The following is a 130,947-nucleotide window of genomic DNA, read 5'->3' on the forward strand; positions in this document are numbered from 1 at the left end:
AGAAAAGGCTCCAAACTGTAGTTGGGCAACGTGAAGTCACCCACCGTTTGTCAATAAATCTTGAGAGACCTGAGGCACACTTAACTTCTCAGAAAAGTTTCACTGTGTTGCTGAAAAACTGAGAAAGTGAGAACATAACTCATTTTCATTATAAAATGTTGCTGGTTTTGCTGCGCTGTGTATTCCATCATTTGTCTTTTTATTTATTTATTAAATTGTCACTGTTGTTGTCTATCAAATAGATGTTTTTTCATTACCTGATACTGTAGGTTGGTGAAAGAGACCCATGACCTTAGTGTTCCGAGTGATGCTGAGCTATTGTACCCACAGTATATTGTGATCATTGCTGCAACTCCCCTCTAATGGTCCATCTTTTACATAACATCCTTATTTTGTTCGCCTAAAAGTCTATCAATCTTTACGATCAGATTCATTAAGTTGGCAATTTGTGTTGTTGGTAAACACATTTTATATAAAGACAAAGAAATTCAAATGCATTTTGGGATTGATGCGCTGACAGAGCAGCTTCATCTCTAAAGTGTAACTGATGAGAGCGGTCGGCCCAGATTTGTCCACTCTATAAAAATTAATGAAATAAGAGAGAAGTACTTAAAAAATCTATATGGAACACATCCAGCTGCCATCATTTTTACTGTACTTCGGCTTAACGAAAATTTACAGAAATAAAGTGCACAGCACCGATTTGTTTAGACACTGCACATAAAGAAAATTTAAAGTACCTGTCAACCTGACAAAGTCCAGAAGAAGGGAAGATGGGAGTTTGGTTATAGATCACTGAACGGTGACAAAGTGTCATCTTTATATGACAAGAATGTACCTCTGCTTACAGCGTAAACCCTGCTCTGTGCCCTAAGACCGCTCACTCTCTCTCACATCTATGGCAGTTTTAATGAGATAATGATATTATAATCAGGATGTGAGAGAGACAGAAACTGAACTTCGGGGAACAAGAGGAGGAGGGCAAAGAACAGATAAAGGAAGAGATGAAGAAGAGGAAATGTAACATGACGAAAGAGTGTTCACGCAGACTGGGAGACGCCACGCTGCCTGCTCAGACAAATAGCCCGTTCAAACAGTGTTTGCTTGTCATGCGCTTGTCTTTGTGGCAACTGACTTTAGAGAGTCCACTGGGAAGGGGCTGTGATGATGTCATGTGGGACTTGAAACAGGTGGAGGGTGTGCTAGCACTGGAAAACAGGCTGAACTGGCATACTGTAATTTTGGAAATTTAGTTTAGGACATCTGAGCTCTCAGGCACATCTTTTGTTCCATCACAATAAAGTTTATTCATTAATGTTAACGTATTATATCAAGGATGCTCTTATAGATGAATTTGTAATTTTTTGTTAGTCCCGGGTTGCACACATTTACCTTAAAAGGGTAGTTCACCAAAAATGAAAGTTATTTAATAATTGAATCATCCTCGTGACGTTTTTTTCTACAAAACACAAAAGAAGATATTTGAAGAATATTGATAACCAAACATCACTAGCCTCCATTGAATCCCATTGTATAGACACAAAACCACTCAGACATTTCTCAAACTATCCTCTTTTGTGTCACAGAAGAAAGAGTCATATACAGGTTTTTTTTAAAGATTTTTTTTTTCGGGAGAACTATTCCCTTGATCTTATGTTTCCAGACAAAACCCGTACAAAGACGCTAAGGTGGGTTTTTCTGTAATTCTTACAGGTAGAGAACTGTATTGCTTTGTTATTTATATGACATCATGTCTTACTGATACATTGCTTTTAGATCACCCAAAAAAGAAACTGTTGTAGTGAAACTAGGGAACTTTCTATTCTTCACTCTATTGAAACTCAACTGGTACCACAAACTAATACGAAACCTGCTACAGTATAAGGAAATTGGTGGCCCATATGGACACATTTGTCATTTGTCTACAACCAGATCAGCCAAAACATGTCACATTTCCTCATTATTACTCCTAGTGCTGTTGTTAACTTGACGCACATTATTAAACCAGAAAAGTGAAATAAGTTTGTCACAGTAATACTTTATAATTTGTGTTAGTAATGTCTTGCCTGAAAGTGACTTTATTTTTAAATAAATTATCACTGCCTTTGCATATAGTAGAGTGTAAAATGCGGTCTCGATATCAGATCCTCAGTGAGACGCGACCCGGAGCATTTGCATGCAGAGCGGCTGTCATTACATCACAACTACTCAAACTTTCACAAAAGCCATTCTTTGTCTGTCCTGACAGAGACGCATCAGGGTTTTATCTATAGCTGAATTAAAGAAGTCGCAGCCTTTTAGTGAGTAATATAAAAATGTCTCCAATATAACAGATAGATAAGTGACATATTTCAATTTAATGGCATATTCATTAGATGGCACTTCAGATGCTTACCCTAATTTATTTTGTTGAATAAAAAATGTATATTTTTATTCATAACTTTAAAAGAATTATTATTTTTCTTTAAAACATTTTCATTAGAAGTTTCTATTTCTGTCATTGAACTTTTATTGGACATTTCCTTTCTGGCTCTTAACATCTGATATCATGCCTGTTAGGTTTGTCTAGGTGGACATGTTTTCTCAAGAACTTTAAAAACACCTCTGTTTTTGTTTCTTGCTACAAATGAGCCCGATAAAGGGATTGGTGAGATCAAAACAAACATCAGCCGCTTCATCAAACATCTTGCGAGACCACCAAGCACTTCCCTCTTGGCTGGAATCCCCAACTTTTCAACGTTTGTGTGTGTCCAGCAGACCGGTTGTTTTTCTAAACAACAAACTTGAGAGCAAAAAAGGTAGAGCATGTTTTCATTAATTACGAGAGCCAACATGCTTTCACCTGATAAAAACATTTCGCGCCCCCCTTTCCAGGCAAACTACGGCAACATTTAGCATATCTGTCTCTTTGAGGCCTCAGTGAGCGTAGCCAGCTGTACTGACAAGACTTTTTGCCTATGAAAGTGACTGTTGACCTGGCCTGTGTCTTCTCTCAATGCGTCCTCCTCCCCTTTTGGCCTTGGGAAAGCTTTGGATATTGCTTGCCGTGCCGAAGCAAATAATCTGGAATTAAAAAATGGATTCCTGACTCCTTATCCCTAGCAACAAGCCTCCTGCCATCTGCTAGGCCGAAAGGGGCCACCGTCAGTGGGAATTTGGGCTGTTGTGAGGGCTCTGTCACCTGTTCTTCTGTGTTCTTTTGTCCACGAGATAAAGATCCTCCTCACATGTAAAGCAGTGAATGGACATTATTCATTTGTAGAGGCCCTCCATCATCATAAATGCTCTTTTCAACTGTGGAGGCCTGATTTTATATTATAGGAATTATGCATTTTATTCAACTTTTTATAAAAAATTACAATTATTAAAGCCAAGTTTCCAGTCATATGATGCACAGTATGATTATGATACAGTTTATAGATGTTTCATCAGACGCATGCCCCTAGATCGAAGTTAAAGTCCCAGTGAATTTCAATCCCTGTTTTTTCATTAAATATTGCAGCGTCTATTGTAAATAGTTTATAACTGTGGGACATCCTTTTTTTTTTAAATCATGTGCTCACATTATCTTTTGTTAAAATCTGAAAATGCACTTCCCTCCTGTAATGACTATCCTCCTTAGATGACGTATGTTAGATGGCTTGGGCGGAGCATCCGTTAACTCCTCCCCTTCAACGATCAGTCTACTGCCAGTTCCATTTTAAAATGAAAAAGCTTCATACATCCAATTTAATCGCAGAGAAAGACGAAAGCCAGGCCTACTATTTTTCTCATTCAATGTTCTGTTTCACTCAGAAATGCGTCAAAATACGGTAGTAAAAACGATCGCAACTTCCGGTTCATGGGGACTTGTGACTTCTTCAACTTCTGGTCTGTTTTTTATGATCGGTCTGGCTAGTGGCTAATAATTTAACCACTATGTTTTATTTTATCATATTTACATTCATATTTTATTGTATAATTACATTTATATTTACAATTATGCATTTGGCAGACGCTCTTATCCAAAGTGACGTTGCATTGTACAATACATTTATTTCCGAGTATGTTCAATACCTGGGTTCGAACCCATGACCTTGGCATTGCTAGTGCCATGCTCTTCTAGTGTTAACCCAAAGTAAAACTGGCAAGACATACTTTTAACTTGCTAGCTAATGTTATTTATTTTGCTTTTATCAGAAATAATCTGCAGAGACTCTTCTCTTTGCAGATGTATACCAGAATTTAAATTTGGGCCACAAAAGCCTGCATGAGCAAAAACGTTACTATAGTTACAGTAAGCATCCTTTTTGCGCAATCCTGTTTGTAAATTACATTCTAGGTAGAAAGAATGACTTTGTAGTGTTTACTATTCAGAGCAATAAGCAGTAACCTTTGGCCATCACCAACAGCTGTCTAACAGATTCCGGTGGAAATGTGCTATTCAGGTTTCTTTGAAGAAAAATAAAACAAAACACCAAAAAGGCATTCAAATAAAAACAGGAAGATGTGAGCGAGTGACTTTGAAGGATTAATCATTAAACTCGTACTGGTGGGATCTTAAGGCTGTAGGACAGGAAGGGGTCAGGCAGAGCCATTATCTCAGACAGCCTTAAGCCATGGGCGTCCTATTCACCTGGGGGCCATTGACAGCTGTAGAGTCTCCTTTCTGCTCATTTTAGTACCTCTAATCCAATATAAAAGTCCATTTGAAACCTTACTCTGTAAGGCCACAGATGCCAGGAGTCTGAGGTTCAATTGTTTATATATTTTTGCATTCTGTGAGTCTACCATAACTTTATTTTGATGCAAGACAGACTGTCTATAACATTGTTAAAGTAACTTTCATTATTAAAGTCACACATTAGAAAATGCAATATAAGAGAAAATGAATTCCAGTTCAGGTGCTGTCCACGTCCAAGAAGGCACATTCAGAACTTGGTTTGGATCCTCAAAAAAGAAACAGCTATGAATTGTTTACTGATATTTATATAAGTTCTATTTATATCATTCCAAGTCAGATAAATAAATACAGTTGACTTTAAAGTCTCAAAATCAAGCTGCTCGATTTCAAAAGCAGGTAGTTCAACCACAGCACAATCTTTTGCCTTGAAGACAAAAACAAGAAATTGCACTCCGCTCTGTGATTTCCAAAATCAAAGGATTTGTTTAGGCATAGATGACATAGTGACAAGGGGCATATTAAACCCAGATGGACCAGTACAGCAAGTCAAGATGTGCTCATCACTAGAATCAGAGCCCTACCTCCCACCAGGAGGAAATGGAGGAATGCAGCGAGATTATCTTTGTTCGGCTCAGGGGTTCTCCGGGGGAAACATGCTGAAGAGATATGCGATCAAATGAGAACGTGGACAGTCTAGTCAAAGAAAAAGACAATATCATTTGAGAGGTCAGTGGTTAAATTAGTGCTGCCACAACAGTCACAATCCTCCATGGACACACTGTCTGGGTGGTTGTCTCTCAGAGAGAACATAAAACTGAGGACATGCAGGATTCAAACCTACTGCAGTCAGGTATGAAAAAGTGGTTATAGCATACGGATATATGTATTCATGATAAGAAACAGGTATGTAATGTTAGTTCTTGGAAAATCAAGCACAGCCTCAATGAAGTCAAAACCCGACCTCGGTTGTGCGCCAGAATACAAGAGGGTTGATTAAATCTTTACCGCATGTACTTCTAAGAGCTGTAATCTGTTTGCTAAGCCCATCGTGGCTTTTGTGTTCTCGGTTTCTATGAGTTTAAATTGTGATGGGTCGACGGCAATTAGAGAAGCCCTGTAAATAGTTGGCAACTATGCCACAGGCCTGTAAAATAAGATTAGAAGGTCTGTGCCATGTGAGGGAAGTCACTGTTTTCCGATTTTTATGACAGACAATTGGAACAATGCAGATCCAGTAAATGACATTAGCTGTATAAAAGGAAATGTGGGAAAAGTGTCTCTGGTGTGGTCGTATGTGATTAAATCAATGCACATAGTTGCTTTTATTAAATTTTGATGTTAATTGTTTGACTGACATTTTTACATTTTTGGTGCTTACCTTTATTATAAGGATGTGTTGTTAAATATCGTTAGCAATATTTAGTTATGTAATTTTTTTAGTGGTGAAGAAATGTTAACACCTTTTTAATTTATTTTTTAAGGTTGACCTGTGGTTCTTTATTGGATAATACATGTAATGGTCAAAAGAAGTTTGACTGTCGATCCCTACATGCTCTCAGAAAAAAGGAACAGAAGCTATTACTGGGGCCCCTTAAAACGGTCCTAATATGTACCATTTCGGTTCAGATTTATATTCATTAATATGTACCTTTTGAAAGGGTATCGCCCAAATGACAGTTGTGAACCTTTTTCTGAGAGTGCACCTTCTTACAAAGAACACAGCGGGACTATGCAGGAATAAAAGTGACCACACAAAGTGAACAGCTGTGTCTCTCTCCTGATGGTATCACATAGAGAAAGAAGGTTGCAAGTAATAAGTCCTCAAAGATTTAAAATGTGTTCTTCCCTTGAGGAAAATCAGAGCACGGCTGAGCTGAAACATTCACTGTTTATTATTTTACGTGAATTTTTTTTGTTTTTAATATTTAATGTAATGTGGTCAAGTGGTAGCTATTCAAACAGCCTATCTGTCTCTTTGCTACTGTTTGATCTTCATCATTCAAAGTTACAATGTCCAATGATCCTAGAACTGTTTTTAAAATGTTTTGGTAAAATGTCTTCATATTCAGATGCGCAAATCCTCCCATACTTCAATAAAGGCCAGACCCAGGATAATGACTGAAGCTCCAGGCAAAAATATGTTAGACTCTGAACAAAGAGCGTGTTTATTTGGACTGGAAACAACTTGCCATTTTGACAAAGGGATTTCTTATTTACTTTCTTCTTAAAACATAACAAATAAAATCAAATTTAACATTGAACTATGAGAGCTACCCATGCATGTTTTGAGTTAGCGTTTCATTTTATTTTGTCAGTTCGAAACCCCAAATGCATTGGTGTGCTACAGTTATAATGCTACCTCTGTTCCCAGAACAGGGGGCAATGTGTAATTGTGCAGAGGAATGTATGACCAACTGCCATCCACAAAGACCTCCTTAATAGCGACCAGATCATCTCATATTTTTAGAATACTGTCCCAACAATGAGATTTCATCTACCCGCGAGTTGCCAAGCTTGAAATGTAAAGTTCTCTGTGTTCAATAAAGTAAAAAAACAGGCATTCCAGGGTCCAAATGCGTAAATACTACCCAGCTGGATAATATCTCTACCTAAAGCGCAAAATAGCATTGTATGTTGAACAGTGTTCACATATACTACAATCATAATGTCTTTCCATTTTTGATTTTGCTTTCAAGCCAGATAGCACATGCATCAAAAAGTTTGTTGTGATTATGTCGAAAACGCGTAACCCTGAATATCAAAATGTATCTCCTCTTTGCTCTTCATCACCCTCAGGTGCAGGCCTCCTCAATTGCTCCCTTACTTAAAAAAAGCTTAATATTGAGTTTTGAACACAGCTTTGTTTCTGAATGTGAATAAAATCAGGCTAATTTACTTGCAAATCATATTTAATGGCACATTACACAAAGTTGTACATACACTTCAACTAGGGCACTTTCAGAATATTTATTGATATTACTGATATTACATAGTTACTGAGCAGCAGGCTTCTGAAAAAGCCAACCATGACATCACAGCTGGCTGCTATTTTAAGACATACCTCCACAGTTTAAAGCAAATTTGCTATCAAAATGGGAATTTTCTGTAAATCCAGATCTTAGAAAATTAAAACAAAATAAAGAGTTGAATTCAATATCAATACCCATAAAGCTTAATGTAACAGATTGCGTGCTTGTGGTTGTCAAACATATCATCCAATTTGAATATAGAGCCATAACTATTCATTTAATAAATAGATTTTTGTGGTTGTGCAATGACTTTACAATGTGTGTATTCCTTCGGGTTTTAGAACTATTTATGTCGATCAGCTTGAAGCAAATTACAAATGCCAACTTGCTCTTCTGTGTATGCGTGTACATGTCATCAATACAATTACTCTTATTATTTTTTATAGAATAAAGATATTAATTTAAACAAAATTGTTGTAAACAGATGTCAAACTATAAAGATGGAATAATTATGGTATCGGATCTTCAAAATAACAACCGGCCATTGTTTGCAACTGGTACAGGTTGTAAATGAGCGTGTGCGTCAGGTGACCGCAAGGGCATTTTCTCATGTCAACCAAGGGCGCCTCTTCCCTTGTTAATCATTCCTTTTTGACCAGGGATCACCGTGACTGGGGCAGGGGGGAGGATAACAGCACCCCTGCAGGCCAGCGGACCAGCCTTCAAGACAGGACTTTCCACCCCAAGCGGTGCAGAAAGGATGAAGAAGCACATTGTATGATTTCCACAATGGCCACTTTGTCACCACAATCTGCACTAATTTCATTTGCCTGCGAGGTAGAACAGAAATTCCCCAAGAATTCCTGTGATGAAGAGATGCCCCCAGTCTTGTGGAAAATATGTGTGTGTGTTTGGGTCCATGTATACGTGCGTGTTTCTTCCTGTGTACTACTGAACAACGCGCCTGTGGAATCGACCTTCTGATGAAACGGCCATTTAATATCATAAACACCCTTAAAATGGACCCCAGACTCACTATTAGCATCAAATGCCTTTCTGTTACCGTAATGAACTATATACATATTTATATACATCGTGCTCATAAAAGTCTAATATGTTGCGGGGGGTCAAAAAATGAACTCGCATGAACTGACACAAATATGGCGGGTGTTGCCTCACAATTTTTTTGTACAGAAAAGCACAGAAACATTTCATCTGTATTTTTAATCTTTGGCATCTGACGTGAGTGTGCTGGTCTTTGAAGCTCTGCCACAACTTAAAATCTATGATTATGTTCCCGATAGATCTAACGTACTATAAATAAGTTGTTATTTATAACCATTATCCAATGAACAATATATTGAAGTATGGATTTATGTTGTAGGAATTTCAAAAAATCTTGTGAAATCTTTTTAAAACAACATTTAGGAGAGTTCCACTAAATTGCTCCTTGAGGGTTAATGGAGTCCTATATCTCCTCATTTAGTATTTGTTAAACTTATTCTGCATTTTAAAATCATTTGACTTTATAATTTGTTTCTGATCTTTCTTCTTCAATGTGTTTTACAGTGCTTGAGTTAACTAAGAAATATCTGTACTTTATTAAAACGCTGACAGACTGCTTCACATGTGATTGAATCAAACCCATTTGAAAACGGCTAAATAAATTTTAAACACAGTCTTGGCTCCCTCAATGGTATCTGGGGGTTTCAAGACATTAAACAAACTAAGGAAGAGGTTCATAACATGAAAAGTCTAAACCTCGGTGCTCAGCCTGCATTTTGAACTGGTATTCTTGTTTGTAAATACTGTGACATATTCAGCATGCAGGACTAAAATCAAAGGCTTTCAAATGTTTGACGCTACTTAAATACCCACAGGCTTAATTTGAAAATTGATCTTTTTGAGTCACGCTCAAATCACCACTGAGATGAAGACACACAACTAAACTTAGTTTTCAGAAAAGATAGAAGTATTTGAATTTTTAGCTCTTATATAAAGGAGCTGCATGTATACAGAGAGAGAAATTACGATGCAAAAAAGGGAAGGAAAACATCACCTACATTCTTAAACTGAGTTCCTTTTTCTTTTCTGTTACCATAGAAACAGGGAAATATTGACCACACGTCTTTACATTTGTGACTCCTGTTTGGATATATAAAAAGCTGCAACATTGACTGACACATTTAAAAAGCAATGGTGATATATTTTACCAATTTTGTGAACTCTAATTCCTTTATATTTAATTCTTCTTCATGATAGAGAAAACAGGAACCAGGGTTAAAACCTTGTGACAGGGTCTTGAAGACAGCACCTTATAAGGCAGCATCAATTCCAAATAAAACTCCATAAATAACTTAATAATGTTTTACATAATGTTGTCAGCAACTCTATTAACAGGCATTCAAGTGGACCACACAAATAGTGCTCCCCATAATAACGTCACACTCATCTCTCACGATTCATAAATCTATATTAAACGTTAAATATCATTTTTAACAAATGAAAGTAAAAAAACGCTCTTAACTATTGCACTGCTCATTGAGTGTGCATGTGCATTTGCATTACTAGTTATCATACTGTAAGAGAACAAGCAGCGGTGTTGCATTGGCTTTGATTTGAAAGTGGGTTTTCAGCTCTTTCTAGCAAGAAGAATAAATAGATACTGTATAGGTGAAGTGTAGAAAATGACCTAACCTCTCTCCATTACAACATTGCATTTTACAAGTCACTTCTCGCTTCTCATTGATAAGTCATTTATTCAAATTTTATATATGTGGTAAAATAATGTCTTTGATATGAAGATAAAGGTTAATTTCTTACATTCAAAAATTTTTTCAATTAAGTTTTTGGCCACTTACTTAATCCAATTTTTTCAATTTTTTTCTGATAGCAAACACACCAGAACTATGAAATAACACAATTATGTTTCCAACATTAATTAAAACAAATAAATTGCATTTTCAAAGTAAGCCGTATTCTAGGCTTTTATTGCCTGCCTTTTACCATTTAGTCCAGATCATTTATTTCAAAACTTTAATGTTTTTAATAAAGGTGAATTAAAAATGAATATGGTGACAATTTTTTTTTCTATAACTAATTTTAACCATTTAGACAGCAAATTATAAACATGGATATTAATATCTGATATAAAGTATATATACAGTATACAGTACATTTACTTTTGTAAATATTGCAAGATAACAGTTACAGTGAGCTTAAGTGATACCTCTCCCAAAAATCTCTTTTGAACAACGGCAGTACCGATTTACTTCTTCTGTATGGACACAAAACCAGTGCAAGTGAAAGGGTACCGCCATTGTTTTGTTACCAACATTCTTTAAAATATCTTCTTTTGTGTTCTGCAGAAGAAAGAAGGTCATACACTTTTGAAATGATAAGAGGGTGAGTAAATGATGACAGAATCTTTATTTTTGGGAGAGCTATTACTGTAAATCAGTTTTGTAGTTTCCAAAAACATTTTTGGGAGGAATAATGTAGACACCACTAACAAGTTGATAAGTAATATCTTATGGTTGTGCACCAGCCGTCACTGCATGGTAGACAGCTCACTACGGTTTGGACCGGAGCCTGTTTCACAGTCTGCACCGTGTGCAAAAGACCAACCTCTCTCTCTTACTAAAGTAACATATTGACTGTAGCACATCAGCCATTTCACATTAGTTCAGCTACAGCTACTGACGGCGTCAGCATTTGTCAGGGGTTTTAAAAGTGGGTTAAACAAAACTGATGCTTCTTTAATGAATCTCAATAATGGAGGTCATCAGACATTATTTAATTTCGCCAGTCGTTCCACCTCATCATTGAACTCCTTGCTGCCATACCTCAACCACAAACAGTGAGAAATGTATTTTTCTTCTGGAAGATGACGGTTATAATTGAAGGTCTATCCCTCTTCCCAGGTTTCCATGAGCTGAAGGTGGAATTGCTTACAGTTGTGGTCAGTCGTGTTACCTCACACCACATGGCTGAGAGGAGCATCGGGAGGATGAAACAGACGAGGGGTGCGGTTACAGCATAACCAGTTTGCGCCGCTGCCAGGGGCCGAACCCACAGGCTGAGTGAGTGCAAATGTATGGTGAATGACAGAGAAAACAAACTGAGAGTAAGAGGGTGACGCATTATTTAGTCAGAGGCAGCCTAATGAGTTGTGGCGGTCAAGTGTAAACATAGCATTTACACTTTAGTTGAAATAAAATTGACAATACCATCCAAGACGTTTATATGAGCTTGTTTTGGAAGCGTTTTGGTTTGAAAAACTTGCTCTACATTTTGCACGTGATGTTTCAGACACTAAAAGGATTGCGATCTTTCACAAGCATTCAGAAATGACCAGAAAAAATATTGCAACATGCAAGTTGCATGCAGCAGTTTTTCTGGGTCTCTCTTTGTGTTGTTACCTGACTTTTATACATCCTTTGGTGAATCTTACATGTATGTATACATGCTGCCATCGTTTCCCCCATTTAAATGTAAGTTTAAGAGTTTAAAGATTTGCTTTATTTGTGCTATTTTAATAAAGAATTATTTTAAACACATAAAAAGTGTTATTTGGTTCAAATGTACCAAATATAGTGACTAGTTGCCTACCAGTTCTAGAAAAGAAGCACACTTTATCGTTGTCCTAAAGGTCGGGTGTAAGCCAAATATAAAAGTAAAATTTATAATAAGAGATTTCCCACATGCAGAAATGAGGTGTGTAACCATCAAAGGACTTGTCACCATTTTGGCTCAAAAAACTAGTTAGATTCATGCATTAAAGGGATAGTTCACCAAAAATGCAAGTTCAGTTATCATTTACTCTCCTCTTGTCATTTCTTATGTGTGACTTTTTCTTCTGCAGAACACAAAAGAAGATATTTTGAATGAAGAATGAAAGAATGAAAGAACCAAACGGCGGTACCCATTGACTTGCATTGGTTTTGTGTCAATACAATAGAAGTCAAGAGTACCTCCAGTGTGGTACATCTTCTTTTGTGTTCCCGGGAAGAAACAAAGTCATACAGGTTTAAATTGACAAGAGAGTGAATGATGACAAAAAATGAATGTATCCCTTTAAACGCTGCCTGTTATGCTTTTCTTTTTGCATCGGTTTCCTTGCCAATGAAAAAGTGGAAGGTCAAGTATGTGTAACATCTCAGTCGCTCATCGACGGATCTGAGGTGATCTTATATGATGGCAGCTTGTTTTGGTTAGTACCTGTGTACATCTGGGACCTCCGCCAGAGCCTCGTGTTCCAACATTTTCCTCCTTAGCCAGCAGCTCATAAAGCTGTCAGTGCATTTGTAGTCTAGGTCACCTTTGCTACAGTTCAAGTCAGCAAATTTCCTTCACCTTCCCTCGCTTGCTCTCTCTCATCACCCTTGTACACACATGACCTCAGACACAGCTCACATTGGGCTCTTTGCCATACTGCTGTAAAGGAAAAAGCTGGTGTTAATGCTTGTAAATTACTTATAAATATGTGTATACTCAATGTAATCATGTTTTAAGAGGTAGTTTAAAGTTTAAGCCAGCAGCTGAATGTCTCGAGTAAGGATGTGAACATAAGCTTCCCTAAACAATAAAACGATCATTTTTCTTGTTGAAGTGACTCAGTAATTTTGGATCTGAACTATCCAGATTGTCGTTTCAAACGGGAGTAATACAACATTTGCTTTAGAAAACGTTTTAAATGCTTCCTTCAGTATGACTCAACGCAGATAACTGGCTCGTGCAGCCTGTGTTTTGTATTCTGATCGTTGCAAAATGATTTCCCAGGGGACGACCTCTTCACTGGATGAAAAGGCAGTGTGAAGTAAATAACAAAACATAGGCTTTCCATAAACAATAGATGAGGATAAACAGAATCAGTGTCTCATCCACTTCACAAAGATTCAAAGGTATATAAATCTAGGACAAAGCTCACACAGACTATTTAGATTATTATCCCTTGACAGTTCAACTTCTGCTACAAGTTTATTAATATGATCATTGATTTGACTCCGAGTTTGTCAATTAAATTGATGCCAGGTACAGAGGTCAATAGTGATTTATGTATAATGATTGTCAACAAATGATATTCCTTGCTGGCCTGCAGTGTGCAAATTAAAATCACCAGTGGGTTGAAGCAAACACTGAGTATCTGGAGTGAGCTTGGACATTCTTTAAACTAGATACAACATACAAAATTCTAAGAGATGTTTGTTTCACGAATGCTGTAAACTTTTCCGTGCAACACACAAAGAAATGAAGAGAGACAGAAAAATCGCTCTTTTCCAGGGAAACGCACCATGAAGCGAGCGAGGGGTTTAGAGTCTGTGTAAAGGATGGAGAAACAGCCCCTGTCACAGTTCCAGATTCTGATAGCACACAAGCATCTCTATTCAGAGAACATTTCAGTGGAGTCATCTGTTTTACTGAAGATTGACTTTCTGTGTGTGTGTGTCAGATGAAAAAAGGGCATTTCAGTGTGATCAGAGCTGTAATGGGCTACCAAAACACATGTGTCTTTGTGTTAGCTGCCCAAATCACTTGATGGGACTGGAGGCTATTTTTCTTTGAGTGCACCAAAAATGTCACATACATTTTTACATGCTTTTGACATTCGGAAACGTCACAAAAAGTGCCTTTCAAATGGTTATCATTTTATGTGGAATAAAGCATGTTTGATGTACAATACTGTCGTGTTTTCGTGTGTGTATTTCCTCAAGAGGTTAGTTTATTTTGAGTTGTTTAATGCATGTAAAAATGGGCCTTTGTGACCACATTGTAAATTCGCTTTAAACTATTTAAAAAATCAGTACACATTAAATACCTACAGTGTGTACACTATTATTTTAATATATATATCTTATTAATTAAAAATTTAATACTATTAAATTATTGTATTTGAATCATATAGAGCATTTAATATTTAATATTTTTCTATTTATAAGTTTATTTTATTTTATTTAATTTAATTAAATTACAAATATTTATAAATACACATATTACAAAAACAGTAAATATATTAATACAAAAGTTCAGATCTTGCACTTAATAAAGTAGCATAAGCAGGATCCAAACTACATTTTTGTCACACAGCCATTGGTGGGAAAATTGAGACTAGCTCCAAATATTTTACTGACCAAACTCTATAACAACCGTTGTGTGTGGGGAGAGACAAATAAATCATTAACATATCCTTTTCAAAAGAACAAACAAAATCTACTAGCCAATGTGTCCTGAAATGTCACCTTTCAAAACACAATACAACCCCTTTTCTCTCTTATATATATTTCATCAGCACTATTTTACCGCACAGGATTCTGCATTCTAATCATTCAAATTTCATCCTTACAAAATCTTAAAGTGATTTAGCACACATGCAATCTCAGGTAGATAACATCTTACTGTTTCTGTAACTTACTGGCATCCACCTGATGTCCTTTTAGGCCACTAACCTCTTCATCAAAGATCACTGAGGCCATGCCACAACCCCAACATTTTGAAAACGGGACGGGCTTAATTGTTAAAGCGGGCCATCAGAATCAAACTCACTAATCAACCCTGAAACAGCATCTTCATGACTCATTAGACAGGTCAACAGGAATTCCCTTAATGAGTTTTAAACCCTGTTGTGTGGCCGCATGGCAGAAGAGCTGGATGAGGGCTGAATTGGATGGAGAGATGAAGTGAAGGAAGGTGTGACTGAAGTGGAGAACAGGAACATAGTAACGTGTGTAGTAAAGCAGTGAGGAGCTCAAATATATTGTTAGCACCTCAAAAAAGTCACAACTCCTGGAACCATGGCTCCAGGCAGTGTTTTTGGTATATGAATTACATTTATTTACATTTATGCATATGGCAGACGCTTTTATCCAAAGCGACTTACATTGTATTATCCTATACATTTATACATAGGTATTTGCAATCCCCTGGGATTGAACCCACAACCTTGCGTTGTTAACGCAATGCTGTTACCACCAGTTAGAAAGTGTTAGCATGTGTACACCTGATGGTCAGGCCCATAAGGAAGGATATAAAAAATTGTAAACTGGTAAAATAATAGTAATCACTTTTCAAATCCAGTGAATATTTCTTAAGTTAGATATTATTTAGCATGGAATGCTTGATATTGATTGCCCAGTCGCTCCATTTGCAGGTTTGTTATTCCCATATAACAACCTCTCAAAAATCCCTAAATTGGTATTGCCAGTGTTTTGAAGTTTAAGCATCGTGATACTGCAGCACCGGTATACAGCTCAACCCTAAAATAAAGTTTAGCTTCTAAAATCGATTATTAAGCCATGCAAAAACATATAAAATATATATTTAGCATATTTTCCTATTGCCTAACCTTAGATATGAAGACAAAGACAGACCTGGTCAACAAAAGAAGACTAAATGACTTCATACTGCACACAAAATGACAACCATGCCGAAATTATAAACAAACCGGGCAAGCATTTTTAATTCACCGGATCACAAAGACTTTAACTGGATTCAACAAAAGGACGAACTATAGTTTACGTACATGCTTGGAAGCAGCGACCCAAACCTGGCTGAGGTACACTACATCAAGTCCTGACATGACAAAAGAATAACCAGTGGAACAAAACCAAGGCTGTGAAATTACCAGGGTACACAATGAATACATTCTTTATTTTAATGAGTTTCTTATCACTGTTATTTCTAGAGTTTTTACTTTTTACATGTTGCAATTGGTTTATGAATTTATTCCGTGTTAACTGAATTCTGGTTAGGCGATGAATGTAACAATTAACCATAATATTTCCTCTTTTGGGAAACCACACCTGGGGAAAAATAACCTGATGTCGTCAGTTTCTGTGTGGTCAACACTGGTGCAACATCCTTTTGACCACATATTTTTTTAAACAGGTTACCCAAACACTCCCTCTGTGGAACAAACAGAAGAAGCGGTCCTACCCAAAAGGTATTTGGTTGACTACAGTTGCAGTGTCAGGCTCATCATCTATTTCAAATAAAAAAGTTGCTTTCTCAAAGCAAACATCACATCAGGTAAAACAACACAATCACAACACTTTGTACAACAACACAACACAATAATCGAATCAAGTAAAAGCAATCTTAAAAATAAAACGTTTAAAGAAGAGATTTAAAAGTCGCTAGTGAATTTGTCTCCCTGATGTCAGCCGGAAGAGAGTTCCAGGCCTCAGGAGCATGTGAGGAGAATGTTCTTTCACCCATGGAGCGAAGCCGTGTCTTGGGATCAACTAAAAGACCACACTGAGAAGAACGCAGATTTCGACATAATGTGTAAGGCAAGAACAGATTAGACAGGTACAGAGTAGCCAGGTCATGCAAAGCCTTAAATATTAACGTAAGGATTTAAAATCAATACGGGACCTGACGTGGAGCCAGTGTAAAGACTCCAAAACAGAAGAAATATGGTTACCAGACCTGGCCAAAGATAGAATTCTATTAGCCGAGTTTTGTACACATTGTAGTTTGTTAATAGAGGTTTTAGCTACTCCAGCAAGAAGACCATTACAATAGTCAATACATGAAAAAAAACAAAGAATTTATCAACGTCTCAGTATTCTCCTGTATTCTGAATAAAAGGCTCACATGACAGCGAAGCATCAAAAATGACTCCAAGATTTTATAGAGCCTGCATTTCGCAGCTGATTGGGATTTTGAGACAGAAAATTATCAGACATCCAGTTCTTGATCACACCAACTCAGTTAAATAGATGCACAACGTCCACATTTTGAACTGGTCTATAAATCTGTCATCTGCATACAAATGATAATAAAGGTTGAGTTGTCAGAGCTAAGCGATAACACAGAATATGTAACAATTTACAACTAGATCTGACACACATGAACGGTTGAGGGCTGAATATAAAGGGTGTGGATGATGGAGTGCAGGTGTGAGTGTAAACAGTAATAATGAGTGAGTGCAAAGAGTCCTGAGTAATGAAGTCCATAACTAAAAGTCCGGTGAAAGTGAACGGGGAGGTATGTGGAGAGGCACTGGTGCAGGGGGCGTGGCCGGCGTTGATACACTTAAATGATTGTACTGCTCACACCTGTACATAATAGGTTTAGACAGACAGGAAGAGCACCACATTTACAAAACTTTCCACAATCCTTCATGACATTAATCTGTGATATGTCTGTATGCTTTAGGTTAACCATAATGGCCATTTAGGATAAAGTAAAACTTCTATATACTGTACACAACAAATCCCTTGTCTGCACATACATACAACCGGATGTTTCTTAGTTGGTTGTCTTCTCATTTCAGTAGTTTATTATCTAATTTCAGTGCTTTGCCTTGGAAATTCCCTGTTGGAGCATCTGTCCTGCAGTTGGAGATTCCTTTGTAGCGTTCGGTCCTACAGCACATTCTCAAGTTAATGGGATTTTAATCGCATGAACAAGAAACAAAACTGCAAACTAATGACGTGTATGATTTTAACACACTATTATTAAAGACACAATAGCCTGTGAGCCACATGCTTATGATCTGGAACAAAATGTTTGGACAACAGACAGATGCTGTTTTGGCCAACCAAGAGAATAAGAATGTTAAACTTTTGTTAATAAAGTTTTAAAAGTGTATATCCCAGTTCATCACTGTGTGTACTTAAAACTGTCAAAATGTTACACAGAATGTAGCAGATGTTAACCACAGGAGTGTATATAATTTTAAATGCCAACGTCTAGCATTTCTGCGTGACCTCCGTGCACCGATTAGTCCCGTAAACAAATTCATTGTATATGTTGCTCTTCTTATTTAACTTCCGTGTCTTTATCGGACTGGCAAAAAAAGCTGATTGGTAAACCAAGCCAGTTTGTCACTTCTGCCGTAATAATGGTATACAGTTGTGAGTGTAGGAGTCGCAACACACCCACATTTTGTTTAGCGCGTTTATTTCCCACGACCTTCTTTTGACGCCCAAGATGAAAAAATGCCAACGACGGGACCAGCGTTTTGCGACCGACGTTGCTCGCGAGCATGTGTGTTTTATTACACAGAGTTATTATTTCCGGTCGTGTTTAATCAGGCACTCCCTCTTTTTCCCTCTCTTGATATTATTGATTGTTTTTCACTCTTCCACGACATGTATCTCAAACAGAGATGAAAGTTCCCGCTGGCAAGATTAAAAGGGTCCTTTGATTTGACGTGCTGGAGAAACACCTATGAAACAAAGAATTTATGATAACTGCTTCCTCTTTGTTTCTTTCATCTCACAAAAGAAAACAACAGTAATAGTTTCCCTTTCCGACCACTCGGTGACTGTTCACCCGGGCTCCTGGGCTGATGTGGACTTTCCAGACACAAAAGACACTCCTGGCGTGCAGTCAAGGCGCCTCCCTCCATGTAGAGTTTTCATAGCCATAATTGTTACTTAAAATATGCTTTCTCTGAGTGAAGGGAAATGGCTCGACTATTACTGTCAGTGTTTTCTTTTTGATGTGTTTCATCGCTGTAAATCAGGGGGTGGTTTCACATTCCATCTTTGTGTTTTTAGACAGGAAATGTAACAGACAAGAAAGGAACGGTGTTGTGTAAACACATTATTTACCTTTTAGATTATGGAAACGTGTTTTGACCTCAAAAGTGCTGCATTGGATTTGTAATATTTGCCTTTATTATGCATTCATGGCTTAGCTATTAAAACTGGTTTGTGGTTTCCACCTTCCCTATCAAAACAATTCCTACCCATACAAATAAATCCTGGATTCTGAGCTTACCCTTCAAAGAATATCCTCAATGCCTTCACAGTACTTCCTGTCCCGATGCACTAAATCAAAACTGTGATTCTTCACCATGGGCGTGTGTGGCGTGTATAACTACATTAGCCACCAGTGGTGACAGTGTCTCTCATATGAGAGCTTTTTTCTACTTTAACACATCGGCCATGAAACCCGCCACCCCAGGGCTCTGTCCCAAGCTAAACACATTTGGTCATAACTAAAAGCCTCTACCTTTTCTGCAGATACATGGTGTAGTGTTTCCAAACTGTGGCTGAACGCTCTGTCAACATTGTCTGTTATAACAAGAGACTACGGTGGGAGGTTAGGGAGCTGTGTACTCAAGCAAGGCTCGGTTTCCTCTCGCTAAAGGTTCTGGCCGTGAGTGATGAGTTCCCAGTCAGACATACCAGACGCTTCATCTTTGATTTGTTGTCCCAGCAACCTGGCACCTTCAAGCCGACCCACCAGACTCCTTTTTTTGATCCCCACCGCCAACAAAAACCATAACCGTTTGACAAGCTGCTGTTCCCAACACCCCCATTCTACACCCACACCACCGTGCCAGCATATCGAAAATCTAAAGACTTCCATTTGTACTTCTTTAGGAGAAATGAAAGACGCATACAACAAATTCAGCAACAATTAAACAGAAAATTGAAATAAATGCAACGGCAGAAAGATTAGCTTGCCCTTCTAAAGAGGGTGTCGTGTCAATCAAACATAAAAATCTCTACAAGGATGGCAATTATTTTGAGAACTAAAAATATGACATGTTGTCATGCCATTGTGACATTTTCTTGACAATGTTCTGGGCAAACTGTTATTTTTCATTTATAAACCACTTCCCTTTTTTAAGAAGAATGCTGACAGTAATGTTTCCATATCTGAAAAGTCAAAGGTAGGTTCAAAGGAGTACAATGCATATACAAAATCACATCTGTCTATGTCTTTTGTATAATCTCTTATTTGTGTATTTGATCTTAAATGCCAAAATACTCTTGAGCAATAGCTTAATAGTAATTAAATGTAAATCGAATGTTGGCAACCAAACAACATTGACCCCTACTGACTTCCACTGTATGGACACAAAACCGATATGACATTTCCCAGAATAGCTTCCTTCGTGTTACAGAGTTTGAGAGATTCAAGTTTCTTTTGATTGGCATAACGGGTAATAAATGACAAATATTTTTTATTTTGATATGAACCATCCGTTCAAAATTGTTTAAAACTTATTTGGCTAACTCTATGCTTTTCACATGTTTAAAAAATTTCTCACACTTTACCATGTATTCAAAGTAAACTATGCACATCTTCCACTTTCATATTTACTCATAACAGTGTTAAATTGGCACTTGCAAGTAGTACATAATCACTGTGAATTCACACCTTCTTTGTGGTGCTATTGAATTCAATACAATCTTCCTACAAACTTTTAGTGCACGTAGTCTACCATTACAGTCAAAGAAAATGACAAGCGTGGCAATAAAGAAAGATCTTGGCAGAACAAGATCCAAGAACAACAGGAGGCCGAGAACACAACCCTGATACGGCGCCCAGGATCAACTTAGATTCCTAGATAAACAATTTGAGTGAAGACATCCAGTGTGCAGTTAGTTCTCTGAAAGACTGGCAAAGCCCTCATCATCTGACTAAATTTTCAGTGTGGCTTTTGTTCAACAAACGTGTTTAGTCATACTGCAAATGCATCCAGAAACGTAATGTCAGAACTTTCACATTTAGTGACAACAACTTTCATTTGCATATTACTTGCTTCTTTTTCGTGTGAACCACTCTCTGTTTTGACGTCAAGGCTGAGGCTTGCATTCTAAGAGTAAAAACTTTAAAAATGTAAGATGTATCATTAAAAACCTGTAACCGAAGCGTTCAATCATTCAGACATATAGCATTATGCCAATATTCTACGCTTCTAAAGCTCTCACAAGCTATACCGTTCCATGGCGCCACATCACGGAGTGAAATTTCACTACTGTAATATCACGAGCTGGGTAAACAGAAGAGGACTCCCACTTGAATATGAGCATTACGTTTTTTGCTTTTTGAAAACGGCCAGGCGGTCCCAGACACAAACACATGTAGCTGGGCCCGTTGACAGAAGTAGCCATGGGTTCCAGCTGTGAGTTAACACAATAGCCTTAACACTTTGGCCGGATTTTGGATAGGTCCCTGGTGAACAGCAGGTAAGTAATATGGATACAGAAAATCAGCCATAAAGGGGTCCCTTTTCCTCCCACAAAAGTTGTCATGGCGGTTGTCTGTTGCAGCTCTAATTTACTTTGGCTTGGACTGTCGGGTTTTCAGTTCAAATTGAATACCTGACCCAGGATGACTGGTAACGTGACTCTGGCTTAGCTTGCCCACCAGCGAGCCAGGAACTCTGATATCATGGGATGTATAACAGTCATGTAGAGGTTGAGGAAGGGTTGTGCCGGTTAGCTGCTTTGGCGTATATCAGGAGGAAACACTCTAATACGGCAATATACAGTTAGTCCAAAGACAGAGCAGGTCTGTTAATTTTTTTTCTTTATTCAAAGGCATTGTACATGTAGATGGACCTGATATAAAAAAATAAAACAACACTGTTTGTAATCTGCTCTTGGAAAAAATGCAGAAAAATGCAGGAGGACAGAAGACATTTGAAGGGCTAGCTTAAGTGGCGATAGGGAGGCGGGGTTTCCAGGAAAATGCACATAAACTAAAGCAGAGCTGACAGCATTAACATGACCTGCCAGAGCATCTCAGTCTTGAGGTTTGTTTTAAGCTAAAATGGCATGTAACACAGAAATACAGACTGACATGTATTCACAAAAAACATCCATTAAGCAAACATCTTTGCTGTAATGTTGAAAATTGCTTGAAATTTGACAGTGAAATTCTGAAGACCTATGATTCTTTTGAGAGCTGAAATAAACCCATAATCCTTCGTCCGAAAGTGCTCACACTCCATTGCTCTTACAAGTCAAAATGTCCAAATGCTAAATATTTGTGGTTGCACTGAAAGACCACAATTTACTAAATAAATTAAATACCTAAATGTTGGGTATTTGTATGCTTAAGGAATTGACAGACTGTCAACGACCAAAGTTCAGTCCTTTTTTATAAGTTACATCCTCAGGTGAAATTTAAATAAAGAAACGATCAATCAAACAAATAGAATTATTCTTTAACAAAGAAACAAACCCTCACACAAATGTGGTTGATCATCAGCAGCATCACAAATTTTATTAGCACAAGCCTGAAAAAGACCTGTTCAAAGTTTTTTTTTAAGTCACACAGTACAAGGCCGAATTCACATTTTGTGTCTTTTCCCCGCGCATATTCGTTATTTTTAATGTAGAAGCGAGGCAGCCGCGAGGAAATAGTGGGCGACGCGGTCACGACGCGCTCCTTTTGTCATGAACATCGGCGCCGCATCGAGATGAAAAAATCTCAATTTTTTAAAAAGGCGCAGGAGGTCATGTGACAAGAACCAACTATCCAATAAAGACAAGCTCAATGAAAATGGAGACAGAGAGCAAAACTAAATCTAGTAGCAGAGATATTGGAACGTATTTTCAGTGCATATAATTCATATATCCATTGTTTTACCTCCTCTTCTCAACGGCTATAGTGGCCTTTGAGTCCAAGCGCTCTGGAGAAAATGGAGAACACAGTGCAGCTCGCGTTTTTCGCGCGGTTTTAGACGCGAAATGTGAATCGGCCCCAATACAATACAATTGTATAATTGTATTACATTTTAAAGTTTTAATAAAACAGCATAATTTTAAAGTCAAAACTGAAATCATAATTTATATAGCAAGTGTCAGATTTAAAATAAGTATGCGCAGTATAGTGTAAAATATAAAACAAACAAGAAAAAAAAGAATATATACTAAAACAAAAAATATTTTATTTGATATCTCGCTTGCTACATGATGTTAAAAAACTACATCTACCTAGCATTTCTTTTCTATACACTTGCAAATAATGGAGCCATAAGTACCACAAGTTCGATTTGAAAATGATTAGCCAGCTCTCGCGATACCTTTGTCTCAAACGCCGATTGGTCTGTGCAGCGCTTTTCTTCTGTTATTCATTTCTATGCTAATCATAAACGCGCGAGACAGCCCACAGCTTTATGTATGACTTTAACACCTGTAACTTATTGTTTATTGCTCATTTGACTGCATAATTGAATCAAAATGCATTATGTGCCTTTGTACACGTGTGGAATGGATGTTGTTTTAACCAAGCCCTCTGATAAGAAGAATAATAGAGTTGGTCATTGGAAGCTTTTATAATACAGGTAATGCTGTTTTGTTCAGTTTTGCAAGTTTTGTTGTAATGTTATATACACATACACATTACTAGCGTAATGAAGTGGTCCTAAGATCAATATGTAAACAAACTTACTTAAGATGTGAGTGTGGGTTCCACTGCAGCCCTGCAACAACCTGTTGTGGTAACATGCGAGTGTATCTAACGGCCGGTAGATGAATGTATATGTGTGGTGAAAGGTTTAGGCTGTAACGTTAGATCAGTGTTTAGTAAAGGGTGCAGATATAAGTGTATGTGAAAACGCTGGTGAATTTATTTTGCAGATGCTTTTATTCAAAGCGACTTATATTGCATTGTACTATACATTTTTTCTGACTATATGCAATCCCCTGGGATCGAACCCATGACATTGGCTTTGCTAACGCCATGCTCTAAACACTGAGCCACCGGAAAGCCTTATATAAAAGTCCCGAACCCAAAATAATTTCTTATTACAAAAATAATAATCAGCCAGTAGCTTTAGTTTACCTTGTCTTCGTTGAATCACAATTTACTGTTTGCAATGACCTATAATGTCATTTTATTAAAGTTGTTTTTATTAAAGTATGAATTGCATTATTGAAACAAATATTTTATTTGTTTGACTAAATCGTTGTGTGAATCTGTGTTGTGTCAACTACATCAATATTTGCAGGAACACTAATGACCACCAAATCCATCACATAAATTATAAACCACACAGCTCCAGATTACCTTTAATGAGGTCTTTAAAGTTTATTAATGAGGGAAGATTTCCAGGGAAATCCCTAAAAAATACAGACATCAGCCATTGTTTATGGTACGCATGGAGATGCATCACATTATGACAGTTTTAGTTGGGGGTACTACTAACTTTACACATAATAATTTAAGATGCTTTTTGCTTTTGATAGTGGAAAATGTTCTCTTTTTTTATAATGGTATATCAGAAGCGTTTTTGTAAACTGAACGTTATTACCTTATCACTGCTAACCTCTTCCCATGGTTCTCCAAGCCAACTTCAGCAGCTCTGGTCAGTTTCAAATGCATAACTACATTCTATCTTTCCTCTCTCCTCTCGCTCTCACTCACTCCCTTCAGCAGCCCCTGATAACATGACATCCTGTTTAACTCGAACGCCACTCCGTCTGAGCTAACCTGATGTTGTGATAGAAATAGTGTCTTGTTCTTCTGTCTGCCCGACAGCGCTGTGAAACGCTTATTCATTCCCGCTTTCGTCCTCCTACGCACTCCCTCGCTTATCATCCCTGCTGCTAAATCTACCTGACAGGCCCCTCACAGGTAAACTTAATCCTCTCTAGGTCCTCTCGCTCTCCTTCTCGCTGTCTCTAGATTCAGATTGTCAGATTCTGTCTGACTTTCTCTGTCTTTGTAGTGCTTCAGCCGGTGGGATCAAACATGCATCCTTGTCTTGTTGTGGCAGTTGGTATACTTTACAAAAGAGCTGATATTTCATCAAGGCTGTGTCGTCTTTTCTGTTCTTATCCTATAAGCATAATGTCAGGACAGAACACTGCTGTAAATTTACATTTAACACCCAAATACAGAATTAACAGATAAAAGAGTCTGACATAAATGATTTTAAACAATCCACTCCAAGTCCATTAAACAGGTTTCATGGCAGTGCACTTTTGTGAGTGTCATGGCCTAAACGATAATTAGCCTAATGCTTCTTATTCAGCATACACTCAAATGCAAGAAAACCAAAATAGGTGCTGACAGTAAATGTAGCTTAAAATTATTTTATGCAAAGACACGCATTGGGGAAAGGTGACCACACACGCACACACTCAGCGTGTAGCGGGGGAGGTGATGATGGCCGTGACAGCCGTGTGTACAGTAATCAGAGGCTGGTCACTTCCTGCACACTTCCCTCTCCAGCCCACCAGACTTCACCTCGCTGCTTCCCCTGCAGATTAGCTTTGCTGTTTCCTGAGCGCCGATTAAGAGGGTTCAGCACGGGGGCCAGAGCACGCTCAGGTTTTGCATGTCTTCTGTTGCCTTACCCGTGGGTCGCACATGGACACTGGGTGTTTTACTTTAATGAACTTGTGAACTGTAAGGTGTTACTGGTGCATAGGGATGACCTGAAAAGTGTGTGTTGGGTGGGTGGCTACGTGCATGTGTGTGCGTATAACACAATTAGCCTGGATTGGGAATGTTATATGACATAATTTTTGGGCAGTAGTGCTGATTTGTTGAAAATGAAGCAAGTGGGGTGTCGGTATAGACCACTTTTGAAGACGTTAACAAAGGTGGTCCAGATGAACTTCCTGTTTCAGATTTTTACACTACACAAACATTTGAACAAAATACAACCAACTAAACATTGGCAAATCAAATCAAAACGTACACAACTAATTATTTTCTACATAAAACTATACATATGATATTTAAATTAATAAGATAAAACATTTACTGGAAATTCTTCTGGACCAGCATCTGCATCTTGTGAAATGGTCCATATTCAATACCACTCACACATGAGCTTCTGCTTAAAGCAGTCATTTTTCTTGACCCATTTTCACTATACCCAATAAAAACCGCTTAAATTATGTAAAATTATTGCTTTAAAAGTTAATAACATAGTTTCCTAAGGTGTGTATGCACACTCCTGGTTGCTATATTGCAAGCTTGCATCATGTGTATATCATTGCAGCAAAGCCTCCGAAATCTGGAGACGATCAAGTGTCGTATCGATCACAGGTGGGCACGGTCTCAGCTGACCTTCAAAACATGTGATCCTTGTGCATGTATGTATAAAAGGACAAATTGCTTTCCACCCTCTTGCAGTACATCTGGAGTGAGCAGATTTCCTGTATCATTCTTCTCTCTCAGGGACACTGCACCAGCGTTGTCCACACACACCAACACAAATGCTCCAACCTACAGTTCCTATGCTTTGTCAAACTTGTCAAGACACTTGAGTATCCGGCCTTCTTTATCTGTAAACCTGAGGGCAGCTATGACAGGCCTGAGGAAACAGCAGAGACCAGTTCGAGTGTAAATTTAGCCCTGACCTGACAGCCTGTCTCTTTGTCAGCTTGACAGGAGCTCGACGCATCACTCTGGGCACCATTGATTACAATTCAGAGCTCATTGTGGCTTCTGTGTCACTCGATGTGATATTACTCTTATATTTCCCCTCTCAACCGACTTTTACAACCTCTGTCCTTTAACTGACAGCAACACGAGTGCAGGTTCAGCGACTGCACCAGAGCCTAATTTTAACAGGGCATGAAATTGTACGCTGCTTCATTTAAAAAGAGAAATTGCTTTAATACACGAGTGAGAAATGAATGGTAATTTCTCATCCTATTCATATTGGTTTCTTTTGATGTTGAGGTTACTGTAACTTTTATTTAAAGAACTGTTCAACAACATCGTTGAGTGTGAATTGAGGACATCTTTTTTTTTTCACTTTTGCAATGAACACAAGAGTTGTGATATGTGGTTTCAATTTGAAGAATGTGAAATTGAAACTTTTTCGGGATTCATCATATTCTTTCATTTTGGATTTTGGGATATGTGGAAGGTCAAGGGCTGTTGTGCAAGAATATTTCACCACTGTAATAGGGCAAAATGTTAAACATTTTTTTTGCAAAAGCGATGATGGATCTAGCTCATAGACAATTAAATAGACTTTTTACAATTAGTTATTCTGTTCACCTGTATCAGCTACCATTGCACATTTTCCAGTAGGAGGTTTCATTACATTTTCCAATTCGTCATACCTTTGAAGCTCAATTTCGGCACATTTTCTCACTTGCCTAAGCTCAGCGTGAGAATGACCAAGCACAGACGCTAGAGATGACTTGTAGCAGGGACTTTTGCTATTGTGCTCTCCTGTTGTGGCATAAATATTTTTCCCATTTTGAAATTACTAATAGGCTGTTCTTTAAAGGTTACTAGCCCATTTGTATCTTAATAATGGGACCTAGTTTTGAAGTAGAATGTAGTTTAAATGAAATGCGTTGACATAATAGGAATTATTACATTTTGGAATGGGGCTGTTGTTTTATAACAATATCCTATGAACATTACTTTGACAGCATTTATTAATCTTTTCTACTTACACTAATACATATTTTATCTTTCAAGATGTATAAATGAATGTTAGAATATGTATTATAAATTAACTTGTGCAATGGAATATTTATAAATGAACATTTACCTATTTTAATGCTGTTCAAAGGTTATTGTATATTTATAGCTCCTGATAACTAATGCAATAACTAATGGCAATGATTTGTATTTTATTGTTAATGTTACATGGTGGTGTCAGTTTGTTGTTCAGGTTTTGAGATGCCATTTGTTCAGTTGTTGTGGATTATCGTATGTCATCGCTTGTGTAATTTGTTTCATCATAGATGATTTGAATGCAGGCACCAAAACATTTGCCAACATAATCTGGTATATCTGATGTGAGGCCATAAACAGTCGAATGAGCAATTGACAGAAATGTGCCACAGTAAAATGATACAGTGGTTCCTTTGCATTTACTCAGTGTTTACAGACAGGAATTGGACATAATATACTTGAACCCAGCAGAGTTTTTTTGTAATAAAAATTTTGTTCCACTGAAATCGTCTGCCAAGAAATTGGAGCGTAGGTGTGTTGCGGCAGGGATTTACCGATACAGCTTATGTCAGGCATCCTGTCAGGGAGATCATAATTGTGCATGCGTGTCTGTGCACACGCATGTGCGTGTGTGCGCAAATGTGCATCTGAATGTCACCACCTGGCACAAATCACGAGGGCCCCACGGTTTGATAGACCCACAACAGGTGTGTGGAGGCACAGCAAACACCCTTGACTCCTGACAGGTGTTGAAGTTTGGGTTTCAGCCCAGACTGCGCTGCATTTGCTTGTGACACTCACATTAGTCACTGACTCAACCGCCGGACTTCTGACTATAATAGCCAGCTAGGTATACTAATCCCTCCCTGGGCCATAAATGTTAATAGTTTACTAGGTAAGGTAATCTCCAGCAGTGACATGTGGTCTACCTTAATCTGAAGATGTATTAGAGGAGGTTGGGGGGCAGAGAGAAAAGGATGAAGGGATGGATAAATGATGGCTGAGGACGGCTGGAATTACAGCACTCGTAGTAGGGCACAGGCGAGTAAAATGTATCATTAGGCTTAACCTTCTACATCATATTCCTGTGCATGCTGGGGGGTCCAAATCCAGTCGACCGTGGGGGGTCCAAATCTGAGACCGTCTGGTTAAAAACATAACACGCATTAAAAGATAAATAGTGTTATTCTGATGATGCTGTAAGCAGTACAGCATGTGCAGTTGCTTCATAAATGTGAAACATGAATGTTGTGGGAATGTGACAAAGTCATATTTACTTAGTTTTATGCATTTGGCAGATGTTTTATTCAAAGCAATTTACAGTGCACTCTTTTGTTCAGGATGAGAGCGTGTTCCCTGGGAATCAAACCTGGAAATGAAAGGTATTTCCAAACAGTTGCTTTGCTGAAGCTCATGTCTGAAGTGAATGTAAGTTTTCAAACCACTTCAACGTAAAAACTTTTTTTTTCATTTAAAAGTAAAATTAGGAAAAAACTGTTTCACTGCAGGGTTGAATTAAACAAAGAAAGTACAATACATAGAAATGTTGTGTAGTCATAAAGCATGATTAATTAATGGGAAGACACATGACATTTACAGGAAAGACTCTAAACAGGAACCTGGACAGGAAAAGATCTGTTACACCATATTACAGCGGTAATCAAAATGAAAGCGAGTCATAGAGAAGCTAAGGTGTGCATTCCATTTAGTGCAGTCCTGCGGGGTGTCTTTCAAAGGGTCAGGAGGTCACAGTCCAGCGGTATACACAGCAAGAGGTCAATAGATTAAAGAATGGAAAATATCTCAAGAAAACTTCTCCATTCATTAAAGCTTTAAAAAGAACCTAAAGCTGTCTTGACTTTAGAACTGTACTTGATATTAGAACGTACTGGGAGCTTCTGACAAACATTGTGAAGGTTGTTACACAATTGATTGCCCCTTAACACAAAGTCTTTTCCAAGACATGGGTGTAATCACATCATAGATCCTCGTCCAAAAGCACTAATCCTCCTTTATTTTGTAAGATGATAGAGCAACCATATGCCCCTGCATATCACTCACTCAATTTTGGGTGAAACCAAGCCCTGACCTCCCCTCCCCAAAATAGTGTTATATTTCCAAGGTCTATTATTAATCTGTTGTTTTTTTCCTCCAAGGATTAGGCCGTAACACTCCCCCACTCTTCTCCTGTCCACTTGGACTTGTATTATTGCCATAGATGCACTCAGATTAGTGATGTGTTTGTGTTGACAGCCGCTGTAGCTGGGTTGGATCATGCTTTTGGGGGATTTGTGTTTCCCTGTGTACATCAAATGATGAGGCCCCATGTTTTCTGACTAGCACCTAGAGCTTACCCATGCTATAACTGACAATAGGTTGGGGAAGACCCTCGCCTCATGCAGACATATTGTCTTAAAAGGCAGAGCAGTCCAGACAGAAGGGGGTGGAGAGAGTGTGGGTTGATGGAGGGAGAGTGGTGACATTTAAATATGGGACAGAGCAGCATTGTAGGTGTCATACAAGTGTGTTTGTTACCATGTAGCGTATAAATCCCAAAGTTGACTCAATAATGTGGAATATTAATACTTTTTTATATTATATGGGAAAGTTTTGCATATTGCATAAAGTTTGCATTTGCATATATTTCATACACCAGGGGATAGTGCATACAGAGATTGTGTATTTTGCAATGTGTTTGTGGGTGTGGGTGACTAGGAGCGCACGTGGTTGCAGTATGGTCAACCTTTCCTCAGGTTTTTGTTGACTCATGCTCTCAGTTCTCTTTTATATTTCCTAGAATTGGTTGTTTTATACTCACTTTGCCTAGATTAAACTGTGTTACTGAAGTATACTTAAGAAAGAGTGCAAGATGAGGTGGCAGAACTTCCCTTTTACCTCACATTGTCTGTCACATATGTGTTCCTATACAAGAAGCTTGCGTTGTAATAAAGTCTAACTCGTTATTTATTACTAAAAAGATTGAGGCTCTTCTGTGTCGCTTTCTCTCACCCTCAAACCGATGGCACTGTCTGATGTCTTGTCAAACACGATTGGTGATGTAGTGTGAACTGAAGGCAGGGTTTTATTCTCTGCTCTCATGCTTTTTTTAAGCAATAAACTCCCACAGACTGATGATGCAACAGGAAATGTCGAACAAATTGAGTTCCTAGTAATTATGTGATAGCTTGATTTGTTCTCAAACCTTTTTTCCTCAGCAACAGGTAATGTGGTTCTGTTTTTAGTCATTTTTGTTAAGCATAAAAAAACATTCACTTTATTACATAGTTTACTGATTCTAATATTGTTAAAATAAGATAAACATTTTTTCAGTCATATCAAAAGCCACATGTCTGATACAAAGTAATAATAATCAAATCCTAACAACTCAACAAAACTAAATTCAGAGCAAACGATTAGAAAGAGCAGAAAAAGATGTTGTAATAAAACATTGAAACAAAGGGATCATTTGGGTAAAAAAGTATGTGGGTGAAATGTAGGAATATGGTGTCACGTTGGTTTTTATTCAAGCGTATTTCTATCATTGTGAATTGAAGAATCAGGAATTGAATATATGCCGTTTTATCCTCGGAATGTATTAGTGAGGATTCTCGCGAGGGGAGCTGATTCCAGTCAAAGTGAATGAGTAATATAGCTGAACTTCTGCTACCAATTTACACAGCACCGCACGCAGAACACAGGACAGTAAACTGAGATCCATTCTTTCGTTTACTCCGTCAGAAATAGGTCAAATTATTTCAGGAATTTTTTAAAAAAAAACAATCGACACAAATAAATTTCTAGGTGAGGGTTTTATTTTTTCGACTGTGATCCAATTTCACGCCACACTCAGCAGCAGCAGCACAAACACACATTCATAAAAGTAGATAAATGCATGATGATGGAAAAGAATGAATGCGGCTTAGAGTGTTCACCCTTGATATTGGGTAGACATGGTGCTAAAAAAACGAAATAATAAAAATGACAATGAATATAGCTTTGTATAATTGCTGCTATTTCATTATCATATTTGTATGCATTCGCAATAATTCCAAGTAAATGCGCAATGCTCAACCAATGTCTGAATCTAAATAAAATGCATATGTTAATATAACGCATTCAATTGGTCTTTAATAAGTACACGAAACAGCACTGTCGTTTTATTGGTCAATTAGTAATCCATACAAAAACAAATGTATGAATTCGGGGAGGGTACATTTCTTTACACTGTACCAATCAGAGTGCATTTATTAAGGGGGCGTGCTGAAACATCGGAGCGCTGGTAAAATAAATTATTAAAATATTTAATAGAGCTAAGAAAAATAGTCGATGGAAAGCACAATTGACTTCATAATCAATCTTCCTGAAGAAAATATTTTAGCTTAGATGATTTATGACTTTATTTGGAATCTAATCGATTTCTTATTATCACCTCCAGCAACAAATTCAACAATATTCAATACAAACACGAAAAACATTTTTTTAAAGACTGCGAAGAAACAAATGTCTATGTTTACAATACAAACAATCCGAATTTAGTACAATCACATAAATGACATATGTAGGCTATGCTAATATGCAACAATCATCACCGCACAAAACAAGAAGTAACTATGATATCGAATGTAAATGAGAAAGAGCGCGTGCGGGGAGCGCGCATGCACCACGCACAGGTGAGCTACCTGTCAGATCACTGAAGCAGCGCAGCACCGGCAGCCTTTTTTTGCGTCTCTTCTTGCACATCCCTCGTTTCTTATGGTAGTGCTGTCGGTGGTCTTATAACGATCTGTAACGATTGTTGCTCTTTTCTATTTTACAGGAAATCTCTACCGCATCACCTTTCCAGCGTCCCACACCTGAACTGCAGCACGTCAGATGGGACCTGAACTGTGCCATCAGACGAACCATCACTTCCTCACGCCAGTGTTTCTCCATCTATCCCGCCGTGTAAAGATAGGTGGCGTGTGTGTCAGAGTCTCGAAGCGCAAAAGTAAAAGAGAGAGCGTAGAAATGTCATCTGAAGAGGCGGAACACGTCAGTGCGTCCTCAGGTTTGTTCCGTGTTGTGGCTCACAGAGATCAGTCCTAACCTGTCCATCAGGAATAACGGTCCCTCATTATAAAGCAGAGTCCTCCTCGGCGCTACAAACATCTCTCTCTGTGGCGTATTCCTCCCCTGTAGCCGGCCTTTTTGGGAATTTTCGTGTATTTTCGGGTAGGTGAGCCTGTTTCGTGTGTACTTGAGTCCTTGTGGATGCTTTTTATACACTGTTGGACTTTTTTTACCCCCCCTCTCGAATATGAAATTGTAATCAACTTGGCTTCAGCAGCTTACCGGCTCAGGTGAGAAAGGTGCGCGCGCCTCACGGACGGTGACATAGCTACCGGCAGCTTCTTACAGGGTTGATGATGATGAAGAGGCACGTAAAATTGACAAGTTTACCGATTTAAAGCAGCTCTTATAAACCGTGGTATCCCCGTTAGACGACAACATTTTAAATGAGAAGAATAAAGATGCAAATCAAATGTTATGTGAACCAGTTTGGGTTTAAACGTTTCAACATTTAATGCATCAGTATATGTACTGAGATATTTATTGCATGAATTTGAAATAATAATAATAACAGCTGAAATATAAATAAATCACTTAGATTTTGATGTCAGCATCCTGGTTGCTGTTAATCACCCACGAATATTCCAAAATACTTCGACCTAAACTGTGATGACAGGATGATGTGGACTTGTTTATTATCTCGTTTGTTATGATGTGATTATGTGGATTATTATAGGATTCGAAAGCACATCTTCTCCAACAAGGTACTGTGACCAATGCACAATTTCTTATCTCTGGGACACAGTTGCACTAAAACTCTTATAGATTTTTATTCATTGTAAACAATTATTTTAAAAGTTTTAAGAAATAGCACTATGTCATTAAACAGTTTTGTGATTGTTTTCTGCTTAATACATATAAAATAGATTGCCTTAAAATAAAATAAATAAAACTGTTTTGTAAAACTTTTGTAAAACCGTAATAACTCGATTTTTATAATAATTCATAAATTGTCGGTTAATCAGAATATATCAGACTGGAGAAAAATAAAGCAGACATCCATCAGGCTCACAAAGAAAGTGGCTCATTAGATCTCACGCCTTTATCAACTCAACCCAGAAAGAGAAAAAAACGCGTTTTTGGTTAAAAAAAGCATTTCCACTAAAGACAAGCTGCAGAAAACTTTTTCGTCTTCATTCAGTGAAATGTTGTTTAGACAGCACGCAGGCTTTATGGTAACTTGAAGGTGTCGGTGTGTCCGTCCCCCTTCATTCGCGCACTGACGCGCTGCTGTCCGATCACACACACACACTTCAAAAGATCAGGCGACGCGCAGGACGCTCACGGTCCCTCTAAACAAACCCCCCTGGATAACTTCATTCGGACTTCAGTTACTCTACTTGACAAAATATCGTCTGCTCCTCTGTGACCGACGCACATCCTCCTTCCACCCCTGAGAGTACAATTGTTGCCGTGTGTGTGTTGGTTGCTAGATCTTGGATGAAGGAGCGGAGCCCATGCGGACTGCTGCCATCTGACCCACTCTTATCAATGAAGCAGGAGATCATGGCGGAGGGTCCCCGGTGTAAGAGGAGAAAACAGGCCAACCCGAGGAGAAAGAACGGTAAGAAAGTATATTTTATTGAAAAACTCAACTCCGGCGTGTACTTACGTCTTTAAACATACTTGGATTTGGTTAAGATTGTGCGGTGTCAACTGAAGCCCAGTACAGATGAGTTCGTAAAACCCTGCGACAGTGTAAACTTTAATGTTGTCGTCTTTTGTTATACATTTATTTATTTAAGCTGTCCGTTGTCTCAAGGATGTTTAAGAGTAAATGGTGTAAGAGAGCAGTATTTACAGGGGGAGTAGTGTAACGGTCTGCCAGAGAGCGTCTATTATCTCACAAGCACAAAACCGTTATGTGAGTGAGTGAGTGTGTGAGAGTGAGTGAGTGCGCGTCTTCTGACGGACACAATAAGCTTCTAAATACTTTTGTTTGCTTACGAAAGTTGTTTTAAGTCATGTTTGTGATATGTTATAGTAAGTTCTGAAAGTTAAAACGCTGTTCGGTGGACTTCTGTCTTTGGTGAAGTTGTAAGGAAGTGAAGAACTGCTGTGCGGTTACAGGTTATGTGTTGAGACACTTTTCGTCAGTTTCTTAATTTATAAGTTAGCTCGAGTATTACGATTTATTGAAACCATTATGAGATAAAACAAAATTGAAGCGAAAATGTGTTGTGGGCTTGTTGCGATAAAATAATAAGTCATAGTGCAGCAGGAATGGCCTGAGGAGCATTTTAGTCACAAAGAACAACAAACTCATCTTCCAAACAACTTTGTCAAGATATTACTCACTCATTCCCATCCCCCGTTTGTTAATAAAAGTTATTTTTTATTTGTGAAGAGGATAAGGTTAACATTAAATTAAACAGTTTGACTAGACTTTAAATTATTCTGATAAATTGTTTTAGCCTATCAACTTGCATATGCATATATGCATGTAAATACGTCACTGTTTATTTTTGAGAGCTGTACGTACACATATTAAGTGTCTGTTATGTTTGACCTCATTTCGTTATTAAATGCGAGCTATTGATTACATAAAAATCAATGTACCATGTCGGTGGAGCACGACACTGAATACAGTCGATGGGTTGAAACTCTGTTTTAAAATGGGGGCAAAAATTATTAAAACGATCATTTAGCAATCTCGTGTTTCTCTCGTAGGCTATGTCCGAAAAGGAGACACAACAGTTTATTTCCCAGCGGTGTGAATATAAAAAAAAATGTGGGAGCGTTTGCTCGGAATGAGGCCCGTACAGAAACAAAATGATTTCTTAGTTATTAAACTTTGTTGTTTCTGTTTTTTATCTTTAATTAGATAGAGATCATAATAAAAAAGCAAAGTTGATTACTAGATAGAAAAAATATTTAAGAAGAACAAGTTGGGAACTAGATATCTGTAACAAAATAGCCTACTTTGTATGACGTGAGTTGGGTAGATGCCTGGAAGCACGATTACACGGTTTCTTCTATACAATACGTTGTAATTTATGTAAATTATATAAATTGTATATATGTTCACAACCTCTTGTTTAATGTGTTTCATTAGAAATCGTATGATTTTAACGCTGCATAGCATATGACTGCGTGCAATTATTCTGCAATATTTACTTAAAATAATCCATAACATTTTCTACATAAATCCGATTGCGATTTTTTACTATCTTGATTTTTTAACGCCATTACACATTTTTTAGATTTAAAAATGGATGTTAAAATAACACATTCGTTAAACAACAAATTTATTTATAAAGTTTGTAGCTCAGGCCGATTCGTCGGTCCTCTTCTCCTCGGACCGCGGCCCCACCCCGCTGTTTCGAGGGCCCAATGGGAGGTCACATTAGGCCCTATGTGAAACTCGATCTCCTATCTGGCTGCAGTTGTGTTGTGGTTGTCATTTACCCACCCACACCCCCAACCTCCCCCTCTTTTTCACAGCACGTCACATCCAGCTGTGAGGGCCAGCTTGACAAAACTGTCAGAGGCGCAAGGCTATAAAGTTGCAGTGTTTTATAGGTAGTCCTGGTTCTGTTGTTGCATGTTGCTTTGTGTCATGACGCATCACATAGGCAATTGCAAGCTTTACATGATGCTGTGATGAAGCTTCATTGATTTTTAATTTCCTTCAATTTTCCTGTTATTTTGTGTGGGAAACTGTGCCATGTCCATAATGTTTCACTGTGTTTTAAAGATGCTAACATTCAAAATGTAAAAAAATTTGGGAGGCATTTTTTTGGCTGTTTCAGAAACCGTTGCTAGATGTATTATTAATACAAAAGATCAGAAACCATTGTGGGAATGACGATTGAGTCACTGCAGTTACCAGATTAAATCAGTTGTTTCTCTGAAAGGAACATTGTGCGATATTTGTTCAGATGGCATAAATAGGCTAGCAGGTTCACCGAGACAAAGCACTAAGACAATGGCTTGTCATCGGGGCATCTCATTGGCATGCTCTTTTAATCGGCAGTACCAGGGTGTCTAGTGTACTGTCTTTGGCACGTATCGCGCACAACCGGGCCATTGTTAATGCAGCTGCGATACCTTTCACCCTCCTTCTATAACCTCTTCCTACTAAATCACCCTTTTAAAAAAAAATATGTGTAAATTCTAGCCATTATTTCTTCACACATTTACAAATCGAGGTCTCGCTCTCAAAACACACATACATCTCAAGTAGCTCTCCAGCAGTACCATCATCTTTGCTGACCTGAATGCCTTTCATATCTGTTATGCCATGTCGCAGCCACCCCCTTTTCCCTCTCTCCCTCTTATTCTCTCCCTCACCTCCTCTCTCCCTCCTCCACAACACACCCCCTCAGTAAACACCCCCGAGGGCAGAACAAAGAAAAGGAGCTCCTCTCCTCCTCCTTAATCACAATTCAGCCCTTTCACTGCCGCCAGGCCACTCTCTCGCTTTCAGCATCCCAAAGCCAGAGATGAAAAGAGAGGGAAAGAGAAAGGGAGAGCGGGTGAGCGAGTGAGGATAGAAGAGGTGGAAATTATGATAGGCCAGGGGAGAGAGCTAGAGGTATTGAGGTAGGGTGACATAACTTTGGTGCCTGTTTGTGATTGTTAAACTCCCCTGGTTACGCTGCCCACTCCGAGCGACTGCCCCAGCCGAGGGACGGGGTCCTCACTAATGGCAAGATAATGTTACTTGATGCCAGTCTGGAAGTATTAAAAAGGGAGTAACAGAAGAGAGAGAGAGAGAAGGGAGGGACTATGAGAGACCAAAAGAGAGACACTGATAAGCTTAGTAAGAATTGAGTGAGAGAGAAAACAACTTAGAGTGTGTGTATACAGGAGGAGAGCTGGGGGCGGGGGGACTGAAGGGGAAAGCAACAGATTGTTTTATGGACCCAAAAGAAATATCACAAGTGCCTGAGAATAGTTGGTTTTCATTTTTAAAGAGCTGCGACAGAGGTTAAGTGTTAGTTGTTTATGTTGACACTTTGTAGAAAGAGCACACAATTCTGTTGTGCATCATGCTCATTTAAAAATTCAAAATTTTTGGCTTTTCCCCCAAAGTTGCCATACATCTGCTGGATTCAAGATAAGCTGTCGACCCAGATATAGAGATAAGAGAAACAAGGCGCTTGTCTTTAGAGTTCCATGGATTTGTGTGGACGGTGGGACAGATGCCACACTCAGGACCAACACTTTCTAGCGGTCCATCGCTTTCACGAAGTGAGACAAAACATCCAGTCAGGGGCCAAACGCCTGTGCCTTTTCACTGACAGACAAGACATCCATTATTGTGTTAGCCTTTCATTCGTTTTTCCCCCTGTACCTCAATAGGTCAGGGATCACAAATGCAAATCCACAGGCATACCGAGAGAAAGAGAGAGAGAGAGTAGAATGTAAGAATACTCAAATGCACCATGTGATATGAATTCTTAATTTTATCTGTTTCGCTCCCTCCCTCCTCGACTTTTTTTTTGTTTGTAAGAAAAGGAGATTATCTGTACACCTTCATTCAAGTCCCCTCCCCTTTCAACCGGGCCAAGCTGTGCAGGATTTAGGCCGATTTACTTCAGCAAACACCTATGGACACTGGGGAGGGGACGGACCCTGCTTGGAAAGAGGGGGTCCTTTGTTTGCTGGGGTGCAGAAGGCCTAATGCTTCACCGGGCGGCCGTATTATCGCATTAAGCTGTATGCTGGTGGCCCAGGGAGGCTGGTTAAAGCTAAAGCAGTCTGCTATCTTCCAAAGACAAGGGAACATACATTAGCAAAGAGACATGCCCCCATTGTGTGCCTCAAACTTCTTCTCTGGGCGTGAGAGATTAGATGGGTCTAGGTAAAGAAGCATAAAAGTATGTTCTGGTCAAAGTACACGCTGCTTCAAAGGGCTCCCACAGAATCTTTTTGAAACTTGTGTTATTTTGGAATATTTGCTGAGAGATGGTATGATTCCTATATACTTATACTTTGTGGCAGGAAACTCTCTAACCGTGGCATAACTATAGTGTTTTTATTCCAAGTTAAGCTATATTAAGCCCATCCCCCTGTTCATTTTTCTTGTGTCTCTCCTAACTAGTGAAGAGAGATAGAGAGAGCTTTATCTGACTCTGCTCTCCCAACATCTGTCACCGCTATGAGGGACAGGAGAACACCACCGGGGGCTTCGTTAGTCCTGTGTCACTTGTGACTAACCGGAATATGGGCAATTCACAGTAGCGAGTCTGTTCTCTTTTCTCCTGCTCTCCCACTCTCTACTAGATGATGCAGCTTCAAATGCCACAGTCCAAAGCCATCTCTACGTTGGGTGTGGGCAGTTGGCCTAAGAGTGCCAGAACGCCCACGCTGGCCATCAGGATCGAGATAGCATGTTATGTTTCCGTAGTCTGAGGTCGTACTTTACAAGTTATCTGTTGTTTGTTCAAGGTGTTCGACCGTGGACGTTTATGTGTGTGGTTCAAGGTGACTGACAGGATTTGTTGTACATCTTCCCCCCGACTAACCATGTGCACATTTTCTTCATGATTGAGTGCAGAGTAGCGCTGTGACATTTTGTGGCGCCGAATTGCCGTTAGCCTAAACAGCGAGGATTTACCAAGGTCAATAATGAGGTATGTCACGGCAGGCAGCAGAAACAACAGTGCCGGTGATAATGAATGGAACTAAGGTTGAGCTCGGCTGGGATGTGTTGGTGTGGGGGGGCATTGTGAATAATACTTGCTCAAAAAACAGATAAGCACTTAGAATGGGATGCAGCACTGTGTTTCTTGTGATAAAGTTGTTTTTAACCATCATCTTCCTGACAGTCGGGCCGATTAAGTCTAACTTATGTGTTGCCTCTCACAACACCCACACGTACACAGTACGCATTCACATGGACATGTCCCGTTTGATTAGTGGAACACCTCCGGGAAGGTCACAGTCACATGGAACAATCAATAACGGATCGGTGGATTAAGGTGTCATGACATCTCTGGGCTCAGACCTCCCATGTATGGGTGAATGCCTCTTAAACCCCACTCTGTTGACAATGCTCCCGCCCTAATGCCAGATCTATATTACAGGCCAAAGAGTCCATGTCTGTAGGCTGCGGCCTGGCTGCCAATCACCTGGGTTTGAAAGTTTCCCCTCGCCTAGCTCCAAAGAAAACACAGGCTGCGTCTGCCGTAGCGTATCTTCCCTTTGCTGTGATGAGGGTGGAGATGTTGGCCTGTGATACGGTGGTTAAGTAATTGGAATAGATTGCTCTCCGAGATTAGCTCGAGTGTAATGGCCTCTTTCATTCTGACCCACAGTCGCAGACACTGCACTGAGATCAGGCAAAATACGCTTGTCTATGTCAGAGGGGCCAATAGCTGTAATTAAATCAGCCTTGTTATCTAAACACTTACTTATTCAGCCATCCATTTGCAACATGAAAGTGAAAGTAAAAGTTTTTCTAAGAAACATGTACATTTCAACATGTGAACTGGTTGGAGTTCCTGGTATTTGACTGTAAAAATGGTCCCATGGATGCTGTCAAATGTCAAATTGCTGCCTCCGGTAATGAATAGGATTGAAGAAAATTAATCTTGACAGAATTGCTTCTTTGCATGCCCTTTGACAGACAGACCTGCCGTGTCTTATCATAGGTGAGGATTTGAGAGAAGTTACCAAGCTCAGCCTTTTCTGCTTTACTGCTTCTCCTAATGTCCACCAGCAGGGCTCTTGTCTGAGATTACAGGGCATAACTTTTTTTTGAGGGTTGCAGGTCTAGCAATTAAAGTAATGAGGAGACACTCCGCTCACAGAAGCCAAGGCCTGAGTGTAGTGCTGACTCGCTGCCTTTCAAGTCGATAACTCCTGGCCCACAACCTCGGGCAAGGCATGCCTGCCTTATCATGGAGGATGTCCTGTGCTTTACATTCCAGGGCTAAATGATCCTTTTCCTTAGTGTAAGCGCTAGCACTCAGGAGGATTGGATCTGATGGCCCCGTCAAAGCAGTCTCTGGTTGCTAAAATGAGACACTGGCACGGACTAACTGATGTGGTTTCTCTGAAGTGATGGATGTGATAGCGAGATTTAATTTATCAGAATGTGTATGATTATTAGGATTTGTGCTGCTTCTACATGGGTTTGCTGAAAAGTTGTCCATTACCTGAAAACGATGAGAGACTATGAATTTGTTATATTGATGCACAAAAATTGCATTTTGATGCCTGAGGGTCTACTGTAAGTGAATGATGTGAGGCTTTAATTGTTTTCCATTTGGTAGGCAGCAAAGAGAGTGTATTGCCATGTGTGCCACAAATCCAGATGGTATGACTGAACCCACCTTTTTAAGCTGGCAAAATCACAGGTCTTAATGCCATCAGCTTTTCAAGTTTTACAATGGGCCAGGCCTCGTTATTACCAGCGGCGGCCTCTTCGGCGAGACTGCCATAAAGAAAGTGTTCCTCAGCAATTAAAGCTAATGAAATATTCATGTGTGGCACCTTCCTCAGCCATCCTCGCAAATGAGCAAGCTATACCACCACCCCCCAACCCCCCCCCCACCAACTCCCCGTCTTTATTATGGCGGTAGCCTGGCATGTCTGCAATTAGTGCACTGTCTAGCAGTGCTGGCTGGGTATGGCGGGTAGAGATTGGAGGAGAGGGGAGGGGAGTGTTAGGGATGTTGAAGGGGTCACGTGATGCTTTGGAAGGTACACAGGAAATGGAGAATGGGAAGAACCAAGCAAGAGCCATTTGTAACATGAGGGTGGCACCGCCCGCTGATTCCCTTCACACACCAGCTTTTGTGCAAATAAGCAGGGAAGGAGGATAGTGATAGTTGTGTAAAGGTTGGAGGTGTGAGACAGAGTTATAAAATTGAGTATTTATTGATTGGGTGAAATTATTTGGAAACGTAGTGTGATGCCATGTTACAATGCTCTCCATGTATCTTTTATAAGAGACTCTTCTTGTTATATTGTATCAGAAAACAAGCACAGCTGTCGATCCACTAGTTGATCTATCACACACTCGTAGACAATTTATTTTTTCTCTCTTCACACATAGCGACAGATGGACACAAATGAGCATAACAATGTAGTTTTGTTAAACTGAAGACAAAAGAAGGAGGAAACACTGAATAGTTGTTTGTTCAACTGCTCAAACTTTTTACCTGTGAACTCATAGCTTTCTTAGTTGTTATGGCAATCGGCAGAGGCCGTCGATTTAAATTCTTTTATCACAGCGGATCGAGCTGTTGAATCCTTAATTCACATTTGCATTAAACAAAGACTTTACCCATCTCCACATCAACCTGGAGAGGCCTTTGTCACTTTATGAGGTTTTCACTCTGCCAGTGACCCTTTTGCATGTCAATGAGGAGCCGTACACTCTCCTCCCTCATTCCCACGCAGCGAGGTCCTATCCGTGGTGCACCTTTCCCCGAATCTCTGTGAGAAGTCCCGTGCATCCTCCAAACAGGCCGGCCCTGCCGTGTTTACTGTGGGATTAGGGGGGTGAAGGGGGCGTCTGCGGGAGGGTCCGGGGGCAGCTGAGGAAGAGGTAGCCATGGGAAGGGCCCCCCAAAGGGATGGAATGCCGGTGAGGTCAGCAGGGGTTGGTGTGGGGGGAACCAAAGAAGCTCTCCGGGGATGGAGCAGGTGCTTTTGTGTAGTCCGTCAGGCATCAAAGACGTGACGAGGCTGAAAAGGTTAGTGCTGGCGCTGCAAAGCGAGACACCCCCCAACACACACTTTTTTTGGCTTCGTACTTGTGAGAGTGGGTGCAGGAGTGAAAGTGAAGGCTGGCTCCCATGCTCTGGTGTGCAGAGGTCACTTTTTGTACCTGAATGGGCTCCAAAGGAAGAGAGGTCCATGGCAAATGCTCAAAGTAAAGTTTTCCGCTCCGTAACGGGCTGTTTGCAGGCCTGTCATCATAAATGTGCTTCATTTTGGCACATAGGAGCTTGTCAATCCCTAACACGATGTGAAATCTATTTTACCTATGGAGTGTTTATTAAGCACCAGTGAGATTTAATTCTGAATTTAAAGGCCATTTAGGTTAATACATTTTCATTTCATTATTTTTTGTTTATTTTTGATAAACCGATCTCATTATTATTTTAATTTGATCAACAAAGACCTCAACGTGATTCAGTGATTAAAATAAAGCCGATGATGTTTAATTGACAAAAAAAAACAAAATAACTTTTTCCTCTCAGATTCAAGTCCTGTCACTGCTTTTACATGGCTTTGGGTCAAAAAGCCCAGTCAGGCATAATGCTGAGAAGTCTTCACAGCCCAGCGACGAATTGTCTTGCCTCTCTCTGCACTTGACGCCCAGCCTCACCCAATCAGTTCACCTCGTGTATTTTTTTCCCTTCCGTTAGACGAGCAAAGCAAGAGGAGGTGAGGTGAGGAAGCGGAGGGAGGGGGGTGGTTGGCGGTGGGTTTCAGTTGTTGCAGGTTGCGTCATGGGACCCGCGGTGTCCCCTTTTGTGCAGCACGTCAAATGTGGTTAACATGCGGCCATTTATCTGCAAAGCCCCCTGGGTGTACAATGGCCTGGCTCTGTGTGTGTGTGTATGCGGAGGGGGAGGAAATGGTAGAACGGTGGGCTTAGCATCGGAGCATTCCTATTCTCTTTCCCTGTCGCTGTCACCTCCCCTCCTCCCCTCATTTCTTCTCTTGGCTGCACACAACCCCTCAGTCATTGTTTCGTTCTTTTTTATTTTTCACCCCCGGGGTGCTGTTGGAGCGACTGGGTCAGGCGGCATCTGACAAGGTGCTTCTGAATGTTGTGAGCTCCCGTGAGATGGATTGTTCCTTGCGAACGCCCTGTAAACGACAACCCTTTAGTAACCAGGGCGAGAAAAAGAAGGTGTGCTTTAATTCCCAACAGCACCTAGCGTATTGCAGATTGCTTTCCGCAGAGTCAGAACTAAAAGACGTCCCCTTATCGCTTAGTCATTCTTTAAGTACGTTCCGTATCTGTGAGGTGAAAGGTTGTTTACAGCACAGGTCTTTTGAGGTGCTTAAAAACAACATAACAAAATCAAAGCCGACGAGACAGTTATGGCTCTTTCGATTGCCTAGTTTGTTTTGCCTCAGCTAAGCTGCCTTTTCAGTAGTTTTGTGCCAATAGAAATTGCATGCATGCATTTCACAGGTAACAAGATTAGTCAGACCGATGATTGACTCATTTGCCAAGGGAACTGTTGAAAAAACCGCACAGGAGCTCAATGTAAAATTTGTTAATTTTATTTCTTCAGTCTAGATACATTCAAACAGATACTAATGGCGTCACTTCCGAGAAAACAGCCTTTGCTTTTTGTGTCTCCCCTAGAGAGAGCAGATGCAAAAGGGTCAAGGGCCAGTCTAATGATACAAGTGATGTGTGTGCGGTGGGGGGGTGTAAACGTATTTTTCTATACAAGACTTCTTTGCATTGGTATGTGCTCGCTGAACTAAAGGCTTCTCAATTTGATGAGATAAATGCCTAAAAACTGCACATCAATTACAGAGAGTTTGTCATGATCTAAAAAATCCTTCGGTCAAGTCATTCTCGACAGAATGATGCATCACAGCAGAAGCCAAATAGGTGTAACTGAATTGGTTTTTGCTCAGATATTTGCTATTGAAAAGCCAGTTTATTTTAGGGAATGGCTGGACGAGTCACTACTTCAGACATTTTAGTTGGACATGTTGTTTTCCTAAGAAATGGGTGGTTGCTGTCCCTCGAGGCACAGAGCTCGGAGAAGCCACAGAGAACACCAGCTTTTTTATTTTCCATGTTCACCCTAAAAATACACCACCGTACATCCCAGCATTTTTGCGGCGGATGCCATGAACCGAATCCTGTTGGATGGATTTTTGCATCCCGTGTAGCTTAAGGACGGCCGATGTGTTAGGGGACGGCAAATCATTTCCCATCTCATCTTATTCAAGGAAGAATAGTTTACATTAACAGCGCCAACAAAAACTGTCGGCCAGCAACGTTCCAGGAACCTCCCAACTGACCGTGAATGTTATCTATAAATTTGTCCTCACAAGCTATTTACCCTCGTTCATTTGTTGCTGCTTTAACATTTTCTTTATTCAACGCTTGAGCATACTGTCAACAGCGCGTTTGCATCCCATAAACAGTTTCCATGCCAGTCCCATACTTATTTCCCATGACTTGCTTTCTTATTGTGATTTAGAGTTGACTTAACACAGCACAGTTTGAGGTGAGCAAGAGACGTATATTCTTGTAGCTGTTTGGTTACAAATATTCGCTGGAAAGTAGCTTCTCTGGTCAGAAGATGTGGCTTTACAGTTTGAGATAGTTACTCACTCTTAATGTTTCCCAACACAGGAAGTGGCATAAAACAGTCATACCACATAAGACAACTTCAATACAATGTTTGAGAGAAACAGCGCGCTACAGCTCTCTGTTGCCACTCGACCGACGGCCATCGGCAGAGTGCTGTTGACACACGGCCATCTGTAAACATTTAAAAAGATGAGTTTGCTTACAGACTCTCCTTTTTAATTAAAGGCCCGGGATGGCGCCCACCCTTTTCCACAGGTTATGTGATAACTGCACCTCTCTGTGAAGAATGAGAAGGTCTGCTGACGTCTTCTCCAAAACACTTGAGCGAGGGTGGAGATTCAGCAGTGTCCTAAATTAGACGCTCTGACATGAGGCATTATGTAGTGTGCAGGAAACTTCCTGTTGAATTGATTTGAATCGGGCCATTTTGAAACGGGGCTGAAACAAACAAGTTCGATGAGGTATTTGTGACCTTTAAAATGACATGTCATGCTTTTGATCATCATTTTATGATTGCGCAAAAAATGAGTGAGTTTCTGTTGATGATTGTTGAGTTGTTTGTTTATGACTGTTAACTGAAACAGAGCGACAACTCTTTCTGTTTTTGTCTGGCAACCAAGTACACAGACAAGCAAGCAAACAAACAAATACACATTTGTGGGTTGAGACTGGAGATGAGATGGGGTGTTGTGCAGAGAGTGTGCAGTCGAGATAAAACGCAAAATCCTTGGGCACCATGTCAAACAGTTCACCTGAAACTAATGCTCTAGCAGACTCCTTTACGCAGGGCCCTAATGAGTATGAGGTTGGCGTGGGAAAGAAGACGAGGAGGCACAAATAGGTGACCCACTAGGCCAGGGTGGGGGTCATACCTCTTGTTTGAGTGGGCCTTTTGTTTGCATGTCTGAGACATGGGAATTAGTGAGACTATAGTGTTGTGGGCTATGGCTGGATTGATATGAACAGCTCGAGAAACCGTATATTACTTACGGATTAACAATGTAATTATATAACTTGTGTGACGTGTGTTATCAATAAAAAATATTTTCCTTAGTTTATCACCTTTTTCAGTGCATGAGACCTTTTTGGTTGTGTGTATGTATGTTTTCTGTCCATGAGTATGGCTTTAGGAAACATGATAGAAGAATATATATTGAACTGACTTATAAATAATTTATTCCCAAAAAGTCAGCACAGACTATTCTCTCTGAAACGTTTGTCGAGACTGTTCATATTGACCACATCAATCAGATTCTATAATCCCTGTCAAATGAAAATCTAGGTTAAATGCAAATTGATTCAAGCAACAGCAGACAGTAATTAACATGTTAGTTGTGTATACATGCACTAGACCAGAAGGTCATTCATTAAGACCTGGGAATGTCTACAGTTATTATTTAAACCAATTTACAGCAAGAGCGAAAACTGTCAGGAAATGTTTTTGAAGTATGATAAGAGAAAGGGGGAAACTTCTAAGGTTTTGGGTAACCGAGCCTGTCAGATTAAGACCATAAGTGATATTAATAAAAAGAATGTGACAGTTATGTAGCATTATATTTGAGGTATCTGGCTCTATATATGTACATAAAAATCTGTAAATAAATGATTACAAATAAACTATCAAGTTTATATTTTTACCCAAGGCCACAATACAGTCACTTCATGGCATTGGTGTACTTTTATGTGCATGCTCTTTAAGTCCAAGTTAAATCTGTATATGCTAATTATCTCTCTTCTTCTCTTTTTTCTCTTGGTGCTGATGGCCGTTTCACCAACACAGGTAAGAACATCTTAATATATACACATGACACATACACATTTAAAGCCAATCTCTGTTATGTCCTTATTTGAAGAAGCTAAAGAAGTTTTTAAAAGCCCTCAAGAAACCTCTAAACTTCCTCTTTTTTAAACGCTTTGCGTTCATAAAGTGTTATTGTAAACACTTCCTCTGTTGCACAGTAACAAAGTCACAATTTTGTTACATTTCAGCTAATTATTTGACTCTTCCCTGATAAGCAACCTCTCATTTTCCTCAGTACTTCTGCTCTCTGTTGCATTTACAGCTATTCATATGTGATGATTATCAGCGTTTGTGTGAAGCTGTCTTTCTTTTATCTATTATTAGATCTTAACTAGATACAAATCCTCTATGCTTCTAGGTTGGCTATGTTACAATTGACTTAAGGAAACCGCTTGTTTCTTTTGAGAAATTATTTAACCACATCTATGACTATGAAGTCAGTGATACATACATAAATTATACTGCATTTCAATAACACGCAGCAGTAAACAAACAAACTTTTGGTTACAAGCAGTGTAGAAAATGACTTTTCTCTCTCTCGATCTTACAAGTGGAAATTGCATAGCAGTGATGTGACACTATGAAATCTGAAGTTGCTCTAAATGATTAATATTAAAGTGTTCTGATAAAAGCAGCATGCTTTCACGGGCGACTTTAAGGGAGGCAACAATATCTCTCTCCACCTGGGGAAATGAATAAATCCCGTTTCCCAACTGTGAAAAATCTGTTCTTTAATGTGGAGCACAGCTCCTAGCCGGCATCATGTGGGTGGGCCTGTGTTCTTCCCACTAAAATTCTAGGATACTTTTTTTCTTTTTGCCTGGCTGAGAAATGCATCGCCTCGCCAAGATGGAATAAGGCTTCAGAACCAATGAAAAGGTGTTCCCCAAGGAGACTGCTAATGCAAAATATTACCCAGAACCCAGAGCGAAGATGGAAATGAAAGAAAGCTGTTTGATTTGGTGAAGATGTAGATTCAAGCTTAATTTTGTTGTCTCCAGTTGGACGTTGCAAATGTTTTTTTTTGCAATGTTTAGGTGAACGTTGATAGCCTCTTGAGTTTAAATGCAATTTTAAAAAGCTTAAATGCGTCCTTTTGAAGATGCTTATCTTCACCTACTGTGCACACATGGTGTGTATCTTTGACGCCCTGACAGTTCCACACCTTTACCACAAAAGCTGACAGAGGTGGCTATTTTGAAAAGTGACATTAGCTGATACAACTGAACTGAGCTACAGTGTGAAAGACTAGAGTGCAAATCTCCTGCATGCACAAATAATGTGTGGTAAACACAATTGTTATCTGACCTTTACGCTTTATCATGTCAATACATATTTTTATTTTGATATAACTACAAAGCACATTTTTAAAGCGAAGATGTGTTGACTACGTAACAGACCTCATGTGGGATTGTGGCTTAAGGAAAACATAACATGTTTTTTGAATTGTAAAATGTTGAAATTCATAGATTGTGTGTGCGAGTATGGTGGGTAAGGTACTGAGAGCATTTTCAGATAAAAACTGTAACTCATTTTGCCTTTCAGCAACACTTCTAATTCGGATACGATAATGTCCTTACCCAGATCCCTATTTCTGCCGAACTATCGAGGCTCTTAAACGCAACTAGTGCACTTAAAACTATTCTAAGCAAAACAGCTTGAGCGTTTCGAGATCTCCCGTTTTAAGTGGCAGATTGTTTTACAACAATAGCACTAGCCAATTACTAATTGGAGCCTATAGTGAAATTAACAGAGCACTGATTGGTAAAGAAAGAAGAGAGGAGAGAGAGAGAAGGGTCCTTCATGCACTTTCTTTAGAGTGCACCTTGAGTGGCTGCGCCAGTGTCTCTGTGCTTCCATATTGAAAGAACGGTGGTGGCGCAGCTCCCAGTCAGCGGCTTTGGATAGTTGCACGGGTTGCGCTTGGTTTCCTTTTTCAAAGTCTTTTTTCCCCTCTCGACTGCTGAGGTAGCCAGTGAGGTGTCTCAGACAGGTAGAGAATGTGAGGTGCAATCTGGTAAAAGAAGGAGTGTTTCCATCTCCACGCCCCGCCCCTCAGGAGCAATTTCTTCAAGTAACAAATATCTTTGGCGCTTGGAGGGGGGCGACCGCTAGGCTAAAGGAGGAAAGATGCCAGCATGACTCAGGAATGGGACGCGGTGGGTTGACATTTCAGTCCCACCTTTTGTAGATGTCGCCTCCTCCAGTTTATTCCGGCATCTGGAGTTGATCAAGCGGTCACTTCCTAGTGCTTTTAACCACCCCTCACCCCCGCGACTTAAAGGGGGTCGACAGCTGTTAAAACACCTGAGCACGCTTGCCCGAGACCCCTCTTTCCCCTCCTCCCCGCGGAGGTCCACACATTACATACTGGTGAGGAGAAAAAGAGCCACATGCTAACTCAGGTGGCCTGGCAACCTGACACCACCTGGGTTCCATGAGTCTAGACTTAAGTTCTGGCCTAATTTGCAGGGCATCCGAGTGTCCCCTGGGATTACAGCCCCGCAGCCTTTTCTACAGCGGGGAACTGCAGTCTATGAGCAGATTGTATCAGCAATTTAGGTCCTGTCTGCGGGTGATCTTTAAGGTTGTGGGACAAGCTGAGGGTTCAGACAGCTGTAGCCCTTTTGATCTTCTATTATCCCACTGTAGCAGTCTAAAGATAGCCGTCACTCACACGCACCTAAATATAGTACACATGCAAAACAATATGCATCAAAGATGCTGTAGTACGCATTCACAATGTGACCAGCTAAATGACAGAAAGAGAGTGTTTTTAGTATAAGAACAAAACAATGGCTTGGTGCTGAGGTGATTCAAAAAGTAGTTCATGACCTAGCCTTTCTTTCTGCCGCGACTGAATGTAACAGAATCAGTGTTAGCCTCTAGCATCCCTTGAGAGAGGGCATTATGGCTGCTGTATTGTTGGCTAACCTCCTGCCAACTGTGCAGGGAACAAAAGGCCGAGCGTTTATTACCAGACCCTGCTGTGTTAAAGGAAGCCCAGACCAGCCCTCCTTTCCTGGGGATGGCCTTCTTTTAGCTATACTTTCATCGAGCAAATGTAGCTCTTGCTAATAACCAGGTAGATAGCTGTTTTTAGGAATGATGTGTCATTTTAGGATTGGCTTGAGTTGGATTACTGGTTCAAATGTGTTAGTAATTACAGTTAGTCGACATACTGTTACTGGCTCTCAGTTTCACATTATTTCTGCCTTAAAGTTCAGACGCCATGACATGACGTCTATGTTTTTAGAGAATTATTTTTAAACGCTTTCTTTTTTAGTAGGTGTAATATATATGTAACAGTGTAAAAATAAGTTCTCATACATTAACTTTTAAAGTTTGTTGTTTCCTTAATAAATGTCTGTGCACTGTGCATATTAACGTTGTATTTATAAACACATATGACTACATGCATTTATTTAAATATAAAATATGAATAAAGGTTTTTATAAAATTTAAATTATTGGTAAATATAAATAAAAAGATCTAAATATTTCCTAAATATATATATATATATATATATATATATATATATATATATATATATGTGTATGTTTTAGTGTTTATAAGTGCAAAATTATTATGCACAGTACAGAGACATTCAGTACGTAGACAAAAACCTTTATTCTGGATGCGATCAATCATTTAACAAAAAAATCTTTCAACCAAAAAAAACAGAAATTCATCATGTGATATTTTACACCATTTAAAAGGATGGTTCACATAGAAATGAAAATTATTTATTATTTACTTACTTTCTTCCGCTGAGCACTAAGGAAGATTTTTTGAAGAACATTGGTAACCAAACAACGTTGGCCTCATTTAGGTACAATTGTATGGACACAAAACCCAGTGAGACATTTTTCAAAATATCTAATTTTGTGTTCTACAGAAATACATGTCTTGAACAACATGAAGGTTGAATAAATAATAGCAGAATTTCAATTTTAGGGTCAACAATTTCTTTAAGCCTTCACATTAAACCAGTTTCTGCTTTTTATCAGTCATGAGATAGAACAGGAAGTGGCAAAGAAAACAACTGTGGTAATAATTGTTGAAACATTGCTCATTCGACAGCTCCTGCGTGATACCTTTAGTTGTTTTCTTGCATATTCTCACACTGGCAAATACAATTTAAGATTTAGTGTAGTCTGGTTGTTGTTAAATATGTGCTTGTTGTTCATTACACCGAACACTTCGTTCCAAAGAAAGCCATGTTTATATTATGCTGGACACAAAATGGCAGCCCAGAGCCAAGAGGTGAGCTTGCTTAGTTATCCCTGTCCATCCCTGGCCGCTAGAGTACATTTTTGGCGCTCGCCCTTGAAATCATCTCCACCTGGATGTTGTAGGCTGGAGTCCAAACACAATAAGGAAATAAAATATGAGTGTGAAAAGCTAGCAAGAATGGCTCTTCCCCCGCTGGGACCTGCTGCACTCCACAATGCACTCCGATGACAGGAAAAGTTTATGCCGATTTGTTGAATCAAAAGGAGCAGAATGGGGAAAATGCTATGAGCGTGAGCTGTCACATTCCACACCCATGACGGAGGCATGCGTATTTTTCACTAGCTTAGTCCAGCTGCTACATGCTAGCCTGAGAACTAATCTGCAATGTTGGCCACTGGCCCACGGGGATAAAATCTGGGTTGCTGTTAAGTGGAAGTGAAAATAATTTCCACTGAGATTGATCGAGATTGCAAGACTGAGGGAAACTGTTGTGTGGAACATCTCAGGGGATTTTAGCCTTCACTTTGGAGAGGCTACCAATGAACGTTTTTTAGTGTTTAATGATGCACATTGTAATCCACAGCTAACTATGTTGAGCAACTTCCTCAAGTTTCTCTTTATATCTATGTCCTTGTTGTCATGGGATAGATTAGACGGTTAGTCTTTGCCAATTAGCTTATTAAGGCTGTATTGGACTTTAGGGATTGTAAAGAGATGTTATGAGTAGACAGTGTGTGTGGTTTGGGCTGATGTCATTGCAACCCGTTTTTTCTTAGTTGTCAGTCTAGGACGTTCTTCGATGTTTAAAGATTGAGCTGTAAACTTTTAGGAAGCATTGAAATAATTAATTTTTGGGGGATTAAAATAAAGCCCTTACGGGGTTTGGATCACTTATAGTTATCATACTGCTTGCAGGTTACGTCTTCCGAATGAAGCAACAGACTTTAATACTCCCATTAAATGCATGTGGGTGTGGAACAGGATAAAGATGTTGTTGAATTTTTTTTCTCAAAGGGGGGGAGTAATGAAGACCAAATGACTACTCAGAAGTCATTTATTAGATTTTTTTTAACCTTCAGCCTACCGATTCACTTGGGTGGAAAGTTTTGCCTAGGGGGGTGCACGGCTGTCAGTTCCTCTTACCTCAGACAACCATCGCCATCGACGGTGTCGAATAGGAACAGTGGGACAAATTACCCGTGCTGTGCCCAGGGGGCAGGTGGCTTTTAGGGGTCGTTTTCTCAGGTCACATGTAAGAGACGTACATCTGTCACTGTGAAGGTAGCACTGGGGGACACACGGCTTGCCGTTCCCTGATGTGTAAATTGATTCAGATTGACAGACGGTGCTACCTTTTGCTTCGTTACTCCATGTGCCCCTTTTAAAAGGGGGACCGGACCATAAAGCAGGGTTTGTTAGGGTAATCTAGGTCTTTGTCCACTTATCAACATGACAAATCGTCTGTGTGGAGCTAGGAGACGTTTAACATGGTTCACTTGAAGAGCAGTTTATTTGTGAATAATTCAACACTTCTATTAATCCCCCTAGAATGTTTTACACGTTATCTTTCGGGAACACAGTAATCTGATATTTGAATGCAATGTGTTCAGGTTACTGCAGAACACAGAAAGCAATCTTAGCAAAGTAAAAATGTGTGTTAATAGTATTTTATTTCTAAAGGACATCTTGGAATTTGTTTTAATGGAACTGCTAGCCCAAGGACAGGTTGGACCAGACCAGTATCAGAATGGGTGGTTCACCGGTCTAAACAAATTTCCTATCAGCTCTTCCTATCTCTAGTTTACCTTATCTAAAGCAAACATTTGAAAACCCTAATTAGGTGTTTTGTGACACTTATTAATACATTTACTGTTTTTAGATCATGACAGAAAGGCTTGTAACATCCAAACAGGTTTTCACATGACTATTTACTTTATTGTCTGTTATTTAAAATGCAGACATTCTGTCTACTAACATGCTTTGTAAATAACCTCCATTGAGAGTTTTTTTATATGCGCTACTATATTTATTGTGAAATATATCTATATCAGTTTACAATGCGGATAGAGAACTGCCACATTTTTCTAGTCTTTAGTTGTGGTTGTCAACCACCATCAGATGATATACAGTGAGCGGTGATGTGCAGTCTAATAAATAGCTTTGAAGGGACTTTTAAATTTCAAATGTGTTATACAGGATGCAGTGGTCAAACATTATGGCCAGAGGTCACATTTGGAAAGTTGGAGACTGCAAATTATTGCTGGATGGTTATGTGGGTTGTTGAACATTCGCTTGGGTCTCATGAGCTAGATAGTTTCACTACTGCAAACGTTTGGCACGGGAAATGAACAAATACGTGGAAAGACACATGAGTGATGCTAAAATTGTAATGTGTTTGTATATGAAAGAAAGGGAAGAAGTACAGCATCGTTTGGTATATTTGTTTGCCCGCTGTAAGGAAAAAGAAGCATAGAAGCACGCAAACTGCCAGATGTATGTGAGTGCTTTGCTTCAACGAGATCGTTTCATTTAGTTGATTTTTGCGAATATTCATGAGGCTCTGGTGATATATGTAGTGTTATTTTATTTATCATAGAATAAATGCATAAATCCTGTTTGTTAAGAAAACCCCAGATGCCCCATATATTTAATCTCATATAATATATTGCTCTTTTGATCTGCTCGATTAACAGTTGCTGGACTATCCACTACAGTAGGATTGGAGCAAGAATAAAAGATTTGCAACAAATAGTTTTTCTTATTTTCATTATGACAATAGAAGGTTGAAAGGGCAGAATGTAACACACACACACACACATAAACACAAAGCTCCCCTCAGGTTACCAAAAAGCGAAATGAACCTACCAGACAATATTATTATAGAAATCAGTGGTGTAGTCGGGGCCTTAAGCGTAAGTTATAGTCGTGCGTATATAGAAGCTCAAATAATTAACTTAGATAATTCATTCGGAAATGCGTTTAAGTAAACATAATGCTATCGCAGAGTTTTTTGACCTGAGGGCGGGGTTCAAACAGACCAATCACAGTGCTTTGAGTTTACGCGTTGTTACATTTTAGGAGAGGTGCACGTCCGGCTACGGCCTAGGGTACGCCTAGGGTACGCGGCTCTGCGTAGGCTATGCCATAGGTTACGGCATAGGTCCTACGCATACGAGTATAAGCTGAACTTTACGTGTACGCCGTATGCTTACATTTTCCACAGCGCTGTTTGCGTATAACTACAGAATAAGCTTATACCCACATGTTTTGCTGCTTAAAACGTCTCCAGGGTGATTTTGTGGCTGCTTTCCCTTCAACTTTATCGCATTTTTCTTATTTTGTTTTTAAACACGCGATTCTTTGATTCATTGCCTACAAAATATTATTTCACGCAGCCCCGCCTCTGACAACCGCGTCATCATTAGTGTTGGCAGCACGCCATTAAGTCCTGTCAGTGCATGAAAGACTCGTAAGCCGTCAGGTAACATTGACAAAACTGCTCACTTTTGGTCAAATTTGCTTTAAAGTGTGCTTACCAGTGGTGTGGCGAAAAATGACTTCTGTCAAAAGACAAATTACTCTCTTCTGTCCCGTGCCAGCTCGAGAGAAACTGACACTGAATTCACATGTTTTCTTGTGCTGCTTTATCCCAATGATATGGTGATGCATCACGACTCTTTGGCTGTCTGTCACAACTTTTAATACTAGCTTTATTTTAATGACACACGACGAATTCAAACAAAGCACTTCCTTACTATTTAAAAGCTCATTACGTTTTCTCTCTATCCTCATCCCCTTTACAGCTGTGTTAAACCTACTCGTTACATTTATTCTGCGTTCAAAATAAGTATTTTCACCACAACATAGGCCTATAGCCTGCTTATATCTTACCCACAAGTATTCACACAGAGATGGCAGTGTTGGCAAGTTACATCTGTATATCATAATATTTTAATATAATTTTGTGTATGTGATCTGTTAAAACATATGATGCTTTGTAAAAATATTGTATTGTGGTCAACAGTACTGGCATAGACCTGTTATACCCGATGCTATAAATTCATAATCAAAGCATAAGTGAAGAATTATCCATAGATATTAATAAATGGCATTTATAACTGTTATAATTTGAATGTTACTAGTAAAAACAAACTTGTTCTTCAGACTTCTATCTTTTTTTGGTCATTTGGGGTTGTGGGTAATGGTTGTATAAGATATTACTGCACTTTTTTTGCTATGACTACACCACCGAAATGTCTATCCATTTATGTTTCCAAAACTTTTAAACATGCCAAAATGTGAACTCTGTGCTCAGAAATGTAGAACGCATATTTAACATCACATATAAACCAGTTAATATTTCACCAGGGAAAAACAAAAATTGCATGCCCTGGACCAATGCAAGCCACTGGCGGAGATTACAATACATTGTAAGGTCTGAATTGTGTTAGATGTGAAACAAAGGGTTCCCTGCAGTCAGTCTCTCAGGGGTGAAAGGTCAACTCAGCACATCTGACATACTGCACATTAAGATGTGTGGGCCAGGGAGCCTTGAGGTACTATTTGCCACCTGGCAAAGATCAAGTCGTGTGAATGTGTTTTGAGGGCACCTAATGCTTCTGCTTAAAGTGTAAATCGGGAATTATAATATAGTAGCGGAGTCAAATAGAAATGCACACGGTTTGCTAGAAAATCATTATTAAATGATGCATGGAGAAAGTGAAGCTGGTGTATTTTGGATATGATCTAAAACATTAGGAATTAAACATGTTGCTTTCTTTTGTCGAAAAGGTTTTGAACATTTCCAGAGAGCACTCCCACCTAGGTCAATAAATTATTCAGGATTTTTGGAAGTAGGCCTGGCATCCCCCCGAGAGGCTAGCGGGCTGCTAAAGCCAGAATGGCTTCATCGCTTAGAACACTTACACGGGTATACTGCACGCTGTTTGACTGAGGCTCTTCTTCTCTAAGGCAACTTTGCTGGCTTGAAAAATGGTTAGAATGGGGAGATAGTAATCCCCAAAGCACGTTTTCTTGCAAATGAATATGATTTCAAATGTGTAAAAGTAGAATTAGTTACAGTTCAAGGTGCAACGGCTTTTGGCTGGTGCATCGACATAAATTATTGGGAAAGGAAAAAAGGGACAAAAACACTTTCAACACAGACAAATACACATTTTTTGTTGGGTACTTTTCTATGGACTTTTATTTTCGTAACTTTTTTTATTGTATACTGACTTATTAATATTTTATATCTGTCACCCCTAAAGACAAACAACCTTTTTTAGGGATGCACGATAAATTATCGGTCATTTTGGTATCGGCCGATAAATAGTAATTTTTAATGTTATCGGTAACGGACAATAATAACATTTTGGCCCATAAATTATAGCCGATAAATAATGAATAATTTCATCAAGGTGAACCCCTTCAACTGCACGCTGCTCACAGTTATAATCCAGTACATTACTGTCATGATCATTCACTTACTTTTATTTGGAAAACATTTTAATGTTCTGTAGTGTGTAGATATTTATGAACATGTATATTATAGGAACAAAAGCAAATTGTTTGAATCAGACTGCTATCTAAATGCTTTCTGTCTTGAGACCTGTTAGACTTGTGGCTGTTGAGAACGCCTTTCTGGGTTCCTCTGGAAGAACGTCTATAATTTGTTTATTAAATAAACATTTTACCAGAAAAGTTTTAAAGTTAAAGAATCTTTAACCATTGTATTATAAGCTTGGTACATGATTTTCATGGGACAAAAATAATTTTCATTGTCAGAAAATGTTATATTAATATTAAGATACTGTATATGTATATACCAATGTATCGGTTATCGGATTCCAATGTTTAAGAATGAACGATCGGCCAAAATTTACATATCGGTGCATCTCTAAACATGTTAAATGTTTACATTAGCATTTAGCATTTACTTAGCCGGTTCCCATAATAAAGGTGATTTCAGGATATCCTATTCTAAATGTAAGCATAACCTTACACACACACAGCAGTTCATATCTCCATGTGTAAGTCTTATCAGAGACAAACAGCTACATACAGTATCTTTCTTTTTTCTCTCTCTTTTGGCAAACGGCTCACTGTTGCAGCAACATAGCCGGTACGATTAGGTGAGGGGTTTTCCACCTTATACACTTTTAACTGTAGTTCACCTAGGCTAAATAATTTCAGGTTTTATTTTTTTTGTGTACATTTAAATATATTCCGTTAGTTCAGTAGTACAAAAGCAAAATATTAAGTAAATCCCGGGGGTGTGAAGTGCAGATATGATTACAGCTGTAGATTTTCTTCTTCGTTCTGCTGTTAGGACGTCAAGCTCAATCAAGTGACACTTTGCTCTCGGTCTGAAGAAACTTTGGGTGATCCATGGTAACGCAACATATTTGGTAAATAGGAAGAGGTCCTAAGAAAATATGCAAGCGGCTCTCTGTGTGTTTGTGTGTGTGTGTGTGTGTGTTTGTGATGCATAGTACAGTGCATCAGTGGCTTTTGTGACTACAAAGATCAACTGAAGCTTACAGAGACTCACCAGGTTATTTACACAAAGTGTAAATCACCAAAATGTGTTATTAAATGTGTACTTCTAGAAGTAATTCAGATTTTTAGCATTTTTTGTTTAAGATAAAAAGGGTATTGTGGGAAATTACACCTTAACCAACAACATATATCCTAATATCTATAGTTGGACAGAGTCACTCCTCACATATAGGTCTTAGCACCTGCAACGATCTGATCACAGTAGAAACTGTAGTCCGTTGCATGTGTAAAAAAGATGCAGCTGCCATTTCAGTTAACGTTCGCTCATCTCAAGGTGTTAAAGGCTGATTAAGTTCCTTGTATAAGGGCCTCTGGCTCAATTGCTGGGCCCTAGTGATCACACATCTCAAAGTGGAACTTGCCACCCTTACCAGGTCACACCTTATCCCCTTCATGACAGATAAGAGCTGCACAAGGGCAGAAAAGAACTTGTGTTAGCAAATATGTGACAAACAAAGCGGTGATAGTTTTTTCAGCCACTAAGTCACCGTGACATTGGCCATACCAAAGACAGTTGCGGTTTAATATGTGCAAACACGTTCTATTTATCATTTTTTACTTGAGAACTGTTATGTTTTCGCTTGCACAGTTTAAACGTGTGAAAATATTGTTTCAGTGGCGCTCAAAGAGTTAACGTCTTCTAAAAAGAGCTAAAAAGCTTTCAGACCCTTTAAGAGTTCTCAAAAGAGAAGGCATCCATGAGAGAACGTGACCTGCAGTCCTTTCACCCTTGTTTAAATAACAGGTTTTGAGACCGTGGAGGTTTTTCTTGGCACCTGTTGAAGTCAAAACTCCCTAAAACAGACAGTTTCACAAGCTTTTGTATTTTAAGAAAACATGTATTTTTGGCCACTGTCTAGCTCCGGTTTCCATGGAACTCTGGGAGAAGGTCAGAAATCAGCTTTCTTCTGAGGTGACCAGGCAAAGATCTAGCTATTTATCGCTCTATTTATCTAGCCATATTTAACTGAAAGGTTTGAGTTGTATTGCGTTTTAAAGACACGGTTGTACAGCTAAAATCAACAAAAGCAGAGCCAACGTTGAAAGTTTATGGACATAATAGGGATAATTATACAGTAGAGTTGTGGGGAACGAAAAGAACAATAAACATTGGGGTGTGAAACGAGAAACTTGATTTCTTGTGCGAGCCACTTTCAGTCCTTTTATTTGCCATTTTAGAAGCATCATGGCAATATCCATTTGGACTAAACTGAACAATTATGAATTGTTGCATTGCATATAATTGCAATAATTTGACAGATGTTTTAAATGCATTCAATTGTTTTTATTAGCAACGAAGCATGCAAAAAGTTCCTCGTGATGAAGAAGGATTCAGTCACAGGCTGTGTTGAGCTGCCCACACATTTGTAGAGATTGTCTAGGGTACAGTAACTCTAACACAAATAATTCAGCCTGTTTGTAAATGGCCTCAGCTAGCTTTATTAGCCCAACACTTTGCCACTCCCTGCTTTAAATCATAGATGATTCCCTAACAAAGCAGCGAAGAGAGTTTTTATCCGGCTGCTCGCGAGTTAACGTGGGTCTTTCCTGTTCTGTGAAAGCCCTGCGGTCCTCAGCATTACGAATGATGTGGCTTCTGAGAGCCTTAACACAGTCGACGGAATGAATACGACTTCCGTTTGAGACGATAATATGATCCTCGTGTGCTCCCTGGAGGTGTCATCAAGGGGAAAGTCGAATCCTCCTTACTGAACAGAGGAAGTGAAGGGAACAATGGCCCCCTCAATATTTACTGGTTCTCCACTCTAAGCCAGTCTTATAATCGCCTGAGCCAAGGAGATGTTTATGACTTCCCTCTGGACTATTTGTATGTATGCTTGTGTGTGTGTGTGTGTGTGTGTATGTGTATGTGTCTACCCAAAGGAGTGGTTACAGAGGTAGGCTATCGCTTTAAGCTCTGCAGTACCTTTGGATTCCTGTAATCAACATTCTAATTACCCACTTGAGGTAATTAGCACCTTGCTTTACCCCAGGTGTGTTACTATAAACATCATCAAAGTATCTCACTTTCACACTCTTTGATGTGCTACTAATCCAGGACCTCCTCCAAAATATCATCTTATAAATAGTTTGAAATAAATGTAAATATCACATTCGAATATCTGATCTCATTTTGTAAAAGAATATCTTAGAGGGATGAATTTTGTGATGTTTCAATTAAAGTGGAAAGACTGGTAAGATAGTAGCACCTGTTACCTCATATTGTATATTCATTTTAAAATTGCTATACTGCTTGGGTTAAATGTTTGTAGACATTATTTATTTGTGTGTGTTTAAATCAATTTGGTGCAATTTTATACATTTTTAAAACACAATTCAACTCTCTGATAAGCACTATTGTTAGCATTGTAAAAATTGTGGATCATTCACTCAACACTCCCCTTTATTCTGACAATACAGAAGGGCGTAATATGGGTCCCTGGTGGACCCCACGGGTCATTGACCTTTGATGGGAGTTATGAGCAAAGGGCATAGAAAAGCTTTTGGGGGGGTCAGAGAATGACCACATAAAGGCCAGAATTCGTCCCTTGTGTGCTACCTGCTGGGCAAACTATTCAGGTGACCAAACTCCTCACATAAGTGCGTATGTGTGTGTTAGGATGTGTGCGTGGGGGGGGGGGGGCTGAACAGATGTGTTTTACTCCCTCATTAACATCAGAAAGAGTTGCTCTGATTGAAGGTCCTGGACCAAGGGGGCTCTATGTCTCATTGGTGGACTGTCCCCATTCACTCGCGCACACTGACCTCCTTAAAAGGCTCCCACCTACACTGCCAGCTGGCAATTGGTAAGGTTTTGCTGTGGTCTCTGCAGTCCACACCACAGATCCATGCACATAAGCTCTCAGAGCACCTCAGTCTCACACACCCATAAACATATGTTGGCTGGCGCACACAGGCACGCATTTGCCACAAATGGACTCGACTTCCCAGTGTAGTGTTTCACCGGAGAGAAATCCGGACTCAGATCCTCGCAAAACTATCCCAAAACATGAAATAGACCAGCGATACGCATGCAACCCAAATTCCTTTGTGAATACCTTTGAAATCCCTGCTAACTATTAACTAGTTGAGAATACAGCAGGCGCAATTGTCAACAAAGTGCTTAAGCGGCGAGTCGCACAGAGATTTAAGTTTCGCCTCTTTTACAAGTCAAAGGAATAAGGCTTACTTTAATCTGCACTGGCAGTGCCATATGTTATTATCGTGTCCTAATTAATCTTACAGGAGGTGTAATTCAACCTCAGATTAGGCCTGCACCTCACACAGATTAATTAATGCCTCTCATCAGCAACAGCTAAATTAATTTTGCCCTGATTACGAACATTCGAATTTGCATGTGCTTAACGGAGGGTCTTTATTTCATTATGATATTGAGCTCAGACTAACACACACACACACATTGTCATTGGCTGCCACAAATGGACACGCACACTCAACTGGATGCAGGCAATAATCTGTGTTATTCACTCGTGTTTTGGCACACATAGCACACAACGCGCATGTACACACACGCTCGTAGCGATAGCCAGGAGCTGTTTGCAGTAGAGTGTTATTGATGGGGCTGTGGGAGTGATGCAGAAAGAGAGGGAGAGAAAGAGAGTGGCTATAGAACAGCGCAGCAGATGCGCTGACAGTTGTTCACAGGCAACCTTGTGCATCTTTAATGCCACCCCAGCTGATCCTGGGCCTGCCAAACACAGGAGTGTACTGCGACCGACCAGTGTGTGTGTCTGTGTGTGTGTGTGTGTGACAAAGCTAGAGGTCAATGTATATGGAAATGGACGCCGGGGAGGAAAATTACATTCGGTGGATATAATGCTGCAGTAACGCATGGCCTGAGAGCAAGATGCTGGATTGCAATCCCAACTGTTATGGCTTGAATTAACCTCTCTTGCTCTCATTTACTCTGTCTTTCTCCGCAAATCAAGCTCACAGCATGTGTATCTATCTATATTTGTAACGCTTGCCATCTAGCCCAAAACCAGGCAGCCTTATTTTCCTATCATCACATGGGCACTTGTGAATTTTAGGATTTGTTCAAATAAGGCCCGTGCTATCCCATGCAATCAGCACTTGTGAAACTACAATTAGCGGTCACACATGCTGTGAACACTTGCCAAGACACATTTAACAATGTCCAATAAGTTTTGAGATTAAAGATGGAAATCTAACCATGGTTCGCAAAATTCTCAGAGGGTTTAGACTGATATCGTCCGGATAGTTGTGCTTTGCGGTGCCAATGAAAGAGTGATTTTGTTGTTGCTCGTTTTCACTTTTCTAGATTAAAGTGTACCATAAAATGGCGCAGGGCAGAAGAAGGAAGTGTGGGAAGGTTGTGGGCAGAATGGATGGATAGATAGGGCCACTCCTTGCATAAATATTTCATTAGCAACCTGTCTCCTGGTCTGGAGCCTTCATTTAAAGCCCCCCTTTGAGGTCTTATTTTTTGCTCCATCTGGACCTGTTAGCTTTCAGAAACCCAACAAGCACCTCTGGCAGTGCCACTGAGGAGTCTTAGCGGAGCCCAAGCTGTCTTCTTTTAGTTTCGCTTTTTGACTGATAGTAAACAGGTATTAGGGAACGATGATTGTGCTTCATAAAATCAGCCTTTAATAAGAAGAAAATGAAATCAACTGTATTAGGTAGTAAAATAGAGATGCAGAAATACTACATTTCTTCACTGATACGATAGCCGATTATTTAAAGTCATATCTGCAGATAACGATTCTGAAGATTAAATTTATATTTCTTAAGTTTTGTTATTAATTCATATTATGACGATTAATATAGAACATCAAACTGGTCATGTTTCTTATAATTTTCAACATACAGAGCACAGATTTATTGCATTTTCCTGGCCTCTTGTGATTGACAGGGTATATCGGCCTCGATCATGAGCTGTTTTTAAACTATAGGTTGATAGCCGATTTTGTGATGAATTGTCCTTTAATTTCTTAAATTAATCTTTAATTTCTATTACTGTAAAAGGAAAAATATATTTTTATTGCTTTGCATTTCTACAACTGAAATAGAATAAATGTTACCTCTCTGCACAGCTTACGTGAAAAAAGGGAAGAGTGGATGGGAAAACATGCGAAGGTGTCTCGGTTTCTCTCCGAGAAGGAACCTGGTGTTGTTTTGCTCGTGAAACTGTTTGAACAGCTAGTGACTGACGGGCCAATCGCACGCTGAGAGCCACCGAGCATCTGCCGGGAGATTTGCATATTAATTGACCCATATTAACTTCCAAAAAAATTGATAGACTCCAAACTCAGCCAACAGATTCATCTGCCCGCCACTTCTTAGCTCTCACCTGCCGGTTTTATGGTAGAGTATTACCATACAAAGACAGCATGCGAGAAGAAAAGGCAACCTAAAATTGCAGGTTTTGTTGGCGTGTGTAATTTGTGTAGTCTCCTTTCAGCTCATTTGCCCTAAGGGGGTTTGTGCTTCTTGTGCTTGTTTCTTTTGCTCCCAGAATGCAACCTGACTGATAGTTTGCCTGAGATATAGAGGTTGACTTCTTTATCTTCCTCGGCGCAGCATATTGTGTTCTGCACTCCTCCTGTGTCTTCTCGTCCTCAGGGTAGCCCAGTGAGCCATTGTGTGTTTCCAGCCCTACGATTTTAAACACACACACACGTACACACACAGGCACTCCAAGGCTGGTAGAGGCCCTGAACAGTTGTCGAGAGAGAGGGGTAACATGTGCATGGGGTGGGCACAGATGGTGGGTCTGCGTGGGGGAGGAAGGGGGAAAGGTGGGCCGTCTGGCGGCATGAGCGAGCCTCAGAGATCTCTCTCTCTCTCTTTCTCTCGCTTCCTCTCCTCCCCTTCGCTCCTTCTTGCCTGTTGCGTTGGGTCCTATAGTAGACAAATGGGAGTTTAATTCAATTAGGCCCAGGCTACTGTTGCCGCTTCACGGCAGGGCCTGTGGAGCACCGCCACCCCTTTACAGATGGGTGCTCGCTGGCTAGATAAGTGCACACACACACATACACATATACACAGACACTCTCACTCTCCTACTTTTATGCTCACAAATATTGGCAAGTGCTGAAATACCTAAATACAAGCAAAACAAAGCCACAGCACAAACACACAGACTCCAGGTTTGCGGTAATGGTTCACGCATAGCTGAGTTTTCACTGTGAATCACGGCGGCACAAAAGCGGCCCCTCTCTTCCTGGGCTCTTTGTTCCCTCAGCACCAGTGTGACCTCTCCGGCTGCCCGGCCTTAAAACAAACACAGAGAGCCTCATCTCCCATCACACACACCGTAAACAAGAGCACTTTCACCAGCCGTTAGCTGCATGCTAACAACACAGGAAAAATAGATCCAACGTTATCTGTCAGGTTCAAGGCCTTCACAAGCAGAGACACATAAACAACCTTGAGTGGGAAACTCTTGATTCATTGTTTTGTCATGTTTTTACAGGACTGAATTTGAAAGCCCCATCATATCAGAAGGAGAGTTTCATGGCTTGGTCCATGTGTGTCTGCATTATTATCTGGATGCTATTGTATTTTTTTTTAATGTTGACAAAATTCACATACATGTTGTCTTGCACCTCAGCGTCTTTAAAAAATCAGTGCAAGAACGGTCTTTAAAAATATAGAGCTAAAATTAAACACGTTCAACAGCATGTGCAATGCACAACAGGTGAAAATCATATCAAGTCCAGTCAAACAGTGCCTAAAGACCATAAAAATTCCTCTGAATACAACACATATTTGTAGGCCGTCTTTTGTGGCTTAGCAGGTAAATGTGGTTTTGGTGCATGATCTGATGTTGCCTCTTTTGATTTATATGGATCATTTCCAGTCTATAGCCACTAGGCAGCGACCTCCTTTCGAGCGTAAAGCCTTACCTACTCGCCCCCCTCCCCCGTCACTCGCTCAGGTGATGCGCACAGCACAGGAGAGAGAGAGAGAGAGAGAGAGAGAGAACAGAGCAGTTATTTTCCACCGTCTGTTCAGTCGGGGTTTCATTACCGTGGCAGAGAGGCACCTGGAAAAGACCTGCGGCAGGCTGTCTTTTTCCCGACATGGATACGGAATACTCGCTCACCTTTGCGTTTTGCCAACGCCTGGCGCAGGGAACATATGGAAAAGGGAAGAAGAGAAGGAAAAAGGAGGAAAATGGGAATACCTGTGAACAGGGAATGGTAAAAAGGTGTGAGGAACAAGATGTATCATGCAGACCAGATGGATGTGATCGTTGGCCATTTGGTGGAGCTGAAGCCTTTCCTGTGTTAAAATATGAAGTGTTTGATTTTTTATGCGACCAATGTGTGCGATGAATTGACTTCAGTGGACGACGTGGATTTGCAGGTGTGTCTGCAGTTTTCCCCCGAGCGCCTGGAAAACGCTCTGCATTGGAGACGAGAGGATCGTGAGAGATTGTGACAGAGCACACACATACCTGTCTAAACAGCTAAACTGTTCAGAACAACATGTGTGCGTGTGTTTACGTGTAACTTCAGGCTATTGGATGTGTGAATCTCTCTCAGTAGAGAGCAAAGAAGTTCATTCACACTGGACAGACACAATGGATTGTCTTTTTTTAACTCGTGTTTTTACAAGTAGTTTTTGCTAACAGCTTTTACAGGTTCTCTAAAAGGTACCATCGTGAAATACATTATGGCTTATTCTCAAAGGAGAGCTAACAGAATGATAGGCGGGGTTACTCGAGAATACGAAACAGCAAGGAGAGAGAGAGAGATAGGGTGGGGAGAAAGGAAGAAGCCAGGGAGAGAGAGAGAGAGAGAGAGAGAGAAGTGAGGTGGCCTCTTTGTCTCAGGGGTGAGCACAATGGGCCGTTCACTGCAGGAATTATACGGCAGGACAGCTGCCGGAATGACACACTAAAATGGCAGCCAATAGAATTGCAAAGGGGGCGGGGCTACATGGGGAAAGTTGGTATGATTAGTAGATCCAAAATAGTTTGCAAAGGTCGTTTGCTAATTTATTATATTCTGAAACATCTTTTATTTATATTTTGTCTCTCTACCATACAGACGCACACATGCAAGACCTTTGTGACCTCAGCGCAGTCAATTTGATGGATGACCATTACTGGTGTGTTTTACTGACACACACACATAGACTTAAAGAAGGACACATAGAAACAGTCTATGAGGACCTCTCATTAAAATATGATCTTAATAAGCTAACCTCCAGACCTGTTGATATTATTCATGTTAGCAAAAATGTAATTGGTCGAATTTCCTGCAGCTCTTTTAATAGTGAGAGGGACTCTGTTTATGTCTCACTATTTTTTCTAAACAGTTGGGCCCTGAAAGTTTAACAAAACCTGTACGGGCACACATATGCAAAATATGTCTTGTTTTTTCCCTTGATGGTTTTAAAAACCTCAGAGTTTTCTATTTGTGTCATCAGAAGGCAAAATCTATACAATTCTAGGTAAATTAGAACGTGCCTTTAGACGAAACCGCACTGAATGTCTCTATAACGTAAATGGAAAAAAACAAAAACATTCGGTTAAGTATTCAAGCTATGTGATTTGGAATGTGGATGGCTAGCATATGCTGTTGAAAAACTGTCTCGGCAGCTAGAACAGGAAAATGTGATGTAGAGAGTTTCGTGTTTTGTGTGGGCTTAAAGTCAAACCACTCAGCAGTTCACTATTATTAATATTCAGCCCTGACCTCTGTATTCTTCCCCTTGATTCTTTTCCCAGTCCGCCCACTTCTTTCTTTTTCTCCAGAACACTCCCACCATTGAAACTTTGAATGATTGGCCACAGCTTTTTAGCTTTAAATTCAAGGCTGCGTTTCTTATGGTACCTGCATGACTGTGTAGCGATGCCGAGTGATGCGCAGTCAATACTGGGATAAAGATGCCGATTCTTGCTATAGAGAACTACAAGAAGCAGGGGTGGGAGTAGAGGATGAAAAATCAAGCAACGGCAAGATAAAGTTGCTTTACGTCCAAGGTATACCCGGACCACACAATGAGCCTCTCATGTCTTGCTTTCAACCACTCCCCTTATGTCTTTCTTTTGCTCTTTCTTTTTCATTCAAGAAGGAGGGGGTCTTTACCCGCGGACTGAAGTCGGCCTTAAATAATCCCGGCGGTCACACCTCTTAGTTAGAAATCTTTTTGTCCCACGCCCCTCACCCCCGCCATACCACCTCTCCTCACTCTTTGGTATTCAGCCCGGGTCAGTGCATTTCGACCATCTCTTGTACCCGAGATGGTTCCCCTTTTAATTTGCACCTGTTGCGCAGTTGTTCCGGGGAAGCAAATGCAGCCCCACGGAGCAGACAAAGATCATATTATGATCAGATACGAACGGCTAATCTTCGCGTCCTCTGGCAAGATCAGCCCAAGGGAAGCACTCTGCCTTTTTTGCATGGGAACCTGGGAAAAAAAGACGTCATTGGTATTTTTTAAGTGAATGGGCTCCTAGGGAGAGATTAGGGGTAGTTAAGGTGTGGAGGAGGGAACGGAGTGTTCCGCAGCCCAGTTGAGTCCATTTGATGCCAATGAACTGGGAAATAGACCGCGGATTGAAGGGAAAGTTTGTTGTTTTTCAAAACTCTGTGTTCAGAAGGGGGAGAAAATAGTCCTGAAATCGGCAATTAGGTTTTTCAATCTGACCATTAGAGTAACTTCCCACTTGTTCTCACTGCTTTGGAAGGCAGCCTCAGAGATAAGGTGCTGTGTAGATTGCTCTATTAGGCAATGAAAGAACATCAAATGAACCTGAACAATAAACTGCAGTTCCCATGATGTAAGATTCCCAGATTATCATACTCTTAACACTTCTCTCACACCAGCTTGTATCTAGTTTTCTCGGTTATGTTTTTTTGAGACCACAAAGACTGTGGTAATATAATTTGAAATAATGTAGATTTTATAAAACAGAAATTCAACTTTTACATTCTACATTAGGTTTCATGATGCTTTTTAGATATGGGGAGACTAGGGTTAGTTGTCACTTCGTTAACTTCAGTAAGTCAATTTCTATATTGGCACAAATGTCAAAGTTCCTGAGAAAAGCTATTGAACATTACCACCATTAATTCAATACAGAGTTCATTTGAGCTTTTATGACAACATGCCCCAATGCCAGTAAAGTATTTTCTGTACTTTGTTGAACTAAAGCCATTGGACAGCAGGGAAACCAAAATAATAACAGTTTTATTATATCTCTGTCTTCTCAGTGCTGAGCTATGAAAACGTGGGGGAAGCTGGGTCAGGGTCCGATGAGGAGGACAGACTGCTGGGTTCTGAGGGTGAAGGCAGTCCAGCAGGAGTGCCCAGTCTGGAGGCCTCTCCACGCGTAGCCCATGCCCTGCTCTCCTGCCGGGGGGATGAAGAGAATGAAAGCCAGGATGGGGCCGGGGCCCACGTCTGGCGCCACGGAGACCTGAATGGATCAGGTAAGAGTGTGAGCCAAGAATACGAGTCGTTTGAGGTTTTTGTGGATTAACATGAGACAGCCAAAGTTCAAATTTCACGGAACATTGAAGTTTGGACTGTTGTGATGTGATTCAGCTAGTATTTAGCATTATAAGTAACTAATAGGAAAGTGATGTCAACATAAAAAAAACTCATACTGGATCAACTCAAGGGTAGTTCTGACTTATGAAAACGTGATTTGCTTATAGGTTGTCGTACCTATAATCAAATCTGCACTTTTCATATTATTAGGCCAAACAGCTCAACAGGCAGATGTTAAGTGATTTTAAAGATAAATACTCATATCTCACTTTTTTACTTGGTTTACAATTTTAATCATAAAGGTAGATCACACCCAATTTCCGATGCCTCATCGCTGTCTCCCCCTCTTTTTTCTCACTTTTTCTGTGACTCATCCACTCAAATCCAAAAGCAATCGAGTTTGCGGCCGAGACACAAGCTAGTGAGGCTTTAAAGACAAATTCTCTTAATTAGGATCACAGAGCTATCATTAAGCATGAGCCTGCCCTTCTGAAGACTCATTAGAGGCCTTAAATGAAATTTTGAGCATTATGATGGCCATTTACATACATAATAGACCCACAATTCCCTGGGCCTGGATGACAGTTACAGAGTGAAGGGAGAACTCATGCGAGTCGCCCGGTTTGAAGAAAGCGAGAAAATACCCGACCCCCAGCAATCAGTCTCAGCTAATGACTAAACCATATGCGTCACTTAAATTCAGAGATTGTCAAAGTCCCAGAACTTAACAGGGTCTTCAGGGATGTGTCATTCGCTTGAATAGTGTTTTGTTTAGTTGATGTTTGCCCCGTGATATGCTAGATTAATGAACGTCTTCAGAGTTTATTCGAAGGCCACACCTCTAGCGCGATAGCAATATTCGATCTTTGTGATTGAATAAAGGTATTAGTTCACTAGCTGGAAAACATATTGTGGTAAAGGCTGGTAAATGTGACATTTTGAAAGCGTCTGCATGAATCATCTTGTGTGGTTCTTCCTCTTTTCTCTGTGCATTATGATTGCCAGAAAAACACACCTCAAGTCTGCAGCATACGCATAGCTACAAACAAATAAACACGCATATGTAAAGATGTCATTATTTTTACACTAAATAAAGGTAGTTTTGGGGTCTTTTCCACCTCAGACTGATTTAAAAACTATATATATTTAGCCACTAGCCTTTTTGAAATGAGACGGTCAGATTGACTATTGAAACAATGTGTCCTTTAAATGGGACTTCGCATGAGTTTCAGTGGTTTAATTCACACCATCACCGGCAGCTACCACAAGCAGAACTGAGACTCTAATGTAGTTGCCATTTTGTCCCTCGAGGAAAGCTTAAATATTTTGTCCTTAGTTCATTGGTTTACTTTAAATTGAACTTTGAAGAAATTGCAGTTTCAGCACACCACACATGACGTTCAGTCCTTCATATGACCTGAAATAAAACCCCATGCTAATACTGCTAATCGCTAACCCAGCCAAAGAAGTTTTAAGACAGTGTACCTCAAAGGAAAGCACAATGCAGAGAATGCAGGAGAATATTTTCAATGACTCCAGGCCTTGCGCTTTTTTATCTGTGTGGTGCAGGAGACAAATTTCACCAGGAAGGGTTTTCAGCTGTTAGCAAATACCTTGTTTCTTTAAAATTACCAAGTCTAATAGAGCTTTTCTTCTTTTGGTGCTCGAAACGTCCATTCGTGAAGCGTTTCTCTGAGAAGCTTGATTTCAACTCTCTGCTTTAAAAGACATGGCTTAAATGTGGTAAATAGTGAGAGGATTCATTGACTTTCAGTATCTTTCATCTTTCATCTTGTCATACTTAGATAATGAGGAAGGAAGTGAAACACAGTTTTGAAATGAAACAGTGCTTATGCCTTGTGAGTAAGTGAGTGTGTTTGTGTCAGGAGCGACTTGTACCCTTGTTTTCTCCCTGCATAGTGGTGCTGAATATCCTCCTTTTGTGGGGGAAGCTTATGATACTTGTGACTGCCGGTACGAGGTCACATGAGGAGGAGGAGGAGGAACAAACACAATAGCTGCAGTATATGAGCAAACTCCTCTTAGACCCTCCTCTCCTCCCTTAAATACCTTGACATGATTTCTTAAGCCACGGTTACAGTGAAGTCACTCTCTAACGTTTTATCATTCCCTGAGCTCTTTGAAATGTAACTCCTTCATTTTTGAAACTTTTGATTTGTCTATATATGTTCTATATCTAATTTTGGTTCCAACACAATATGTAATGAATAAGTCATGTCAACATAAGTTATTATTTTAACTCAACAAACCTAGTTAATGAATTTGTTTACAACTAGTTTTTTGCGTTAACAATTTATAGCTAGACAAATTATAAAACAGTAAGTTTAAGCATGTAAACAATGAATTTCATGTTCAAATAAATGACTAGTATTTTACTTTTCAAAACACTTTTCTAAAGGTTGAATTGATAAATGCAAATATTATGCCCTGTTTTTAAATGTTTGTACTGTTTTAAAGGTTTTGAATAAATTTGTATTCTATACAAAGTATATGATCAACAAAAACATTTGAGTATAACTTTAAATTCTATAACTAACTTAGTGAATACAAATATGAAAGGACTAACATTTCATTTATTTTAGATTGTTCAAATTCTATAGCTTTCTTGTTTACTTTTCACTCAAATTAAATTTCAGATCCCTGATTTTCATTGTGCTCTCAGACTTTTGGACCCCACTGTTATTTTATTGTACATTATACAGTAGTGCACACTATGTAGTAATTGTTATCCTTTAAAACATATGTTTTCTCTCTTTCCTTTGGCATTCTTACAGAAGAGAGAAAATCTGAGTACAATTCCATGAGTCCTGACATCTCTCATCCTGGAATTGGAAATGGTACAGGTGAGCTCATTTCTGGAGATTTTGATCTGAACCTTTGCGTCCAAGTCTTTTAGACTCAAAGCTTGTTTCATGTATCATACTGGGCAATTGGGGTTAATGTTTTTGATGTGTTAATCGTGACTCTTGCAACATTGCTTCGTTATTCAGATTCTGTGTAAATTTCTTGATAACTAGGTGTGTCCGGCCCTTTTAGCACCCTTTGTTTGGCATGAGCACACACATAGACATGTGAGGTAATGCTCCCTCATGTGTGCCCACAGGGGATGGAAAGTAAACATTTTTAAGTTTACCAGGAGTGCAAGGCAAATCACATTTTGCAAATAAATTGGGTTTAGACTAAATCAGACTTGTTCACAATATGCACTTTCAAATTGATTACAAAAAGACAGCAAATTTGGCTCGTTTAAGCTTTCAAAAAAATATGATTTGGAATATTTTTGTTAGTTTATTAATTATTTGCATTAATTTCAATACAAGGATTTTGTTTTTCAAATTGGCTTACAGATCTTTTTTGTATAAATGTAGCTACTGTAGCTTCCTTTTACAAATTCACACTTTATGTTCATCCATTCCGCCTTTTTCTGTACTTATCCACACAGCATGCAAAAAACTATTGTTTACGTTTAACCTTGTTTAAACCTTGTTCTGTGCAATTACACACAACGCATGATCCACAATTAGATTATTGGGTCTGATTTTATGTATATGATGAGCAATGCAAAGTGAGATCGGTTACCCCAACGCGCCTAATTGCCGTATAACCCAATTACCCGTAATGCTGGAAATGTTTAAAGCATTTTCGAACATGCAAGAGGATGCTTAAAGAGTGCTTGATGATCAAGCTGGCTCCTATTAGTCTTTTGAAGTGGCCATTATGTTGTAACTTAAATAAATACTTCCACCTTTAAGGGCCTTCTAATGGTTCGGTCTCCACTGCATCACACTTAGAGTGGCCAGTGTCCTAATGCTCAGCTAGGCCTTTCGAATGACAAAGAGCCTCAACCAGTGCATTCATTTTTGCTCTTTCTCCCCACTTCCTGTGTGCAGTTAAGGGTATTGATGCCACTTCAGAGCTGGAAAGCTTCTTTGCCAAGAGGAAACTGGACGACGGTGAGGGACATGCAGGGAGTATTGCGGACTACCTGCAGGACACTGTTATCATTTACCCAGAGGACCCAGAGGAGAACACGCGACTGGGCACACCAGAGGCCAATGGACAAGATGAAAATGAAAATGGTATTACATTACATAAAACTGGTTCCAAAAAAAGCTAAATAGTGGAAATACATATAGATTTACCATTATTAATAAATCATATTTTTTGTAATTACACATAATTGATTGTAATGCTCTACCCACCATTCTCCCATTGCTTAATATTGCAACTATGCCACACATATGTTGCCATTTTTCAACCCCCCTCCTCTCTCCCTCTTTTCACTTTTGCCCAGATCTGGCACTGAGGACGCCAGATGCCTTTGCCCAACTGTTGACCTGCCCCTACTGTGACCGGGGCTACAAGCGTCTGACCTCCCTAAAGGAGCACATCAAGTATAGACATGAGAAAAACGATGAGAGCTTCCCCTGTCCCCTGTGCAGCGACACCTTTGCCTACCGCACCCAGCTTGAGCGCCATATGGCCACACATAAGCCCGCTAGAGATCAGGTAAGACCAGGCCCACCTCAATCAATGCTCATCTTCATTACCTCCCACTCATTTAATGATTTCAGGCTATAGAATTCAACTGGTGATATTTCGAACTAACAAAATCAACTACATGATTCTGTGGGACAAAGTGGCTCTCTTTCTGAGCATGTTTTAAAATAAATAAAAACGAAACTTTCCTGTTTCAATAGGAAACAAATCCACATGGGAAGATGCTTCTCATGTATTTTCCTTGAGTCTTTAAGCACTTAGAAAAGAATTTGTTTTAGCCATGCACTACCCATGTCCAACATTGAACACGCTTTTCTAGAGCCTCGCTCAAATTCTTCACACCGGAGCCACAGCTGTGCACTGTCATACTCCCGTGTGTCCGCCCATAGCCGGCCATGTGTGGGCTGTTCTAGGACATTGAATTCTATAGGCCTGTTGACTTTTCGCATCAGCTGTTGGACTGGAGTCAAAGTCAAAAGATGCATAAAAGCTCAAGTTAGTTCTGCCTGTTACTCAGATCTCAACATAGCCTTTCTTTTGAATACAAATCTCAATTTTGCTTTTCTAAGAGAAGGAGTCTTTTTTTTTGTTATGGTAAATGAGTTCTGAGTAGTTTTATAGGATTTTAACAGGATATCCTACATTTAAGCCTTCAACTTTGAACCTGGGCACATTGGGAGAGAACTTATGTGAATACTTGCGGTACCCTCTCGTCTTACTGTCTGATTGACGCTTGCATGCGCACACACGCACATGTGCACCTCTCCAGACTGATTTAAATGATGACCAGATGGCTTTTCTTCCGGTGATCTAAAGTATCCTAATCCTTAAATGACTTTAAGTGTTTGTTTATTTGCTCTCAAGGGGTGTTTTCCTGAAAGGCTTTGAACTTTATTTACTAGATCCACCTTGTTAGTTTTTTGTTTTATGTTTCAAGGTGTGTTCAGGGTACATATTTACCTACAGTTTAGTACAGTATAGTATACTGTAGTATAATATCATATAGAAATACCCCTGTATACATCTTAAGCTGGACTTTGTAGACAAGTATGACTTTTCGAGATAGTACTTCTGCGTCATACTGTACGTCTTAACTATTAAACGTGTGCTTATGGACTCCCACACGTTTTTCGCAGACCTTTTGTGTATGTGTGTGGGGTGCAGGGTGAATGCGATTGTTTTTGTTGTGCATCTGGGGCCCACATTTGAATTTCAAATGCAGGAAGAGCACCTACGTGACTTTGAATGGTGAATACAGATACAGCCTACACTGTTTTAACTAACACTAGACACAAATGCTTAAAGTTTAAAGTTTGTGGCTTAGTCACAGAAGATACTGAGAAGGAAAAGTCACCATGGATTAATTATATGGACTTAATCATAATACCTTTAAAAAACCTGCAAGATGCAGATGGTCCATGACTAGCATGTGTTTTAATTGTGTATTAATGACTAAATATTGTAATTCATTGTGGCCTCCCAGTTCTAACGTATGCAAATTGTATTTTATCTTTTACTCTTTTACAGCCTCAACTGCTAAATGAGGGGGCCGGGAACCGCAAGTTCAAATGCACAGAGTGTGGCAAGGCCTTCAAATACAAGCACCATTTAAAGGAGCACCTTCGCATTCACAGCGGTAAGCGAGTGTTTTTTACTCCTTCTTACAAGTGCAATAAGATGAATGGCTATCAAATATATAGTCTTAGCCCATATGTCTCCAATTTACTTAATGGTAATTCAGTGTGGTTTGGCTAGTCGGGAAGATGATGAATATTTAAAACCATAATTGCATAATTATTCAAGTATGATTTATTTATTCTAATGTCCCATCATCGTGTCATTCATTAAGTGGAATGGTTCAAAGTTAAATTAAAATTTTGACTTCTTTCAATGCACAAAACTGTAAAGAAATACAATGTGTCAAGCGAAATGTTTAAACTAATGCAAAAAATTTAAGTAATACGTTTTGATTTTTTTCTTTAAGGTGAGAAGCCCTACGAGTGCTCCAACTGTAAGAAGCGCTTCTCCCACTCTGGCTCTTACAGTTCACACATTAGTAGCAAGAAGTGCATTGGCCTCATCTCTATTAACGGACGGGCACGCCAAGGAGTCAACACTAAGTCAGGCTCATCACCAAACTCAGCTGCGTCCTCGCCAGGCAGTCCTGCCTTAGCTCAACTCCGTCACAAACTGGAGAATGGCAGGTCCATGAGCCTTCCATCTGACCAATCTGTCCACCCAGACATTAAGCCTGAGCCCATGGACTTCAATGAGTACCGTCTTATGATTGCATCGCAGCAAGATTTTGGTGGGGCAGGAGCTTTTCTCAATGGTAGCGGACGTGGAGGGAGTCCTCCTGGGATACATGGTTCAGCTCAGAACCCCCTGCAACACCTGGGTATCGGGTTGGATTCCCATCCGTTGGCTTATACAGGGTTTAATAACAACATAAGTGAAGTTCAGAAGGTTCTTCAGATTGTGGACAACACGGTTTGGAGACAGAAGATAGATGGCAATCCCGAAGAGATCTCTAAACTCAGAGCATACATGAAGGAATTAGGCTCCCAGATGGAGGAGCAGAAGCTGGCATTGGCTTCCCAGGAAAGCTTCCTTGGCGTTGGTCACAACAGTCCCACCAAGACCATCATTGACTACACACTGGAAAAGGTCAACGAAGCCAAAGCGTGTCTCCAGAGTTTGACAGAAGATTCAAAGAGAAGGGTGCTGGATGTTAAGAAAGAAAGACCCAGCCATGGCATGGATCTTGGATCTGAAGACAAAACACAGGAGAGGGATGCGCAGTACTCTCTGTTTTCATGTCAGTACTGCAAGGAGACGTTTTCTGGCCCTATTCCCGTGCATCAGCATGAGCGCTATCTCTGCAAGATGAATGAGGAGATCAAGGCCGTCCTTAAACCTAACGATAATGTACCAACCGGCCGAAAGGGGGTTTTCGGCTCAGAGACTGGGGTGATATCCTCCTACCTTTCTGACAGGAACACCACCAGCCCGGTCAACCCCTACAAGGATCACATGTCAGTACTAAAAGCTTACTTTGCCATGAACACTGAGCCCAACTCAGAGGAACTGAGGAAGATCTCCATAGCAGTGGCTCTGCCTCAGGAGTTTGTGAAGGATTGGTTTGTGCAATGGAAAGCTCAATCTCACTTGTCTAGGAAACGATCTCCCCCTCCTGAGCAAAACTGCCGAGAGGTCAACCACGGCTTGGTTAGAGAGTCAGCATTTGCACGCTCACCTCTTTCGATGGGCCAGTACAGCGACTCATCAGCAGAGATTCAAGCCATAACTAATGGGGATTCAGGGCACAAGCTGTCCAAGTTTACAAGCATCAGACAGACCAATGAAAGGCAACTTGACTCTGTGGACCACTTGAGAGGTGAGACACCCTCTCCTTTGAATCTTACGTCGTCATCATCCAAACACTCGCATAGCAGTTCATACACCCCTAATAGCCTCGCCTCTGAGGATGCTCATGGGGAACCGCTGGACTTGTCTTTGCCTAAACACGTTTCCAAGTCAGAACGGCGGTCCAAACCCAATGGTTTTTCTATTGACCACAGTAGCGACACCTCTGTACGTGAACAGGGAACAGAGCCTTTAAACTTGGCACACATCAAGAAGGAGTTCAATGGACCCAACAGCCTGGGCAATGAAAGTCAGCTGGATAAAAGCTCAAGCCCCATCTTTAGTATAAACCCCTTCGGTGGAGGGCACATGTACACTTCGCTTCCACCTCATGGAGCTTTCCCTCCTCCTACATTCATGTCTCCAGGTCAAGCCACCATCCCGGGACTCAGGCCTTATCCAGGGTTGGATCCCATGAGCTTTTTGCCACATATGGCTTATACTTATGCAGCGGGGGCAGCAACCTTCGCTGAGATGCAACAACGGCGGAAATACCAGAGGAAATCAGGCTTCCAGGTAAATTGAATGTATAAGTACAAGGAACTAGCCACATTTTGTTTTTGTTACAACCTTTTGCAACAAAGCAAATTTCCTGTCGGTTTTGTGTCTTTACCCAGTTATGATTCACAGTTTATGTAAAATAAATTGCGATTTCACTTCTTGTTTGCTAGTTATCCAGTTTACTTTGTTTTCAAGATGAATAGACTCTGCTTTTATTAAATGGAGACACCCCATGCACATATGTCATTCATTTTGAGACATCTCCGGGAGATAAAGGCCTTACACACATTACAGAGATAAGCTCTGTCCAGACTTGGGATCAAACAGGCGGTTTGTTTGTCTCTTCCTAGTCGGCAGGTTAGGATTAGGATTTGTGGCAGGTTAAGATTGTGCGATGTGTCTGAAATCTGTTTCTTTTGCAGGGGGAGCTTCTGGACAGCGCAGGGGACTATATGTCAGGGCTAGAAGACCTGACAGACAGTGAGTCGCTGCTCGCCCGGAAGAAGATTAAGAAGACAGAAAGTGGTATGTACGCGTGTGACTTGTGCGACAAAACATTCCAGAAGACCAGTTCCCTCCTAAGACACAAATATGAGCACACAGGTATATCACATTTAGACAACTCTTTTTTTTTACCCTCGTCCACCCCTCCCAAGTAATCCCCTTTTATTACCACATTGTGTTTTTTTCTTTAATCTTTTATTTCTTTTCTTCATTCTTTTCTTTTTTTCTGTCCATTTCCATTTTTTGTTGTACATTTCAAACCCAGGTGTAACACTTTCCTTCTTCTTGACAGGCTTAAAAGGGGATATAGTTTAAATTTAGTGGGTGACGCGGATGATATTTTAAATCCTGCTAAGATGGATATAAATATCACTTAATTTGCCCCCCGTTAAATGGCCGACGCACACGCAATTTTCGTATACACCTTTCATTCAGTAAACAACGAATCTCACAAAGCCTATAAAATTGAACATTTGGAACGCCAGTCAATATGGAGGCACATTCTCAATGCAGTTTGCTGGCATGCCAACATAGCACAGTATGCCAGGTGTGTGAAAGCCTGATGTGTGCTTGGCATTTCTATGCCACAATGTGACCTCCCCTCCCGGGGGACTCCTCTCTTTCACACGTTTGCATCATCCTCACTTACATTCTTCGCTTGGAATGCATAGAGAGGAATCTGCCATCTTGTCTATTTTTGAATTTGATGAGGGGAGGTGGGGAAGGGGACCATCTCAAGTATGGCTGCTATGGAAGGTGCATGCCAGGGCTATTCATGGCCAAGAATATAGTACATCTGTTCATGTGCTCGGAGATGATGGCGAGTGTGTGGGTTTTTATGGCAAATATGTTAGCAGTGAAATTACTGAATGCCAAATGGCAGGTCCCACCTACTTTACTGATTAGACTGGAATTTATCTCCCCGTTTCTGGGAGTCACCATGGATGTTACGATTGGAGGAGAGATGTTTGGTGTGCGTGCGTTACACGGGCGTCACAAGGCAGCTGTCTTATCTAAGCATTTTTTAATCTAGAGACATGATGTCATATCGCTCTGTCAGGGATGCTGACTGCCTCACTTTCACCTTGTGCGGCACGGAGAGATAATCACCTGATCCTCTTGGCTGCATTCAGAACAGTCACAGACGGCCTCAGAATAGCACCTTAGGACCGTGGCTTCCCCCTCACCTCTCTGCACTGTTTTGGTAACATCCAAAATAAACCGGGGGTGGTTTGTTGCGGCTTGACATGAAGGGATTTTTCAGTCAGGGCATTTGTTTTGTTTGTTTTACATTTTCACTCCAAATTATTTCCAAACTGATGAGAATTCATCATGAGATAAACACAAGTCAGGAGGGTTTTGTGTGGTTACTTAAAGATGTGTGTCTCTGTAAATTGTATACAAAAATTTAATATATTCAAGATACGTTATGTGTTTTTTACAATGATGGTGTGGTTTGGACACTCTTCTAATCCATCGGCTCCTCTCTCTTTGTGTGTCCGCAGGAAAGCGGCCTCACCAGTGCCAGATTTGTAAGAAGGCCTTTAAACACAAGCACCACCTCATCGAGCACTCACGCCTACACTCGGGCGAGAAACCCTACCAGTGCGACAAATGTGGCAAGCGCTTTTCTCACTCCGGCTCCTACTCGCAGCACATGAACCATCGGTATTCCTACTGCAAACGGGAGGCAGAGGAGCGCGAGGCTGCCAAACAAGATAGTCATGACAACGGCGGACCCCTGGAGCCCACGGAGCTCCTCATGCGTCGAGCATACCTTCAAGGCCTGGGGCCCTTGGGGTTTTCCGATCCGGAGGACCAGGCCGAGGACATTACACGAGAAAACACCATCTTGAGAGATGGAACTGAGGGCGGGGCCAGACAGGCAGAGGAGGTGTATCCGGAAGTGACGGACAGGCAAGAGACAGGGTTGGCGGAGGATGAAGAAATGGAAGCAGAGGAGCAGAGATTTGACACTCCTGATGGGATAGCAAAGGACGAGAAAGAGCGAGAAATGACAGTAGGGACAGAGTACGAGAGTTCGGAAGAGGGGAAATTGGCGCGGAAAATAAGTCCTGGCGGGGAGAATGAGGATGCTGATTAACTACTGCGTTTCGGATTAAGCTTCCTGCATTCTTTGCTTTCTTTTTTTATCAAGCTTGTATAGCGCCCTTCTTCCGCCCTTTGGAGGGACTTTGAGCCAGATTCACATTTGTACCACACTGCCACGTCTCGGATATCTGAGCGTGTGCCTGAGGCTTGCACTCATCAATGTTAAGAGTCGAACTCTAAAAACAGGCATCAAAAAGTGGGAAAAATCCATATTATGCAAAAAATATCGTCAGAACAAAACAAGAAAGGTTTTCAAAATGTACAGAGTTTTCAGCCAGAAAGCTGTGCGGTGCTGATTTCAGTATAACTCCTGTGTTTCATTGTGGTTGTAGCACAAGCCTGGGAATTGCACTCTGAGAAAGTATTACAAAAACAGAAAAAGAAAAAAACACAAAATAAACATACAAAAAACGTATTGGATTAAAAAAAGATATTTGCCTATATGTACTTACTATACTGCGCTTGAAGATGCAGTAGCGTGTCAGTGTTATATTTCGTCTATCACTTACTGTGATACCATTGGTTTTACCTTTCTTTTCCTGACCAGCCACATGATGTTTGGGGTCTCATCCTTGGCTTTTTAATGAAGAGACTTTAACTAAACGAAACCTGTTGTGATTCTTAAACATACAAAGTCTTAAAGTTGGCCAGGGGCGCATAAAAAAGAGTCTGAGAAACTGTAATGACGCCGGCTCATTGTATGGGACCGAGTCAGAACCCCTGTGTTTTTTCGTTCGAGAAAAGCCTTATATGCAAACCCTTTCACCTGTGTTTTCTGCAAGTGCCATCCTTGTACAGTATAATGCGAAGTCAACTAGTGTTCTCTTTGCACCTGCTTTAGTATTAAATGAAATATTTCACCTTGTCGTTTGAAATACCTATGTCAGTATTAGTATATCTAGACTGCAGTTGTTTAGTTTACATATTGTTTGTGCAATTTTCTGTATTTTTTTAAGGTCACCTGTCAGTATTACCTTGGTTTGTTTTGTTTTGTTCAATACAAAATTCATTTTTATTTTAAACTACCATTTTATTTATGTGACTCATTTTATATTTCCTAATTATATTTATTTCATACTGTAGTGTACAGTATTATAGTTCCTTGATATAGATATATTTTAGTAATTAAGGATCCTTACAAGTGGAGCAAATTTTACGTAAAGAGAGCATTTATTGTATCTGGAGCGATTGCTGTGAATTGCTCTTCATACTACACTTACCTGATGAAGGAGAATCTACAATTTGGGAACTTTTGATACAATATTGTGAAAACACTGTATTTTTGTCTGAAAGGAAAAAATTCCACTTTATTCATCTTATTTGTTTTTCCTTTTTCCCTTTTTTAGCTAAAGAAATAAATGGGGGGCTGTGGTTGTTGGGATTTTTGAAATGTCTGTTGAAGTATAATTTAATTTTTAATTTTTAATTTCTCTTGAAAATGAACTTGCTCAAATAAATGTAGCCCAATTTAATTTTGAAAGCCTGTGTAACATGTCTATGGAAAGTGATTGAAATTACTCGCAAACTGAAAAAAGTCGGTTTGACGCATTTGATATTCCTTAGTCATTTATTTCAAGTATCTATTCAGATAGTTTGCTAAGCAGTATCTTCAATATATTGTGTGCATGTACGTAATATAGCCATATTGTAAATCACCTCTATCAAACATCAGACTTTAAAATTCCCCTGTATCATTTTCTCTGCTATCATTTGATTAATAACTGGAACCTTTACCTTTTGATGTGAATTACACATGGCCATATAATCCACCTTATCAAAGTCTCTCACAGTATGATATCCTTCTATTAGTCTCTTTGAAGTTGAATGATGTTGGGTTGCGCTAAATTAACATCAGCTGCAGGCTGCCAAACTGACTGTGAAGTCTCGACGTTGGAACTCTAAGGAGTTCCATTAACCATGACCTTGCTAATTTTCTCAACTCGCATACTCATCTCAAATTTAATTTTAAAGGAACTATTCAAGACCGCTTTCCCCCGCAGGGATGTACAGTCCATTTGATTTTAGAAGCTAACGTTACTGTATGAAGTATCCCTATTGAATGCAGCAAAAGCTACATTCTTCTACAATGCACATTTTTTTTTTACTCTTGTAGATAGGTAACTTTGATAAAAAATAACAAATAAAAGCATGATTAGGAAAGTTCCTTAAACCTACCTGTACACGTTACTTTCCACAATATAATATGATGACATGCAAATGAAATAGCATGGAAGTTGAGGCGTAATTGATATGAGAGCAAATGTGGCAGAGATTCTGTTTGTTCAGTGTTTCATTCAGGTGAGTATGAAAGGTTAGTTGTAAATGCTTTACCTACTTTCATCCATGCTCCCCAGCACTTATTAAACTAACACAACTTTATTAAATATAAAACATTATTGAGAAAATGAGAGGTCCAGGATGACAGCAATTAAACGTGTATTCAATTTAATTGCTTGCAATGTAAGAATTCATCTTCTCGTATAACAACTATATTGTTACTTAAATATATACATTTGCCATGTTGCCCTGAATCAAATAAAACAAAACTAGGTCTAAATGTTAAAAGCAAAATATGAAACAAAATCAATGTAGCCTATTAAAAGAAGAGACACAGACAGCAACAACATTGTTTGCACCAATGTATTAAACCTTTGTTACACTCATTGTAAAACTTTAAGCATCGCATTAGCTTAAAAACAAGCATAAGTAAATACTAGGCTGTAGGCTAAAGGCTTCATTCACAATGGAGACCCCGTAATCATGTTTTGTCAACGCTCTTTAGCCTTTATTCTGTGTATTTTGATTAAAACAATAGTTATAATAATGCACTGTTGCTCCACTCTATTAATGTAAGAAATTAAAAACAAGAATTTATATAAATAGCATATGAAGCGTGGACAGTAAGCACGTTTTTACGCTCTTAACCGTGGGTGAGTGTTTAATATAGATGCTGCTGCTGAGGGATTTCACGCTCGACGCAGATCTTGGGGCGTTCTTCTCACGCAGTGACGTCATGACGTAAACGGACGCCGGGCTTTCAGGAAGAGGTAAGAATGAACTGAAAATGCGGGTTTTATAAGATTGCAGAGAGAGTCCTTTATTGATTAAAGTTAATGCTTGTTTTTAGAGAGATTATAGAGGCGTCGATTAAACTTTGAAACTTCTGAATTTGTTTGTGAGGCGAGTTGTAGCGACATAATCTTTTGTCTTCTGAATGTGATTTGTTTTCACATGTGTGCGTTAAAGTATAACGTTAGTAAAGATATCGCTTTTCGTTCTGTCTTGTGTAAAGTGCATCGCTACAGCACATCTTCCCTGCACTTAGTTGTCATAATAGTAAATAAACTACTTGGGTGACTGCTTAAAATAATAGCAAGCTGTATTTAAACGGGATATTTTGTGAATGTCCAACATCAGAGCTACATGTTTATATTTAATGTGAGGAGAAGTTACATATCTATGTAAATGGCTCATACGTCCACTAACGTTATGCTGCAGGTGTTCTTGGCATCAGTTAAGAATAATTGCAAAAACGTTCAGAAAGATGAAGTTATTTAAAATAAAACGATATATCTTTACAATTATATTTGAAGAGTTTGGTTCCAAAATGAGATGACAACGTTTTAAAAAAAATCAAAAATCACGTTTTGTATTATGTTTTTATTGTGTTTTTATTGTGTTAATCAGCTGTATTTTTTTTTTGGTTTTTATGTACTATTTCAAAACAAACTAACTAAAGTTTGATTGGTATTAATTTGAATGCACAATAAAAAAACATGATTTATGATTTTTTTTAACTGAGTTATCTCATTTTGGAACAGAACTCTTCATTTAAACGTGGATTGTGGTCAAATATCCTATATTATGTTGATGGGCTGCTATAAGTTTGCTTAACAACAGCCAAAGTTTAAGCTAAAAGTATTAAATCATTTATGTATTGGTCTTATTGTTGTCTTTAAACAAGCTTAAAACAGTATAGTGCTTTAATAGTCTGAGCACACAAGCAATACTTATTTTACTTGGCTGTCTGAACGCAATAGATGCAAGTAATAATCAGAATATGATTCATTCAGATATTGTGCCAGCTTTATAAATCCATCAGAATATCACCGAATATCACCAGCCTTTGCCCTAAATGCTAAAATTTGATGCAGGGTACTTTCTTCCGGTCTTGATTCATATGCTTTCATCTGGACCAGCTGTGTTTTGCTTGAAATGAGTCTAAGACCAGAAATAGAGAATGCAACCTTGACATTTCACAAAGCTCTCTGACTAAAATATGAATCATGTTGTTTGATCACTGTTACAACGTAGATGAGGTTCTTCACAAAGGTTCTCTTTGAATCATTTTTCATCTTAATTTCGCACTTTTCACAATCTTTTGTTGTGTGCATTTGTAAAATGGCTAAATTTTAAACATCTCGGAGACTATTTTGTGTGTCATTAGACAACAATAAACCGCATTTATTTTGGTACTGTTATTAACCGTTTTTTTGTCTGTTCTATAATTTGGTTTATTTTGGTGACTTCATTTTGCTATTTCTGTTGAATGTGGTGTTAGGAAACAGTACTGGAACAATAGATTGTTATATGACACATAAATAAAGGTTACACTTTAAACAGGAAGTGTATCAAATGGAAAGCAATGCATATAAAAATGACACTTATTCCAGTAAACTGGTTTTATTAGGAAGTTTATAAATAAAGAGTTAAACACCTGGTTATTCTTGAATTTGCTCCTTAAGCAAAAGTGAATTTAGCACTTATCCTTTTTAAAATCGACCGTCTGATCAGACCTTTTACAGTAACAAGACACAATTTTCTCCAGTAGACATTTTAAATTAGCCCTCCATTAAGACCTTTTTTAAATTTCGAGGAAGGCTTGGTTGCGGTAGACCATTCTCTTTGAAAAGAGCAAAATGATCTGTACAGGAACCAAGTGTTTTACATGGAGCAGACTGAGCTTTTGTCTTATTATATCAAGACTTGTTTCATTCAGAATTTTGTAGTTTGTCACCTAACCGTCGCCCATAAATGATAAAGAATCAGGTTAAAGTCTTCAATTCATGGCACATGATTAGCGTGCCTGCCGCTCGCTCACTTCATCTCCCTCAGCCGAGTGTGCAGTGATTAGCATGTAAGCGCTAGCATGTAATTACAGCGCAGCTTCCTTTCCTTTAATGATTACCGTTAACACAAAGCCTCTGCCGAGGTGAATGAGGACACGGCTCACTCTATTAAAAGGCAGCACAGACACTTGGATGGACTGAAAATTTAATTCGTGAAAAATGTGAACTTCCTCTCGCTTTTCTAATGTGAGATCAAAGGCGTTTATGAATGGTACTTTGTGCCCTCGGTGCGTGTGGTGAAACCTTCTGAAAGTGGCAGCGTCTATCTGAGCTCTTGGAATTAAAAGGTTTCAGGAACAAATGACTATCATTTCGTGAGGCTTAATAGTGTTTTAGTTGATTGGGATGCCACTCAGCTTGGCAGAGGCTGTCTGGAGGTTGAAGAATGTGTGCAGGCAACATTCATTACACCAGTTTGTTAAACAATATCATTGAAGAAAAGCCTTTTTGACACATTTATTTCATGCCGCTTGAACTGAGGAAAATGTATTACCCATATCAAATGATAATTCAATGGAAATTAGAGGACAGGTTGGATGTTAGAGCATTGTTCGTACGCTTTTCTGTATGAGTTTTTACGACCCATAGGTTTTGGAATCAAAAGGTTTTCAGATATCAGGCAGTGTTGAATTATCTTAATGATCTGACCTCTACTTTTGACTTTAAGATCATTTTCACATCAGATATCTTGATGACGTAAAAGTAGAACTGAAGCAAAGAAACATCTGTTTAGGCCGAATGCAAACTATAAAGATGGCCCACGATGCCCACCTTCTGAATCTACGGATGATGAACTTTCGGGGCTTGTGCGGCTGGCCCACTCATTGATAACCAGACAATATGTGATAGCACAAATGATATGTTTTCCCCTGTGAAGGTTTCACAATTTAATTCAATCATCAAGCCGTTGGAAACATGATCACAAAACATTTCTAGCAACACTCTTCTGTCTGACTCAGAAAGAAAGTCTTGCAGCTGTTTGCAGTGCAAATTTTTATTTTATAGGAGTAATGTATATTGATCGTTATTTAAATTGCGGAAATTTATGGTCTTCTAAGATGACGTAATAAAAATGATCCTTTCAATTAAATTAAGATGAAATATTATTGTTTCTTTAATAGCTTTTTCACATTTTTAAAAATGGTTTTCATTATTTTGGATTTGTCAACTGCCCAAATTTGTTTGAATTTCCTTCAAGGGTTAATACTTGGGAAGTTAAATAAAAATTCTTATATATATATATATATATATATATATAAGAATTTTTATTTTATATATATATATATATATATATATATTAGTGGATGCCATTTCAAAAAATATCAAACATGAGTTTTATATTATTTATTTTTAGAGTTTGGAGTTAACTGAGTTAACTTATATTAGCACGTCTGAGGCTTACCCAGCTTTCTCGGCAAAGACTGAAAAATGTCCTTACAATCACACTCAATTCCAAAATCCTTGATAAAGGCCATCAAATATTTATTTCAGGACAAAGTGATAACTTAAAAACTTAGGAATATTTCTTTTTTCAAGATGTCATGTATAGTCTGAAGTTTTCCTAAATATAGAATCACCACACAGGGCTGGGTCTTGGGGTGGTATTGCGCCTCCAAATCTTTCTTGGGCCACTCCAAAAATATCCAGCTGACAATTCAAATTATCAAAAATTTTATATGTGTTATTCAATACTTACTAAATGCATTTACTTGTCTTCTCTATTAAATAATTATCTGCCCGTTTGATAACAGAACAAAAATAAAATGATGCATGCAATTTGATTATATTTGACTTTGGTTATATATCTGCCCAACCGGAATATGTAATTGGCTCCACCCCCTGTCAAACCATACTAATACCGGTGCTGCATATACAGACATCATTTCAAAACCCTACTTTATTCTGTTGGCTCATTTGGATTTGGCCCTTGTTAGGTGCGGCGTGGTTAAATCTTGTTGTGTTATTTCCTCCTATCGCTCGAGTCTAATTTCAAGTGATCAGCCGTGGCTTTGGTCTGCTGTGTGGGAGTACATAATCGGATGTTTCATTCTGGCTGAATTAGCCCTCCAGAAAGACCACATCACTTTAAGGCCTCTTCCTGCCCTGTCTGAGTCCATCGCGGGTGATGACGCACACACACACATACACATTCACACACACTTACACACTCAAGATATCCACGGATGGCTAGAGGCTGTTAAAATGAGGTGTCGCGAGTTGGCTCACACGCTCCAATGCGCCATGTTTCTGGGTGCTTATCACTGGGCAGTGCCATGCTATCCGCCCCCCTGTACTGGCACTTATTGGTGCCATTGGTAGAGTCACTTTTACTGATGGGTGTAATCGTCAGGATTGGTACTGGCTCTTGATATGACGTCTTTATGTGCTGCCCCTGCGGATGCATCGGCTGCATCCCGGATTTTTTTCATACTCTGAGGCCGTGTCTCTCTAAAGCAGCCTCTTCCCCAGTATTCCGAGAGCCAAAGGAAATCCTGCATTTCATCTGGAATAATGCAGATTAGATAACGGCCTGTCTCCTCTGGGAATGAGCATGTTTTTTTTCGGTGAAAAAGGAGGAGGGAATATGTTTGGTTCATTTTTATGAGTAAACGTATGGGGGTTAAAGGGCGCAGGGCTTGTATGTTGACCTCGATTCATTTTAAGGTGTCGGTCAGTGTCATAAAGCTTCTGTGAATGTGCAGGTGCGCGATACACTGTTGGAAATCAAGCGACTTTGCGTTCTATGCTAATTCAATTTATGTGTTGACACCTTTTATTTTGACATTTGTATCACATGGCGTAGCATGTAAATCTTTCATCTGGCCTTCACAGATTTTTAAGAACACAGATTTTTCTCCTTTTGCCGTATAACGAAGGTAAATCTTAACCACTGCTGTACTGAACCCGATTTCTAAGGGAATTTGTAACTATTTCATGACTAATTCGTACAATGTGAAACGTACAAAAATGAAGAAATATTAAAAAATATCCCCTCCCCTAACCCCACCCCAAAACCTAACAGTTACTTGTGCAAAACTTGGTCCTTATCCACTTTTATTATGTATAAGAGAACAGCGTAAATTCTTAAAACATGTTAACAGATTTTTTATTTTTGTTGACCTTTCCCTTTAATTTCCCACTCTTCTTTTTTTTTAGATAGTGAGAGGGATAGTTCTCTCAAAAAAAAAAGGTCAATCGTTCACTATCATGTCATTCAAACTAGAGGTCTTCCCGGAGGACCCGGGACCCGTACGGGTTCGGGTCTTTATTTTAACTGGTAAGCCAGGCAGGGTCCAAATTCTATTACTTTGGGTCCTGGGTCTATTTAAAAAAAATGAACGCCCGAGTCGATTCAACTTGTAAATTTAGGTGAAAAAAATCACGAGCGAGCTCAGTCAGGAGGACTCAGTCAGCAGCAGCCGTCACCATCAGCCTGCAGGGCAATGAAGCAGCTAACGCACATATGCACGTCATGTTTAACGTGACTTTATCAATTGACGATTGTCTCTTTTATGTAGAAGACACGATTTATTCCACCATCCCGCACATTGCAACTTATCCCATTCCATATTTATATTGAAATAAATTAAGCGTCTTGTTATATCTTAAATTGTTGTTCAGACTCTGCTCAGAGCACATAGATAATAGCAAAGTAATGCTGCTCCTTCAATCGGCAAGAAAGGAATAACATGGATATCACCTTAGCAATGAGGATTGCATCACAATCCGGTATGTGGGAGTAACGTAAGTAAGTAATACAAAAACGTTTATTTTTGCAACTTGTTTACTGACTTTAAAGCAATTTGCTGTCGAATTTGTGCTGATCGGGTCCAGGGTCTGTCTTTCCGGCCGGATTCGGGTCTAACTTTCAAATAATAGTCGGGTCCGCATATTAGAGTTATGGCATTTCTTGGGTCTTAACGATTCGGGTCCAACTTTCAAAATATTGGACTGGTTAGGGTTGGGTTTGTGAAGCACAAACCTGTCAAGGAACCTGTTTTTGAAACACAAAACAAGATATTTTAAGAAATGTGTCAGTGTTTTGGTTTTATTAACAAAATTTTATTAGCATGTGCAGGTAACTAACCTGGCTGGCCTGCTATGATCAATCTCACCAATCAGATAATTAACCCGGCTGGTTTTCCATGACCAATCTTACAAATCAGATAACCAGCCCGGCTGGTTTCCCATAACCATTCTCACCAATCAGCCTTTTAGCTCAGGGAAACCCCCCCTGCAAATAAACAAGACGCCTCATTCTCTCTACATTTTCGCTACGTCCCTCATCCACCCAAACTACTCGCCATCAGCCCGTTTTTACCGTAGTATAACAGGGGGAACGACCCACTGGGCCCTCTCCCCATATTAGGGGCGGGGGCTCCGAGTTCGGAGGAACAACCAAGCTCGGAGCACCCTTCCCAGGACAGCATGCCAAATACGAATACTATCAGTCCCTTGTCATCCTCACTTATTATCTGCGAGGCGAACTCGTGCAACAATGGATGTCAATGGGGGCCAGTGCAACGCTCTTCAAAATATATTTTTATGTTCTGCACAAGAAAGTAAGTCATGCAGGTTTGGAATGACATGAGGGTGAGTAAATGATGAAAGGAATGTAATATTTAGCCCTTTAACCCTGAATTTAGCCATCGATGACTCAGGATTAATGTCAGTGATGATTATACTTTGGTTGCAAGGTAGGACACCGTGGGGTTTCCCTTTCACATAAACTGTGTTGGGGGCTGAATGCATCTACATTAACCCCTCAGTTTCTCTCCATTTTGAGGTTGAATGCTTTTCACGCCTTACCTGTGTAAAACAAAGACTCTGAGGTAAATGGGTAGAGGTAAATCACTGTGTGAGAAAATCCCACTCAGTGTATCCGAGCGTTTGGAAAACCCCAGCCATTTAGATTAGACGCTTAAACCTACATTACTTGTTACATTTCCAGTTCCCTGTTGCAAAGTTTTGGTTCTTTTTTCACAGTTCTGCATGCTAGCATAAAGTGCTTTGCTCAGCAATGTTCTCATCTGACTCTAGGTGAATGACTGAGGGGAATAAATGCTAAAAAAAGGACGATTTACTCTAAGCTTTATCTTGTTACCGTAATTTTAACTCTCGCACTAACAGCTATCGTATGTGAGTGACAGTTTTGCATACCATTACACAACATTTTTATTTAGTTGCCGAAACAACATCAAGGTATATTTCAGCAGATCAGCTGAAGTATTACATTTTTTGCTGCGTAGTTCATTTTGCACTCCAGCTATGACTTGAGCCTCCGTTGTGACACACACATGATGAAATTCTAAGTGACTTGGAAAGTACTGTACATAGGTAATTTTTTTTATTAACACCCTGTGGTTGTTTTTTATAGCCGTTAAAATTGTATCAGGTTTTTTGTCATTATTTTTTGGAAAACAGAAAGATAATGTTTATTTAAATTTAATGCATGAACATTTGCATTTCAGTTTTCATGTTTCTGCTTCTCACACTGCAGATATCTGCTTCTGCCTGTGTCCATGAGTGTGTTGTTGCTGGAGGCTTTCAATGGCGGCTCTCACAAACAGCTGCTTGATCTTCTCCAGGAAACTGTTGAAGACTGTGTAAGCTTCACCCTGCCTGCTAAGAAATGGCACTGGAGGGCCAGAACTTCTGCCCTGTATTTCATGCAAGCAGTTCCAGCCAGTTCCCTCTACAGGTCAGCACAGTTCATGAGGTTGTTGGTGTTGGTGTGTGTTGATATTCATCTTATAATAACTAGCTATATGATTGTAGTGTCTGGGGCATAAGAAAGCATTATAACTAGTATTAGTTTTAGTAGTGTTTGTAGTATACAGTTGAAAGAAAAAGTATGTGAACCCTTTGGGCTTACTTGGATTTCTTCATAAATTGGTCATAAAATGTGTTGTGATCTTCATCTAAGTCACAACAATAGAGAAACACAGTCTACCGCACAAACATTATACGTTTTTATGTTTTTATTGAACACAGCATGTAAACATTCATAGTGCAGGGTGGAAAAAGTATGTGAAACCCTAGGCTAATGACTTCTCCAAGAGCTAATTGGAGCCAGGAGTCAGCCAACCTGGGGTCCACATCAATGTGATGAGATTGGATGTGTTGGTTAAAGCTGGCCTGTCCAATAAAAGACACACACCAGTTTTGAGTTTGCTGTTCTGAAGAAGCGTTGTCTGATGTGAACCATGCCTCGCACAAAAGAGCTCTCAGAAGACCTACGATCAAGAATTGTTGACTTACATAAAGCTGGAAAGGGCTACAAAAGTATATCTAAAAGCCTTGATGTCCATGTGTCCACGGTAAGACAGATTGACTACAAATGGAGAAAGTTCAGCACTGTTGCTACACTCCCTAGGCGTGGTCGTCCTGTAAAGATGACTGCAAGAGCACAGCGCAGAATGCTCAATGAGGTGAAGAAGAATCCTAGAGTGTCAGCTAAACACTTACAGAAATCTCTGGCACATGCTAACATTTTTGTTGACAAATCTACAATAAGGAAAACATTAAACAAGAATGGACTTCATGGGAGGACACCAAAGAGGAAGCCACTGCTGTCCAAAAAAAACATTGCAGCACGTTTGAAGTTTGCAAAAGAGCACCTGGATGTTCCGCAGCACTACTGGCAAAACATTCTGTGGACAGATGAAACCATAATTGAGTTGTTTGGAAAGAACACACAACGCTATGTGTGGAGAACAAAAGGCACAGCACACCAACATCAAAACCTCATCCCAACTGTGAAATATGGTGGAGGGGGCATCATGGTTTGGGGCTGCTTTGCTGCCTCAGGCCCTAGACGGATTACTGTCATCGATGGAAAAATGAATTCCAAAGTTTATCAAGACATTTTGCAGGAAAACTTAAGACCATCTGTCCGCCAACTGAAGCTTAACAGAGGATGGACGATGCAACAGGACAACGACCCAAAGCATAGAAGTAAATCAACAACAGAATGGCTTCAACAGAAGAAAATACGCCTTCTGGAGTGGCCCAGTCAGAGTCCTGACCTCAACCCGATTAAGATGCTGTGGCATGACCTCAAGAGAGCGATTCACACCAGACATCCCAAGAATATTGCTGAACTGAAACACTTTTGTAAAGAGGAATGGTCCAAAATTTCTCATGACCGTTGTGCAGGTCTGATCTGCAACTATAGGAAACGTTTGGTTGAGGTTATTGCTGGCAAAGGAGGGTCAACCAGTTATTAAACCCAAACGTTCACATACTTTTTCCACCCTGCACTATGAATGTTTACATGTTGTGTTCAATAAAAACATAAAAACGTATAATGTTTGTGCGGTATTAGTTTAAGCAGACTGTGTTTCTCTATTGTTGTGACTTAGATGAAGATCAGAACACATTTTATGACCAATTTATGAAGAAATCCAAGTAAGCCCAAAGGGTTCACATACTTTTTCTTTCAACTGTATGTTAAAAAAATAAAATAATACAAAATCTTATTGATCTTATTGATAATACAAATCAATAAGAAGGGGGTATAAATTATCAAGTTGTTTTTAATTCTGCTTTTCACTAATATAGTTTTATTTTTATTTAAATGCACAATATAATATATAAAAAAATGAGAATAAACTAAATGTTTTGCCTGCTAAAACATTATGGTTAGTTCGTGATTAGGTTCGACATTTATACTATTAAAAAAATGACAAGTGTCGAAAGTTGCTGCTGCTGATGAAAGATAAACATCAACATTAACCAAAATAAGACCTAGATCACTGGTTCTATGCAGACTCATTGTATGTCGTGCGCAGTGCAAGTTTACTCTGCGCACAAGAGCTTAATATATACAAATTAGGAAAACGTCCACTTAGGTAGCAGCAATTACCTCTACATCATCTTAAGGAACAGGTAGATAATAGAAGTATGTTTGTCTTTCAGACTGTAATTACAGAATAAGCGTGTCTATCTCTTTCTTCCAATGAGTTCAGAGTGCGTGTGAAGGGATTACCTTGTAAACAAACTGCCTTTTCATTAATTTCTGAACTTGGACGGCTGTTTAAAGCTGTTGACAGTTATTTAAGATTTAAGTCGCTATTTTCGACAGGCTACTGGCATCTGCGTCTGTATTATAAACTTGTTAAAATCAATGAAACGCGCACCGTTCTCGTGATCTGGCAGATTAATCCTTTTGGAATAAGGCCCAAAACAATACAATTTTGTAATGGTTTTAATGCAAAAAGCGAATGGTTCACAATGGTATTTACGTTAATTTTTGTGATGGTTTCTTTTGGGTTTCTTTTGTTTTATCACCAGGGTTGTTACATTTATAATCCGATCTCTTGAGTTCAATCTGTCATACAGGTATTTTTTGCTGCTTTATAAATAAAGTTATGTATCTTAAACTATATCTAACATATTTAACACATTATCTTAACTATTCTCAATGTACAGTATGGGGGGGCGCCAATTCTTTAAATGGGTTTACAGGGGGTTCGACCATGAAAGGTTTAGAACCACTGACCTAGATTATCTTCATCATACAGTGGTATTTAACACTTCAAAGTGTACACCACGAGGGGCGGTTTAGACATTAAGGGGCGTTTTCCCAGACAAGGATTCGCCAGGACCAGGCCTTTGTTAACTTAGAATATTTAAGTCAATTGTTAAAACATACTTTACAAAAAAAAACATGGTTATGCATCTTGAGATGAAACAATCGCACTGATATTTTTTAAGATACAGTATGTCAGTGCAAGTTGTTTTCGATCAAAACACCTCTAGCATTTAAGTAAGCCTGGGACTAGGCTTAAGCCCTGTCCGGGAAACCGCCCATACATGATCTACAAAACCTCCATGAAGAGTCAGTTGATATACAGTACACTTTCTAGACCTGTTTCACAAGGACAAAAAACACATTTACAGAATAGGATCGGATGGGGACTTTCTAGCTTCTTTAAGGGACAGAGAAACCGCAGGTGGGTGGGGGAAGCCCTGAACATTCCTTCAGCTGCAATCTCATCTCGCTGCACTCGAAGTTAAGCAAAAGACAAAACAAGCGCTTCATTCCTGAAGCCTTCAAATTTGCACTGTCATAACCTCTTACATGTCAACAACCTCGAAATCTGGTCAGTGTTGCCATGTCCTCTTATTTGAAGCCGCTCTGGGCTTCATTTCTCATATTCACTTAAAAATGCGTGCAGACTTGTATCCAGTCCAGTGTTGTGTATTTGGGTGTGCCGAACAAATGTTTGAGCTTTTCATAACTGTTATTAATTGTTGCAGTTTATTGCGCATTTCTTCTTAAAATTGAGTTGCAGCAATATGCAAAATTCCTTTTATTATTATTATTTTTAGGCTTTTCATAGATTTACACGAACATTACATCAAGTCACCCTCTCATGCATGCAAAAAATGTAAAGGTGAAAAGGCTGCGGCATGCCAAGAGCAACGGTTGCTTTTCCGGTCCAGTACTTTTGATCAGGAAACTCCTAACCTGACTAAGCAGAGAACAGCTTGCCCACCCACTGTTGCCTCTTATCATACAGGTTGCACACACACCCGTAATGTCTGGTTTTGTTACGGTTAATAGTTTGTGCTGGAAAAAGTGAGAGGGTGACAGTTACGGTCATGACACAGTGGAATGGAATCCAACAATGGCTTGCCAGAAGCAAAAAATTGTGAAGGGTATTTATTTACAAACCTTGGTCATTGGAAGGTGAGTTCTTCTTCGCAGTGTGTTCGTTTGAGGATATCCAGTTAAATTTTTTATTTCATGTAATAGTGTTGCACCGTTGTTTTCAATTTCATCAAATCACTAAGTTTTATGTGACCTTCAGTTATGCATCAGCATACTCGCCCACCACATCAACCGGGCTGACCTAAAAACAGGCATCAATCTCAAGTCTCTGGCCTCACCTCCTGTTCAAAGGGAACCAACGTTAGTCCTCCTGTTTCGTTTGTATTGGACGCCCTCTGCTTGATAATTTCCAGCAGGGACAGGAAAGCATGGCTAAAAATAGTAACTTCTATCATCTGGTTCGATTTCAGAGTTGCGCACGGGTGAGGATCAGGAGGTTGCGTTTGAGGTCACTAGAAGAGATGCGGAACAGACTAATCCTGCCACACAGTTACAGGGGCATGAGATGGGAGAAGCCGTCCATTCTCGCTCATGTGAATGCGGCATGATTGGTTTTTCGTATAGTTAAGATTAAGAATTTGTTAGGGATAGTAGATTAGCATAAAAGGGACTCTTCTGACAGTGGTGGAGTCACGGTCGCGAGGCCGCGGGCTCCCCACATCAAAGAGGCTGGCGAGCGGGCTGCGGGGTTAGAGTGGCTTCGGAGAGGAGGCTGGGTTCATTTAGGGAGACCAGAAGTGAACTTCAAAGCTGTTGTCCCATGGCTCTTAGCACATACAAGGGAAAAATCTCCAATGCTCCCCTACTTGTGTAAATAACATCTAAAAAGAGTGTTCATTAACCTCAGTAATTTTTCACTCAGCAAGGCCTGAGATTTTTGTGTTTTAAATGATGCGTTTTTTTCATTAGATTTTTGCTTATATACAGTTGGGACTGTTTTGCATCTGTTTAGCCTTATTCTCATTTTAAAACATATTTAGTCAAAAATAAGATATATACAGCCGCGGAGAAAACAAGAGACTATTTAAGATTCAAAAAAATGTACTATCTAAAGTTAGCCTATATGTTAGGTAAAATTTGGATTTTTGTTTTATTCTGCAAACTATAAATAATATTTTTTTACCAACTTTCAAATAAAAATAATGTTTCTATTTGCATTTATTTGCAGAAAATGAAAACTTGAGAAACAGGTCAAAATAGCAGAAAAGATGCAAAGAAAACAAGTTGATGTTCACTTTTAAGCAATGCAAGTGTAATATATTTTTTTAATATTGTTTGATTTTATAGCAATACAACAGCCACTGGACTGGAATGAACACAACACATATAGAAATGCTTATTTAAAATAAACATTTGGAAAAGTCCCTTCATTTTTTCGCGGCTGAATATTGGATATATTTTTCTATAAAAAATATATTTTAAATTCATAGATTATAGTGAATCATAGATAACAATTCAAAATAAAATTTCAGAACAGTTAAGGAACCTTTAGAGAATATAGTTTTTATAACCTGATTTATTTGACACATTCAAACACATTCATGTCAACAAATGACATTACAGATTGCATCGTAACTTGTTTTTTCCCCGTCTGTGCTGCAGGGTTTTGTTCACCAGCTCCGTCCTCAATCTCGCTGAGCTTGTAGCCCTGCGGCCTGATCTCGGCCGTCTAAAGAAGGTTCTGTACTTCCATGAGAACCAGCTGGTCTATCCAGTCCGCAAGAGCCAAGAAAGAGACTTCCAGTATGGCTACAACCAGATCCTGTCATGGTAACAGCAGAATTTCATCAACATTACAGAAGTACAGTTGAATGAAGAACATGCATATAATGTTTTACATATGTTAATACACTCGACGTATAGCTCAAAAACAAGTCCCGGTTCGGTAACAGGATGCATTTTAAAGCCCTCTGCTGAGCTGCTTACTTAGCTATGTTGCCTTTCAAGACTGCATTTGAACTATTAGAAAATGTCATCAGTGACTCATTTTGAAAGCTCTACATATGCAAAGAAATTGTGCTCCACGTACTAAATGAGAATTACATTTGATTTTAATATAGACTGCTGTTTTCAACTGCTAGCAATATGATAGTGAAATGATACATTTTTGATAAAGCACCAAAATCAACATCCAAACAACTTGAAACAGACTTCGCATTGGAAAAATGCCTGTGACGTCTTAAATGGATGTGTTCGTAGCAGCTCACTGAGTTTTGGACAAAGCTAGCGTGTCTGAGAAAGAATAGTTCGTCATGTTCAGTGTTTGGCATGATGTGCTTGGTAATTATGGGATCGTATAATGGTGCTCTAATACTTAAGAACTAGATGTTTTAAACCCTAATGTCATAATCAATCTTGATGTTTGAAAGAAAGGGTTTTAAGCGCTCTAATTGGAATACATTGTGATTGTTGTTTGTCAGAGTATCATGTCAATAATTCAGAGGCCCTTTGCTCGCTCGACTTTATTAACATGGCAGAAGAGCGACACAAAAAAGAGCTCGGCTCCTCTAATTCACTCTCTAATTGAGCCCAATGCCGTGATTGATTCCGGCAATTGGGGTTAATCAGTGCGCCATTTAAAATACATGGTGTGTTTGTGTCTGCAGATTCTAATCAACATGTATTAGTTTTTTAAAATGACTAGTTACTTTAGACGTTCAGCGTATGAGTGAAGTTTGCTTTGCAAAACATATGTTGTTTTTTAATAACATTCATTTTCGAGAATTAATTTAATTATGGTTGATTATTGTGATAAGCTTGACATTTTGTGGCTGCCTGCAATTATTTGGAAAGTGGCCCATTTAAGAACACGCCATGTTTTCAATTATATTTTTCCTTTGTTGTTTTAGTTCCTGTATCTTAACTGGTAGAGCGTTACGCTAGCAACACCAAGGTCGTGGGTTTGAATTTTCACAGGGTGCATGTTAAAAAACTAAATACATTTAAATGCACTCTTTCCGTGTTCAGACTTGACTTCTTTTTTGACAAGACACACGCTGGCAGTGTTTGGTAACAAATTGCAGCCGAACGCCATGGCTTTGGAGGCAGCGTCTGTGCACGAAGCCAGCCCAGAGATACAGATAGGCAGCGTAACGGAAGTCTATTTGAATTATAAACAGAGAGTGTCTTTGCAATAACTTATCACATATTTAAAAGTGAAACTTACATTTATACAAAACTATGCTCCAACGGACGTTTCGGCTGCCATTTTAGTTTTTCGAGCTTGAGCCTTCTCGACCTATCATGTTCCTAGTATGTTGTTATGGAAACGACAGGTCTCTGTCATTGGTAATCTGTGAAAAAGGAGCTTGACGTAGTTTTTTTTTTTTCGAAAAGTTGAACTTTTTTCAATGTCAGAAAACTTTTTAAGCTGCAGAAATAGACGCCGGCGCTGGCATTTAAAAAGGCGCTAAGGATGTTTTTTGAAAACACTATAATCCTATTGAGTCAACAATGTAAAACAGACACTAGCAGCTTCAAAAAATATTTTTAGGTCTGAACATGGCCTTTGAGGGATATTTCAATTAAAAATGAAAATTCGGTCATCATTTATTCAACCTCATGTAAATTCAAACCTGTTTGGCTTTCCTTCTTCCACAGAACCGAACAAAACCAATGCATGTCAAAGGGTTCCCTCGTTTTTCGTTTACCAATAATATTAAAAATATCTTGTGTACTGCAGTAGAAAAAAACGTACAGGTTTGAAATGATGTAAATGATGACAGAATTTTCATTTTTGGGTAAACTATCCTTCTAAGTCCTGTTGAATAAAATGCATAAATACACATCTTTTTGACACTGTTTTCGTCCCCAGCCTGGTTGCGGACGTGGTTGCATTCAACTCCTCGTTCAACATGGAGTCTTTCCTGTCCTCCATCTCCACCTTCATGAAGACTATGCCAGATCATCGACCCAAAGACCTGGACCGGCTCATCCGTCCAAAGTGCCGTGTGCTCCACTTCCCGATTCGCTTTCCCGAAGTCACAAGGTCTGTCATCCCTCCCCAAGCCTTCCAGGGATCACTGATTAAAAAAAAAACACATGCGAGTTCACTCTTAATCCGCCCCCCGAAAGCTGATCGCGTATGCAAGCGTGGTTAATGGCGAGTGGGCAAAGTTGTGTAAGAAAGTGATTAGAATAGACAGATTTAATATCCTGTGTGGATCACTTGACACCCTCTGGCTGCAGATCCATGCCTGCTTGGGCAAACACACGCTAAATGCCCATCAGTCACAGAATCAGCGCTGGGACAGTGGTTTCTTCACGAGTCTGTTTGGTTGTTGGTGGTGTAAATATTTGCTTATATATTATGAACATTATTTTTTATTTTTGCGAGACACAGTTCAGAACAATCTTGAAAATGAGAGTTTGAGGTGTTTCAGGCTTGCGTTCCGCTTCATGTCCTTGTGTTCTCACTAGTAGATTTTTTTAACAAATGATTTTTATTTTGGGTCTCTGTGCACAGTTACCCCCCTCCTCCCCCCACCCCTACAGCTTTTAAATCTCACTGTGCTGTGTACTTTCTGTTGACTTGTCTTACGCAGTCGAGATTGGCTTCAGAATTTGCCTCTCGAACTGTCGTCTTGGATCAGCAAGCATTGGGTGGTGCTTTTCTCGTTGCGCCTTTCCAAAGCAATGTCAAGATAAAGCCGGCTAGAAGCAGCTTCACGAAGGGGCCTGCTTCTTATTAGATTCATAATGAACAGCAAGCATGACCTGAACCGAGTGGAACAATATTGTTAATTCATTTTGATATGGGCATTTTTTTTGGCTAGATTGTGCGCGCTGGTATAAAGATTAAAGCATTTTCTGCAGAAAAACAGAACTCTTTTTTGTTATTAATATTGCTTAATCACAAAAAAAACTGCAGATTGATTGATATTACTAAGAATGCACAGTAAAAAACATAATTGTTGAAAATCTTTATAAACTTATATAAACTTTATATAATTCTTATATATTATATAAAGAAAATATATAAATTCGTATATATGAATTATCATTATTATTAATATATCATTTTTTATTATGTTATTATTGTGTTTTATTGTTTCAGTTAGCTGTATTTGAGTTATTATGGCTTAAATCAAAACAAACCATCTGCAGCTTGGTTGATTTAAATTGGAATGCACAATAAAAAAACATGATTATTGAATTTTTTCATATTATCTTATATAATAATCTTTTATTGGGGGTATTTTTTCTGAAATAATTTAATCAATTAATCAGCATATTGTGTCTTCAATTTCATTACAATTGGTTGACAGCACAATTGTAAATGAGAATATTTTTATATATATATATATATAAAAATCCCATTTTATTAGAGCTCAATATATCCCCATGAATTCGAATCAGGTGGTGTCAGGATATGCGTTACCTCGACATGAAAGATTAATGTTGTATCTTAAAGAGCAGCATTAATTCTTTGTTTAATATCTTTACAGTCCATTACTTCTGTCTTTTTTCCCATGAAAGAAGCATGTGTCCCATTATCCTTCTAATGCATGATTTGTTTATAACATTCGGTGGATTCTCGGTTGACAAAACAAGATTTTTAATGCTTATCCAGTCCGTTCATGTTGTTTTTGTGATTTAAAGGACCGCACGCACGTAACAATGTGGCACTCCTTAAACAGCTGTGGATGCTCTATAGCAATTTTTTGAATATTTTTAATTGTGAGTTCACAAATGTAGAATCTACATGCAGATGAATTTATCGATGAAAACAGCTCTGTGTCAAAAGTAATAGATCTCTTTTTGCCTGTGTGTTTAGTTTGGATTAGCATGAATGGATGTGCCCTGTGTGTAAAATGTGGGTTAGAATGACATTAGTAATGTTGGTCCACACTAGTGTGTGTGTGTGTATATCGCGGGCAAGAGATACGCTGTAAGTAAGGCGACACTGATGACGCAGGACTCTCGCCTACAGTGTTTCTCAGCTCATTTTCAGATGGTAATTCGCCCCTTCCAAAGCAAACTCGCGGAGTGTAAGGAAACGATTATATGCATGGTCGGCCATCCGTCAACATGCCCTGGGTTCTTTTCGCAACAACCAACTTTGTCCGAGCCTTTTAAGAAATTCAAAATATTCCCAAACAGAAGAGAAGCAGATTATCTGAAATGAAATATCTTGCAGGTGGACTCCTGTTCGTCTCTTTGTTTGCACGACATTTTATCCGTTTTCATTTTGTTCTCACAGCCGTGTTTAATAATGTAACTACTATTAAGGAATGGTAAAGTATGGGAGGGAGAAGAAAGGTTAAGTATATGAAAACTCCCCTTAACGTAATAAAACGCAGGGTTAACCCTCATTCATCGGAGAGAGAAAAAAATAAACAAGGTAATCGCAATCAAAACATCTTTTGTAAGATCCCATTGAATATAGAGCAATTCACCCTTTAAAAGGCTTCTATTCCCCCACAGTGTCCTTTGGATCAACTTCATCAGACCTCACTTATTAATTGGCTTTCTGCGTACGGCGGTAATTCAATCGTGATTGACCCGAGCGAGCAGGAGCCCAGCTGAGCGAGGCCGTACCACATCATCAATCACCGAAATCCACCACGCTGGTGGGTCCTATTAAAGGCCGGTCTTTGTATTAAAACACAACAGGCCTACAGGGTATGTTTGCATAGAGTCACATGACAATCAGGTGTCCTTTCAAGAGCTTCGGCCCCGCGGAGCCGCCACATCACAAAGCCACTCCTGGAAGACTCGAATGTAACGTTGCTTTGATTTCCATTGTTCTCCTCTCTGGCAGAGGAGTGAATTTGGTTTCCATAGCACTTAACTGGCATCAGATGTTTGTGAAACGTCCCGCACGCTCAATCGGAGCCTTAAGATTGATGGCCAGCACCGTATTGATCCAAACGGCGTGATCAAAAACAATGACAGTTCCTCCTATGACGGGGACCACAGTGCTATCGGGCTCATCGAGGGGAAAATCCATCGCAGGAATCTCTCGCTAGACTTTCATTGTCAGGGGGGACAGGTTTTCATTAGCCCATTTAACTCGGCACAGATAACTGAAGCTACTTTTCAAAGTTGGTGGGGAAAAGAGGGTATTTGGCCGCTTTTTAAAAGCAGTTCAAAGGCATGGATGTGACTCCGTACGTCGGTCTGCCGCCAATGACTGACTGGCGAAGCGATTCTGTTACTGAAGCAGATGGCAGGATATCCTGCTGTAGAGATTGTCTCAGAACGGTTCAAAGGGAACGAGGCAGTGGAAATTATGCGCCTCGGTCCCATATCGAAGTAATAAAGTCGCATCAAAGACGCCGATCACCTTGTTACACAAACCAGCACCGCGGCTTCGTAGCTGTGTGGGATACATTATTTAATTGAACATTTGAAAGAAAGGCGTGCGTGTGTTTCTGCTCATTTCTAGAACAGTGAATCGATGTAGCGTTTTGGAGTTTGTTTAGTAATTTCATCCCTGGACAGCTGAGGAAACCATTCTTCAGTGTATTGGAAAATTGTTGGTCCAGCACAAATATGTTTTATAAATACTCATAACTAACAAAAGCTGCTTTGCCTGGCATCACAATGGCAAAAGTCTGGGATAGTGCTTCATTTGTTGAACTTCATTTTGGGACCCTCTCGATAACTTTTCATGACGCCATGATCCCTCAATCCTGGTGGCCACCAGCGGTCAGAAACACATCACTTGTCACCCCGGGCTCCAAATCCTCATACGCCTTGCTACTCATCCCGTAGCACTCTCTGTTTTGATTGCTCTTAAGCCTTAATGTGGGCAGGATGGAGTGATGAGGAGATGGGCTTTCTTAATCAAACCGCCAAGCGTTTAATCTTGTCTGCGAAACATCTGGCGGGCACCTTTTCTCATTTGTTTCTTTGACATTGGATTCCACCACTTTGCGTTCCGAGGACATTTTGAAAAGGGATCTCCATCCTTATGGCACGAGGAATCGTAGAATGTGCCCTGTGAAAATAATCCAATGGTAAAACCCATAGGTATGGCATGCGTCTGATCTTCAGATCACATGTGCCAGGAACGAACCACAATTGAGTCCATATGGCGCTTTCAAGTGCTAGGAGCGAACCGTGATAAATAGGAACGAATCAAGGATAAATCCCACGGCTTCGGAGATTTGTCCCGAGCAGCTGGCTTGTGGCCATACGTTTTGCAATGATGTAATCAGGTATAAACAAAATAGCAAAAATGGGCGTTCATTAATTCTTTGCTCTTGATTCGGGAAGAATATCAAATCAGGTTGCCAGGTGTGAATTTTCCAAAAATATTTTGTAAGATAGATTTTGTGTGATTGAGTTACTCAAAAAGAGTTGCGGCTAAGATTGGATTAAGCTCTACGGAGCTTAAGTAGTTTTTTCATCACGCTAACACCTGCTCATGAGCAATATTAACAAAAAGAAGAAAGCAGAAGATGACATCATAGCATATGTGCCGTGTGTAACTGAACCATAGTGACAACTGCTTCCTTTGCTTTGTCTGTGAAGTCCTGTAGCTGGGTAGTTTAAGATCTGTCTGTAGTTTGTTCCATGACTGAAATTTACAAACGTTTCAGATTAACAGACCCATTGCTACTGTTAACATCTAGCATTCTTCTAAAAATGTTGTTAAATGTGATGAACAGCTATGTACATGTAGTGTGCTGAAATGTTGAGGTAGTGTTTGAAGTGATGGGGTTGTTATGTGCCCGTCTCACATGACAGATGTCATGGCTTATGCAGTTGTGTCAAAATCTGCCCGTTCCATGTCAGATTTGGTGAGCCATATGCACATTACGTAATACAGAAAGTCTGTCATCGCTAACACGTCCTAAAACCCGATACGATCATATCCGTCATCTGAGTTGCATGGAAATGGGGCAGCATTGTCATATAGTTGGAAACCTCAACAGGCCTTCAGTTTGGTTTCCTCCCATGACCCACTTTTGTCAGTCACTGTCATTAAAAATTTGGGAGTGCTCGCCCTTCCGCCCTCAGAGGTATAACATTTTATTTCAATGTCACGTAGAGTCGAAAGAAGTCCAGGCTGTGTGCTTTGGCTGGGGCAGTGGATTTGGCATTTGACTATGAGGTCAGTTGTTTATAATGAATGTAGATGTTAATGTGCAGTAATGACCTTCTCTGTCCATGTCTCAGAGGCTCTCTTCAGGTCTCCTGTGCCCATCACGCCGGACCTCTGTCAAGCCACCGCACCAAACGCCCACGCTGATGAGATAATGCTAGTGACGGTGCTTTCACAACGACACACTTGGCTGCATTAAAGTTTCGCCTTTGCTCAGTGGGCAGCAAGTGTTAGGAGAATGTCCTGGACTCAATAAAAGGAAAGCTTAATAGGAAAGTTCACACACAACAAATTCAAATCCTGTCATTGTTTATTTACCCTAATGTCAGTTAAAATCTGTTTAGGACTTCTTCTTTTGTGGAACACAAAATAAGTTATTTTTGAGAAATGTCTCAGTGGTTATGTTATCTTCTTTTGTGCTTTGCAGAATAAAGTCATACAAGTTTGGACTGACTTAGATTAGGAAAGATATATCATATTTGGGTGAACTATCCATTTAATCAACAAAAAATTGACTTGCCTTTATTTGACCGGGTAGACTCTTACAATGTATGGAGAAATAGGGCAAGGCAGTAAACTTTATTTTTGGCTTTAAACAGTGTATATATATTACAATATAGTATGTTCGCAAGGTGTTTGGTTATATTTACTTTGTCATATGTTATCAAGGATACCAAGAAGGAAAATGATGTCCCTCTTTGTTTACATGGAGCTAAGCATGTAGTCTTGAGGCTATTTTCATTGATATGAAGTTTAAAACAAAGTTCTCATTATCTAGTTGGCTTCATACACATGGAGATGGTGGTCTAGTGGGTTAAACCACTGACTGGTAAATCAAAGGTTGCTGGTTCGTTCCCAGCATCCACCACCAGTGTGTCCTTGAGCAAGACACTTTACTCCATGTTGCTCCAGGGGGATTGTCCCTGTAATAAGTGCATTGTAAGTCGCTTTGGATAAAAGCGTCTGCCAAATGACTAAATGTAAATGTAAATGTCATACCGCATATATCTGTAGACGATATTATTAATAATCAATATTATATATGGACGAAACAATATCAAAATCTCACTGTACGATAATACCTTGAATAACGTCCATGGTAAGATGTTTATTGCGATATTTAAAATGATGAGTGATGACTTGGAAATGTGCAGTAGGCATCTTCTTTTCTATATCCTCTAATCATAACTGTTGCTTAGAGGTATGAGTTATCACAGTCTTAGTCAACGGGTTGACGCATATGGTTGAGCTGATTTTGGTAATGTGTTGTAATTTCTCAGGACCGGCGTGTAACGACTGAGGTGCAAGGCATGGCACCTTACCTCCACTTGCTCCCGTGGTGCTGCAGTGATAGCTGCTCACTGCTCCGGGTGTATGTGTTCACGACTTGCAGCGCGTGAGTTCACTACTCACTACTAGACGGGTTAAATGCTGAGGTCACCATAGCTGACAATAGGTCACTTTCAGAGGACAGGTCCAGTGGAGAAAATCCCCTGTCATGCATAAGGTGTGGGAAATGTCCTATTGGGCAATTCAACTGTGCTGAAATAGTGGTATTATAACACCTAGTCCTATTAAGGGAATCTGAGATTGGTCAAATGACTAAGAAATCCCTTTTATAAAATAAAAAAACTGCACCAGATGGACCTTTACAAACGTAACATGTATTGTTTTTTCTAACATTCTCTATGTTAGGCCTGGAAGACCTATCGTTTCATACAGACAATTTTGCTATTGCGATAACACGATATCGATAATATTGTTACATCCCTAATATAATATTTTCCAGTGATATTTAAAAAGCCGGAAGTCTAAACAAAAGCCATCTGCTACATCTTAACCTAACACCAAGATGGTGACTAATCACTTTATCAGCCAATAGCAACGATACTAGCACAAAAATGAGACAAACAATTCGGACATATCTAGGCACATTACTGTAACCACAATATTGAAGTGACAAATCAAAATCGTTATCTGTGATATTTCAACAAATTCTTTCGACTAATCTTAGAGCAAGTTATCCTGAGCTTCACGGAAAAACTTCCCAAACTGCAGGAGTTGCTGAAGAAATTTAGCACAGCTCACACGTACAGTAGCTCCCTCCGCTTTTGAGCCGCCGCAGCAGCCGACCTCAAGATCAATGGAATTTTTCATTAGCCTGGGAAAAAGAGACTGCTTGTGATTATTGCCAATAAAGGAAATTAGATGAAATGATTTTTGACTTTGATTTCCCCCCACTTTCCTCCAACCATCCTTTCGCATTTAATCAAACGCAAGGTAAAAGTCATCACCGAAATTGCGTCTGATTTATAAATAAGCTAATTGGTGGCGTTCTCCCTCTCCCGCTGGTGGACGCGGCTGTGTTTTTATTGCCTAGTCAAAACCTCCTCGTGTAATTTTCAAAATGGCCCTCGAAATGAAATTTCCCTCCCGGCTCCATCGCTCATACCTTGCTGAACCCACCTTCTTGTCATCTCTTTAGTGCAGCTTTATGCAGCCTGGCTCTCCTGTCCACATCTGTTAGTTAATTCATCCATTGCGAAACTCTTCCCTGGCACTTCTATCAATGGCTAATCTAATGGAGGTGAACTGTTGAGTGACTGCTTTCATTGATACTCTGTCGTTCTCTGGGACGTTTGGAGAATGACGATGACATTGTGATGTTTCATATTTTGATGGCCATTGATTGCTTCTGAATGCGTATTCGGGGAGATGAATGCATTGCTTCTGAAACGACTTCTTCTAAAGACCTCGGCGAAGGATTGGTGGACATTTAACGGTTTTCTTTGAAGGTTTTTGTGTACGGAGCACAATTTACCTGTCTGTTTTTGACTAATGTTTTATATAATTGTTTTTATCTAGATGAAAGTGAAGTCGGAATGAATAAACATGCATGCGTGTGATATAGCACTGGTGAACCTGGAAACACTTTCTTTAGAGTATGATCTCAACATGGTTGAAAAGGGAAATAACGCATTGCTTTTTCTCATTATCACTTGTGACTGGTAACCAACTTGGGCGTTGAAATAGTGCTTCATATTTTGGAAAGTAAGCGCAAGTGTCTGTATGTAACTCTGAACTCTCAACAGCTATTACAGATCTCTCAGCTCTCTTAAGTTCCACTAAGACATTTGTACAGTTACATTAAATTGGACTGAACATTGTTTTGAAATGGTTAAAGTATAGCATATTTTTGTGTTAGTAAATTCTTTTACACACTAAAGATATTTTGAAGAATGTTGTTAACGGGCCCCTATTTTATGATCTGCGGAAGAAAGAAAGTCATAAAGGTTTGAAATGACAAGAGCGTTTTATTTTTGGGTGAACTGTCATTTTAAGATAGTGCTTTGCATCTATCATTTCATAATTCTCACTTATTTTTATATTTTAGGAGTGCCTTCAGTTTTGCTCCAGTGCAAAAAATAATAGCGCATCAGTAAGCATGAGGGAATCTCGCTCTCAAGCAGCTAATTGGCTCGCGTCCATCGCCCAACCTACAATTAGGACTGGCGGTGCCATGGAGGCAGCGCACAGGATCTGCAGTTGCAGAGAACCGAGAAAGTACTTTCTGTGCTTTATGGATTGCTTTTGGCAGAGAATTACGTGAAAATGTGACTTGTTTTAACTTGAAATAATCGTGGTGGTTGCAGAAGACATCACTCTGGCTGTGCGCTCGACATATTTTAGGGCCAGGGAGAGAAAGAAATGCCACATGAGGCCCGTTTTCTTTTTTTAAATGTGGTTTTAGTTACCTTTTTGTTTATTTTACTTTAACTTGTAATGTTCTGACTGGTGTAGCATATGAATTATTTGCTGCCTGTGTCATTTTTCATTATAAGAATCAATAAAGGTTAGAGAAAAAACATGTATGAAGGGGAGCAATTACAAATGTGTTTACAGTGTGTTTCTTTCTTTCCTTCTTTCATCCTTTTTTATTTATTTATTTAAAACTATATATATATTTTGTTCTTTTTTATTCTACTTGTCATGGTAGTGATTAAATGTTAATAAAGTTTTTTTTATTCTCTCTCTCTTTTCTTTCTTTCCTTCCTTCTTTCTTTCCTTCCTTGTTTCTTTCTTTCTTTGTTTATTTCTTTCTTTCTTTCTTTCTTTTTATCTTTGTTTTTCTTTATCAGACTTTTTAATTTGTATTTCTAATGTAATGTTAAAGGACTTTTTTTCCTTTTGTCTTCAGATTCCTGCCTGCACACAAACGTCTCAGGCATTCAGAGCGGCATGTTAATATCTACAGTCAGGCTGCTCAACACCACACTGACACATCAGTTCCAAGGTAACACAACTGTATTTATCATTTGCCAGAAAAATCTTTCTGAAAACTACGTTCAAAATATATAATGCCACAATGAGTTTTTTTTAAAACCTTTTCATTAACTTTTTTTTCAAATTTCAGTGATAATGCAAATGAATAATTAAATCGGAGTTATGTATAACAGAACAGATTTACAGAACGTACCACAAACCCAATATGATCCAATATGTCTAAATGAAGTATACTTTACTCTACTTATAAACCCATAAGACAAGAAAAGACTGTGAAGCAAGTACAACATGGGCTTGAATTACATATCAACTGCTGTAAAACAATTATTTGATTCTTTAATTCTGTTATGAAAATTTATGAAGAAAAAAGTGACTGAAAGAAGTGTGCCAAACCAGTGACTCCATAGCATTCTCATTGGACAGTGAAACGGAGTCACATGAAGAGAAACTACAAAAGGAAGGACTGCAGTCTACGAGTTTGGCCCCAGGTCTGGAAGCATCACAAAATCAGCCAGCGTGTCGTCAGTGTGACGAGGGAGAGAAACCCCGACCACTCCACATAGTCTGGCCACATCGCTGGTAAGAAGTTAAAGATAACATAAATTTGTCTTGAGAACCTTTTTTAAAGATTAAACTTTTATATTTAAAATAAAGAAAACAATTTATGATTATGTATAATAATTTCATACAATTAAAAAATATTATTTAATTGAAGGATTGTAGAATGTAATAAATTTTTTGTCCACACAGTTTATTATGACCTCACCAGCTTTCACTGTTCCCACCGAACAAAGTGCTCACACATAATTGTAATGTGAGATCCTTGTTTCTCAGCAAACTTCAAACATTTGCAACCTACAAAAAATTCCTCAAACATCAACCTGCTGTATACAACCACCATTCTGTGAGTTATTTGCTTTGGACTGTCCACGGAGTTGTTTGACAGTTGGGCAGATTCATGGTAAATGGATAACATGCTTGTTTTATTACAACAGCATTAAACATGCATGCATAGACCCCTGGTTCCATTCTGAGCACAAAATCTCTCAGCCGACCCCCTCGACGATTGTGGGTAGTATTTTTCGGCATCATCCCAATATTTCCTAAAGTCCATCTTGGCGTAAACCACCGTTGGAATATTGTGAAGTGAATTTTCAAAGTTTATACATACAGATAAACTCAAATGCAGAGGCAGCAGCAGAAGAAAATGTCTTCGCCGCTATGTTTTGTTCGCTGGGGCCGTTGGGGGAGGCATGAGAAAATATTTTATTGCCCGCAGGATCGCTCTGTGGTTTTTGTTGAAGTTTAAATATCTTCCACTCCCCATATTTTAAGACTCTTTCTGGCATGAGTGGAAACCAAACAGCATTGTATCTCTACCTCATCTGCCATGGACTGAGGAAAAAATTGAAAAAGAAAGTGTTGCTCCAGCCACATATTTCTCCCATGACTCTTTGCTCATCTCTTGGCAGTGATGACACGTTTTCTTACCAAAAAACACCCATAAATCTGATTAACAACTAAAAAGACCACCAGTGTGAAGTTTGATGCTGGCAAAGGGATTTTGCAATGTTTGTTTGTGTTGTGTCGCTGTCATTCACCTACTCTTGTATCGGTAACAAAAGCGCCCATTGTGTAATCTCTTCAAAACTGAGCAAAACACAGATGGATTAGCGCTGTTAACATCCGTGCTTTATAAACGCTGGCTTTGGTCCGAGTTAAATTAGGATTTACGCGGGGCGAGAGCTGCTGGAAAAATAAGAAGGGGCTTGGATTATCTCTGAATGTGTGTCCCATTTCATCCTTTTTTCCAGCCTCTCTTTTTGTCATCACTGGTTGCAGATTGTTAATCTCCATGTGGCCTGGATAGGTCTTCATCTGTTGGATTACAGGACTGTCTTATTGCAGGCGTTGACCAGGGCGAGTGGTCAGAGAGGGCAGCTGTTTGCAGGTGCTGATGTAATGAGGCTTAAAGGGATAGTTCAGCCGAAAATGAAAATTCTCATTTATTCACCAACGTGTTGTTTTCAAACCCAAACGACTCCCTTTGTTTTGTGCGAGTCCCTATTTACATTGATTGTAAAGAAATGCTGAAAAGATTTTTTCCTGGGGCGAACTGTTTCTTTAAATGTCTTCTAACTAAACACTCAAGGATTTTTTTTAAGCAACCTTGTTTGTCACAGTGACCAACAAGCACATGCTCTCACAAACACACAAAAGGCAGCGTGGACATTCGTCAGACATTACTAAAAGACATCATCTCTACCACATCACGCAGTCACATGGCCTTGCCCCTCTTAATGGACCTTTGTCTTTTACGCCATCATTCTCCACAGGCAATTACGCAATGAAATACTCTTTTTTTCTCTTTGGAAATCCAGACATATTTGTGTATCTCTCGTTCCTCCCAGACTGTGTAGTGGGCACCAATCGAGTAAAAAAAGACGCAGGCACTGACGCATCGCCACACTGTCCTGGCACGGATCGTGCGCGGTTCCCAGACTCCTCCTGTGCCCTGCTGATCGCCAAAGCCATGCCACAGAGACCGACATTAGAGAAGAACTGCTTTTGGAAGGACACGGTGTGTCAGAGGTCTGCAAACGCCACAAAGGATTTTAACCCGGCGAAGGCAGAATGCCATAAAATATTTGACTTTTGATGTTTGCACACAGTAAAAACGAATGAATCAGGGTTACGTAACATTAACACGTCCATTAATGCGTGCAAAGGAGTGGAAAACTAACTGATCTAAACAATAATCCAAACGTAACCCAGTGTAAGTTTTCACACGTTTTCATGTATAGTTGCTATTCCCTCATTAAGGCCGCACCACACATCAAACCCCACGAGAAACGGCAATGTGATCCGACCGTTTTCAGTTTGTTTTGTCTTTACAGACGGATCTGCCTCCACTATTTTCAACTGACCGTAATCAATCCCCAGATAACTGAGTCCTGGGCTTTCAAGAGCCCCATTAATTAGCCCTTTTGCTTCCTTCTTATTCGAATCCTTTAACGTCATGCTTTTGCAGTAAATAGAGTTTGAATTTTAAAACATGCACCTCATGGGTGCGACTTAAAGGGGAATATTTAATCATAGCTGTCTAAATGAGAGGATCATATTCTTTTAAGTGGTACCGGATGACTGCTAATGAGGATTCGTCGGGTCCCTGCTGAACCTCTTTTTTTCTTATTTGTTTTATTTGGTTTCTGTCTCGTTGCACTCTCAGGTCAAGAGTGATAAAACTCACCATTTCCGTCTAGATAGTAGCAAATAGTAGCATATATTTTTATACATCGGTCCCAAAAAAGATTTAGAAACCCAAGTTACTCTTAAAAATATGTGAATGTCATTGCATTAGATGACAAAACAGCTAACCAAGTTGCATTTGCAAACAAATGACGCCCTTATTCATAACTAACTTAATTTTTCTCAGACATTTTGAGGAGTGATTTTTAGTAATATATAAAATCATGTGACTAGCAGAGTAGCTACTGTATATATATATATATTCAACTTAGCTTGACAGACAGAAGAATGTGTTTTAAACATTAAATGCTTTCATGAGATTCTTCATTGTTTTGAATCCGGTGACACAATTCTTATTGTCGATAAACGTGATATTAAATAACACAGTGATTGATATCATCGGTATTAATTCTAAACATTGTAATATCGTAAATATTTCAAAACACGTTTAAAGTTTTGCCCTAAGCGCGAAATGGTTACAAACTCTCTCTTTCTGACTCCCTGCTCTTAGAGTTTATTGGCAAAACAAATAACACCGTTTTTGAAAATGTTAAAAAAATCATGTTTTTTTATTATGTATTCATGTTTTTGTCGTTTTATTGTGTTTGTTAGCTGTATTGTTGTGTTATTATTGTTTAATCAAAACAACCCAACTGCAGTTTGATTGATACTAATTGGAATGCACAATTATTTAAAAAAAAATCAGTTTTATTTTTGCAAATGAACTCTTTTCTTGTATTTTAAGTCAAATGTATTTACCAAAAGAAGAGAAATTAGGCAACAAACAAAATAAAACCTAAACAAACAAAATAAAACCTAAATTTGACTTATAGCACCTTTTCTTTATATGTGGATATCATGATAACATTAAATCATTGAACGAAACCTTGAATTATTTTGTCCACGATAATAGTGTTGTAAAAATACGATACTTTGACCCATTTTTGACTGTCCATGCAAACAAAACGTATATCCTAATTTCCTTTTAGAACTTTATTTGGGTCATCCATAAGTTTTGTTTACCTCATTGTGGCCCTTGAATGTAGCCGCTAAATTTCAATGATTTAATTGAGGTCTAATAAACTTGTTTTGTTTATTAATCCGCTTTAATGCAGTCAGTTCACAATGTAACATGCAAACAGCAGCTGCGAGCGCATTTCTGTGAACCTGTGGTTTCGTGTGTTAGCGCGACCGCTGGTCTCCTCTCTCCCGGATTTACTGCGAGTCACACGTTGAGCCATGGCAATCCCTGCATAACATAACTGACATATTAATTAACCCTCCGCTATGCTGTCAGTAGGAAAGAAGGCATCACGGGCTACATGCAGTCTGTTTTAGTTACTAGACTGACAGGCTTGGTAATAAGCATCCCTGTAGTCGTCATGTCACCTCGCCGCAGGTCAACCAGTCTTAGTCCAGAGGTGGTAGCAATCACATCCACATTGTAGCGAATCAAAAGAGGCTGCAAAATTAATGAGGGAATCAACGTCAAGCCATGGGGGAAAAGGCAACATAAAAGAACCGGAAATGAGAGGAAATAAGCCCTCACTAATACCTCATCTGAGGAGATTCCAACCAAGTGGGAGGTGTCTTTTGTCAAAGCGCTTCTGCCCCCGGTAATTGTTTTTGACCTTCAACGTTTGTCGTTTTTGTGAGGAGCTTCTTCTCCAACCGCGTACAGAACGGCGGTGCTGAGAAGCTCAGAAATCTGTCAAAGGCCCTTTTGTGAGCTCTGTAAGGCCGTTGTGCGCTTACGTACCTCAGTGCTATGGAGTGGATGAACCTCACCACTCAAGTGTCAAAACTTCAGCTCCACGGTTTGGGTCTAAGACAAGCTTTTCAAACTCAAGAGTTGAGGGTCATTGTCTTAGGAGGGAAGTTTTTCATCAGACGCGTTGTAGGCCGTTTTGACCTTTGAATATACTTTAATCGGGGTTGCGCCTCATAGCAATGTTGGGACAGAACTCATTGCACTGGGGGAATCAGCAGACATTATATGATATTACAAGAATATTTGGGTCACTATATGATGTGTACAGTGTGCGGTGGTTTAGTGTATAGTTATTGAAAGAGATAGTTCATCCAAATAAGAAAATACTGTCATCATTTACTCACCATCTTGTCATTTCAACCACTATACATTTCTGATCCAAAATAATATATTTTTAAGAAAGTTGGAAACCACACAAAGGTAGTTCCCATTCACTTCTATTGTATGAACATAAAATGAATGCAAGTCAATGGGTACCAATGTGGTTCATTCTTCAAACTATCTTCTTTTGTGTTCTGCAGAAGATTTGTAGTCATACAGGTTTGAAATGACTAGGGTGACTTAATGATGACAAAATTCTCAATTGTGGGTGATTATCACTTTAAAACTATGATAAATTGTGTTCCTTTGCATCAGTCTTTAGTGCGACACTTGTGTTCTTGGTCTTTTAGATTACGGTCGAATAGTTTTGCCTTCCCAAAGTCACATAAAAAAACACTTCTTGTCTAGAGAGAATATAGATCTCAAAGCTTTAAAACATCAGCTCTTCATCCACACAACCTGCATCCGAAGGTTGTTTTCTCGGTTTGATAATACCCATCACATGTAATTCGACAAGAACGTTCAATGAGATTCCTACTGGGAAAAAGTCCAATTTAAAGTGCATTTAACGAAACATTATTCTTTAAAGTACTCCACATGGAAGGTTATTAGATGTGAAAGCACACTTCAGAGAGAGCTATTTTTGAAGTAATGAAGCATTGCCAGTGATTGACTTTGAGAAAGCTGCTCACCAGATCTCTTGGCTGAGCTCAGAACTTTAATGGAAACACACCAGCAATCAGCGGCCTGGCTGGATCACAGCGACAGAACATGTGGCCTCAGCTTTCAGATGTGTAATGAAGGTATACACTGTTTTTGATTGGAAGAGGAACTCTCAGAACTCATAACAGGCACCCCACATGTAAATAATCGTATTAGCATTTTCATCCATTTACAGATTTAGAAGATCTCTAAATATCTAATGTCAAACACTGACATTGCGAGTGAGCTTTCAGGATATCACTAATATTAGCTTTTTTAACCATGTCCATTTTTTATTGTTTCCATTTTGCTATATCATGCACATCGGCACTGTCCTTACGTAATCTTGGAAGTCCAAATTTGTTGTTTTTCAGGAATTTTATTGTAAAGATATTTGCAAAACCCAGTGACAAACATCAAGGTTGTCTAATAAAATTACTTTACGGCAAAAAATTGAAATCATGAAATGTGGAGATACTAGGATTTAGGACGGCAGTGAAATGGTAAAGCAAACATGCTGTAGTTTATACTTACTGCTCATACCTTAAGTAATGCCTTTTTATTATAAAATAAAATGTTTTTTTCTTATTTTAAAAAATCCTTTCCAACTTTGGTTTTAGTTAAAAATATCCCACTATACAGATTTACAGAATAAATCGGCAATTATGGTTCTGATTCTGTAGCATTTGTATGTAATACATTTTATTTTTTCTTCAAAATGCTGCCTGCTCTGTAATATTCCCCGCTGATAATATTGTTGTCATCTTTCTGCTATTAATTAATTAGGAATTATGTTATTGTTTCCAAATGTGAATGTCTTCTGTTTCTGCTGTGTCTCTTTTTGGCTAAAGGGAACACGACAAAGACCCACAGCTGTTCTTCCAGACCTTACTGAAACTCAAAGAACGACAGCTGAGCTTTGAAGTTTCTGTCCTGGGAGAGACTTTCACTGACGTTCCAGGTACATTGCGTGCCGCTGGGATTCTTTGAATTGATAAGCATGATAATGTATTTAAATAAAATCCAAGCTTTTAAAAGTGTTGGACTTCTTGGAGTCAAGTCATAATGCATCAAAGCAAGATCACAAAGTTATTTTTGTATATTTCTTTAATCCTTCCTTTGGATTTGTACGTTGATTTATGTGTATGACACTTCTGGTATCACGGTCAAATGTAATCAAATGCATTTTATTTAACTTTGAAACAAATTGGTTAAGTGGATAGCTTTAGGTTCAAAGCTCATCTGTTTATCACACACAGGCACCATTTTTATTGGCAAAATACACTCCCCATTAGTGGACAATTACGTTTTAATATCCTTCAGACAGTCTTGAGTATTTATGGTGTTGTGTTAATTTAATTTACATGCATGCACACTCCAACTATGACCAACGCTGCCAAAACCAGACTTACAGGAAACACAATCTCTTATATTGAGATGCAAACTTTTATTGTGGCATAAAGAGCCACTGGACCAAAAGAAATAAACAGATCGTAAAGGTCGCTCATGTTATGAAATTATGTTTACGATTGCTCGGAAGGCAATCACGTTGAAACGGTTTTAATCTATTTTGATTTCGCTAATAGAATCACGTTATTGATTATTTGTATGCCTTTTCATTTTACGTCCAAATTTATGACGACCTTGCTTATTTGACGTCCTCGCAAAATATGACTAAAATTTTAAACATCCCTCTCTCCGCTAATTACTACACATCGATACTGAGGCCTGTGTCCCTTCTTCGTTCCTTCCCACTATAGACATCTTTGCAGAAGCCAAAGAACAGTTGGTTGACCACATCCAGTACTGGGGTTTCATGCCCAGTAAGGAAGATTACCTCAAAGCGCTGTGCCAAGCAGATGTCGTCGTGTCCACGGCCAAGCACGAGTTTTTCGGAGTAGCAATGTGAGTTTTTTTCTGGTGTCTGCTGTAGAAATATGTACGTTTTTAACAAAGTCAACACAGTGGTTGTGAACAGAATGTTAAAAATGATGTTAATAAATAAGGTGGGCTTTTCTGTTTTAATAAGATTTCTGAACTGATTAGATGAATTCAGGAATTCATATTAGTGACTAAATACATAATTAACAGTAAGTTTATTTTCAATCATTTATTCACATCCTACACACAGAATGGCTGTCCCACATTTTGCCTTCAGCTAAAGACACTGTTTGTCTCTTACAGTGGACCACAAATATTTAATCATCGGATTAGATAACAATTTCAAACTATCACGTCACATTTTGCCACAACAGATTTTAGTCTTTTATTACAAAGTCTTTGAAGTGATGGTTGTTAGTAATTTTTAGTGGATGTGTGATGTAAGTTTACACGTGTAGTTCATCCCTTTAACTACTGACATGTTAACTAAGTGTGACTATCAAAAACTGTTAAAATATTTATAAATATATTTTTTAAGGGCATTTTGACTTTATTGGACAGGAAAGTATGATAGGAGAAGACAGAAATGTGTAGAGAGGAGAGAGGGGAATGGGATCGGCAAATGACCTCAAGCTGGTATTCGAACTCGGGTCACCGAATGTGCATGTCAGACCACTGCCCACTAGGGTTGTCCCATAAACGTGTCTTATGATATCAAGGTACCAAGTAGTATCACGGTGCTGTGTCATGTTCATAATTAAAATCTACAAAATAAATCAAATTTCCTAAAAGACATTTTTTTTATTTACTATAGTGAACTTTAGCTATTATGCTGTACACTAAAATGTTTTGTATTGTTAACTATTGAAATGGGATAAGTTATAGCAAATACTGGAGAATACTTTACTATGGTAGTCTAATAAACACTAGTGTGTAGGAATTTTACTAAAGTTCACTAGAATTTTTTTAGGTGGGAACTAATTCAAATGTGCGATAAATTGAATTTATACAGCAATGTTTATAAAGGGAAATGTTAGGATTGCTTTAAATGTGAAACTGAAATAGCCAGTGGGTCGCGGCAATTTTTTACTAAGTCACGGCTGATTAATTCAAGAATGAATCAAGTGACTAGTTAAATGTCTCACTGAATCATTATCTCGCCCGAGTCGTTCAAATTCATTTATGAGATTTAAGTGTTCATATGAACGTTGATGTGCATGTAACATTCCTTACGATGCTACCGTTTGAGAAATAGAGAGAAGCTTTAGCATCGCGATGCTATTGTAGCACCGGTACATCCTGCAATCCCACTGTCCACTAGGAGAACGGCTTCGACGGTTTCACTGACTTTTAAGCTTTAAATATTATACAATATTAAAAATAGTGCTTATGCTATTTTGTATCTTTCTATGAAATAAATGCATCTTGGTTTCCTGGTTAACAACGCAAAGGTTGTGGGTTCGATTCCAGGAAACACACATATAAGATGTGTATACTGAATTAACTGAATTAAATAAAGTCACTTTGGATAAAGGCATCCGCCAAACGCTTAAATGTAAATGGCTTTAGAACTTTCGGGATTCAAGTCAAAATCCTTATCAAGGCCACTGTACAGTAAATAATACAATTAGAAAAATTGATTTCAAAATTGATTCATTAACTAATTTTATCGCAAAATGAGGGAATAAAATCATGTTTCACTCTGAAATTTACCTTGAGCATGTTTTTTTCAAACCCCAAAGAGACCAAGAAAAGTTCACGGCTTAATTGAAAGTTTGTTTTGAAGGATACACCACAGTATGAACGGTACCGAATGTGTGTTGGTGCGACCTTTGAAACCATCGCCCTTGATGTCTTCAGCATAGCCTGAATCAATATCTTCAGTCACCTGTGCTTTACTTTTGAAGAGTTTAAAAGAGAACGCCGAGGGCCAAGGTACAAACCGTCCAAAGCAGGAGTGCACTGGCGGGAGCTCTGGTAATCCTGCACAGGGGATTTTAATTATCCAGGTTTTACTCTCTTGATCTAAAACTGCTGTTAAATGACAGCACTGATGATTGTTCTGGGCAGTGATGACCATTGATTGAATAGAAACATCCTCTGCTTTGTGAGGTAACAGTTTAGACTTGTGCTCCCTTTGGACCTCTTACTACACAGAGCTGAAGTTGTTCTCGATTTCATTAGATCAAAGTCCGGGCCGAGAGGAGACATACGGAGGCTCCTATGTTTTTGCGTTCATGTCCTCAGGCGACGTGTGTTCAAACAGTGATCAAACACCTGCTGTCTGCTTTTCTGAATAATGTTTAAACTCCTGAAAACATCCAGTTCAAATAGAGATTAAAAAGAGTTATTAATACTTAATAAATCAATACTGCGACAGAGAATCGATCGCATGAATGGCATGTGCTCGTAGGATGTCGAACTTGAATCACCTGCCCGTTGCTTTAAACAATCGCACCTCATTGGTCAGCTCCGCACGAGGGGACTTTCTTCACCGTCTTCCGTCCTCGTTATTGTGGAAATTAGCCTAATCTGATTAATTGTCAGCAGACGCCCATGCATGCCCTGCAGAAAAACAGTAAGGCAGCCAAGCAGAATGATCGGCTAATTATATTTGAGATGAAAAGCCCGATAAGCATTTGCACGCTCACACGTTAACTGCATTGACATGGAACTGACCTTAATCAGTTTCATACGACGGGCTGCGGTGATTCCTGCCGAGAGACTTTGATTAAATGCGTTCGCTGTGAATTTGATCGGGAAAAGGGATGTTGAGGTTGCAGAGTAGGTAATACTACACTAAACCTTCACTGTCTGGTGTTTGCACAAGGGCGGCGACTATTGTGCTGTTGTTTTTCTTTTCCTTTGTGGAGAAATTAGCACGTTCTCGTTTTTCCCGCTTTTCTTAGGAGTCCAATGGTTTTGGCTTGTAATTTGTTTGAATAAAGACACGTAAATTGAAAAAGTGCAAGTCCTGCCGCTTTTGGATAAATCAAAAACGCTGATGTATTGGGCAATCTTCAAAATGGTAATTATTGTACGTACAGACGTAAAGTAGCCTAATGTGAAGCGAGTTAAAAGTTTTGCTTATTTCAGGTTAGTGTTTTTCTACCAGGTGTACTAGGCCACGAGGGGGCATCTGCATGATTTCAAGGGAGCCTGAAGATAACCTCAAATTATTTAAATAAGTAAAACAATCTGTCATTTATTCATACTCTTGTCATGTATGACTTTCTTTCTTCTGCAGAACACAGAAGAAGATATTTTGAAGAATGTTATCAACCGGCATCCATGCACTTGCATTGGTTTTGTGTGCATACAATAGAAGTGAACGGGTTCTAGCGCTGTTCGATTATCGACTTCTTTCAAAATATTTAATTTTCTGTTCTGCATAAGAAATATCCCTTTAAAGAAGCATTAAAATAATCTAAAACAACATTATATTTATTAATTTTTGGTTATTTATAAACAAAAATACATATTTAGTAATATATCAAGCTCCATGATATTTTATTGGGTAGAACTTGAGTGGGGGGCCTTCAAATGTTCTTGTTGATGATGGGGTAAAATAAAAAGTAAAAAGGTTGGGAACCAGTCTTAGATGTTGAGATATGTAATGCATTTGCTCAGAGTAACTACAGCAAAATGTAAAAAAAAAAAAGAACTGAAGTACTAAAAAAAATGTTTTAAGCAGTGTAAGGGTGACCATTAAATATGCATCAATACAAACCACTTTGAAACACAACTTGACACCCAGCAACGTTTCACTCATCCACACGATTGTTCTGGAAGATTTGTCCCATTGCTCAATCAGAATCGTAAAATTTCAGCCGTGAATGGCAGAGGGCTAATCGGTTATTAAAATATGCATGGTTTTAGCATGGGAAATGAGATGAGGATCTGATGGTGAAGGGAGAGATGGATAGACTCATTAAATATTAATACTCATTCTACAAAATATTTAAACAGCCGGTCATTTCCAGTGCCAGCAATAGGGGTTCAAATGAGTTGAATCAGTTGGGAGTAAAGTTTGCCCTAGATTGAACTATTTGATGAAGTAAAAAGATGGAGATTATGGAAAACTATGCTATAGTTATGAGTGTCTCAAAACTTCATTATGTATTTGAATTAGATGTTAATTTGGTGAATTTAATTATAAAAAGTGTTCAAATGAATGCATTCAACCATGACCTGTACTTTACCACATGCAAAATTCAATGCCCAAAGACATCATCCAACACAGTGTTTGACTCTTTGGGAATTGTTCTTCAGGATTACATCATTTTCACAGAGTTGTTTTCAACCCATGGTTGGGTGAAATATGGATCTGATTTATTAAAGGTCATTTGTGAAATGTTGTACAACACCAAACAACTTCTAAAGCTACTTTTGCGATGTCTATTAAGCGCTTTCCACTTTTGCAGCATTAATATAGAAATACATTGATAGTGCAATAAATGTAATATTCAGAATGCAACTTTATCTGGCTGGTATGTTAGTTGCATAGTGTAACAAAGATGTTGAAGAACTTCCAGCCAACTCTGATAGCTTCATTTAAGAATTGCCAACTATGTTTTGGTTTGTTGTCATCCTCACAGCTTCGATGTTGCTATTTTAGACATTTTAAATTAGGAAAGTGGAGCCAAGTCAGTTCAATATATTTGCTCAATACAGTTTTAATGCATTATGGGATTGAACCTTACATGTAATTTATGTTTCTCTTTCAGGATAGAAGCAGTACACTGTGGTTGTTATCCCCTTTGTCCGAACACTTTGGTCTACCCTGAAATATTCCCTGGTAAAGAACCTCTGCTTTCATTTCATGATTCGCCAGCAATGAAAAAACTGGCTTAATTTCATATGCAAAAGAAGATTCATTGTCGCAGCCGAAGCTGTTATGCTCGGCTTCTGTATATGATGACTTATTCATCTTAAAGCACAATCGAAAAATTTGCCATAAACCATTTTGGCATTTTTATATAAATAAATAAATATAACCACAGTTCAATAATGTACAACATCACCCAGCGTGGAGTCGTCTGCATTTTTAATGCTGTCTCATCAGCTCTTTGAGGGTTCTTACTGATCAAATATGTATTTTCTTTTTGTAGCGACATATCTGTATTCGACACCTGAACAGCTGTGTAAAAAATTACAACATTTCTGCAAGCGTCCGCAGTTAGTCAGACAACATGTTACACAGGTAACACATATCTCATGCCTTTATTTTGCTCCTTTATTTGTTTTATTATATTATACACTGTAAAAAATGTTGCAGTCTTAAATGTTTAACTATAATGAAGTTGGCTGTAAAACTTTAAATCATAACCCGTGAAGATTTACTGTAATTAGACATTTTTGATGAGTTCAAGTAATGTGAAACATATGTTGCAATTGATCACATCATTTTTTATAGTGTTCTGTCTTCACACTTTATTAGTTGTGTTCTGATTTTTCTCAATTTATTCTCTATGTCTTCTAGGTGAACATCAGTACTTTCTCCTGGGAAACTCTCAAGGACGAGTTCAAATCTCTCTTGAGAGCAGATTGTGACATGATTTCAACAGAGCAGCACACATCATGACAGGAACCTTAGAAATACATATTTTACATCTCGCCTCATTGTGAAGTTGTGGAGCTTTTGATGTATTCAAAAAATTGTATATGTTGGATAAGTGCCTAAAAAATGGCAGCACAGCCTTTTATATACAGTATCTACTGTACCAGTACCACCAACTAAAAGCTTCCCAATCTCTCCAACACATAAGACCAACATCTGTATGTTAACTTCCATGTGCAGGAAAAAACAACTTTTATATTTGTGGTTAATGGCAGAAAAAGAGCAAAGTAAAAATAAACAATTGAAAAACCTGCGACTGCTTTCGTGTCACGCATAGGCGGGTCCACCTCATATTTCGCTTCATATCCATTTTTATCCTTTGTGCTCGAGGACTACAGCCTGGAATTCTGGAGTCTTCGGTTCCCACTCCGACAGAGCGGCGGCCAAGTTGCGGCTAGAAACGATGTGGGCTCTTGCTCCACCTGAGGTTGCCAGGTTGTGACAAAGTCCCCCGAGGCTCAGTAAAGGTTGATGCAAGGCTTCCCCAGGACTGCGGTTCAATCTAAATACGGTTCTTTTATTTTCCTTGCATTTGAGATCTGGCTGTACGCTACTGCTGGAGCCCACTGCATAATTAAGGGGGCCTGGTAACTAGCTATTTATATGTGTTTGCTAAATGTAAAAATACTGGGCAAACTAACAATGGCCTGTCAGATTTTCCATCTTTTTTAAAGATGTGTCTGCTTTCACATCACAGCAATGCCACAACCTCTCGACCCACTTCAAGTCTGCCAACATAAGTGTCATTAAAAGAGGCCCGACTTTTTTTGAAGAAGTTATTGAGAGATTCATCCTTTATTATCAGATAGTCTCCTAATAAAGCTGTGGAAATGTTTGACGTTATTGTTTTAGATGCATTTATTATGCAGGTGCACTCGGATAGGGGGATAGAATTAAAGGCTCAGTTATAATCACGTTCCCACCTTGTACGTAACCAAAGTCATCACTCTCCATTAAAGGAAAATTCATCTCAAAATCAAAATTGTGTTATTTTGTATTCTCTCTTAAAACATGTTCAACATGTTTTAAGACCTCCCGGCATCTTCGGAACACAAATAAAGATATTTTAGGTGACATCCGAGATATTTCAAGGCCTCCTCATAGACATATTTGTAGTTGTTGTCAATTCACTGTTGTCAAGACACTGTTAAATTGGTCCATCCGCTTATAGTGGCTCAATTGCGCATGCGTCGAAAGTGCTCTGGTGAACACGCACCATAGACTGTTAAAACTATATCTATTAAATCATAATTTTGGTTTGTTTTTCGTAAATTAAGTATTCTCGTCGCTTCAAAAAAATCAACTGACCCACTGTGAGTGGATTTACCAATCTGACGATGTCTTTAGTACTTTTCTGGACCTTGACAACAACTATAACTATGATGCCTAGTCACCTAATATATATTTATTTGTGTTCCGAAGACGCCTGGTGGTCTTAAAACATAACAATAAAACAACACAATTTGGATATTGAGATAAACTTTTCCTTTAAGCAAAATTCTTCTTTACAGCTCATATAAAAAAAACGTCTTGGTTACGTATGTAACCTCAGTTCCCTGATGGAGGGAACGAGACGTTGTGTCGAGAACGACAGATGGGGTTCGCCCTTGAGAACCAATCAACTCTGACTACTATAGAAAAGGCCAATGAAATTTGGCGAATGCAATTTGCATGCCGGGCTCCGCCCCCGGAAATCCGGTATAAAAGGAGGCCGGCGTGCAGCATTCACTTACCTTTGTTCTGAAGAGCCTGAGACCTCTCAAACTGCAGCAGAATACGATACGTGTTCGTGGCATAAGGGACACAACGTCTCGTTCCCTCCATCAGGGAACTGAGGTTACATACGTAACCAAGACGTTCCCTTTCTGTCGGTCTCTCGACGTTGTGTCGAGAACGACAGATGGGGTTGCCTATGGAAAACGCCACAACGCTGTATCGCGTCACAATCTCTAGCGAAGCGACGGTAACAAGCCTGGGCGTGTCATCTCGAAGCTTTCGTGAGACTGTAACCTTCCAGTGTGGTGGTCGGGGGGTTCCAGAGCTTTCTTGGAGAAAGATGGGTACAGCCCTGACCGGTAACTTTCACGGACGGGGCCTTAGCTCTCTATAGGCGAGAGGCCATCCAGATCAGTTTACACCGGGTAAGCGCGACTCTTAATCAGAGAAGCGCTACAGAGGCCACCTCCTACCCGTGGGGAGGAATATGGTGGATATAGGTATGGTCTCGTCCTTGGAGGAGAACGCATGGAACGTGCGGACTGAGTAGTTAACCGCGAGGTGGAGGCCCACCTGGGGAAGCTCATGGGTTACCAGGAGTGGGAACCATTCTCATGAGGATACATCAGACGGAACAGCCCACGGAGGGGGTGTTACAGACGTCCGGTAGCACTAGGTCCGGTTAGAGCTATCTGTGATAGCTCACATGGTATCCCGGCCTAAGGGGGAAGGCTGCTCTGCCCAGCCAGCCCCCAGGGGGTGCTTGTTTGGTGATGGATGGAATGCCTATTCTTAACCAGTGTCTGGGTAAGAAGGGAGGCTGGTGAGGTACCAGTTTCTTAGCGATGTGTTCGGGTAAGAAGAAAAGGTAAATAGCACACTGACCCAACCTGTTAGAGGGTGGAAAGGTGCTTTCGCAGGCATACGCCCCCCCGGATGCCAGTCCTACATGTCGCCACGCAGGACGTGGGCTGACACCGGGTTTACGCGAAGGTTGTTAACCCTTGCGAAGGTGTTTGGGCATAGCCCAACCCGCAGCTCTACAGATGTCTGCTAGAGAGGCGCTTCTGCCAGTGTCCAGGAGGTGGCTAAACTCCGTGTGGAGTGAGCCCTCACTGCCAATGGGCATGGGAGATTCTGAGATCGGAATGCCGTCGTAACGGCGTCCACGACCCAGTGCGCCAGCCTCTGTTTGGAGACAGCCTTCCCCTTCTGCTGTCCTCCAACAGACACGGAGCTGGTCAGAGCTTCAGAGCTCTGCGTGCGGTCCAGTACGTACTGGACACAACACTAATCGGGTTGGGTCTTCCTCCCCTATGGGGAGCGCCTGCAAGTTCACCACTTGGCCCCGGAGGGAGTAGTGGGAACTTCTTGGGCACGCATCCGGGCCTGGGTCTCAAGATAACGTGAGAGTTTCCAGGGCCGAGTTTAAGGCAATCCAGGGACACGGAGGATGCTCGGTGGTCCCCTACCCTCTTGAAAGAAGTGAGCGCCGTCAGGAGGGCCGTCTTACTCTATGAGGAAGATCGGAACCTCCGAGGGGCTCTTTGGGGGGCCCTGAGGCTCCCCAGGACCACTTAGGGTCCCAAGAGGGTATGGAGCGGAGATGAGGCGGATTCCGCCCTCTCGCTGCTTAGGAACCTGGTGACCAGGTCGTGTTGCCCTAGAAACTTTCCACCGACTGAGTCGTGATGAGTGGCAATAGCGACTACATACACTTTCAGTGTGGAAGGGAGATGTTAGTCTCCAGTCTCGTGAGGAGGGGAACACAATCCTGATCAAGCACCTCAGTGGGTCTTTCTCGTTGAGAAAGACACCAGGACGAGAAGAGGCACCGTCTAGAGGCGTGTAACCGCCTAGTAGATGGGGCCCTAGCCTGGGTGATGGTCTCAGCCGTATAGGGGGAGTAGCCATCTTAGGATCTTCTCGTCCCGTCTAGAGACCAGACATGGGTGTTCCAGAGGTCTGATCTGGGATGCCAGAACGTGTCCTTCCCCTGAGAGAGCAGGTCCTCTGTCAGGGGAATGGTTCAGGGGGAGTCGCTGTCCAGAGCATCGGCTCTGAGGCCAAGTGCGGTTAGACCGGTGTGGTGTAACCAATAACACTTGGTGCTCCTGCTCCCTGACCTTGCACAGAGTCTGTACAAGAAGGCTCCTGGGGGGGGGAAGGTGTGCTTCCGCCCATCCCGCGGCCAGCTGTGCGCAAGGATATCCGTGCCGAGGGCAGGGACTATCAAGCGGGCAAATGGTGGTGTTACGGGAGGTGAACAGGTTTTACCTGGGCCTACCCGAACAGCCTCCAAATGAGCTGGACTGCACGGGGGTGGAGTCGCCACTCTCCACGAGGCATAAACTGGCGAGAAAGCACGTCGGCTGTCTAGTTCAGTTTGCCCGGGGTGTGTGGCCTGCAGGGAACGAGTCACCTGTTGACTCCACCGGAGGAGGCGTCGAGCAAGTTGTGTTTAGCTGCTGTGTGCGAACGCCACCCTGACGATCTGTATTCGCTACAGCTATAGTGCTGTCCTCGGAACAGCACGTGCATGTCTCGCACGAGAGGCCGTAGCCTGCTCAGTGCAAGTAGCATAGCCCACAACTCTTGGCAATTGATATGCCAGCGCAGGCGGGGGTTCGTCCAACACCCCACCTGCGTGCCCGTTGCACACTACACCGCACCCCTGCAGGGAGACTTCAGTCGTCACCACGACCTGCCTCATAACCTGCTCAGAGGGACCTGAGTCCGTCGAAAAAGTCATAAAGACTAGGGGTTATGGTGCGTCGGCAGCAGGGCGGCATCACCATGCGCCTGCTGCCGGTGTGCCACGCTCTCCTCGGAACTCGACTCTGAAACCAGTGTTGGAGCGGTGTCATGTGCATCAACTCGAGGGGTATTAGCCCGCGAGGACGCCATGTGTCCCAGGAGCCTCTGAATTGTTTCAGGGGGACCGCTGTCTGCCTAAAAATGTTCATTTCAGACAGTTCAACACTGGTTGGGCACAACTGCGGACAGGTGTGCCGACATGGTGACAGAGCTGAGTTCCATACCGAGAAAGAGGATGCTCTGCACTGGGGAGAGCTTGCCCCTCTCTTGGTTGACCTGGAGTCCCAATCGACCTAGGTGCCGGAGCACCAGGTCCCTTTGTGTACATAACAGATCTCGCGAGTGTGCCAAGATAGGCCAGTCGCTGAGATAGTTTAGTACCCGCTCGCCTTCCTCCTCTCAGGGAGAAAGGGCGGTCAGGGACAGACCGAAAGGGAGGACTCTGTACTGATATGCCCGCCTCTCGCACGCGAACCGTGGGAACGGCCGGTGTCGAGGAGGATCGAGACATGAAAGTAAGCGTCCTTCAGGTCGATTGCCACGAACCAATCCTGACACCTCATAGATGTCAGGACGCGCCTCTGTGTGAGCACCCTGAATGGCAGCTTGTGAAGGTGCTCTGTTCAGGGTACGCAGCCTTTGGGGGCAACCCGCCGTCTTTCTTGGGAACGATGAAGTGCGGGTGGTGACCCACTGAACATCTTGGTTTTGAGGGACGAACTCGATGCCTGTTTTGCCAGAAGGGTGGGGACCTCTACCCGAAGTACGGAGGCGTCCCTGCCTCTGACAGAGGGAGAGATGATGCCCCGAAACTTGGGTGAGTCTCTGGCGAACTGGATCGAGTAACCAAGACGGACCGCCCTCATTAGCCAGCGAGACAGTGTGGGCAGCTCTCGAGCTCCCAGGGACTGTGACAGGGTGACCAAGGGGACGGTCTGCTTCATCATTCCCACGGGGGGTGGTTCGTCGGCTGGCGGAGCTAACCATGTCGCGGGGAGTCCCCGGAGGGAAGGTTTTTGCTCCGCCTGCTTACCTGCCTGGCGGGACAACGGCACGCACTGTCGGTTTGAGAGTGGTGACGGCTGTCGTATATGTGTACGACCTCACGCCTCGCCAGGGTGTGAGGTCGGTTCGCCGAGCACAGTCCAGTGGAGTGTGCGATCGGCTGCAAGTAAACCCGGGGAGAACAGAAAACTCAGTGAGTAAGTGGGCGCCAAGCCCTAACAAGGGCCCGGCTTTGGTGACGAGGCAGGAGTCGTCCCGTACCGACCGATCAGAGCCGTGGCTGTGAAGGTTCGGGCCCGATGTTGTTCTCCCTGGGGTCTTCCCGTCAGTGTCCCTTCTCGCGAGGAGGTTGCTGACGGGGTGGAGGTTTCCCCCTCGACCTCTGCTTCCGGGGTGCCGCCTGTGGGGGCACAGGAACCGGAGCCGATGTCGAAAGGGTCCTGGGTTGCAGGGAAGCAGACGTCACGTGAGATCTCGGAGGCCTGTAGGCGGCCGAGTCGCGGCGTGAAAAAAATGTGGTTAATTGCCACTGTCTGCTTCGCCGTCAAAAAACTGCTGAGCGCAGTCCTCGACGGTGTTACCAACAACCCACCCTGCGAGATGAGTGCATCAAGAAAGCGGACTTCCTTGCTGTCACTCTTCTGCACAAGGTATAGCCGGGGGTGTCTCTCCTGGACCACTACCGTGGACATCGTCCGACCCAGGGCCCGTGCCGCCGCCTTAGTCGCCCGTAGAGCGCTGTCAGCGGTGGCACGGAGATCCTGCATTATACCCGGGTCGGCCTTACCCTCGTGGAGCCCTCTCAACGCCCTGGCCTGGCGGACCTGCAGGATGGCCAAGGCATAGAGAGAGGAGGCAGCCTGGCCCGCAACATCGCAAGCTTTCGACACCAGTGATGCCGAAGTCTTACGTGCTTTGGACGGTAGGAGTGGTCGATCCCCCCCCAGGTGGTAGCCGTCCGCGGCACAGGTGCACCGCAGGCGGACGTTCCACCCGGGGGATCTCGACGCAGTCCTTGGCTGCCTCACCATCGAGGGAAGTAAGGGAGCCGGAGCTGGTTTCACTGGAACGGTCCGTGAGAGGAGCGTTCCAAGTTTTACACAGCTCCTCATGCACCTCCGGGAAAAACATGGCACCCGGGGTGGGCGCGGTTTGCACCGCGCACCGACCTCGGGAACCACGTATCCCCGGGTTAGCACGGATGACATCACTTCTGCTTCCTCCTGAACTCGACCGCTGGGGGTGGAGTTTGGATTCGGCAGAGTCGGATGCCAGTCTCCCTCCGATGCTGCGAGCGACATCTCATCTACGTCACACATCGTTTCCGAGTGTGTGCGTGAGGATCCGGACGGTATGCCACCGCCGGTTGGGGAACGTTCAGAAGAGCGAATCGGGGTGCGATCGGCCCGTGAGCACTTGGCTGGCGGGTTTACGTTCGCAGAGTTCCCCGTATCACTAACGCTGCTAACGTGGGTGGTCATCGGGGCCGTAGCCACAGATGTCACAGCCCGGGTAGCAGACGAAATGGTGGCTGGTTCCCGTAGGAAGACAGCCACCCGTGACCGCAACTTCTGAATGACAATCTGCCCGCAGTGCAGGCAGATGTGTCAACGAACGCTGCTTCAGTGTGCTGGACGCCCAGACACCTAATGCAGCGATCGTGTCCATCCCCCTCCTCGATGAGGGTGCCGCACCCAAGAGAACAGCGGGACATGCCGCGCTGGAGAATGCTCAGTCAGTCCTGAAAAGGACTTTTAGAAAAAATCTCTAACACCTCCGGAACCGCCGAGACGCCCAGGGGAAGGTCGCTGCAGGAAGGGACGATCCGCTGTAACACGTCGTATCACCAGCGTGTAGTTGTAGAGGATTGAATCCTGAGTTGTACTCATGAGCGATGGCTCTGAAGAACAAAAGGTAAGTGAATGCTGCACGCCGGCCTCCTTTTATACCGGATTTCCGGGGGCGGAGCCCGGCATGCAAATTGCATTCGCCAAATTTCATTGGCCTTTTCTATAGTAGTCAGAGTTGATTGGTTCTCAAGGGCGAACCCCATCTGTCGTTCTCGACACAACGTCGAGAGACCGACAGAAAGGGAACTCCTAATATCCTACATCAATATCTAACATAATTTAATATTTCAAACCATCAGTGAGGTTCTGTTGTATGATATTTTTCGATATTTTGTACAGATATTGTTCATTCACACTACCTGTGGTTTTCTATAATACAGTTCATCGCTGTTGGTTTTGCTTTATAAAAATAACACAAGTAATACAGAAATAAATCAACCTAAATTGATTGACCTGTTTGCATATTAACAGATCTGGATTCGTTGAGGAAACGCTTCTGTAGTGTAAGATGGGTTTGCCATCGACTCTGAGTCTGACCTCAGGTCAGGACCTAATGACGCCATAAAGCCTATATAACCTGCTGTTTCTGTCGTCGCAAAATGTCACCCCACATATAAAAACTTAATAGCGACCTCTATAAAACTCGGTGCACATTAAACCATTTCATTGGCCTGTTGCTGTTTTCTCTCTGATGGTGTTCTAGAGGTATAAAGCAAATATAATACTGGGCGAATTGTACAACATTACAAAAGTCACGGAATATAGATTTGTGTGGTCGATTTATTTTTACAGTAAGTACACATTCTCTAATATAATGAAAGTGCAATCTTAGTTTCTCTTCAATATCCTCTCGAGATCTTATGCTGTCCCATCAGTTTAATACAGAACAGGCAGATTACCTCTCATTTGAAATGACTCTGCTTGTAGATCCATTAATCTCCGAAAAGGAAATCTGATACAGCTTCAAGTATAAATATTGATGATATCAAGGTCAGCCTTGCAGTTACATATGATATTACAGTTGGTCCTCTTTAATGTTATGAAATAATGGAATCCCCGTTAAATAATCCTTCCAGGTGATGTCACCTTATTTCAGAGATGTTTGCTGCAAAGAGAGCAGACTTCAGCAACTACTGTAACTGCAAATGAAATGCCACAGAATCATCACAGCCTCTGAAACTAGCGAAAGGATTTAGGAAATGGAAAATGGAAATAGCGCTTTAATGAAGGCACTCAAGTTCTGACTTTAGTGGTCACGGTAGAGTCTCGGCAGGACTTTCAACAAACACATTTTAAATCAATCATTCCAATTTTATTTCAAATTAATCTAACACTTCCTTGTAGAGAAAAATGAAATGAAATTGAAATTTACAATGATTTTGCAAAGTATGTCAGTTACTCTGAGGTACAGTAGATGTTCACAGAGTGTGTGCTGACATTGCATCTGACCTGTTTTTTTTTATGTAAACATTTTGCGAATGCTTTTATCCATATAGAAAAAAAATCTAGATTTCTCCAAGCCAAAAAATTGTTTTATCCAACAAATGTGTATTATCCAAATGAAACTGTGGCATTATTTCATATATAAGCTGAAATAAATGTAAGGATTCCTGGAATTGGACTGTATTTGGAGGCTTTTATTTTCTTACAGCTTGATGCGTGTTTATTTATTTCAGGGTTTTTTCACACCAGCTCATGTTTGTGTGCTGTCCAATTATACCATTACCAAGAAGGCAGTGTGTACTACGATATGTGCTTGTATAGTATGACAAAAAGGCTTTAAGGTATGTTTAACCTTTGCATGGACTTGAAGGGATAGTTCACCCAAAAATAAAAATGATGTCATTATTTATTCACCTTCATGTCGTTCAAAGCCTGTAAAATACTTTTATTTCTGTCGAACACAAAATATATTTTGAGAAATGTGTAGATTTGTGTCCATACAATAGAAATCACTTGGGGACAAATATTATTTGTTATCAAGGTTCAAAATATCCTCTTTTGTGTCCTGCAGAATAAAGTCATACAGGTTTGAATTTTGATTTTTGGGTGAACTGTCCCTTTAAAGAAAAAAATACAGAATTTAACAATGATGAGTTCACATCCTTTCGATACAAACACATCTAAACTTGATCAAAGAATAAGACTAAGTTGTCCTTGTGTGACACAGTCATATGCTATCAATATGCTGCCATGTTCTATTGGAGCACAAGCTTTTTTTAATGGGGCCTGGTGGTTAGAACATGGCAGGCATCTCGCAGGGACACTGTATTGTTATGCTTTCATTTATATGTTGGGCTCTTGCTTTTCTTTTTTTGCAGACTTACAAAGACGCTCGTTTCCATGAAGCTCTGCCAAGAAGGATGGGAAAACAAAGTGTGGGGGTGGGGTGTGTGGGAGTTTGTCGGGGTTCGGAAAAGCGCAGTGGTCTCCAGTTATTACATGAAATCATTAGACGTGGAACGTCTTGGCTTATGTAGAGAAAACACGAAGGCCGCAGTTACATACAGCTTTGCGCGCCCCTAAGCCCACCGACCGCATGGCGTCAACGGAGCCCTTCACACTGCTTGCAACGGTTAGCGCTACTAATAATTTGATGAGTTTTGTTGATGCTGTTGTTCCCAGGATTACGTTTAGAGCCACGT

The 130,947-nt window shown here is 40.1% G+C and overlaps 2 protein-coding genes across 9 annotated transcripts; both read left to right on the forward strand.

Moving 5' to 3' along the window:
- Positions 1-32,089: 32,089 nt before the first annotated feature.
- On the forward strand, positions 32,090-80,755 carry zeb2a (zinc finger E-box binding homeobox 2a). Of its 7 annotated transcripts, XM_056754536.1 has the most exons (11): positions 32,090-32,432; positions 32,579-32,809; positions 34,305-34,435; positions 67,940-68,158; positions 71,015-71,083; positions 72,131-72,319; positions 72,535-72,749; positions 74,268-74,376; positions 74,725-76,682; positions 77,090-77,270; positions 78,677-80,755. In XM_056754536.1, exons 3-11 carry the CDS (start codon positions 34,312-34,314, stop codon positions 79,273-79,275), a joined length of 3,663 nt encoding a protein of 1,220 aa, XP_056610514.1. In that variant the 5' UTR covers positions 32,090-32,432; positions 32,579-32,809; positions 34,305-34,311; the 3' UTR covers positions 79,276-80,755. The 7 variants fall into 7 exon arrangements, with proteins under 7 accessions (XP_056610514.1, XP_056610513.1, XP_056610511.1 ...); XM_056754535.1 differs by having other exon boundaries at positions 32,090-32,809; XM_056754533.1 differs by lacking the exons at positions 32,090-32,432; positions 32,579-32,809 and adding an exon at positions 32,816-32,973.
- A 1,465-nt stretch (positions 80,756-82,220) lies between these two features.
- Positions 82,221-121,207, forward strand: gtdc1 (glycosyltransferase-like domain containing 1). Of its 2 annotated transcripts, XM_056755636.1 has the most exons (11): positions 82,221-82,330; positions 89,913-90,113; positions 95,634-95,801; positions 97,846-98,019; positions 107,285-107,380; positions 107,794-107,949; positions 114,265-114,374; positions 115,174-115,318; positions 120,022-120,092; positions 120,406-120,497; positions 120,777-121,207. In XM_056755636.1, the coding sequence occupies exons 2-11, from the start codon at positions 89,935-89,937 to the stop codon at positions 120,876-120,878; spliced, it is 1,293 nt and encodes a 430-aa protein (XP_056611614.1). In that variant the 5' UTR covers positions 82,221-82,330; positions 89,913-89,934; the 3' UTR covers positions 120,879-121,207. The 2 variants fall into 2 exon arrangements, with proteins under 2 accessions (XP_056611614.1, XP_056611615.1); XM_056755637.1 differs by lacking the exons at positions 114,265-114,374; positions 115,174-115,318.
- The last annotated feature ends 9,740 nt before the right edge of the window (positions 121,208-130,947 follow it).

The sequence above is a fragment of the Triplophysa dalaica genome, chromosome 8 (assembly GCF_015846415.1).
Source record: "Triplophysa dalaica isolate WHDGS20190420 chromosome 8, ASM1584641v1, whole genome shotgun sequence".
Classification (NCBI taxonomy): domain Eukaryota; kingdom Metazoa; phylum Chordata; class Actinopteri; order Cypriniformes; family Nemacheilidae; genus Triplophysa; species Triplophysa dalaica.

Bases quoted from the DNA above. Each gene is read 5' to 3' on its own strand.
- gtdc1 (XM_056755636.1), top strand. From the start codon at position 89,935: ATGAGTGTGTTGTTGCTGGAGGCTTTCAATGGCGGCTCTCACAAACAG. The intron at 107,381-107,793 runs GTAACACAACTG...CTCATTGGACAG, and splicing joins ACTGACACATCAGTTCCAAG to TGAAACGGAGTCACATGAAG. The intron at 120,093-120,405 runs GTAAAGAACCTC...TTCTTTTTGTAG, and splicing joins CTACCCTGAAATATTCCCTG to CGACATATCTGTATTCGACA.
- zeb2a (XM_056754535.1), top strand. From the start codon at position 34,312: ATGAAGGAGCGGAGCCCATGCGGACTGCTGCCATCTGACCCACTCTTA. The intron at 34,436-67,939 runs GTAAGAAAGTAT...CTGTCTTCTCAG, and splicing joins CAACCCGAGGAGAAAGAACG to TGCTGAGCTATGAAAACGTG. The intron at 76,683-77,089 runs GTAAATTGAATG...TTTCTTTTGCAG, and splicing joins AGAGGAAATCAGGCTTCCAG to GGGGAGCTTCTGGACAGCGC.